Genomic DNA, 112,627 nt, shown 5'->3' with positions numbered 1-112,627 from the left:
GAACATGCGGATGTGAACGACGTATTTATCGCAACATCGAGTGAAGATAACTATGAATGGTCCGCTAACTTGAAAATAGGGTGTAAAACGGTAAAATTTGAAATCGACAGTGGCGCAATGTGCAGTGTCATGTCATATGGAACAACGAAGCCTCTTGAAAAGGTTGCACCAATCACAAGGAGTGATGTTATTATTAGCGGTGTCTATGGGCCAGCAGTGAAGGCGCTAGGAATGATTACATTGCTGTGCGAGCATAAAAATATCAAGCGTTCGGTTAATTTCCAGATTATGAACACTCCAAGAGGCATAAACTTGCTTGGAAGGGATGATTCAGTTGATTTTGGGCTGATCATGAGAATACACACCGCAAGACTTGAAACAGAATCTATCATTAAGAAATATAGTGACGTCCTTGGGGAAGAGATTGAATCGATAAGTCAATAGAACCAGTAGTTCATGCACCAAGACCGGTTCCAGTCGCGATTCGTGAACAATTGCAAGCTGAACTAAAACACTTAGAGAAATGCAACATTATTGCTAAAGTAACAGAGCCTACGCAATGGGTCAGTAGTTTGGTGTGCGTAAGGAAGAAAAACGGAAGAGTGCGAATATGCATTGCGCCACAGATTTAAACCGCGCAATCCGAAGAGAACATTATCCAATGAACAGTGTTGATGATGTTGCCACAAGATTGAATGGGAGTAAATACTTTACAACGCTAGACGCGAATATGGGTTATTACCAAATAAAATTAAGAGAGCTCGAAGCTCACAGCGTTTAACCCCTTGCATGCTGGGAAAATTGTTGTCTGCTAAAATGTCGTCTGCTGAATTTATAAAATTAGCATTTTCTTCATTTTTTTTCAAAGAATACTATCAGAATAGTAAACAGTTTGGATCCAGATGAGACGCCACGTTCTGTGGCATCTCATCTGGATCCAAACTGTTTGCAAAGGCCTTAAAAATTCGGTTCCCGCATTGTAAGGGTTAATACTCCATTCGGCAGGTACCGATACCTGCGGATGCCGATGGGCGTGAAGTGTTCGAGTGAAGTGTTCCAACGGTCCATGGAACAGAACTTTGGTAACATTGACGGGGTAAAAATAATTGTTGACGACATTTTGATTCATGGTAGAACACTGGAAGAACATAACAGGCGTTTGGAAACGGTGCTTCAAAAGGCACGTTCAATTAATCTGAAGATGAATAAGAAAAAGGGTATGTTTGCCAAGCCGGAAGTGGACTATGTAGGTCACAAACTGACTGGAGACGGAATTAAACCGACAGATCAAAGAGTGAAGGCGATAGCAGACATGAGAGAGCCAGAAAGCTTCAGTGAGCTGGAAACTGTGTTAGGCATGTTATCGTATGTGTCTAAGTTCATCCCAAATCTCAGTGAGTTGAATGCACCACTGTGCGATATGAAAAGGCTAGAAACGTGGAGCTGGGGTGACGAAGCGAAGCGCGCGTTCAATAAAATAAAAGAAGCTCTTGTTTCAACAAAAGTACTTCAGTACTACGACTTGAAAAAAACCTGTCACACTCACAGTAGACGCATCAAAGAGAGGCCTGGGAGCCGCGATAATCCAACAGGACCGTGTTGTGGCATATGCGTCACGTGCGCTCACACCGACAGAGCAACGGTACGCTCAGATCGAAAAAGAAATGCTAGCCGTTGTATATGGCTGTGAAAAAACTGCTATATGGCCGAGATACTTTCCTAGTGGAATCTGATCACAAACCGTTGGAGTCGATTCTAAAGAAAGTAATACATAAAGCTCCGCTAAGGATTCAACGAATGATTTTGAAGCTTCAACCGTATGACTTCAACCTCGTGCACAAAAGCGGCAAGGACATGGGTCTAGCAGACTGCCTCAGCAGATTACCGTTAGAAAATCAAGATGAGAAAACTATCGATGAAGAGTTGATGGTTTTGAAGCTCGACACGCTGTCGTGTTCAAACCATGACAAAATTGCACGTGCAACACAAGCGGATGAACAATTCCAAATACTGGCAAAGGTTATCATTCGAGGATGGCCAGAAACGAAGTGCGAAGTTCCAGTTGAAGTCGTTCCATTGTGGGATTACCGCGATGAAATATCAATCTACAATGGAGTTCTGTACCGAGGGGAACGCGTGTGTATCCCGAAAGAAATGAGAACAGAAACGTTGAAAGCGATACATAAGTCGCATTAAGGGGTAGTGAACTGTAAAAAGAGGGCGAGAGAGTTAGTATTTTGGCCCGGCATGAACAAACAAATTGAAGATCTTGTTGGCAAGAGTAGTGCGTGTTTAATGCATCGCCAGTACCTGAGCTACCATGGAGCAAAGTTGGAATGGACTTATGCGAACTAGAGGGTAACAATTACCTAATCATTGTAGGCTACTTCTCCAACTTCATTGAAGTAGCACCATTGCAAAGAGACACTCGAACGAGCACCATCTTAAAACACATCAAGCAAAACGTGGCTCGTTATGGAATCATGGATTCAATCATCTCGGACAACGGTCCACAGCTCACCAGTGCTGAATTCCGAGAATTCATCGAAAAATGTGGCATCACCCATATTACGTCGTCGCCTTTACACCAACAAACAAACGGCCTTGCTGAAAAGGTTGTACAAACAGTGATAAATATAATTAAAAAGTGTAGCGAAACAGGGGACGACATCTACTTAGCCCTGTTAGAACTAAGAAACACACCACGCGATACCATCGGATCACCGATGCAACGTTTGATGGGTCGACGCGCAAAAACACTAATACCTATGAAACAAACATTGCGACAACCAGAAACAACCAGTGAAAATGTCGCACCGAAGTTGTTAGAATTTCGTGAAAAGCAAAAATTCTACTACGACCAACACGCAAAGAGCAAGGACAATCTTCAGCCAGGGGACGCAGTAAGAATTAAAACCCCATCTGGCTGGAAACCGGCAGAGTATGTGAAACCGTCCGAATACCCACGATCACATGTAGTTAAGGCAGGCGAATCGGGGCGCGAATATCGCCGAAACACGGACATGCTTATGAAAACCAAGGAAAAACCACACATTATCACCACAAACAATGACGTGTACATACCACAGCGCCAACAGAGACGGTAGCAGAACAACCATCAACCACTCCAAATCACGAAAACAGTGCTAGTGCGAGATCGAGCGAAACTCGAGACAAACCGGGGAAAGAGAGTGTACAAGACACTGTTAGAAAGAAAACGAGGTCAAGAAGAGAAGTTCACAAACCGATACGGTTAAATGACCACGTGTAAGATGTGAAGTGCAAAACATGTGTCATATGACTGGCTTATTGTAGTGCAAAATAAACTTATTAATAAACTGTTTAATAGCTATCATTCGGTAATATTGGTATTTGTATAAGTAAGATGTATTGTGGTAGTAAATGCATAATGTTCTTGAAACTGTACTTTCATAACGAGCAAGGAACAGTTTGTACACATTTATTTTTATCATATCAAACTCTTGGTTAATGTTTAAAGATTCAGTGCCTTCAGCGCTTTGATTTTTCTCCAAACAACAAAATGTTCATGAAATTTTCACAAAAAATCCAATACTTAATTATTTTTGGGTGTATCTACTTTGTAGTTTGTTTTTGGTGTAAACACCGTTTGTTATCATATCTCAGCTGAAACCCGACATTTACTGTATCTGGCATTTGTCATTTTGTCCTGAACAAGCTTGAATCCGAGATAACAGAGACAATTTTTTGGAAAGTTAGCAAACATGTATTTTAGTGAATATTTTTGTCTTACATGTTGTTTTATTGTTAATTTGATTTTATGAAGTTCAATTGCATATTTAATTTAAAAGAAGTTCTTCATTACTTTAATACATTTTATTCATATGGAATATTCTATTTTCAATAACAATTTAACACTCAGAGGTTTAAAAGAAATTCCCACTATGATTTTATAAAAAGAACAGTTTATAATGTGTTACTACAGGTTATGTTATTTGCTCTCTTTCATAAACCTATTCGCATATGTAACGATAGAGTAGTTGATGTATCATGTGATTATAATTTTTAAAAAAAAAAGAAAGAAAAGGGGATGTCATGTATTGTAATGTAAGGGACACAACTCGTATTGTCTTGTTAAAGCATGCAGTCATGAGTTACTTGTATTGAGGTTTATAGATATGTGAATCTATGAATAAAGCCAGTTGTGAGTTACCCACCGACGAGTTCAGAGTTATTACACTTTAATCTGTAGATTATGTGACTTTTTCAATTGTTTATCAGTCTATTAACAACCATTTTTTGATAAAACCCCTACATATAGATGATACAAGTGTTGTTTATTCACTGATAAATAATTGATGGAACCAGGAAATATTTTGATCTGGAAAATTTTTGAAAATTGGGAACCTTGATTCTGAATTTTGTCAAACGTTGTTTTGTTCCGTGAATATAGGGTATCATGTTTTGCGTTCATTATGTTATGGATTTTGTTGTTCTTCTAGTTTGAAATATATAAATAAATCACATGAAGAAAAGAGAAGCTAGTTGTTAAAGTTTTATTTATTATCATATAATTATATAACACAGCAAAACATGACTGCAAGAATGTTGAGTGGACACATTATTAAAATAAAAGTATCGTTCAACCCAGTACAATAGAATATGCATCATTTAAAATGGACAAATCATAAATTATTACATGTAACTGTGTCATGAATCAAAAGTAAAGAGCATTTAGACGGCTATAATCTAATTAATGCATGCGCCTAAATTGTTTTACCATGTTGCATGTTCAGTCCACACTCATCAGGGAGACACTTTCCGCTTTTGTCGTATTTTTCTATGAGCGAAAATCCAGTTATGGCAGAAAGTATCGCACCTGATAAGCCTGTGCGGACTACACAGCCTAATCTGGGACAACACTATGTACATGCATTAAAATCTCTTTTTACAGAGCGAGCCTTAAGTATTTATTAAATGATTAATTAAGTCTTCTTACATTATTTTTTTTAAGAAACACTCAGAAATCTCTCAGTAAAACATGATTTATTTGATAGCAGGCGCAGGAAAATTAGTTGAACTTGAAGTAAAATTATTCAGGAAATGTACATGAAGTTCCAAGCTTTACTAAACAGCACTGTCATTTCAAGTAATATATCGAATAAATGTCTTGTTACTCGATAGTGTGCACGAAAAATCGTCGATGTTTTCTGGTATTCCCATGTAATTTGGTACTGTATGATGTTTTTGTTTTCAGAGAGTATACTCAAAATAGTTAGTATACTGTATTCTAAAATAACACATCCAATCTATCTATCTATGTATCTATGTATCTATCTATGTATCTATGTATCTATCTATGTATCTATGTATCTATGTATCTATGTATCTATCTATCTATGTATCTATCTATGTATCTATGTATCTATGTATCTATGTATCTATGTATCTATCTATGTATCTATCTATCTATGTATCTATCTATCTATCTATCTATCTATCTATGTATCTATCTATGTATCTATGTATCTATGTATCTATGTATCTATCTATCTATCTATCTATCTATCTATCTATCTATCTATCTATCTATCTATACTGTCTAACTCCCCTTGCGGGTATTATTGACAGGTAACTAAAGCGTATTCCAACTTCCGTTTCCAGACTAAAGTGAGCGATCAAAGTCGACCCTAGTTTATAGTAAAGATGGTATAGTTTTACGGCAAACGAAGTTAAACTCATTATCTCTATTATAGATAATAGCATGTAAAAAAATAACAAAAATATGGGCTTCCATCCTGAGTTTAGAACCAGAAGAAAACAAGTGTTTATTGCATTGAATTTCAGCCGAATAAACATCTTAATTTGACTTGAACACTAACACGAGGGTGTAAAATAGCGTGAACCCAAACGACCATACTCGCAACAATCACACGCCAATGACTGAATTTTGACTACTACTCTAGTAGTGCAATTATAACTGCTGCAGCGACTACTACTACAACAACTACTTCTACTGGAAACAAGGTCAGACAATGCGTACAAGCATTTCGAGTGTCAAGGTTACATTACACTAAATCATTTTGTATCCTTCCGTGGTTCGAAAGTAGTGCCTAATTCTAAAGAGTTCCTTTTCTCTTCGGTATTAAAAGCAATTTAACGATCGCACCCATGCTTTTTTTATTATTTCCTGCATCCTGTGTGTGTCTGCAACATTTTAACGCATTTCATTGGGGATTACGTTGAAAGATCACTGTTTGGGGTGCGTTTATTGAAGTACGGGGCTTTTGTCGAAATTTCACTTTCCCGAGGGTGCTTGCCTTTGGGCGAATTTTACTTTTCTTAGAAGTTGCGAGACCATATATTTTTGACTGCATTTATTGAAAGAGGACAAATTTATCTTCAAAATGATACCAGTCTTGATATATAGGAGATACAAGAAAAATGCTTTGAAAGTTTGAAAGTTTTATAATGAGACCCTATGTGAAATGGAATTAGTGTAATATAACCTCAAAACAAACCGTGAGTGATATTTAGTGAAATAAAAATATCCTTTGCCTTGGAAGTCATGTAGAATAATTGATTGATAAAAAGGTAAACTTTTAATATTTGAATAAGTTTTCTTTACGTAAGACGCAAATTTTCTGTTTACTGCATTCTTCCTATAATTAGGCAATTAACTGTATCGGGTGGGGTAGTGACTTTTTTTTAAACTTTGCAAAAGGCTGAACATGTTTCCGTAAGAACATTTGTATGTCAAACTTATCATGAACATATTTTTTAAAGGTTTGGATTCTTTATAATTTAAATTCTATTGGTGATTTGCTGACATGTGAAATGTTATTCAATACTAGGATAAATTTCGGACTGTCTAGTAACGGAAACATCATTGAAATATTGAACCAAATGGCAAGCATGATAAGTAGAGGACAGTGATCTACTGTTAAAAATATATATAATTAAATGACAAGCAACACTGGATTTTGTGTGCTCCAAAGCAATTGTCTGTAACTGTTAGTGTTCTTGGTCCAATGCACCTAAGAAAAGGCAACACACCGTCACAGAGGGTGATGGAGGTTTCGTCACAATGCAGTTTCATCACACTGATTTTATGAAGGAGGGCAGTAGGGGTTTCGTCACACTGATATATTATATAGAATAAAATGATATTGTTATTGAATATGATTTTGTTAATAAATGTATTGGGATATACAGTGCTTTCCACAGGATTTTCGTCCCCTCCCGACGTTGATTTTTTCTTTAATTTAACGTGTCAATTGACGTTCTGTGGTGCGTTATAACTCAAAGAAAAACAGCGTCAAAAGATGTCATTTGGTGCGCTATGACTTGCCAAGAAAATTCCCCAGTCATTAAAAATATATATATTGTTTGTTTTCAAACTTTTTTTAAACATAGCTAGTAAAATCCCGACTCGAAAGATTCCCCAATACATCCATTTCAACCCGACTCTATTACTGGATACTTACTTCTTTCCAAGTTTCTATTTATGACCCGAAAATCCTGTTTATTCCGTTTTTATAAATCACTTTCTGGTAAATATTTATGATAAAAGCTCTCAACTATTTCTTTAACACAAATCTTTTTTCTATAGTATCAAATAAATTGTATGTGACTATTTATAGATTTGATGAAATATTGCCTCTGAACATGCATCATTTTCCTGACGTGTTGTGTGCTTGTTAAAACGCTCAATACACGCACACTTTCTATGCAAATGATGCGACGTTGTACATGCTGCATAATTTTCGTGATTTTTTTTTGAGAAAAAGATTCGACAAAAAATAAATTTGCACTGCTAATTTGAAGCAAGAATATTTCAACGTTGTGGTAACATTGACATTAGGAAGTGTGTTTCGGATTAAAAACGCATTTACCTATGGGAATGGGTTTCGGATTACAAATTAAATTATTCCCATTTGAGATTTCAACAAATATTAACAGTTGCGTTATGAATCAACGATAATTTGTTTAAACATTTTACGAGTCGAATAAATGTTTTGACGGAATTATGCATGAAATTCACGTTGTCTAAGAGGATTACGGCTGGTTGCCATCATCAGTCTTCTAAGTAACTGGCTAAGATTTCTGTGGCAATTACATGTACGTCACAAGTCGTCTTCATGATTTAACTGCAGGTATTGCCTGCCTACTGCTGTCGCTCATACAAAGCGTGCGCTCGCATTGGCCAATATTGATTTTCTGATACTGCGACGCTCCGCCTTTAGGCGGGCTTTAGTTGGGTAAAGCGACAAAAGATCGTAAACCGACTTTCAAAATTTTCGGCGAAGTCGATATCGCTTTGATCTTAAGCTGCAATAACTGTCAGAATACACTGATTGGAAAATTGACGGCGCCCTGCGGACTCTGATTTCGAAATTCAAGCGCCCCGCTGAGGGACCGTTAAATTGCCTGTGGAAAGCACTGATATATCCGTGTTTATGTTATTTTTGAGTGTTATTGAGTTGAGTATTGTAACAAATGATGGTTTTAATTGTGTATATAATTGAAATGATTTATGTTTGACTTATGTTAAACAGCATGCTGTTTGTCATAAATGAATCGTATTTGTTTTAGTAGTAGTAAGTACCAGCTAAAACTGTAAAATATTGTCAGTGTAATTTTATATTTAAGAAAAAAATATATTCACATGGAACAGGCAATAATGTCTATGATTTTATTAAAAATGCTTTTAAAAGCAGGGCTCAACATTTACGGTTGTCTGATTGCCCCTGGCAAGTAAAAGTTGGCTTTAGCTTTAACTTTACAAATAACTGTAAGTCTGTGTTTGCTGACTAAGACGTGGAGGAGAATTACTAATTATTTCATTAATAATCAAACATTGGCACAAATCTACATTTAGACTTTAATTAGACTTAAATTGCTGTAATCATTTTGTTAAATGTGCAAAAAAAATAAAAAAATCTGGTGTATCATTTTTATCTTTATTAAAAAATATGAGGTTTACAGTTAATGTGATGTTTAATGTTTGGGCAAGTGGCTTTACATTCAGGGCAAGTCGATTTTTTAATTACTTGCCCGGCAGTGCAAGTTGGTTTTAAGGTAAATGTTGAGCCCTGAAAAGTACCCTTTTTTGTCTTTATTGTTGATTTTATCCGTAAAACTATAACACTTGCATAACACTTTGCATATTATCCTTTTTCTATCACAACATTCACTTTCTCTGGTCGCGTTATATATAAATAAAACACATACTTGTGGAGCAAATGAAAACACGTCAACACCCTATCAACTACCAATCTACAATCGTAAGATATTCCAAGGACTGATGACTTGATAATGCAAACATATTAATTTGTGCATTGCAAACAATCAATTAGCGGCACATGCCATTAATTGCCATCAATTAAAGAAGTTGGCTTGAATTGGCAGCGTGGATTATACACACTGTGTGTATTTATACATACAGAGTAAATAGCGTCTGTTTAACAAGAGTATATAATAGGGGAGTTGTTTCATTGCAGCCACAAATCCAATCATGGCTTCAGAATATCCATGTATACACTGTGAACGTAACATTAATGACGGTGATAGCGCAATATCGTGTGATCAATGCGAACAATGGCAACATCTGTCTTGTGACACAGGAATCAGTCTAAGACAGTATCGTAAAATGATAAAGCTTAAGGGTGTTGTAGACTAGCCAAATGAAAATGTCGCGAATGCAGCACGCGCTTGCCCGTGTGCATAGAAGGAAATTCAAGGAAATCCACGGAACACTATTCAACACCTGAGACAAATATGAGGACGATAAAATCACCACCACGCAACTACTGAGGCAATGTAGCAATATCGCAGGCCATGGGCCGGATTCAACACACGACCCAATCCGCAACGAAGATGTCTGAATTAGGAACATGGACATTTTAAAGCTGCAACAATTCACCAACAGCTGGATTCCATTTGATTTCGATTTCAGACACTCCGATTCTGATTTTTTCGATTCGATTCATCTTCAAACCTAGTTTTATCATATATTCACTCTTCTGCCTCAAAATAAACATTTCTGTTCAAATGTGTCGCATACCTAGATATCTTAGGCATTTATAAAATTGTGTGTTTGTTTGATATAGTTTGGTTGGTTCAACAGTGTTTTAAAAACTGTTAAAAGTGTGTTAAATTAACATTTGTAAGAAATTATTGCAAGAAACTGCCAATTGTCTTTCAAACTATTTCAATATTTCAATACAACACATAAATAAGAATAGCAAATTAGGACTCAATTTTAATATAAAAAACTTCTGACTAGAAGATTGTGTTGAATACACAATAATGTAAAATTAAAAAAATAATCATAAGAACATCTGGAATCAGTGGAGTGATATTATACTTATATCCAAAACCGCTACAAGCATGTCTACCAATGTGCCATGACAGCATCACCTGTTACCTGTAGGACAAAGCACATTCTCTAATAAACTTAACAAATTCCCAACAGAAACAGAACTGCTTTTCTGGCTGGCGACTTGAGTAGTTGCACTTGTGCTACCTCTTAGTCTTGCTAAATCAACGTTATGTTTCATCCGTGAAGCCCAGTTTACACTTTGCTTTATCGGGAGGGCTACCATCCCGAAACCCAAAATACTGCCACTTTTTTTATTTAAGCTTCTTAGGCGCATCTGATAATTTCAATTTGTCGGCCACAACTTTTTAGCCATTTTGACGCTTTTTCCGATAGTAGACCGTAACGCGCTTATTGATTGGATGACTAAAGTAATAAGCAGCCAATCGCGCGCGTCGTAATTACAGGTAAAGATAAAACCTACATCTTTCCGTATCAAATAGTCATAATACAGCGAGCTTTACGTATCTATGTATATATATGTCTATATGTTAAAGAATCGAATCAAATTTGGTAGGTTTGGTATCGTAATCGAATCGACGCATTTCAAACCGATTTTCGATGCATCGGATTGAATCGTTGCAGCTCTAGGACATATAACAGACAGAAGTCTGACTGTAGTGTTTAATGTTGTGTACATAATTCAATGTATATGAAATGATTTCCGTGTATGTTGTATTATTGAGTAGAGTTGTATTTTAATATATTGTGTAATATTGTGTTGTATTGGATTATGTCTTTAGGTTTTATATGTGGTGTAATATTGTTTGCAAATAAATGGATTTGTTGTGCAAAGGTAAATATATGAGTCCATGAATTGTGTATTAAAAGTCTCTCCTGGAAGTGACCCAGCCCCATTCACCAAAGAGGGAAAATACTGGTCAGGATTATAAGTGAGCTTTGAGCTATTATGTTATGTTTATGTTTTCATATTATGTTTTCTCCTATGCCCTCTTTCAAAAAAGCACTATGTAGGAAACACAATATTAGTCCGCCTTTTGTATTGCCATATTTCCTGTCTTAGCCATAACTTTGCATTATATAAAGATGAATGTTTAAATAACTTGCCCCATCATAAGACTATGTTCGTGTGTAAAAATCATCTCCCTTTCTCAAAGGTCAAAGTTCAAAATTGGCAATAAACAGCTTGAACATAATTGTTTTTGGCAAAACTTTGCCATCATATATCAGGGTTTTTTCAGCACTGTCTGCGCCTCCGGGAAACGGAGGCATTCCCAAAGCAAACGGACCCGTTCCCAATCAACTTTTCATTGCATTTTTCCCAATTCCAAAAAATAATATCTTCCAAAATCGTAAAAAGTAAACATAATTTATATCGAAAGAGTGACTTCCCTTCGTTCGCGACTCAATAAAGCCTTAGTGACACAGATTTTTTGGTGTATTTGCCGGATGCATTTACTCTAAGCGATGACGTTCGAACTGTTCCTTATAATACAAGAGTATATAGAGCCGCACAATATACATTCTATACCATATCTGTAGACGCTTATTTTCAATCATGGCTTCGCACAATAGTAAATATTACATTAAAAAACACAAAAAAAAGACGCTAAAGGATGTGTAACGATATCATCAATGTTTTCGAAACGCTCAGAATCTTCCGAAATTACTGCCGCGAGTAACCCTGAACAGACAGGCTCGGACGATACGCAGCAAAATGTAAAAGCAACAGAAGTAATGCCAGGGCCGTCAATCACAAAATCGGCAACTGAATGCTCAGAGCCTTGTAAGAAAGTTGTAGTTCAATCGTCATTTAATACATTAAAGTATGAAATGAAATACCCATGGCTCTATTTTAGCTCGGCCAAAAATGTTGCTGTAACTTGTGTTTGGGCAGTGTTTGTTTTGCATGTGTTGATATAAAGAAAATTGTTAAACCACAGACTGATTTAAGCATGATTAATTCAATTTTTTTCCCCAAAATGAGCCGTTTTACGAAACAAAAATTCCCAAAATGGGCAATTTTGTCGATACAAAATTCACAATTTGGTCAGACTCCTTTTCCCAAAGTAGGCAGAAAAAACCCTGTGTATTGATGGTTTTTAGAATGACTTGGCACAAATGTAAACCATGATAAGATTGCATGTCCTAAAGAACACCCAGCCCCTAACTTAATGGTCAGGATCACACATATAGGTCAAATGTAACATTTGACCTTAAAATTGTTTGAAAATTCCTGTTTCAGCCACAAATTCAAACATTTTGATGGATTAAACAAAATGGGCGCACATCATCACAAGGACATCATCAAGATGTATATGATGTTACACTTGTGTCCCTACCCTAAAGGGCATGGTCACACTCAGAGTTTGAAGGTCAAATTTCACCACACAAAAGCTTGTCTGTATTTCATTAACCATGTTATTTTAAAAAAATGCACAGCCAATATAATTTTGCATTTAAAGCAAAAAGGTTTTAAAATTAAGAGGAAAGCCATAAACATGTTCACTAATTTTGGTGAAGTACTTACCTGTACAAAAAATAACAACGGCTGATATGCCTCAATTATTTTCACAATCCATATGAGAATTTTACTTGCTTCTGCTTTATTGTCTGATTAAGTTTTACAAGCATTAGAAATAAAAAGGAAGAATGGCCGTGCATTTAAAACAGATCCACCATAGAATTAGTTTTTTTTATGAATGTTTTATAAACAATTCTATACTATAAGTCTTTAGGACTGTTAAAGACCTATCAAATATGCATAAGTTCTATTATGAAACTTGTATCATTCTTAATTTAAGAAAACTATCACTAAACTTTTGATTGAAGAACCTTCAAACATATTCTTTAATTTCATTTTAAATCAAGTAAAACAAATATACTTTATAATTTTGATGCTAATAGGCCTCCCTGTCAAACGTTATAGACTATACCTAATAGAATGAATCAGTTTTCTGGTTGATGATTCTTAGTTTCCCAGGAATAAATGAGTTTTATGATGTTGAAATTAGCTTCAGGTGTGGAGAGAATTATCTTGTATTACTCTGTTATAGTATGGCTTTTCTATTCAAAATCTGGCAGAGTGCAGTGTGATGCTCCTCTTTCTAAATGCAAGTTACAGACAGGTGCACAAATATGTTAACATCATTACAAATGATGTGGGCTTTCATATGTATATATTTACATTAATACTCCCAACATTTTCTAAAGAGATTTGAATGTTGTTTATTATAAATGTAAAGTAGTGAATTAATAGTACATGTATCTGTGCATGATTAACACATATTAGCTTGACTTTAACCTAAAATGTTGGCAAAGGTGAGAGCGTATTCATCTTGTAACCCTTAACAGCTTAGATGCGTATTTTGATGCATTTGTAGTCAGTCTCTCAGAAAGTTAAATTTACTTAAAGACCTTTCTTACTGGATTCAAGTTTTGAAGGCTTCATTTCCAACCCTTAGAAACTAAAAAGCAGCAAACAGCATAAAACCAGAACAGACTGAGTTACTCGAAAGCTGTTCTTGTTTTATGCTGTTTGCACATAGCCATTTTCACTTTGCTTCTGAGTGGGAAAGGGTAAACGGCTGGTTAAAGTTATAAGTCTTTCTGTCCAGGTCAGTGGTTGTTTATGTTTGCTACTCATCAGTATCTAAGGGTTGGAAAAGAAAGAAAGGACTTTAACTAAAGTTAACTTTGGGAGGGAATGCAAATGTGTCAAAATACGTATCTAAGTGGTAAAGGGTTAAGCAGGAGTATGCCCCCTTTTCTAGCTGACATACAGACTTTGCATGGGTTGCATTTGGCGCCAGATTGGTCAAGGTCAAGCTAACTGTTGCTAAAAGAAGAAAAAAATGTGCTCAATTTTGTTTCAATTTGGATAGAGGAATTGTGCCATATATATATATATATATATATATATATATATATATATATATATATATATATATATATATATATATATATACATGTATATATAATATAAATACTTCAGATATTCATCTTTAAAAATGTATTTGTGGTAATTATATCATCTAGATGTACATTGTACTATAAAAAAAAGTAAATTTGTATTTCAATAAGAGAATTATTTCACAGTCAAATGATAAATAACTGATTAATCCTCTAGCTAGGCTAAGTACTCATCCCTTCAATGAAGTGGGGATATCTTTCTTGCATCTGCCTATCTCTCTGTCAGTTGGATACACTATTTAGGAAATCTTTTAACAGTTGATCACTATATTTACTACTAAACATTGGGAGAAAACATGTTTTAGAAAAACATCTTTTGTTTCAACCTTAGCAAGAATTTAGTGTTTGTGCATATTTTCAACTTAGCTTTAACAGTATGTGTGTCACTTTCAACCTTAGCTGTAGTAGTGTATGTGCTAATATCAACCTCAGCTCTAATAGTGTGTGTGCTATTATCATCCTCAGCTCTAATAGTGTGTGTGCTATTATCATCCTCAGCTCTAATAGTGTGTGTGCTATTATCATCCTCAGCTCTAATAGTGTGTGTGTGTGTGTGCCATTATCAACCTTAGCTCTTATAGTGTGTGTGTGCCATTATCAACATCAGCTCTACTAGTGCGTGTGTGTGTGCTATTATCATATACAGCTCTAATACTGTGTGTGCTATTATCAACCTCGGCTCTTACAGTGTTTATGCTATTATCATCATCCGATCCAAAAGTGTGTGTGCTTTTGTCATACTCTGCTATAATACTGTGTGTGCTATTATCATCCTCATTTGTAATAGTGTGTGTTCTATTATCATCATCAGTTCTAATAGTGTATGTGCTATTATCATCCTTAACTCTAATTGCGCGTGTGTGTTTTTATCATCCTCAACTCTAATAGTGTGTGTGCTATTATCATTCTCAGCTCTTACAGTGTTTGTGCTATTACATTTGTATCATCCTCAGCTTTAATAGTGTTCTATTTTCAGCCTCTTGTTGACTGGGAGGGGCACAGTGCACGTGCAAGCATGACGGAGCTACAAGCCACCCTGGAGTTTTCTGTGGAACTCAACAAGTTCTACAATGTAGACCTCTTCCAGCGCGGGTTTGTGATAAGTTAATAATGAGTTGCACTCTGTGAAAAGGGGGTTAAATGCATGTGCATCAAGTGTCATCCCAGACTAGCCTGTGCTAGTTTAAAGAACGTTTTTCTTAGCAAAAATCCAGTTAATGAGGAAATTGTTGTCCCTAATTGGCCTGTACAGACTTAACAGACTAATCTGTGACCACACTTAACACGCATGCATTTAACCCCCTTTAAACAGAGGGAGGCTAAAATGTTTCATTTATTGAATAATAATTTGAAAAAATAAATACCGTCTTTATCCTATTAACCGCGCCAGGGCGCGATGCAAATCACTAAGGGGCGCGATTATTTCACCCCCCTTTAGGTATAATACGAGCTAACTTCTAAAATGTGTTTACCGGTATTTGCAAAGTTCCAAGTTCATTGAGCAATCGTAAACATATCACAATTAGTTTTACCTGAATACAACACCCTATTATCATGCGAGATGAAAGGGCCATTGTCGATAAGACCGTAATGAGAACTGTAACAGTACGCGTGACTGAGATAGCAACAGTGTTAATTAGTGGAGATTTATGGTAACTTTAGATACCTCATAAACCAGACCAAAATATTTTCTGGTTGAATTGGGCCTAGCAATAAAATTAATCAGAAGAACATATGCAGATAATTAGACCGGGACGACCACAGGGATCGAACTCCCGGAGTCAGACGATGACGTAGACAGCGAAGATCACTACACAAGCACCCATGTTGAAAGTGACGCCCATTAAGATTTAAATGTGAATTCATTGTGAATATCATGTTAATTAAAATGAAGGAACATTACAATTATTATTATATTTATTTGTCAAAAAACAACAACAAAAAACAACAACTATAGCAACACAATTAATAGATCCTAAATTTAATTTTCAATAAGTTAAGCCCTGCATTGTGTCTACACGAAGTGATTAACAATCTACCCGGTATGTATAAAATGTAAGCCACGTTCTTCGGCCCAGCGTACCGCATATTGAACAACCTGGGTAAATTAGTATTTTTAATGCTTGGTGTAAAAAAAAATCGTACCATGAATTTGACATTTAAAACTGAAAACACCGATACAATAATACAATCGCCTGCATATTGGAGTTTAATCCTAACATCGATATGTTCCAAATATATATGTTATTATTATTATTATTAAAGTTTTTAGCCGGATTTTTTTCGAAAAAATCTCGGCTTATAGATTGATGTTGTCGGGCGGGCGGGGGGGGCGGGCGGGCGGGCGGGGTGGCGGCGTGCTCGAAAATGTTAAAGTTCTTATTTCATGGTATAACTTTGGTATGCTTGGACCTAGAGTCTTCAAACTTGACATGAAGGTTGGCCAGGATTAACAGATGACCACTGGTCATTTCAAGGTCATTCATTTGAAGGTCAAGGTCACTGTGACCTTCAATATAAAAAATGTTAAAGTTGTTATAACTTTGGTATGCTTGGACCTAGAGTCTTGAAACTTGACATGAAGGTTGGCCATAACTAGTTAGTAACCACTGGTCATTTCAAGGTCATTCATTTGAAGGTCAAGGTCACTGTGACCTTGAATGTAAAAATGTTAAAGTTCTTATTTCATGGTATAACTTTGGTATGCTTGGACCTAGAGTCTTCAAACTTGACATGAAGGTTGGCCAGGATTAACAGATGACCACTGGTCATTTCAAGGTCATTCATTTGAAGGTGAAGGTCACTGTGACCTTCAATATAAAAATGTTAAAGTTGTTATAACTTTGGTATGCTTGGACCTAGAGTCTTGAAACTTGACATGAAGGTTGGCCAGAACTAGTAAGTAACCACTGGACATTTCAAGGTCATTCATTTGAAGGTCAAGGTCACTGTGACCTTGAATGTAAAAATGTTAAAGTTGTTATAACTTTGGTATGCTTGGACCTAGAGTCTTGAAACTTGACATGAAGGTTGGCCAGAACTAGTAAGTAACCACTGGACATTTCAAGGTCATTCATTTGAAGGTCAAGGTCACTGTGACCTTGAATGTAAAAATGTTAAAGTTCTTATTTCATGTTATAACTTTGGTATGCTTGTACCTGACCTTGAATGTAAAAATGTTAAAGTTCTTATTTCATGGTATAACTTTGGTATGCTTGGACCTAGAGTCTTCAAACTTGACATGAAGGTTGGCCAGGATTAACAGATGACCACTGGTCATTTCAAGGTCATTCATTTGAAGGTGAAGGTCACTGTGACCTTCAATATAAAAATGTTAAAGTTGTTATAACTTTGGTATGCTTGGACCTAGAGTCTTGAAACTTGACATGAAGGTTGGCCAGAACTAGTAAGTAACCACTGGACATTTCAAGGTCATTCATTTGAAGGTCAAGGTCACTGTGACCTTGAATGTAAAAATGTTAAAGTTGTTATAACTTTGGTATGCTTGGACCTAGAGTCTTGAAACTTGACATGAAGGTTGGCCAGAACTAGTAAGTAACCACTGGACATTTCAAGGTCATTCATTTGAAGGTCAAGGTCACCTTCATGTCAAGTTTGAAGACTCTAGGTCCAAGCATACCAAAGTTATACCATGAAATAAGAACTTTAACATTTTTACATTCAAGGTCAGGTACAAGCATACCAAAGTTATAACATGAAATAAGAACTTTAACATTTTTACATTCAAGGTCACAGTGACCTTGACCTTCAAATGAATGACCTTGAAATGTCCAGTGGTTACTTACTAGTTCTGGCCAACCTTCATGTCAAGTTTCAAGACTCTAGGTCCAAGCATACCAAAGTTATAACAACTTTAACATTTTTACATTCAAGGTCACAGTGACCTTGACCTTCAAATGAATGACCTTGAAATGTCCAGTGGTTACTTACTAGTTCTGGCCAACCTTCATGTCAAGTTTCAAGACTCTAGGTCCAAGCATACCAAAGTTATAACAACTTTAACATTTTTATATTGAAGGTCACAGTGACCTTCACCTTCAAATGAATGACCTTGAAATGACCAGTGGTCATCTGTTAATCCTGGCCAACCTTCATGTCAAGTTTGAAGACTCTAGGTCCAAGCATACCAAAGTTATACCATGAAATAAGAACTTTAACATTTTTACATTCAAGGTCACAGTGACCTTGACCTTCAAATGAATGACCTTGAAATGACCAGTGGTTACTAACTAGTTATGGCCAACCTTCATGTCAAGTTTCAAGACTCTAGGTCCAATTGTTTACATGAATGCGTTACACATAAAATTCTAGGAACAAAACATGGGCTTATTTAATAAAGTAATTCTGATGTATTTCACATTTCCTTAAGCAGCATAAAAAATGTGTTTTATGCACTAGTTTAAATTTGTAAGAAAAGTTGTTTTAAAAAGTTATTTAAAGAAAAGCACTACATTATGATGAACTACATACCAGTGTGTTTACATCCATTAACGTTCAATTGTGAACCCCACAAAGTAATCAGAATCAGATCCTGCACCCTGACCCTTGGAAATGTCAAAGCAAAGAATTGGGTGTGAATTAAGAATTAATCACAAAACAAACTACCGTCTTTATCCTAATAAAAGCTCCCTCCCTAATAAACGCGCCCCTGTTGTATAATAAAATGTAGGAGTGATCAAAATAATAGCGCCCCCATTTCTCGGCTTTCAAATGAATGACCTTGAAATGTCCAGTGGTTACTTACTAGTTCTGGCCAACCTTGTAAAACTTCAGAAGTTCATGTCTTTGAGTGGACTGAAGGCTACCCCGCCAAGTGAAACCACAGACTATCATTCAAGCTTGGATCATATTTATGTGTCCAATCTATCTGCTAGAACTGGTGTGATAGAAACCTTTTGGAGTGATCATAAGGCTGTCTGGATTTCTGTGTAGGTATGTGAAAGCAAAACAATAAATAGTATTATTTCATCTAAGTTTATTTTCTTACATTTGATAATGAAATTGATGGAAACTTCAAACAATATGTTACTAATTTGCTAATAAAAAAATTGAGATCAAACTTTCCTAATTGTCAATTCAAGTTCATATTTGTGACCTTAAATGTTATTGTTGTTCATGTATATGCATGCATTCAAAACATAACACAAGGTTTGCTCATGCCTTGAAAAGTACTTACATTTCATTTTGACCTTTGAACAATATTTCAGTAATTTAAGTATTGCATTGACAAAAACACGAAAGGTACTTTCCTGTCATTTAAATCAAAAATCCGGCTTCAATGCGGTCATCTCCGACCGCGGAACTCTTGTATTACTATAAGGTTGTTGCCAATGACATGTACCTTGTTGATAAACAAAAGAATTTTCCGTCAATAAAATGCAATTACTTTACCCCTTCGCAGCCGAGAAATGGGGGCGCTATTATTTTGATCACTCCTACATTTTATTATACAACAGGGGCGCGTTTATTAGGGAGGGAGCTTTTATTAGGATAAAGACGGTAGTTTGTTTTGTGATTAATTCTTAATTCACACCCAATTCTTTGCTTTGACATTTCCAAGGGTCAGGGTGCAGGATCTGATTCTGATTACTTTGTGGGGTTCACAATTGAACGTTAATGGATGTAAACACACTGGTATGTAGTTCATCATAATGTAGTGCTTTTCTTTAAATAACTTTTTAAAACAACTTTTCTTACAAATTTAAACTAGTGCATAAAACACATTTTTTATGCTGCTTAAGGAAATGTGAAATACATCAGAATTACTTTATTAAATAAGCCCATGTTTTGTTCCTAGAATTTTATGTGTAACGCATTCATGTAAACAATTATGCTATACCCAATGTAAAATTTTGCAACTGATTTCAGATGTATTCAATGATTTTATCCTTAAATCTTTTGATATCGGCACAAACTGCAAGAAAAACTGTCTTTCATGCACTAAAAATTATTGCTAATGTTTAAAAAAAAGAAGATATTTGCAAAAATTAAGTTCTTAGCAGTTAGTTAACATTCTGTCCAGTCCGTGTGAAAACTCCTGTGAACCCCTTTTATCTTTGACCCTGAGGGTGCAATCTCAGTTTCAATAATGTTTATTCTTATAGTTGATGTTCTTTTATAAAAGTATTTGGTCATTGAGACAACTACTAAGTTTTAGATTTTTTAAGAACAGCTGTTTCTTTTCAAATTTATAATAATAATATTTAAGCTTTTGTCATTTTCTGTTTTATTATGACAACCCCTCCTCAACAGATACATGTTTTAATTTGAAAAAAACTACCATCTGTCATTATTGTGCTGTGACATCTGTAATGGTACATGTATGTGTTATATGTACATTGAAAAGATGCTGTTCACAATCAGATTTCAGTATACCTTGTTGCAATTTGGGCTACATGTATGTAGCAGGTGATTATAACACAAAAACTATGTGTTGAATCATCATTTTGGTGCCTTATTAAATGAAATTTATGTCATGCAGCAAATAATTTCTATCATAATATCAGGAACGTAAGTTCTGACCTACAGAGCGGCTTTGCTTGCATTTGTTTCAGGTATTATCAGATACGCACAGCCCTTCAAACACCACCGAAAGTACCATCGAAGATAGAAATAACTCTTCAGAAATCACAAGGTAAATATAACCCCATTATATTGTCTTTCTGTTGCTGTGAATTAAGTTCAATTTATGCTTTTATTGAGGTACATTTACAATCTGACTGGTAAGTTTTGTCTCATTACTTTCATTGACTTTCATTGCAAGGACCCAAGGGATTTTACTTTTTTGCTCACCTGATTGCTCAGGTGAGCTTTGTGACCGGTCTTTGTCCGTCCTTCGTTAACATTTGTTCGTAAACACTCTTGAGGCCACATTTATTGTCCGATCTTCATGAAACTTGGTCAGAAGCATCTTCCCAATGAAATCTCGGTTGAGTTCGAAACTGGGTCGTGCTGGGTCAAAAACTAGGTCACTAGGTCAAAAAAAGAGAAAAAACTTGTAAACACTGTAGAAGTCACATTTCATGCCCAATATTCATGTAACTTTGTCAAAATGTTTGTCTTAATGATATGTTGGTTGAGTTCAAAAGTGGTTCCGGTCCGTTGAAAAACATGGCCGCCAGTGGGTGGGGCAGTTTTCCTTATTTGGCTATAGAGAAACCTTGTAAACACCCTGGAAGTAACAATTTTTGCTCAATCAGTGTTTTTTTTCAGTTTTGGGGGAAAGGGGTCGGGTCCCCTGAGGGGGGGGGGGGAATTCACACGTAAAAGGGGAAAACGGGGAAATTTCAATTCAGTACAAAATCAAGTTTTAATAATATAACTCACCATACATAGAGAAAAACATTATTCCAACTCTTTTTTTCATCAACATGTTATGTTCATGTTCAAAGATCAACATTTCTTGGCTTTTCTGTGAATTATTTAAATGAGGCATTGATTAAAATTGAATTACACTTCAGAGAGGGAAATTTTTCAAATATTTGGGGGAAAAATATATACTCTACAGATGGGGGAATGGGGCCGAATAACGCCGAATATTTCATTAAAAAAAACCACTGTCAATCATCATGAAAGTTGGTCAAAACATTGGTTTTATTGATTTCTCAGATGAGTTTGAAAATGGTCCAGATCGGTGAAAAAACATGGCCGCCAGTGGGCGGGGTATTTTTCTCTATTTGTATATAGTGAAAACATGTCAACACTCTAGAAGTCACATTTTTGGCCCAATTTTCATGAAATTTTGTCAGAACTTTTGTTTCCTAGATACGTGCGTTGAGTTGGAAAATGGTTCCGGTCAGTTGAATAACATGGCTGCTGGGGGGGGGGCAGTTTTCTTATATTTATATAGTAAAAAAAAGCTTGTGAACACTCTAGAAGTCACATTTTTTGCCCAATCATCATGAAACTTGGTGAAAAGGTTGGTTTTATATATATCTCAGATGAGTTTGCAAATGGTCCCGATGGGTCAATAAACATGGCTGCCAGGGGGGTGGGGCAGTTTTCCTTATGTGACTATATAGAGAGAAACCTTGTGATCGAACACTATAGAAGTCACATATTTTGCCTAATCATCGTGAAACTTAGTCAATACATTGGTTTTAGTTATTTCTTGGACAAGTTGGAAAATGGCTCAGATCGGTGAAACACACTTTTAAGCTCACCTGATTGATCAGGTGAGTTTTTAGGATTGGTCTTTGTCCGCTGTCCGTTCGTCCACATTTGTTTGTAAACACTCTAGCATTCACATTTCTCATGCATTCTTTATCAAAGTTGCTGAAAGATCTCAGTCAAGTTTGATGATGAGCAAAATCACATAATTAATGCCATAATTATTGCCCTTAGATTGTCCAAATTTTCATTATATTATTCAAAATCCTTGTAAGCAAAGTTTGATGTTTGGTAAGGGGGGTCAACTCAAAATATAGTAGTGCTGCAACAATACGCCAAAAAGCGTATTGCGATATATTGTCAGCTCAAAAACCCGTATTGCAATATATCGCAATATATTGCTTACTTGTACCAAAATTATAACTCGCCAATTACCAGATAATCCCTTATATTCCAGTTTTAAAGCAAATTCTGGTAAATGTTTACTATAAAAATGCTCAAGAATAACACAAAACACAAATATTCACCAATTTTCTTAAATATCAAATACATTTTGGCATTTGTTACTATTTAAAGATGTAATGAAATAACTTCCAATCGGGCGCTTTTTTTCCACTGAACACGCGTAAATTGCCTGACGTGATGTTCCCGTTTTATACAACACAAATACACCCACACTTTGCACGCGACGTTCTACATGTCTGTATAATTTTTGCGCGCTTTCGCTTTTTATTGAGAAAAAGAATAAAGCACTTTTTTTATTGTCGCGTTAGCATTACATTTCGGAAGCATGTTTCCGAAATTCGGATTCGGATGCTCATTTCAGAATCGAACGAAACATTTAGTTGTGCGTAATTAATTTAACGATAATTCGTTTAAAAGCATAGAATGAATGCTCCCATGTAACAACGCTACTCTGTATAATAGACTTTTTAGAATGCCATTTGTACGTAACAATTTATTTTTACAAAATACCGCTTTGTTTTGTTTACCTTGATATCATTATTTTGGATGGCTTTTCTGAACGAAATGTAGATGCATGTTTGTTAAATTTTCGTACCGGTATGACGAAAATCGTATCGCAATACAATATGCGGATTGCGTATTGCGATATATACCGATATACCGGTATATTGTTGCAGCACTAAAATATAGGTCACCATTTCAAATCTTACAAAAACAAAATCACTTCCTACGCCAGAGTTTTGGTTCAATAATGATGAAACTTGACCAGGATGTTTGTCTTGTCAATATCTAGGGCCTGTATTCACCAACCCATTCTTAGACTTAAGAACAAAGAATAGACTTAGAACCAAGAAAAATGAGTCCAACGTATGAATATATTGACTAACACTGGTGATTATGCCATTAACAAAATGTTCTACAAGGTTAATGATGTAGATAGAAGTTGTTAATACCAAGTTTGACTCAAGATTAAAGAAATTTTTGAATATTCTTATTTAAAGAATTTTCATTATTCTTAGACTTAAGTCTAAGAATTGTTTAGTGAATACGAGCCTCTCAGGTGAGCAAACTAGGGCCATCTTGGCCCTCTTGTTAAGTTTTTTGCAATGTTTTGTTGTATTTCAAGTGTTGAGAGTGAATTTTTTGTTTCTGTTAAACATTTCTTTATTCAGGGCTTTTTTTCTTTTTAAGCTAGGGCCTCATATAGACCCTTTCCCAAAAGCTTAAGGCTCCTTCCCCTGAGAATATTTCTTTTAAATGATGCAATTTTCCCCAAGTTTCAAGCTTACTTTGGGACAATATCTTCCCCTTTTTCAGTTTTGTCAATAATGATTTTTCCCCAAATCAAGAAAAAAAACTGCTTTATTAGATGCAAGGGTTTCAGCTCATCGCTGGATTTATTGTTCTGTCTTGTATAAGCAAAAGTTGACATGCCTAAACAAATGGGAAATGGTATGTTAAAACAGAGTTTTTCTTAAGATGAAATCTAGAGTTTTTAATATTTTGCATATTTTACATGTAATATTATTTTATATACCCGTAAGGTATTTCAATAGATTTTGAAAACCCAAAGTAAAATTACCAAATGCTTGAACTTTTTAGTGGTCAAAATTCTCATATCAGGAGTTTCATTTTGTTTCTGCATATTTCACCCCCTTGGTGCAGAAAGGTACCATGTGACATTGAAATTAGAAGGCACATGGTACCTTTTTACACCAATGGGGTGAATTTTGTTAAAATTGCCTGCACCTGTTGTTTTCATAAGCTTGTGTGAAATACAATGCAGATATAGAAATTGTATGATATAAAATATAGTTTGGGACTAGCTTCTTGAAACAATTGCAGCAAACTCATGCAATACAGATTATTTGCAGGAGTAAACATTTCAAAATGCTTGCATCAAAAAGCAGGATTCTCACAGCTTCAATTGAAATTTTTGCTATGTCTCACTTGGAAATCAAGCCTCAATGTCAAAGTACCCATTTCACAAGTATCTGCTGGCTATAGATTGCATATGTCACCTTGTACTTTTTTCCTAGTATCTTAACCAAAATAATGGGTGATATGTTTGTCTCCAGATTATTGTGTCATTTTTTCTGTTTATGAAGTAGGTCAGCTTTCAAGAAAAAAAGCTAAACAGGCTCTTTTCCACTGAAAATCTGGCATCAAGAATTAAGATGTGTTACAATTATGAAGTGTGCATTTTACATATGTTTTACTTGTATCTTGGCTCTTCATTGTATATTTAATTTACAGTGAGTATTTATGTTAAGGAAAGGATTTTAGCCTCACTTTGGGAAAATGGGGCTTACCTCTTACAGTGCTGGAACCGAATTTTAAAGACCTTTGCAAACAGTTTGGATCCAGATGAGACGCCACAGAACGTGGCGTCTCATCAGGATCCAAACTGTTTGCTATTCTGATAGTGTTCTTTGAAAAACATCAAAGAAAATGCTAATTTTAGAAATTCAGCAGACAACATTTTAGCAGACGACATATTTCCCAGCATGCAATGGGTCTTAATGCATGTGTCTGTAAATGTTGTCCATGATTAGCCTGTGCAGTACGCTTAAGCTAATCAGGGATATCACTTTTTGGCTTAACTGGATTTTTTGCTAAAGAGATACTTCCTTTCAACAACAAAAAAACACCAAACAAGCATAAAGTGTCATCCACCTCTTATTAGCCTGTGCAGACTTCACAGGCTGATCTAGGATGTTACTTTATATACTTGAAGTAAGCCAGGTTTTCCTAGTGCGTATCTCATTAATATGATATTGTTTATTCGAGTTGTTAAACACACATGTTTTCATGGCATGAATTTTGTTTCTACATTTAGTTGAATACCCAAAGTAAGGGAATTTCTTTCCCTTTTCTTGATTTTCCAGTTACCTTTGTTCTATCTAGATCTATATATTGGTATGTTTATTTTCATTCTGAAAGAATTTGTGAGCGTCTGAGCGACCTCTAGCCATTCTGGACCTTTTATTTAACATATGATTTCTGTGTACCAGATTTTACAGCCACTTTTGAAAACACTTCAACAATCTGTAAATTTCTTTCTAAAACATGTATGATCTTTTGTAGCTAGCAAGTACATAACGTATTTTGTTGCTAAGATAAAGTGTCCAATCAATTAACAGATACAATCAAGGAAACCTTTAATGATCAGCCTACATTTATCCAATGGTGTTTACAGTATGGTCACCATGATTAGAACATATTGGAAATTATGTTTTGTGAAATAAAAGCTTGATCAATGTTCTTGATAGTTAATGAAAACTGTGCTTGCTAGATGCATTGAAGCTTGATGCAATTTAAGTGCTTCTATTTGCCGGCTGTAGGCAGCAAATGGACAGAATGTCTTTTACATAATCATTGATGTTACTTGATACAGTTTTGAGATAAACATTGCAATATTGTTCTCATCAGCAAGAAATTATTAAAAGTGAGCCTCTCTTTGTGAAAAGGGGGTGTAATGCATGTGTGTAAAGTGTCATCCCAGATTAGCCTGTGCAGCCTGTGTCAGATGCAACTATTACCACTATTATTGTATTGTTTGTTTAAAGAATGGCTCTTCTTGACAAAAATAAAAATCCAGTTTAGGCAGTAAGTGCCGTCCCAGACTAGCCTGTGCAGACTGCACAGGCTAATCTGGAAAGACAGTTTATTCACACGCATTTAACCCTGTTTTCAAAGAGCATGACTCATATGTTTATGTACGTCACATTCCGGGAGGCATATTCGATTTGCCCAGTCTTTGTTTTTTCTTCTGTCTGTTAAACCAAAATAACATGTTTCCTATGACATCATAATCCATTCCATTGTATTTAGACTTATTTTAAATAAACCAATGAATTAATGCCGACAATCCTTCCTCTGGGGACATATGAGTTTATTGAATGCAGCATCTTGTAACATTTACTATCATGGTTGTTTTTTGTTTTCTGGAAAGGTTTCCTTAAAACTTAGTTATTACATGTTAGTGTTTTTCCCAGGAGGGCAAAGGGGCATGGCGCATTACTTTCAAAAAGGGCATTTTAGCGCGCCGTTTAGGCAAAAAAGGGCAAAAACGTTCCGTGAATACCTGAATTATGGAGAAACATGTAATCGCATCAGAGGCCGTTGTGGAAAAAAACACAAAATATAAACAAGCACATTTTATGGTAATTGATGTATTTAACTTACTTTAATTTATATTAATATATTTACCCTGCAATGTACATTTAAGTTCCATGCTGTTTCAATACACTGTACAGCACGACAAACATAATAAAGCAATATATGCATATGAATCTGATTATACACAGATGCACTAACATATAAATGAAACCATGTTTGTCTTATCCCATTTTCTAACGATAAGCTTGTAAGATGTTTAACATTGCAAGTTAACTGATCGCTAACAATATGCAAACACTCCTTTCCATGACATACATCCATTGATTAGATTACAAATAAATATGTTGTAACTATCTAAAACATTTTTATGGATTGATGATTATCACAGACGTTGCATTAATTTCGTATGATCTCCAGCGTTAATTCGATCGTTTACGACGTTATTTGCCGAGTCACAGTTTAATTCTGTATGTCCGCCATCTTGTTTAAATGATGTTAGCGACAGGTGCGCATAGCAACGTTAAATCGTATAATACATCCGTCTATTAAGCAATTCGCATTTTTTTATTAGTAAACATCTCAGTAATTATTTCAATAATTAATTATCTTGAAAATGATAACAATACAGAATTAATTGGTTTGTGTTTTTAAATGTAAATATGCGTAAAAATATATGTTTTGATATAACTGAATTATGCATGAAATGCACAATTTCCACGAGGATAACATCAAGTTTTTCATCAATAGTGTCCGAAGTAATACTGTAGGTTTCCACGTATAGCGCGCTCCCGTGTATAGCGCGCAGGCTGTTTTTTAAATGCAAAAATGGAGAAAAAAATATTCAAAGACAATAAAACCACCAAATCGGACCGAAAATGGCCGCCATTTTACTATTGCACAATCCAATAATCCGGGGCTTTAAGAAGCTTACAGCGATTTTCCTTGTCCAATTGGGAAAAGTACCCGTACCGGTCCAATTGGGAAAAATTGAGTCGTGAAAACCTCAAAATTGGGAAAAATCGAGTCGTGAAATCCTTAATTTGGGAAAATCGCGTCGTGAAGTTTGGGTCTTATTGAATACATCGTACAGTTCATACTTAATTGAACATACACATAAAAATAATCATTTGCAGGCATGCCTTAATGACCATTAAGTAATAAAGTTGAAATAAATAACAAAATATTATAAAGAACACACAAAATCAATTACAAGTTGTTTTAATCTCTTGTAAAGCAATGTCTCTGTCTTTCATTTTTTTGAAAATTTCAACAATCTTTGATGTTTGATCATCTATCAGTTGCTGGCATCCCTCTCTGCACAGCATCATTAGTGCTGTCAATGTGTCATGTGATAGACAGTTCCAATTGTTTGTGCAAAGATTGTTCATTAGACTGAACACCCTTTCCACAGAGGCAAGGTTACAAACCGACGTAAAACAATACGCTGGCTGCCTGACAAAAGAACCGGAAACAGTAACGACTCTATTGATTGCACGCGCTGAATAATAAAACCCGAAATTAATCGAGCGCGTGTTTACACACAACTATACGATTTTCTTTGTTCGCTCGCCGAAAGTTGGGTTTTGTTACGAAACTTTCGGTCGTTTTGAGAAAAAATTCGGACGCCGATTGGGATTTTTTCAGATGCCGATTGGGAATTTTTGCTTGATTGGGAAAGTACCGTTTACCGGTACTTTATAAAGAAGGAGGAAAATCGCTGGCTTAATTAAGCATTCAAAATAGGAAGCGTCATTATGATTAGGAGCATGGGTTGCATAGCACTATACTTTTCTGACAATTTTGTAATTTTCTAGCAAAAGATTAACAGTCCACGTGCATTTCGTGAAAAACGTGAGAAAATAAGAATTAGTGTACATCGTGTGATTTTTCCGCGGGGAAAGCATGGGCATTACCGGTAAACTTGAATGTCGCATGGGAGACAAGGATACAGTTGTTGAGGAACACCACTGTTGAACGTTCAATATTTATACACACAAAATGCAATTGCATATCTTCACGTTCTCAAGTGTCAATTAGTGTCTCAAATGTCAATAAGCGTCTTAACAAAACGTGGCACATATTACTCAATAACATCTGCCAATTACGAAGTGCAAAATGACCCCCTTTCACACCTACTGTTACCCGCAAAAAAGACCTTGTTCGCACCTACCCTTGCCTGCTCTCCGGAATGTCAACAACAATCCCCATCGGAATTCATCAATAAAGAAGTGTAAAAACACAAACAAAAAATGTCCGCAAGTTTATTCAAACAAATTTATTTTTGACCAAAACTTCTTCTACCGCATTCATATCTACCAGTAGCGACTTCTTGTTGGTTTGACAATGGCCCCTCAGTCTGTACGATGATAGGGTGGTAGTTTTCTGGAAAAAAACATGGCGGCCATTTTGATTATTTACGAGTACACAACATATTTTTTACCAATTTAGCAGCCAGAATAGCGTTGTATCCATGTATAGCGCGCACCAGCTTTTTAATTTGAATTTTGGAGGTAAAACACTGCGCGCTATACGTGGAAACCTACGGTAGTCTACGATTTTATCGTGGAGGAGTACACATTATCGACCGATTACCGGTAGTGCGCTTGGTACAACATAGCCTCTGACATTATCGATTGATATTGACACGGGGTTATTCACGCATGACTAATTCACAACAGCACGAATCTTCGCTGCCTTGGGGCCATAATCTGATACTAAGTCAGCTTATAAGTTTGGTCAAGGGGCAATTAAGATGTTATCAATATGGGCCGAAAACAGCGGGTACTCATGAAAGGGCAGGGCGGTGGTCTTTGGAAAGGGCAGCGTGGCGCTAAATGGCCTTGAAAGGGGGCAGTTTAGCGCAACAAAAAAAGGGCATGGCGCCGCGCTACGCTAATACAGCGTGAGAAAAACACTACATGTAATTAAAATTAATTGTTTAACTTATAATGGCAATTTTAAATATTAAAATATGAAAACTTCATGTCGTGTAGAGCACATAGACGTTTTGAAAAGTAAGACATGAATTATGATTGTGCATTAGTATAGGGTCAATATGTTATTATTATATGCCCATTTTGAAAACAAGTCTTGAGAATGCAGCAGTTATTTATTGCTTTATATTTAACAAAATGTGCCTTTTGGATTGGGAAAAATTGTGCCATAAACCATGATATTGGGAAAAATGAAACGTTATTAATATTATTATGAATAACAGTATTGCAATTGTTTATAATTGCATTTTGAACTGCATTTTAAAATTTATTATAAATTGCAACAGAATTATATTGCTGTATAATAACCTTAATTAACCGATTATTAAATTTGTTGGAAAAGTTTTGCATCTTTGTTTGGAAATTCTGTCAGATTTTTTGTGAAAAAATTACTTTTTTTCCATTGGAAAACAGCCTGTAAAAGGCTGTAAATTTAGGCAAAAATTCCCTGTGCAAGATCAGATATACTAAGCAGCCATGCCAATGCTCAGTCTTTGTCTATGGCTTATCAAGAACTAAAGCATGCTGGAATTTTTCGGATAAATACAAATGCTATCTTCAGCTTGATGCTTAATTATTTTGCAGATATTGGTTATAATAAAGCGCGACCCTACTTCAAAGGTACCTTGACTTGTCGTGATTATTAACTCTTGGAGAACGGAAATTGTGTTTGAAATGGATTATAATGCATTTCTTTACTAATATCAAGATAAACATGATGGACATTGTTGAATGTTCTCTGTATTGGAAAAACTTTGGCATGTTTATTAAGTACTTATCAGTAATCCCAAATTCATATGTTGAACAGTTTGTTGAAATTATAATATTAGAAATAACTGCTTACAATGTGCATTAAAGTCCATCTTGTGGGTTTAACGATAATAAGATTTAACCCTTTTTCACTCAGAAGCAAAGTAATCATTGCTATGTGCAAACAGCATTAAACCAGAACAGCCTGCAAGAAACAGTCTGTTCAGGTTTTATGGTGTTTTCTGTTCATCGGTATCTAAGGGTTGGAAATGAATCTTAAAAAACTTGAATCTAGTAAGAAAGGTCTTTAATTAAATTAAATTTATTCAGGGACTACAAATGCATGTAAGAACGTATATAAGTGGTAAAGGGTTTATTGCAATTTATTTAATGCTTTCCGGTGGTTTATAGAGAAATATTTTTTTTTTTTTTTATTCAATATCATACATACAATGTAAACATGTATATGATCATACAACATAGTGATTGTACAAAGCAATAAAGTTCAGACATGTTATACAAGATATGCTAATATATATATATTTTTTAAAGAGAATAGAAAAGAACAACAGAGGAATAGTTATGAAAAATGATGAGTTGTATAAAGTCGGAAGAAAGCATACTGGACTTGTGTGTTTTGTTTTATATTCACAATGATCTTGTCAGATTGAAAAAAAATAAACAAAACTATTTTAGAAAGATAAACTAACATTAGAGTGAAATGTATAAAAGTGGACAAAACATTATGAGAATTTAATCCGATTCCATTTTGTTCAAAGATTTGTAATGTGTCATTACTGAGGGCTATTTCTTTCTCAATCTGGATTTTAAGTTTAAGACTATGGACAAAACAATAAAAAATTTGGTACTTGTTTTTTGTGCTTCATGTTTAAAAAAAATAAACAAAACTATTTTAGAAAGATAAACTAACATTAGAGTGAAATGTATAAAAGTGGACAAAACATTATGAGAATTTAATCCGATTCCATTTTTGTTCAAAGATTTGTAATGTGTCATTACTTAGGGCTATTTCTTTCTCAATCTGGATTTTTAGTTTAAGACTATGGACAAAACAATTAAAATTTGGTACTTGTTTTTTGTACTTCATGTTTAAGATAAAATATTTCATCAATATAACCATAAAATTCACAATATTATTACCGTCTAGTGATTTCAATGAGTTAATTCCGAAACTTACATTTAAGAAAGATAGTTTAACGTTTAGTTGCTGTTGTTCAAGAAATGATATTAATTGATTCCAAATAGGCTGGATGTGTTTGCACTCCCAAAAAAGATGTTCTATAGTTTCAATGTTTTCACTGCAGAAGTCACACAGATTTGAGTTAGCTAATTTGCATTTAAAGAGATATTTATTTGTAGCTATAATTCTATGGATGTATTTATATTGAAAATTTCTCAGTGTGCTTTCAATGGTTGCTTTATATGGCATGGTAAATATGTGTTTCCAATTAAGTTCATTTTCTACAAAAAGGTCTTGCCATTTATTTTGGATTTTGGAGTTTTCTGTAGGGTTTTTAATTTGTAGTGTGTAAAATATTTTATTTGTTTTGTTTTTTCTTCCAAGTATGTTTTCTACAAATGTTGTTTGAGTACATGGTGTATTATTTGTATTGATTTCAGATTTAATATGTATGGGTATGCTTTTGATTAGTGTGTAGTACTTCAGAAAATTATTTGAAGGTATTCCGTATATGTAGCATATATTATCAAAAGAGTAGAAATCCTTAATTCTGTAGTCATATAATTGGTCGACATATTTAATGCTTCGTTCAAACCAATCTTTATAGAAAAACGTCTTATTGTTTGAAGTTATGTCTTTATTGTTCCATAAAATTGTTTTACTGCTGGTTTGGGTTTCTAAGTTATGAGTGACATCACTCCACGCTGATAGAACATCAGACAGAAATATGTTTTCGTTTGCAATTTCATGTAAGATAGTATTGCTGATGTTACATTCAAAGAGTAAGGAGGCACCATATTTTTTAAGGATTTTTTGGTAGAATAATTTCCATTTACTCGTATTGGTATTATCTAGGTATCTTTTAACCCAGCTGCATTTGATTGCATTCAAGAATGAGTCAATGTTCGTTAATTGGATACCTCCATTTTCTACAGATTGAATTAACCGAGTTCTTTTTATTTTATCAGGCTTACCGTCCCATATGAAATTAAATATTGCTGATTTTATATCGTTAATTACATCGTTTGGTGGATTTGGGAGAACTGTTAATACATATATTAATTTAGGAAGTGCAAACGTTTTCAATACTGTGTTTTTTCCGATTAGTGTAAGTTTACGATGATGCCATGATTTTAAGCAGTTTTTAAAATTCTGTAATTTAGGAAGTATGTTTTTAAGAACTGTATCCTTTTCATTATTTGTGAAAGTAATGCCTAACGTTGTGGCTTCATCGGATGTCCAATAAAATTTCATTTCTTTTTTATATTGAACAGTACTTTGTTTTAATTTACCTACTCGTAGCACAGTACATTTACTTTTGTTTAGTTTAAGACCCGATGTCATTCCGTAAAGGGTTAGCGACTCTATTAGGTTATGGAAAGAATCGTAATTGTCGTTTAAAAAATAAGTTGCATCGTCAGCAAATAGGGATTGTTTGATTTCTTCGTCAGGTTCTAGTGATATGCCTTTTATGTGTTTATTTGATTGGATTTGATGTGATAGATACTCGATGCAAATAATAAATAGCGATGATGAGAGTGGACATCCTTGTCGAACCCCTCGTTCGATGTTAAAACTGTTTGAAAAGAAGCCATTGTTAATGATTATACTGTTAATATCGGTATAGAATAGTTTGACCCATTGAATGAGACTTTCACCAAAGTTCATATTTTCTAAGCAAGAGAACATAAATGAATGATCAAGCGAATCGAATGCCTTTTCAAAGTCTGCAAAGAATATTAGACCAGGATTATTTGAATTGTTGAAATAGTTTATGCATTCTTGGATAAGACGAACGTTTTCACCAATGTAACGTCCTTTTATAAAACCAGATTGAGATTTTGAAATGATTGATGGTAATATTTTTTTAATTCTGTTTGCTATACTTTTAGTTGCAATTTTATAATCATTGTTTAGTAAACTAATCGGGCGCCAGTTTGATAAGGATTCTAAGTTTTTTCCAGGTTTTGGAATAAGCGATATAATACCTTGTTTTTGTAGCGTAGTTAAGTTTTCGTTGTTAAATGAATAGTTAAGTGAATTAATTAGATGTGTTTTTATCTCATTCCAGAATATTTTATAAAACTCGATTGTGATGCCATCAGATCCTGGGCTTTTGTTATTTTGCATTTCTTTTAGGGCTAATCCACATTCATATTCATTAAGCAATCCGTCGCACAGTTGTTTTTCCTCTTGGTTTAAAGCGTGATGTGTATTTTTAAAAAGGGTGTTATTTTCAACATTTTTTCGTTTATAGAGGGTTTCGAAAAATAAACGTTGTTCTTCTAGTATTTCAGTTCTGTTTGTTATATCTTTGCCATTGACTACTAATTTGTGTACAGTTTTTTGTTCACTTCTACGTTTTTCAATGTTTGCGAAATATTTTGTATTTTTTTCATTGTGTTCAACATGCTGTGCACGCGCTCTTAGTATTATTCCATTGAGATGTGTATGATAGATTCCATCTAATATTTGTTTTTTTAATGTTATTTCATTTTCAATGTCGGTGGTATCATTTGTGTTTGTTTGATGCAATTGTTTTTCAAGTGTTTCAATGGTTTTGATGGTTTCAGTTTCAAGTTTGTGTGTTTCTTTTTGTTTAAATGATGTGTATCTAATTGTTGTGTTACGTATATTTCCTTTAATTACTTCCCATAAGGTGTTTGGGTTTGCATCTTTATTATTTTGAACTGTATTTAATATTTCCTGTTTTATTTGTGTTTGATATTGTGTATCTAATAAGATGCTATTGTTAATTTTAAAGTATCCTGGGCCTCTTTCAGGAAGTATATTGTGCAGTTTAAGTTCAACTAGAGAGTGGTCAGTCATAAATCCTGGTTTTATGTTACATGTGTCAATAATGTTGCAAAGAGATTCAGATATTAAAAAATAGTCTAATCTACAAAATATTGTTGGTTTTGTGTTTGAGTGCCAGGTGAATTTGCTTTCGTTTGGATTTATAGTACGCCAGATGTCTATCATATTGTAGTTTTCAATTATGTTATTTAAAATGTTTCTATTTTTAGGATGAGTATAAAGGTTTCCACTCTTTTTGTCTAATAATGGGTTAAGAACAGTATTAAAATCACCACCGACTATGATGTTTTTATCTTGGTTATTAATTATAAAGGATTGTAATGTTTCGTAGAATGTGGAATCATCTATGTTAGGGCCGTAAACATTAATTAATGTTAATTCTGTTTCGTGTATTTTGATATCTATACTTGCTTGTCTGCCAATTATTATTTCGTTAAAGTTATTGACTGTGATCCCTATATTATTTTTTATAAGAAAGGCAATGCCTTGTTTATTAGTATGTTTTCCACTGAGATAGATTTCTCCGTCCCATTCATCTTTTAAGGTTTGTGCTAAAGTAGGTGTCAAATGACATTCTTGTAAAAGGCATATACTATATTTTTTTTTGTCTAACCATTTGAAGATTTTTATGCGTTTGTCTTTATTGTTTAGCCCTTTTACATTCAATGTACATAATTTAATCATTTAATGGAGGGTGATGTAAATGATGATTTGTGTGTGCTTGTCCAGTTAGTTTCAAATTTAAAACATCTCCAGTTAGTTTCTATTGTAAGATAAGATATGTCTCTACATACAAACAAAATATGGAAACAAAAATGAGCAGAAAAAAAGTTATGTTTACACCCCGAAAAGCAACGGGTACCCATGATAAAAAAACTGTTTACAATGACAAATAGGAAGAAAGGGTTCCGCCAAAAAAAAAAAATATATATATTGTGTAACAAACACTATCATTACACAAGTAAAAAAATGCTTAAGAGAAAGAAAAACAGCACACAGAACAACGCAAACACAAAAAACACTGGCATGCAAAAACAACAACAATGTTTGCGTGGCGTTTGCGTATTTAAACAGTACGTGTTTTTGTTTCCTATGCCGTAATCTCAAGTAATAAATATGTTTAGTTTGTACGCCTGCTCGTTGATATAATGTGATTGTTAATAAGTATATGCGCAGGTTCGTGCATGTGTGTGTGTGTGTGTGTATGTACATTCATGCGCGCGTGTGTGTGTGTGTGTGTGTACGTTCATGCGTGTGTGTATGTGTGTGTGCGGGTGTGCGTGTGTGCGTGTGTGTGTGCGTGTGGGTGTTTGTGTGCGCGGGCGTGTGTGTGTGCGTGAGTGTGCGTGAGTGTGCGTGTGTGTGATTTTTGTGCGTGTGTAGGCGCGCGTATATGTCCCGGTGTTTTGTGAAAATATATAAAACATCTAAAGGGACAGAGAAAAAACAACAGAACTACATTAAACATACATTAGATACAACAACCAAACATGTTGAAAATTCTTTTGAACAAAAAGAATAAAATTGGTAATTCGTTTGTATTCGAGAGAGCGTGGTTGCTTGCATGTAGCCATGCATTGGTGTGTTTTACTGTGTGTGTGTGTGTGTAACACTGATTTTTCACCAAAAAAATAAAAAAGTGTAGTTTGTACGCCTTCTTGTTGATGAAATGAGATTGTTAACAAGTATATGCTCACTTTCGCGCATGAGTGTGTGTGCGTGCGTGCGTGCGTGCGTGCGTGCGTGCGTGTGTGTGTGTGTGTGTGTGTATGCGTGTGTGTGTGCGCGTGTGTTTTTTGTGTGCGCGTGTAAGCGTGCGTGTATGTCCCGGTATCTTGTGAAATATATAATACACAAAAAGAAACAAAGAAATAAAATATTAACAAACAGAACAACATTAAACATAGTAGAAAAAAACATAAGGTACAACAACCAAACATGTTGAAAGCTATTTAAAAAAAAGGTAATTCGTTTGTGTTCGAGATAGCGTGATTGCTTGCATGTATGCATGCATTTGTGTGTTTTACTGTGTGTGTAAAAGTGATTCATTTTACACCAAAAAGGAAATACAGCAACAAAACAGCAATGTACAAGAAAACAAAACCGAGCGTGACATATTGTTTTGAATGATATACAACATATTTTTTAAGAATAAGTTATTCCGATCAAGTGAAAATTTTAAGTTTAAGTGAAATTAACGTGTTACGTTCGTTGTTGGCATTTTCACAATTGTAACACAGAATAAGTTTGAGCAATAAATAATTAAAAGAACCATTTGGTTTTACTATCAACTATCACTAATTGTTGGACAAAAAGGAAATACAGCAACAAAACAGCAATGTACAAGAAAACAAAACCGAGCGTGACATATAGTTTTGAATGATATACAACACATTTTTTTAAGAATAAGTTTTTCCGATCAAGTGGAAAATTTTAAGTTTAAGTGAAATTAACGTGTTAAGTTCGTTGTTGGCATTTTCACAATTGTAACACAGAATAAGTTTGAGCAATAAATAAATAAAAGAACCATTTGGTTTTACTATCAACTATCACTAGTTGTTGGACAAAAGTTATTTTATCTACCAGCCATAGACGCATTATTAACGCAAATCATTTCAGAGGGTAATACAATCAAACGACTTATATAAATTTTTCAAAAAGAGTTCATTCGTCTGTCTTTTGTGTGTGTACGTGCGTAATGCATCCATCACTATACAACTGATTAATAATGTAAAAGCCGTAGTTGCCTCTACCAGCTATAGCAAGAATAAACAAGAGACACAATCACGGTACAGGCGTGCATTAGAAACGCACAATCCGTTTTTGTTGTTTTAACATAAAAGATATAACTAATTTACAACCAACAATTATTGAATCTATTTATGTAAAGAATAGATTCATCTATTTGGTTTTGTAATGTCATAGATATCGTGGGGACTTTTATTATATAAGAGAAATATCAGTGAATTAAAACTGATAATTTCACTGTTTCAAACAGTGAAAATTATCAGTGAGAATTATCGATAATTTTCATTGTTTACTGTGAAATGACGTCATTTTTTTGACGAAATGACGTCATTATCCCAGCAAAATTCGTTAGTTAAACTCTTGAACAATGTATATAAACTGTGAAAAATGCATTAAATAAAAAGAAAATTTGTTGGATTCGGTGGATTATCGACTTTAATTCACTCGTGATCATAGAAAACATATATTTTCACTCGTGGCTGCGCCACTCGTGAAATATTATTTTCTATGATCACTCGTGAATTAAAATCGATAATCCACCGGATCCAACAAATATCCTCTATATTGTTTTTGCAGAAGTTGCACTCACTAATGTGCTCTAGAAACAGATTAAGTGTGTTTTTTTGTTAGGGGGATCTAAATTGTTGGTAATGGCACTGTTTTAATTACCTGTTTTGACACACACACATGTAATATCTTTTGCTTCACAGTTGCAAATTGTATGTTTACATAATTATGAGCTGCCCTCTGAGGAACCTGTGCTTAATGCATATGCCATGCTTAATTAACCCTTTGCATGCTGGGAAATTTGTTGTCTGCTAAAATGTTGTCTGCTGTATTTCTAAAATAATCATTTTCTTCGATTTTTTTCAAAGAATACTATCAGAAAAGCAAACAGTTTGGATCCAGATGAGACGCCACGTTCTGTGGCGTCTCATCTGGATCCAAACTGTTTGCAAAGGCCTTCAAAATTCGGTTCCCGCACTGAAAGGGTTAAAGTATCATCTCAAATTAGCTCTCTGCAATGTCTAATCAGGGGTGACACATTATGGCTAGACTATTTGTTTGTTAAGTAGACGGTTTTTATAAACAAAAAATAACTTTTAAGCAAAAAGTGTTGTCCCTGATAAGCCTGTGCAGACTGCACAGACTTATCTGGTACATTTATACTTTGCACACATGCGTTAAACCCAGTTTTCCTTGAGTGTGGCTCATGTATACTTCATAAAAATGTTCATTCATGATCTGATAAACAACATGAATCAATTAGGTATGAAGGCGTAAGCAAATTCGTGTACAATTATTTACAAATGTGAACAAGACGTAGTTATCTTGTGTTTCTGTATTTTGCAGAAACTGAATAAGTCAAATGTATTTTTGAAGACTGGTAAATTCAAAATGCATTTTGAAATGGTATCATTTTTCTCTTCAAATAATTTTTTAATGGACATTTGGAAATCAACATATTGAAAATAAAATAAAAAAGTAAAATATTTTTTGCACTTTATTTTTTAAAAACTACATATTATAATATGCTATGGCAAATAAATATTTAATTTGATGAAAGCATTTTACATTTTATTTTGTAATTCAAAGTAGATAATTCTACTGAGGCTTGATATATATAACATTTATTGTTTTGCTTGTCTTTTAACCCTGCATTACATTTTTTTAAATTCCTGCTCTAGATTATTACAAACAAGTTATCTGAAAATAATATTTGTTCACTTTCCTGTTCAAAATGTTTATTTTTAATTCTTATAAAAGCATCTTATACTTTCACTTGTACAATTACAATGTACAAGTTAATGACATCTTTAAACCTGATGATTTTATGTTGGTAATATCTTGTATAGAATTGTTGTTAACTTATTGTTGTGATAATCTGCTTTATAAGCTCTAAAAACAACAATTTGTGTTTGTGTGTAAAGTGTCCTTCAAGATAAGCTTGTGCACTTGGCACAGGCTAATCCGGGATGACACATGCCGCTTAAACTAGATTTTCACCAAGAACAGAAAAAGTCCCCGATTAGCATGTGTGGACAACGATTAAAGAACATGCATTAAGCCCAAATTTTCTCAAAACAATGCTCAGTTTGTACCGAGATGATCCTTAGATGTATTAATAAAACAGAACAGAAAAATAGACATTATGCATAGAAAAATTGCTTTTATAAGTATTAACACTTATGCACCAAATAACATTGTTCATACAATTTGTATACAAAATGAATGTAAGCCTGGGAAAAGGGGTCCAAGTAAGTGTGTCTTAACCCTTTCAGTGCTGCAACGGAATTTTGAAGGCCTTTGCAAACAGTTTGGATCCAGATGAGAAGCCACAGAACGTGGCGTTTCATCAGGATCCAAACTGTTTGCTATTCTGATAGTATTCTTTGAAAAAAATCAAACAAAATGCTTATTTTAAAAATTCAGCAGACAACATTTTAGCAGATAACAAATTTCCCAGCATGCAAAGGGTTAAGTGTTGTCCCAGATAAGCCTGTACAAGACAAAATCAGAGATGATTCTTTTCACTGTTGTGGTATTTTTTGTTTATAGAAAGTTTTTTGTAAGCAAAACTCAGTTTTGACAGATAATGTCGTCCCTGATTAGCCTGTGCGGACTGCCAAGGCTCATCTGGGATGACACTTTATGCACATGCATTAAGCCTAGTTTTCCAAAAACAGTTGAATTTAATCACTGAATAAGTGCTCTCAAAATGATCCCGTTTGGCTTATAAATCAGAAACAGAGAAACAGAAATAATATTAAAAAAACACACTTATTAGTGGTATTTCACTATATGAAAATTTGCTTTACTGTGTAACATTTTCAAACAAAATTATAAGCAACAAATTTTAATGAAGAAAATGTCAAAGAGCCTCACTGTGTGAAAAATGGGTTTACTGCATGTACATACAGTGACATCCCAGACAACTGCACAGGCTAATCTGGGAAGACATTTTTGCAAATAATTTCTTCCTGCAGATGAGGACAATGAGATCCCTGCTCACGTGATCAGCGAATGGGCTGTGAGTCGCACATTCCAGATCCTGTATCGCAACGAGGATGTTGCCATCAATGACGTCATCTTGTACAGATTCCATACGCTTGTCAATAGCACAAAGGTTTGTCTTTAAGAAATCAGTTTTATTTCTGGTCAAATTTTGGGTTACATTTTGCCCTATTCCCAAATCTCACACATTTTTTTCCCCACAAATGACTTCCTAAAATTCCCAGTTAAAGGTAAACAAATTTTTTTTAAACAACTCTCAAGTTTTAGATTATCGTTCTATCCATCTGTATAAAGTGAACTTAAGTTAATTTAGTGAGCAAATCACTTTAATTCTTAATTTAATTTTATTTATTAGCAAAAACACAACAATAACATTTTCCCAATGTGAGTCAAAACTGTTATTTTTTCCCAAGCCATATTCCCAAAATGGTGAAAAAAAGTGTAAATGGCACTTTCAAATTGTATGTTATAAAGGCTGTGCAAAAAATACTATTGGGTTCTGTGCTCTGTGTTATGAGTAACCATTACAACTAGTATTTGAGCTGACATGCTGTAGGGAAACCATGCTTAACGCATGTGGGTAAAGTGCCATCCTAGATTTACCTGTGCAGTCTGCACAGGCTAATCAGGGATAACACTTTCCCTATTAACTGGATATTGTTAGAAAGAAACTTCTTTACATGAAAATTCCATAAACGTGCAAAGTGGGTGCCTGATTAGACTGCATAGGCTCTTCTGGGGCAACACTGAACACATGCATTAAGCCCAGTTCTTCTGGGGCAACACTGAACACATGCATTAAGCCCAGTTCTTCTGGGGCAACACTGAACACATGCATTAAGCCCAGTTTTCCAAGGCTCATCTGGGGCAACAATGAACACATGCATTAAGCCCAGTTCTTCTGGGACAACACTGAACACATGCATTAAGCCCAGTTGTTCTGGGGCAACACTGAACACATGCATTAAGCCCAGTTGTTCTGGGGCAACACTGAACACATGCATTAAGCCCAGTTCTTCTGGGGCAACACTGAACACATGCATTAAGCCCAGTTCTTCTGGGGCAACACTGAACACATGCATTAAGCCCAGTTCTTCTGGGGCAACACTGAACACATGCATTAAGCCCAGTTCTTCTGGGGCAACACCGAACACATGCATTAAGCCCAGTTTTCCAAGGCTCTTCTGGGGCAACAATGAACACATGCATTAAGCCCAGTTCTTCTGGGACAACACTGAACACATGCATTAAGCCCAGTTCTTCTGGGGCAACACTGAACACATGCATTAAGCCCAGTTCTTCTGGGGCAACACTGAACACATGCATTAAGCCCAGTTTTCCAAGGCTCTTCTGGGGCAACAATGAACACATGCATTAAGCCCAGATCTTCTGGGGCAGCACTGAACACATGCATTAAGCCCAGTTCTTCTGGGGCAACACTGAACACATGCATTAAGCCCAGTTCTTCTGGGGCAACACTGAACACATGCATTAAGCCCAGTTCTTTTGGGGCAACACTGAACACATGCATTAAGCCCAGTCTTCTGGGGCAACACGGAACACATGCATTAAGCCCAGTTCTTCTGGGGCAACACTGAACACATGCATTAAGCCCAGTTCTTCTGGGGCAACACTGAACACATGCATTAAGCCCAGTTCTTCTGGGGCAACACTGAACACATGCATTAAGCCCAGTTCTTCTGGGGCAACACTGAACACATGCATTAAGCCCAGTTCTTCTGGGGCAACACTGAACACATGCATTAAGCCCAGTTTTCCAAGGCTCAAATTCTTGTTTATTACTATCTCAAGTGAATTATGAACAAGCAAATAATAAATAAAAAAACATGACAGGAAACAGTTATGATTTTTTCAAGCAAGCAACTGTTGTTGTTGGTCAAATTTGAAAAGCATGGCTTTCTTTCATGACCCACCACACTCTGGAAAAACAGGGTTTAATGCAAATGCTTAAAGTGTCATACACGATTAGCTTGTGCAGTCCACACAGGCTAATCATGAATGAACTTTTTTCTGTTATATAATTTTTTGTTTCAAGGAAGTCTCTTCTTAAGGTAAAAAAGATAAGACAGAAAGTTTTGTCCGTGAATAACCTGTGCAAACTGCACAGGCTTATTTTGGACAATACTGTACGCACATGTATTAAACCCTATTAACCCAGAGCGAGGTTCTTACCTGTTTCTAACGTGCTTGTTTTTTGCATGTTTTCAGTTGCTTGAAGAGCTTTCCAAGCTGGAGATTATGCTCAATGTGGAACTGTGGTTCTCCGAGGAACACTGCTCGTACGTACTCGTCCTCTTGTAGTATTTTATCACTTTGTTAAATTGAGCCACTTTCTTGGAGAAACTTGACTAAACATTGGGCATTAATGGTTGTCCCATATCAGACTGCATCGTCCACAGATGTGAATTAGGTACTGCTCTTCCATCTGAATTGGAATCCTGTGGGCAAAAAGTGTTGTTGCACAGGCTAATTTGGGACGATTCTTTATTCACATGCAGTAAGCCCAGTATTCTCAAAACACAGCTAAATTTATTGATGGCCCTTTGGCAGTAATGGACTTTGGTTTACGTCGTTGCACAGTGTGTACCGTAATTACTCTATGTTTTCGGACACTTAAAATTTTTTTTTTTTTTTCGTGTCCGAAAATTTAGATACGAAAAATATTCAATAATAACGAGTGTCCGAAAATTTAGAGACAGACATGTTATGGTAGTTTGTCAATTATTGTAATGAAATAAAACCAATTATAAATGTGCAATAATTTTATTGTGTTGTACTCCCCTTACCCTGCTTCAAATCAAGTACAACACTTATTTGCCATCGCTTACCTGAAATGGTTTGTAAAAAACGTCATAAACAACCATACTGCTTCCTGAATACTATAAAATTTCAAACGCTGTTGGGTGTAACCATTGTTTATTTTACAGGTATACATTGTAATCTACCCAGTAACGCAATTGTAATGGTCCATTGCCCTCAGGGCATTCTATGCCAGGTTTTATTACGTTAATCCGGTAGTAAAACTCCATGATCGAAGGGTCCCAGATAAGAGAAAACAGGGCAGAAATCTAGTAAACTAGCGCTGTTAAATAAACTGTCCGAAAAATTGGAGTCATAAATTATGAACGAAAATCCGTATGTCCGAAAATATAGTCACGAAAAATAATTATTTTGGCTAAAAAGGAGGGTGTCCGAAAACTTAGAGTGTCCGAAAACTTAGAGTGTCCGAAAACTTAGAGTAATTACGGTAGTCCTTGTCTGCAATTGTTATAAACTGAAAATAGAAAATGTCGCCCAACTTTATAAATGAATTACTACGCACGATTTTACTGGAATTGTTTAAATAAAATTTGGCTGCCTGTTTTTCTTTACAATCATAATCTCCTTTACCAATTTTGTTCGAAAGGCCCACAGTAAAAAATGTTCATGGGTATTTTGAAACCAAAACATTAATAACTGGACATTGAACAGTTAAAAAATCAGGATGTTATGGAAAACCTCTTGATAAAATGTTGACATCATTACAATCATGCTTGCTTGGGTTGATAATATTTAATGAAATAAACAATGGGCTTGAATATTATAATTATTTTTGATAGTGTTCCCATGTTTCTCTTCTTTTTCCCTGTGTTTCACTTTAGTGTTCCCATGCTTTACAGTGATGTTTTTATTTACTACAGCTCTTTCATGTTTGGCTATAGCTTTATCATGTTTGGCTGTAGTATTGCCCTATTTTAATATAGCCATCCCATGTTTCACTATGGCCTTCCCATATTTCACTATAGCCCTCCAATATTACACTACAGCTTTCCAATATTTCATGATAGCCTTCCAATATTTCACTATAGCCTTCCAATATTTTACTATAGCCTTCCCATATTTCATCATAGCCTTTCAATATTTCACCATAGCCTGCTAATATTTTACCATAGCCTTCCAATATTTCACCATAGTTCCAGTATATCAAGATAGCCGTCCAATATTTCACCATAGCCTTCCAATATTTCAATATAGCCTTCCAATATTTCACCATAGCCTTCCAATATTTGACCATAGCCTTCCAATATTTCACTAAAGCCTTCCAATATTTGCCCATAGCCTTCCAATATTTCACAATTGCCTTCCAATATTTCAATATAGCTTTCCCATATTTCACCAAAGCCTTCAAATATTTCACCATAGGCTTCCCAAGGTTAAAAAATTTCTTAAGAGCTCATACTTTTCACGATATTTTTCCTGCATTTCACTTTAGTGTTCCCTTTTGCACATTCGTCTTTAATGTTCCCACATTTCGCTATAAATTTTTTCATTTTCAATGTTTTCTATGGTGTTCCCATGTGTCACTGTAGAGTTTTCAGGCTTCAGTTAAGGTTTCCCATGTTTCACAACAGAGATCCCACATTTTGAATATTCAGTGCTCCCATCGTTCCAGGGCGGAGACCATACAAGGCAAGGTGGAGTGTGTGAGTCAGCGGACATTGAACCTGCACTTCAGCCCCACCAAGGGGCTGCACCACCACGCGCCACTGCTCTTTGACTACTTTCACCTCTGCTGTGTGGAGATCACCGTCCATGGCACGCTGATTGCCATACACCAGCCTTTCCTAAGGTAACTAGTCGGATAGTATTAACATTTTGGTGCTTGTTGAAGCATTTTTGCATCTTGCTGCAGGTGACACTTTAAAACCTAATGGCAAAATAATCATGAGAAATACCTCCTTTTGTCACGTGGTTTTAAAGGGCTAATAATGTATAAAACAGCAGATCCAATGATAACTGCAATTTAATTTAAAGGTCGCCGTGGTGTAATGGATATGGTGTCCGCCTAATGACCGGGTTCGATCCCCACCGTGGGAGCGTTCTTTAGATCTCCCCCAATGACACAAAGTACTGGTTCTAGGCCCAGGAAACGGACTCGAGAGCGTTTATATAAGTCTCAGGCTTTCGATGCAAAGGAGCTAAAATAAATAGGTTTAAACTAAAAAAAATAATTTTAAGTTGACTGCTGCAAATTGCAATAACAATGAATGAATAACCACTTAGATACATGCTGTGACGCGTTTTGAGGAAATCAAATGAAATTTAAGACCTTTTTTTATTGATTCAAGTTTTAAACTCTTTATTTGCAACCCAAAGATACTGATGAGCAGCAAACAACATAAAACCTGAACAGACTGCCAGTTACTCACAGGCTGGTCTGGTTTTATGCTAGTTGCCAATTGCAATTTTCACTTAGATTCTAAGCAAGAAACGGTTTAACTTGTTGCTTGTAGATGCTAAATCTCTCAAAGTTTATAGGATAGATTTCATTTAAAGGCTACTGGTTCTTATATAACATTTGAAACTTTTTTAATATTTATCTGATAATCCTCCTATGTCACCTGTTTTTATGCCCCCCGTAGGGTGGCATATAGCAGTTGAACTCTCCGTCAGTATGTCAGTCTGTCTCCGTCCGTCCGTCCGAAAAAAACACTTTAACGTTGGCCATATTTTTTGCAATATTGAAGATAGCAACTTAATATTTGGCATGCATGTGTATGTATCTCATGAAGCTGCACATTTTGAGTGGTGGAAGTTCAAGGTCAAGGTCATCCTTCAAGGTCAAAGGTAAAAACCCCCAAACATTTTTTTTTTCAAAGCGGCACAATAGGGGGCATTGTGTTTCTGATGAACACATCTCTTGTTCATCTCTTTTATCCATTTTGTTTGTTAAGTATAAAATTGAATAGTAGTTTTGCATTTGCAGCATTACTCTGGGAACACAAGGCTAAATGCATGTGCGTAAAAAATTGTTTCAGATTAGCCTGTGAAGTATGAACAATCTTATCAGGGATGACACTTTCTGCATTTGTAGAATCTTTAGCTCACCTGATTGCTCAGGTGAGCTTTTGTGATCGGTCTTTGTCTGTCGTCTGTCCGTCGTCCACATTTAGTTTGTAAACACTCTAGAGGCCACATTTCTTGTCCGATCTTCATGCAACTTGGTCAGGAGATTTGTCCCAATGATACCTCTATCGAGTTTGAAACTGGGTCATGCTGGGTCAAAAATTAGGTCACTAGGATAAAAAAAGACAAACCTTGTAAACACTGTAGAAGTCACATTTTATGCCCAATCTTCATTTAACTTTGTCAAAATGTTTGTCTTAATGATATGTTGGTTGAGTTCAAAAGTGGTTCCGGTCCGTTGAAAAACATGGCCGCCAGTGGGCGGGGCAGTTTTCCTTATTTGGCTATAGAGAAACCTTGTAAACACTCTAAAGGCCACATTTATTGTCCGATCTTCATGAAACTTGGTCAGAAGATTTGTCCCAATGATACCTCGATCGAGGTTGAAACTGGGTCATAATAAGTCAAAAACTAGGTCACAAGGTAAAAAAAACAACAACCTTGTAAACACTGTAGAAGTCACATTTTATGCCCAATCTTCATGTAACTTTGTCAAAAAGTTTGTCTTAATGATTTGTTGGTTGAGTTCAAAAGTGGTTCCAGTCCGTTGAAAAACATGGCCGTCAGTGGGCGGGGCAGTCCAGTTTTCCTTATTTGGCTATAGAGAAACCTTGTAAACACTGTAGAGGCCACATTTCTTGTCCTATCTTCATGAAACTTGGACATAAGATATGTCCTAATGATACCTTGATCGAGTTTGAAACTGGGTCATGCTGGGTCAAAAACAATGTCACTAGGTAAAAAAAAAGAAAAACCTTGTTAACACTGTAGAAGTCACATTTCATGCCCAATCTTCATGTAACTTTGTCAAAATGTTTGTCTTGATGATATGTTGACTGAGTTCAAAAGTGGTTCTGGTCCATGGAAAAACATGGCCGCCAGTGGGGGGGCAGTATTCCTTATTTGGCTATAGAGAAACCTTGTAAACACTAGAGGCCACATTTCTAGTTCCAAATCTTACAAAAAACTTTTAAACGCATGTAGTATTAGCATTACTTGCAAATGTTTGCATTGCAAAAACCCCATGCAAATGGACAGTACTCAATCAGCATTAATCATATGCTCACACTGCAAAAGTAAACAGAAGAGAACCAATCTAATATGCTCTAGAGTACTGAATTTTTAAACTACCGGTAAGCAATGAACAAGGCCTTGTAAAAAAATGCGAGGGATCTAGGGCCATCTTGGCCCTCTTGTTTAGTTTAGTCTCTTCTTAACGGACAGTCAAGTGTAGGAGGGAAGTGTTCCCTGTGATAAGCCATTGCAGACTGCTCAGTCTAATTTGGTACAACCCTTTATGCACATGAATTAAGCCCCCATAATGGAGTCATTTAATTGTATGGTATTTTTGCATTTGCAGCGTACCAAAGCAGCCCCGCTCTGCGTGGTCAAGCCGCAATCCAGAGCTGTCTACGCTGGAAACTGTGTATTTTGGGGATAGGCCAATATCTGCCGTAAGTGATGAAGAAGAAAATTTATGTCATGAATGTATGATAACTTACTTGACTGTTTGTTTATAAGTAAATGGTACTAATCAGGTCCTGCCGTATAAGTAAATGGTACTAATCAGGTCCTGCCGTATAAGTAAATGGTACTAATCAGGTCCTGCCGACAGGTTTTTAATGAATGGCTATTTACAAATATTTGATCCAGTCTCAAGAAAATGGCTTTATTCAAGTGCGTTAAGTATTCAGCACAGGCTATATAGGGATGACACTTTACACTTCTATGGAATTTTTTCATGTAAAGAAAGTCTCGTCTTAATGAAAATCCAGTCTAGACAGAGATAGTCCATTGAACAAACATTTTAGGTTATAGGGACGTCTCTTCTTCATAAAATCAAGTCTAGACAGAAAGTGTACGTTGAAACAACCATTGTAGGTGTAAAGAAAGTATCGTCTGAAAGAAAATCCAGTCTAGACAGTGAGTTTCAGTTGTGGCTTTAAGGTACGTGTCACCTTGTGGACACATGCAGTTTGTGCCTTGTCCTTGCATCATATCAGTAAAGGTTTATATTCATGTGACTGTAAGTTCTATTCCTACGTAGTGCATTGGTAAACTGTTTCATCAGTTTAAGATGACATGTGGTATGCACCAACTATGGTGCTTGCTTAAAGGTTGATGTCACATCTGGGAAATAGGCTTTATGTGTAGCAAGAGTTACAAAGGACTTGTACATAAATGCTGTATTAACTGTGAACACTTTCCCCAATAAGAAGCCAAATGAAAATTGCCATATGCAAACATCATAAAACTAGAACAGCCTGTGAGGAACTTGCAGTCTGTTCATGTTTTATGCTGTTTGCTGCTCATCAGTATCTAAGGTTTGGAGATGAAGCCTTAACAACTTGAATCTAGTAAGAAAGGTCTTAAATTAAATTTAACTTCCTAAGGGACTACACATGCGGGAATATAAATATATATCTAAGTGGTAAAGGGTTCGCATGTGTGGCAAACAACACTTGTTTCTGTGTCAAGTGAAATATATCGGGGTCATCCCTGTCATTCTTACATTATTTCTAGTCATTGACATTATTTTGGGCTTTGAATGAAGGTGTTTGTTCACCTGCTTCACACCTCTGTGACCTAGACTATTGCGAGTCTGGTTGGTTGTTACCATGCCAGATGGATGTGGTTTCATTGTTTGTAACCATGCCAGATGGATGTGGTTTCATTGTTTGTAACCATGCCAGATGGATGTGGTTTCATTGTTTGTAACCATGCCAGATGGATGTGGTTTCATTGTTTGTAACCATGCCAGATGGATGTGGCTTCATTGTTTGTAACCATGCCAGATGGATGTGGTTTCATTGTTTGTAACCATGCCAGATGGTTGTGGTTTAATTGTTTGTAACCATGCCAGATTGTTGTGGTTTCATTGGTTGTAACCATACCAGATGGTTGTGGTTTCCTTGGTTGTGACCATGCCAAATGGTTGTGGTTTCCTTGGTTGAAGCCATGCCAGATGGTTCTGGTTTCCTTGGTTGTAACCATGCCAGATTGTTGTGGTTTCAATGGTTGTAACCATGCCAGATTGTTGTGGTTTCCTTGGTTGTACCCATGCCAGATGTTTGTGGTTAGGGCTGTCACGATTCACTGGTATATCGGTATATCGTGGTGCATGTCGTGAAAAAAATTGCACCGTTTTTTAGCTCATCTATTTTTTGAAAAAAAATTATGAGCTATTGTCATCACCTTGGCGTCGGCGTCGGCGTTGGCGTTGGCGTCGGCGTCGGCGTCCAGTTAAGTTTTGCGTTTAGGTCCACTTTTCTCAGAAAGTATCAATGCTATTGCATTCAAACTTGGTACACTTACTTACTATCATGAGGGGACTGGGCAGGCAAAGTTAGATAACTCTGGCGTGCATTTTGACAGAATTATGTGCCCTTTTTATACTTAAAAAATTGAAAATTTTGGTTAAGTTTTGCGTTTAGTTCCACTTTTCTCAGTAAGTATCAATGCTATTGCATTCAAACTTGGTACACTTACTTTCTATCATGAGGGGACTGGGCAGGCAAAGTTAGATAACTCTGGCATGCATTTTGACAGAATTATGTGCCCTTTTTATACTTAGAAAATTGACAATTTTGGTTAAGTTTTGTGTTTAGGTCCATTTTATTCCTTAAGCATCAAAGCTATTGCTTTCATACTTGCAACACTTACTAACTATCATAAGGGGACTGTGCAGGCAAAGTAATGTAACTCTGACTGGCATTTTGACAGAATTATGTGCCCTTTTTATACTTAGAAAATTGAAAATTTGATTAAGTTTTGTGTTTAGGTCCACTTTATTCCTACAGTATCAAAGCTATTGCTTTCATACTTGCAAGATTTATGAACTATCATAAGGGGACGGTGCAGGCAAAGTTATGTAACTCTGACTGGCATCTGGACGGAATTATGGGCCCTTTATACTTAGAAAATTGAAAATTTGGTTAAGATTTATGTTTTGGTCCACTTTACCCCTAAAGTATCATAGATATTGCTTTCATACTTGGAACACTCACAAACTATCATAAGGGTACAGTAAAAGGACAAGTTGCATAACTCTGGTTGTCATTGTTACGGAATTATGGCCCTTTTTTGACTTAGTAACTTTTAATATATGGTTAAATTTTGTGTTTCGATCCACTCGAAGTATCAAGGCTATTGCTTTCAAACTTCAAATACTTACATGCTATCATGAGGTTACTGTACCTGGCAACTTGAATTTTACTTTGACCTTTGAATGACCTTGACTCTCAAGGTCAAATTATTAAATTTTGCTAAAATTGCCATAACTTCTTTATTTATGATTAGATTTGATTGATACTTTGATGAAACTACTCTTACCTGACATACCACAATAGACTTCACCCAAACCATCCCCCGTGCCCTCCCCCCCTCCCCCCCCCCCCCCCTCTCCCCCCCCCTCCCCCCCCTAATTTTTTTTTTTTTATTTTTTTTTAAGATCATCTCACAAATGACCACCACACCCTCACACTATACCCCCACCCCACCCCCCCCCCCCCAATTTTTTTTTTTGATTTTTTTTTTTTTTTTTTAAGATCATCTCACAAATTATCACCACACCCTCACACTATACCCCCCTCCCCCCCATTTTTTTTTTTAAACGGTTATGTTGAAATACCGTCCAACCATCGCACCCAAACCCCCCCCCCCCATGGAAGATAATGTAATAAATGTCCACAACCCCACACTATACACCCCTCTTCACTCCACTCCTCCCTCCTTTGTGATTGAAAATGAGAGTCCCTTCACCTTTAAAAAGAAAATAGATGAGCGGTTTGCACCCGCAAGGCGGTGCTCTTGTTTAATATTGTTATATTAGCACAGATATAAATCGTTTTGAAAACTGTAGAAGCGATTTAAAAGGGCTAAATAAATAATCCGTTAATATCCAGGTCAAGCAAGCGCTTCCATTGGTAGATGTCTAACTTTCACGTTTAAAATACGGCAATGTATGGGTCCGTACCTTTTTTGGAATTTGGGACAGATTTCCTTTGCAAATAAGTTCATAATTATCCAAAAGATGTTTACTCTATTTCTTATTTACTTTCTTTAGTATATCGATCGTTCAAAGCATGGCACTTCCGAATCATGTTATCTTAAGATTATGAATAAGTCGAGGAAGAGTCAGAACGCTACAGATTTTCAATACTGGGCCTGCTGACTCCGCATTTTGAACATGCCCTTGAAGCGTTCGATTTACATAGATCGTAGTCACAGCTATTGTAAACAACATGGCGGACATTTAAGAAAAAGACGCGAAAAACAATAACAATGACTACTTCTATCAAGTTTATTACAGTTTCTTTTACAGTTTCTAGTCATACTATGATACCAGTGTTTTCTGATTATTGAGTTTAATAACGTTTGTAAAACTTGTTATTCTGCTGTTTTCTTCACAGATACATATTCTGTAAAATATCGCGGTATGTATCGCGATACAGTGTTGCCGTACCACGATATACCGCGGTACGCTCACGGCGTATCGTGACAGCCCTATTTGTGGTTTCAATGGATGTAACCATGCCAAATGGCTGTGGTTTCCTCATGCTAGTCGCATGGTACTCTGGTTTCTCTTAAGTACTAACACATGTAAATTGAATGTTTGTATGTATGATTTAAAAATCAAGGTACTGTCCAACTTTCATGTCTCTATAAAAAAGAGAGTACCAGGACATTCCCTGGAATGCAAGGACGTGCACTTGAGCGCTGGGTCCATGCATAATGCAGCCTCAAGTGCAGAAGAACCTCATCAACATAAAAGTACACTCACATACCTAAATGTGAGCCTCACTGTGCAAAACAGGACTTAATGCATGCATGTTTAGTGTCACCCCAGATTAGCCTGTGCAGTCAGCACAGGCTTATCAGGAATAACACTTTCTGCTTGTTTGATATTATTCTGTTAAAGGAAGTCTCTTGTAAGAGAATATCCAGTTAAGGCTAAACATTTCATCCCTGATAAGCCTGTTTAAACTGCACAGGCTATTGTGGGATGACACTGACAGCACATTGATTAAGCCCTGTTTTCCCAGAGCAAGGCGCACATGCATCATCTGACTGATTGTTTACAGGATCCGGACCAGTGTTCACCGGTGAATCTGCATTCAGCCTGGTCAATGCACCATCATATATGTAACCTACTGCTGTCAGCATATGAGAGTCTTCAAACCACCTTTGAGTTCTACCTCAAGGATATCTGCAGATCTCAGTTCCAGCTTGGTGAGAAGTGTATTATTTTCGTTCAACTTTGGGTTTGTTAGGGGGACCAATTCCCGATGGAAGAAAGTATAAATTGTTCCCAAATGGGACCTAAAAATTCCCTTTTGGTTTGTTAGGGGGACCAATTCCCGATGGAAGAAAGTATATATTGTTCCCAAATGGGACCTAAAAATTCCCTTTTGATTTCAAAAAATAATTATAATAAGTCTTAACATGTCAAAATTATCTCCAAATCTAGCTCTATAAGTTGAAACTTAGGAAATATTGAAATCACTTTTATTATCAATTTTTAAGCATTTGTTAGCCTAAAATATACAACATTAATTTCCTTATTTGAGGCAAAAGTACGCGTTATTTCCCAAAATAGTGAAAAAAAAACTATGTTGAAAATCAAGCTGTCTTTATTGGGCATTTCCTTGTGTTTTCTCCTGGGAGGCTTATGGGGAATTATTTCACATGTTTTATGGGGAATTATTTCCTTCTTTTGAATGCCTGTATAGCTTAACCAGTTGTTGTTAACCCTTACAGTGCTGGAACCGAATTTTGAAGGCCTTTGCAAACAGTTTGGATCCAGATGAGACGCCACAGAATGTGGCGTCTCATCTGGATCCAAACTGTTTGCTATTCTGATAGTATTCTTTGAAAAAAAATCGAAGAAAATGCTAATTTTAGAAATTCAGCAGACACCATTTTAGCAGATGACAAATTTCCCAGCATGCAAAGGGTTAACTTTATCAGATCTAGCTGTTTAACTGGTAGCATTTGGTGATCAAAGCAAGAGGGGTATGATAGTTTCATCTTTTGTGGGGGTTCCAATATTACTTCCTTTAATTAACGAAAAAGTACACATAAGTACTATTACTTAATAGAAAATATATCATTGAGTTTGTTTGTTTTTGCTGAGAGTTTATTCTATCATTTTTAAAATGGACCACATTAGATCTACACACAAACATAACGGTTATTTGCAGTTAACAATTTGGAGAAGCTGGCACTCATTCTGATATTATTGTTTGAAAAGCTGGACATGTTAAAAGCTGAAAATCTGACCATGCCATTAAAGGGGCACACATTAATGGTTGTCAATTGACCTACAGAAAGTAGATGGAAGTCTGGGCAAGTCAATATCAAAAGGTGGTATTAGAGCTGGGCAATCTACTTTTGAATGAAAGCAGGAAACAATTGTGAACAATTTATATGAAATATCTATGTTGGAAATAAGCTTAAGCATATAGAGTCAACAATCAAAGATTTGGTCCAAAGTAAATAATTATGATATGCCGTGACATTAACCTGGGCTCTTAATTAGTTTTATTGGCTGAGCATCATTGTAGCGTAATTGTATCGTTCGTGGAAAACACACAGTAACAACTAAAGTTCATTTCTGTTTGCATCGAGATTTATTTCTGTTAAATAATTTCTAACACAACGCTTCTAATGTTCATGGAGTACAATTTTACAGCGCCGCGGCCGCCACGTCAAGAAAGCGTGACTACCCTACTCGATTGTCAAACTTAGGACTCCTCTTCATACAACGCAGATGCCAATTTATACAATAATGGACAAATAAATTGGGTGACGGCTGTCTGGATGATTGACTTTAACATGAGTTGAATTACCTGATACGGGATGGCTTTATGTGTGACTTACATATCTTGTGCATATATATGCCAATAATTAAGCGAGACCACGTTTGTTTAACTGCATATATGAAAGTTCACCTGTCATTTAACATGAAAATATACACAAATTAACAGTGCTGCATGTGCTTACCATAGACATAACTAATAAGTGAACCCAGCCATGGGCAATAACTTGGTGCATTTTTCTCATCTAATTTGACGATGACATATGATGCCCATTTATGCATTTCTTCATGAAGACAGATATTATGTATTCAGTTACACCGAACAAGGAATATACATGAAATACACCAATTATGCGACATCATTCTACATATGCTTTAACCAATCTGGCAAAACAACAGTTCCACCTTTAGGATTATCAGTCAATTTGAATCTTCTGTCGAAAAAATTGTCCTTTACATTGATCAGTCAATTATTAACATTTTCCTGTACAGAGCTTCTGGGGTTTCTTTTATTTTATACACTTACATAAGGCTTATAGCATTATCTTGATTCTAATGTAAACCTGGGTCAGGATTCTCCAACTAATTGTTGGACTTAAGACTGAAAATAAAAAAATCTTTAAACTGTAATGTTATGATAGAAAAGAAGAGTAAAATATTAAATGGAATTAAAAACCTGTAATTCTTCATTTAGAACTATTAATTACCTAAACAATATTTGTAGCCTGTATGTATTCAAAAGCTGAATGTGTTGTTCGCCGTTCCAAGTCCATCCTTCATTGTAAGTCTAAGAAAGAGTTGGTGAATATGGGACCTAGTCGAACCCTTTTCCGCTCAGATACTCACTTTGACACGTTTGTAGTTCCCTTAGACGTCTTAATTAGATTAAAGACCTTTCTATTAAGAAGATATTTTAAACCTTCATTTCCCATCCTTAAAAACTGATAAGCAGTAAACAGTATGAATCGTGAACAGACTGGGAGTTGCTGTCAGGCTGTTCTGGTCTTATGCTGTATGCGTAAAGCCATTTTCACGTTGCTTCTGAGTGGGAAAATATCATGTGTTGTCCCACATTAGCCTGTGAGGTCTTTGAAGACAAATTGGGGACAACACATTACGTATAAGTTTAAGTTTTTAAAAACAGACTTCCTGTAAACAAAAAATCAAAAAGTGTCGTCCCTCTTTAGCATGTGGGCTGCACAGGCTAGTCTGGGATGACTTTAACGCATATGCATAAAGCACAGGTTTCTCTGAATGGGAATCAAATGTAAAACTCCCCAGAGAACATAAACTGTACCAATAACATCCTTATGAGCAGCAAACAGCATAAAACCTCCTTTTGTGATTTTTTATGCTTTATACTTCCTATCTTATGCCTTTAAGATTAGGAAAAATAGCTTGATAAACTGTGAAATTGGGTAAATTGAAACAATATCAATATGATAATATATAATATGAACAGTATTCCAATATGTGCATGTTTATCTGCATTTTCAATTTATTTTATAAAGTACTATAGAATTATATCACTGAATGTTCAACGCAAGATTCCAATTATTGACTTTATTAGAACATTTTGTCATATGTTAGTGAAAAAAAGAGTTCCTTTTTGCCTTTTAGAAACAGCCTGTAAAAGGATGTAATTTGGGGTAAAATAATCACTCTTCAAACAACATTCTTCTCCCCAGAGCACATCAACTGTCACCACAAGCTGGCACGTATCATGGACGGCATCCAGGAGTTCGACAATGAGGAGGAGCTGATCCAGACGGGGACAAGGGACATCACACAGCTGTGTGCAGCCAACGTGATCCTCTGGACCCAGTTCCTGGAGACGGCCACCCTCGACCAGGGCATCATCTTTCATCTGGCCAAGGAGCATCACACCACACGAGTAGGTGTACACATTATATCTTGTGACGACTGTGGATCAAATTAATGTCATTTGCTTCCTACCATTAGAGCTAATACTATGAGGGCATCATCTTCCATCTGGCCAAGGAGCATCACTGTACACAAGTAGGTGAACCCATAATATCTCGTGACAACCGTAGATCAAATTAATGTCATTTGCTTCCCACCATTAGACCTGATGCTATAAGGGCATTATCTTTCATCTGACCAAGGAGCATCACAGCACTTGAGTAGGCACATCAGAAATGTAACATATTGTGATGACCCTGGATAAAATTAATGTAATTTGCGTCCTACCATTAGACCTGATGCAATAAAGGCATCATCTTTCATCTAGCAAAGGAGCATCACACATCATGGGTAGATGGATTTTTCAGTAGATGGCATTGTTTGGTCAAAAGTAAAATATGTTTTGAAAACTGCTTGTCCGGACTGTTACCTCATAATTCATCAAGTGATTTAAAAGTAATTTACGACATTATGAAGCAATGGAATGTTGCTTGTAACACACATTTCTCTTCCGAAGGTCAGACTTAGAAGTCAAAAGTTAAATGTGGACATAAAACACCTTGTCTTAACTGTAATATAATCATTTATCATGCAAGTTTAAAAGAAATGTATTCAAAATGTTCACCAAGCCTCGTTGAGACATCATGTGTACCAACCATCTCCCAACCTTAAAGGTGAAGGTTACACTTTAAAATTAGAAAGATTACATTTTTCCTCAAATGTCTTTGTCCATACTTTAATTGTATCCGTCTTCATGCATTTGTAAGATAATTTACCCACAATTTCACAATGTGGAAACAGCATCTATCTTTTCCCAAGGTCACGTCACACTTCAAGAAAAAAGGTCACATTTGAGAATTAGACGGCTTGTCTAGACATCAACTCTATAATTTGTTATGGAATTGGAAAATAACATACCACAAATATTCTACATGGGCAAATGGCTTGTCTCCTGTTGGACTTTTGTCATCACTCAAAGGTCAAGGTTGCTCAGGTCAAATCTCCAATGTGGAAATAAAAGTTTGTTGACTTCATCATTTAGCATGCAATTTTAAAATAATTTATTACAAGTTTGTAGTTCCCAAGTCCTTTGCCCGTTGAGATGGGGTTGGGTTCTGTTCTTTTATTGAAGCAAAAAAAGGTTTAATAATGTTTCTTTCTGTTTTCAACCGTTATTTTGTTCCAGGTGAAGAGAATGGCTGAAGGCTTTTTCACACATGAGTACCAGAAAAATGAATGCCTGGCTTGTTACGAACCAAGGTGAGAAATTTGTTACAGGCTGCAAATAAGTTGGAAATTATAAAAAAAGAATGTTTCTTGTGGTTATCCAGATGTTTTGTAAAATTCTGTATTTGTTTTTATACTGACATTTGATTGAATTATATGAGCAGTGCTCTGTGAAAAGGGGTTGTAATGCATGTGCGTTAAGTGTCTACCCAGATTAGCCTCTGCAATCCGCACAGGCTAATCAGGGACGACTCTTTCGGCTTAAACTGGATTTTTGTTAATAATAGACTTTCTTTAAACAGAAAATATCATATAAACGGATAGTTTCATCCCAGATTAGCCTGTGCAGGCTTCACAGGCTCATCTGGAAGACACGCACATGCATTAAAGCCACTTTTCAAAGAGCACAGCTGATAGGTTTGTCATATCCTTGGGAATGGCAGCATTCCCAGGTACCCATTGCATCACTGATGATCTTTATGTATTGAACTTAATGCAGCTAATTTACAGGTAAAAACAAGTTCATACTTCAGCTTTATTTGTAGCTTACAGGTTTCTATTGGAGTGATTACATACAAACCTTGTTATGTGTAAACTGGGCCTTGTGCATGTGCATAAATGGTTATCCCAGTTTAGCCTTGCAGTCCACACAGGCTAATGAGAAAGAACACTTTTCTCCCAAATGCTATTTTTTGTTTGAAGCAGAAAATTCAGTTTAGGCAGAAAAGTGTTGTCCCAGGTTAGCCTTTAAACATTAAGTCCAGTGTTTCCATGGTGATGCTCTTATAATGTATTATTGATCCTTGACAGTTTCCACGGACACACTGACCTGGCCGCCATGGTGCGCAGTTCCATGTACCTGCAGACGTTACCTCCTCTTGATCTCGAGTGCCTGGACCTGGATGGCGACTTCAACACGTTACCAGTCATATTCGAGGACATCTACGATGACCACCCTATTGGGACAGGTATTGAAAAGATATCAGCTGGGTTCAAGGCTTTCTCAATAAAATCGATTTTAGTTTTCAAAAGACATCTTTAAAAACATCTGTACAAGCAGAATGTGTCTTCCCAGATTTTCCTTTGCGAGCTTCACAGATTTATCTGGGCTGACATTTACGCACCTGCATTAAGCTTGACATATTTGTGGACATTTTCAATAACCACCCAATTGGGACAGGTATAGACCAGATATGTTTAATGCTTTTATTGAGTGGTCCAAGGCTGTGATTGCAGTTTTGATTATTTTATGTTTACAGTTAGTTGTATGTTATAAAAGTTGTAGATAATTACAAGAATTTCTCCCTTAATAGAGTTTCCTGATGAAGTGATGAAGTAGAGAATAATATGAGACTATATCCTAAATCACTAAAAGGGACTTTTTCGCGTTTTGGTAAATTGACATAATAAAAAAAAAATTGTTTCAGATTTGCAAATTTTGGTTATAGTTATGATATTTGCTAGGAAATAGTAATACTGAACATTTAGCATGCTGTAATGTATTCATTATATGCATCTTTTGAAGATTACAAAACCTGAAAAAAATAAAGCGTTACAAATGGTAAACAATTGAATAATATGGAGAGTTTTGTTTTTATCGTTATAATTTGTGACATTACAAGGATTGCTGACATTAAGTATAAAACGATTCTCAAGCTCTCCCAGTACAGATGTGGTTTTAGCGCTAGACTTTAATTGCAAGGATCAGTGGTTTGAGCCCATTTGTGGACTTATTGTCTTTATTTAATTTTATTTTTGTTTTATACTGGAGCTTTTTAGCAAAAATGTTTACATTTTTAAATTTAAGCATTTAATCCTAAACTGAATTTTTGCTAAAAAGAGATTTCCTTTGAACAGAACAAAAAACAGACAGCAGAAGTGAACACAGGCTAATCTGTAACCACACTTTACGCACATGCATGTCCTCTCTCTCAGTTTCAATGAATTTTAAGTTAATTCCCCATAACCCCATGTTTAAACAAATCATATTTTTTCAGACGCAACAGATGGCAAGAGTTCAAGGTCCCAGTCGCTCTCTCCCAGTTTCGCTCAAATGACTACGCCAGATGCCCGCCAGAAGTCCAGGCGTAAAAATATCATCAAGAACATCCAACCACACACATTCAAGCGTCCGTCCTCCTTCAATCTCCAAGACGCAGAGAATGCAAACGCTAATGTAAAGAAAGACGTGACACTTGTGGGCTACAAGAAAACCTTTGCCTCTCCTAACGTCCATAGTAAAGTGATAGAGAATTCGCTGGAGCTTGGAACATTTAGCCCTTCAACTGCTAGCAGTAGTCCTTTGACTGCCAACAGCTCTGCCCCCAGACAGGGTCAGATCATGTCTAATTCAGTGTCATTGCCGTTGTTAGAACGGGACTGGAGTCGTGGTAGTGAAGGGACCTTACCCGAATATATGCAGGTGGCGAGGCGGTCGTTACGTGCCAAGAAAAAGGACAAAGGTAAAAAGTCCATTATAACTGTCGATTTTGGCGGCTCAGATTCAAATGTAAGTGTGGAAGGTGCTGCGCCTGCGTCCGCAGAATTGCCAAGGAGATTAAAAAGAGCCTACACTGACCCAGTTAGGCATTCTTTGAATCGTCCCCACAGTGAAAATATCACAGCCAGCGATATAAACGCGAAAATGCACAATTTAAGGATACACGATCTGCGAAGCAGTACGCCAAAGCAGTCAGACGTATCGAGCAGCGAAGACAGTGGGTTTGTGGGGGACCAGAGTGTAAAGAGTGGAATCATGAGGGATGGGGGAGCCAATAACGATGACAGTGATACCGAGACTGATGATTCTGTTAAGAAGCACTTGGATTTTCAGGATGACCTACATAGAAACTTATCAAATTTTCTGACAACAACTCTGGATGACAAGGATCTCCATGACAGTGACAGGAGTGATGATGAAACTTGTGTGCAAAATGGCTATGATGTATGTATGGATGGTGGGAATGAGCAGAATCACGCAAAAAGTGAAAGCGGGGAAAATTCACTGAAAAATAGTGTAATTTTGGAGAAAAATGATAGTTGCAATGACACAAAGCTTGATCGGGAGTCTAAGCAAGGGTTAACAGTAAGAGATATACTTAAAAAGAATGCAATGCTATTGACTAGTCCAGGGTTAAAGTCCCCGAGCGTAGACTCTAGTAGATATCACTCAGTTCGAGAAAGTGCCAATATAACTGTTATCAATTGTGGTGCTGAAAACAGACGAGTTAATAGCGTACCCAGAGACAGCATGACGTCGCTAGATAGTGGTATAAGTCAGACAGGCACTCTGTCAATATCCACAATATCATCAAAGGGGTCCACTGGAATACAGGACTCCCAGTCAACGCTGTATTCTAAGGACACTGCAAGTATCGATGGACATTCAGATAAAGAGTTGGACAGAGATGAAGTCACTGTTATTGAACTCCTGAAAGAAGAGTACACACGCAGCTCTGTTCTGCCTTCTGAGTTTAATCAGAGTGTCACAGACTTCAGCGAATCTGGGGTGTCTGTTTCTGTAATTTCCGTCCGAAATAACCAAAAAGCGTCTAGTGATTCCAATTTACCGCAGTCAATTGAACATTTACAGGTATAATTTGTTATGCGTGGTCTTAATGACAGATTTTGGTTTATGCTTGATTGCTGTTAATTTTAGCTGTATTCTTGGAAATCTGAACTTTATGCATGTACCCACAGTGTTATCCAGGATTAGTCTGTGCAGTCCGCATAGACTTATCAGGGGCAACACTTTCTGCTTTATGGAGTTTTGTGTTTACAGGAGGTCTCTTCTAAACAAAATTCCAGTGAGGGCAGAAAGTGTCAACCCTGATTAACTAGTGCATTCTGCGCAGGCTAATATTAGATGTCACTTAACGCACATGCATTAAGTCCTATTAAGCACATGCATTAAGTCCAATTAAGCACATGCATTAAGTCCAATTAAGCACATGCATTAAGTCCAATTAAGCACATGCATTAAGTCCTATAAAGCACATGCATTAAGTCCAATTAAGCACATGCATTAAGTCCAATTAAGCACATGCATTAAGTCCAATTAAGCACATGCATTAAGTCCAATTAAGCACATGCATTAAGGCCAATTAAGCACATGCATTAAGGCCAATTAAGCACATGCATTAAGGCCAATTAAGCACATGCATTAAGGCCAATTAAGCACATGCATTAAGGCCAATTAAGCACATGCATTAAGGCCAATTAAGCACATGCATTAAGTCCAATTAAGCACATGCATTAAGTCCAATTAAGCACATGCATTAAGTCCAATTTTCCCAGAACAAGGCTAATTAATTTAATAAGAAACAGGCTGTTAAAGCCGCCTTCCAAGGATCTCAATACTGTGTAATACTCAGATTATGTTCCTATCTATTAATTTACTTAATGAATGAAATTGAAAAATAATTATTAGGTTGAAATTTAGAACTTGTATATGACATTCTTTAAACTTATTAGCATCAAAACTTGGAATTTGTGTTAATTGATAACCAAAAGTTATTCTGTTAATTCTTTTTATTAATTCTATTTTAGTGTTGCTCTCACTAATTTTTGGATTTTACAATTTGTGTATTAATATGCTGAACAGTAAGCAATTAATTATAAACTAAGCTGTGCAATTTTGTTCAGTTTATGAGATTTCTGTCCACAAAATTATATGAGCCATGCTCTTGAAAAGGGGGTCTAATGCATGCGCCTAGAGTGTTGTCTCAGATTAGCCTGTGCCGACTGCACAGGCTTATGTAGGAAGACACTTTCCGCCTAAACTAGTTTTTTGCTAAGATGAGACTCTCTTTAAATGAAAAATAGCATATCATCGGAAAGTGTCGTCCTTCAAACGCATTTTCATGGAGCAGGCTCATACGTTTACTCATATGAACTTATTTCATTAAGGTTTTAAGGTGCCTGTTTAATTTAGAAATTTACATTTTTATTTTTAAACATTATATTTTTGTTACTTAGGTATCACAAGGTAGCCTGGACAATAAGAAATCTTCAGAGGTCATGACGTCATCTGCATCGTTCCCAGACATGTCACGCTTGGCTGAATCACCAAAGAAAGACCATCCGAAACTGGTGGAAAAAGTGCAACGAAAAACTATTAAGTATGTGCCTGTATGTTTGTTTGAGGTTTTTTAATTCATTGTTTCATATAGTTTTTATGCTCCCCAAAAATTTATTTTGGGGGGAGCATAAAGTCGCCGCTTCGTCCGTGTGTCCGTCCGTGCACAATTTTTGTCCGGCCTATTTCTCAGAAACTAATGACCGGATTTTAATGAAACTTTATGGGAAGCTTCCCTACAAAGAGGAGATGTGCATATTATCAGGGGGTTCTGGTCGGATGATTTTTCACAGAGTTATGGCCCTTTGAAATTTTCCATTAATTGTACATATAGTGCAATTCTTGTCCGGGCTATTTCTCAGCAACTAATGACCGGAATTCAATGAAACTTTAAAGGAAGCTTCACTACCAAGAGGTATGTGCATATTATCAGCGGGTTCTGGTCGGATGATTTTTCACAGAGTTATGGCCCTTTGAAATTTTCTATTAACTGTACATATAGTGCAATTCTTGTCCGGGCTATTTCTCAGCAACTAATGACTGCAATTTAATGAAACTTTATGGGAAGCTTCACTACCAAGAGGATATGTGCATATTATCAGCCGGTTCTCGTTGGATGATTTTTCACAGAGTTATGGCCCTTTGTAATTTTCAATTGTACATATGATGCAATTCTTGTCAGAGCTATTTCTCAGCAACTATTGACTGGAATTCAATGAAACTTTATGGGAAGCTTCACTACCAAGAGGAGATGTGCATATTATCAGCCGGTTCTCATCGGATGATTTTTCACAGAGTTATGGCCCTTTGAAATTTCCATTGTACATATAGTGCAATTCTTGTCAGAGCTATTTATCAGCAACTGACTGGAATTCAATGAAACTTTATGGGAAGCTTCACTACCAAGAGGAGATGTGCATATTATCAGCAGGTTCTGGTCGGATGATTTTTCACAGATTTATGGCCCTTTGAAATGTTCCATTGTACATATAGTGCAATTCTTGTCCAAGCTATTACTCAGCAACTTATTATGGGAATTCAATGAAACTTTATGGGAAGCTTCACTACCAAGAGGAGATGTGCATATTATCAGCAGGTTATGGTCGGATGATTTTTCACAGAGTTATGGCCCTTTGAAACTTTCTATAAACTGTACATATAGTGCAATTCTTGTCCGGGCTATTTCTCCCAAACTACTGACTGGAATTCAATGAAGCTTTATGGGAAGCTTAACTACCTTTGAGGAGATGCGCATTTTATTGGCAATTGGGTCCAATTTCTTTTGAAATTAAAAGAGTTTTAAATAAGATATTAAAATTAATTTGGTGATGACAAATCAAATACTGATCATTCAATATTAAGACAGTATTTGAATGTTTTTGTTTGAAGAAATATGACCTTATAATGAGGCAGCTTTTATGTTTTTCTTAACCAATTTTAGGCAGAAGGTTTCACATTACATATTGTGCATTTTCAGCTTTTCATTTATATAATTAGGTTATGTTCATGCATAAAGATTTGTTTGATTAGTAGGTACCTGTTAATGCAAAAATAGACATAAAAAATAATATACTTTTGCCATTTTTTCATTTAACAGTTAATTGTTGTGATTCAAAAAAAAAATATTGTTTCAGTTTCATCGAAATGAGGGAAAATCTCAAAAGCAGGATGAAATATCAGGGAAACTTGTACAGGTATTTGGATGCTTATGATTAAGTTCAGCTGCAATGTGCAATTTTAGAAAATCATAAAAAATGACAAATGTATAATGGTGGTGTGTCACACACATAGATAGATTTAGATGCCAATACAGATGATTGAATTGGTTATTAATCAATGTTCATTTTGAAATATCATGAAATTATCCACCAGAACTACATATTAAAGAACAGCTAAGCCTTATTTGCACATTGTCATTTTCAAAATATCAACTAGAAGCATTCCACTTTAAAAAGCATTTTTAGAGTATTCTTGATGCGACTGAAAGCATTTACAGTGTATGTAGCGTTTAGTTAGTTCAAAATTAGATTTGAGCGGAAATCAGTCTAATGCCATATGCCACCAGTGTATCTTTAGACCATCTTGAGCATCTTCGCTGTCTGGTCAAGAGCTAGATTGTCGGGCTGATGACAGCACAAAACCTTGTGTGACTTAACCCTTTACTTCTTAAATACATATTTTCACGCATTTGTAGTCCCTTAGAAAGTTAAAGTCCCTTATAGAGTTTTAACTCGCAGGCTGTTCAGGTTTTCATGCTATTTTACTTTGCTTCCAAGTGAGAAAGGCTTAATCGCAAACAGAGAAGCTCCAGATCATACAACCTAGTTGTGTAGGCTGGTCTAGACAGTGTTCTCCCAAAGCACTAGCAGCAGGCGATTTCACCGGTATCCTACAATCTTGGTGCCAGCTACTTTTCCCACAAGTATCATTTCAAAACAGAGCAAAAAATGCCCGTTTTTGTTCTCAGGTGCTGCCTTCTTTTAAAATATAACTGGTTACTCCAATAAGACCATTCTCCCATGCTGCTGCTCATATTTTCATGGAGAACACTGGTCTAGAGCTTTGCTGGTCGCATATGGCATAAGACCATTTTTCCCATGCTGCTGCTCATATTTTCCCTGAATGCACAAGCTTAGAGCCATTAGATTGCTGCCAGATTCATCTTATAAATATGTTTAAAATTGATATAAATGTGTATTTTTATTTCTGTTCCCTTTTTATGCCAACGGATCAAATGATCGGAGGTATATTGTTTTTGGCCTGTCTGTCATTCTGTCCAAATAAAACTTTAACCTTGGTTAAACTTTAACTTTACTTATGACTTTTGCTATATTGAAGATAGCAACTTGATATTTGGCATGCATGTGTATCTCATGGAGCTGCACATTTTGAGTGGTGCAAGGTCAAGGTCATCCTTCAAGGTCAAAGGTCAAATATATGGCCTCAAAGTGGCGGCAAAACTTTAACCTTGGTCATAACTTTTGCAATATTGAAGATAGCAAGTTGATATTTGGCATGCATGTGTATCTCATGGAGCTGCACATTCTGAGTGGTGAAATGTCAAGGTCAAAGGTCAAATATACGGCTTCAAAGCGGCGCAATAGGGGGCATTGTGTTTCTGACAAACACATCTCTTGTTGTATTTAATTCTTATCCTGTATAGTTTTCCATAGGTTGTTCATTCTGTTAATCATTCTCATGTTACCTTGATAACTTAAATGCATAACCCACACAATAAATACCACATGGTATGTATTGACCTTAAAACTATTGTACTTGCTAAATATCCCTCTATATCAGGTATTATACTAGTTTCTCTCTTAACCCACCATAGTGCGTCTCTTGATTCCCTAATTAGGCACAAATAATTATTAACCATCTTATTTTAAACTTTTTCCCTACAGTCTTATTGAGAACGGGTAGGTAATGTTTTTACACTAGTGTGAGAGTGCACAAAAATACACAGTCATGCAGTTATAAACAGAATGCATATCTTTTATTAAAAGAAAGCTTTGGATGCAGAGGGTTTTAAAATGATAGCACAAAAAATGGTGTGGTACTCTTTATATAATTAAAGGACTTTGAAAAAGAATTGTGAAAGAATTAGCTTTTGTTAGAAATTTGATCAGTAGCCTTATATATAGCGATCGCTTATATTTCAATATATGGTACAAGGTTATGTCAGCTGAAACTAACTGTTAATTAGAATTATTTTAACGGCAATGCCACAGGTTCCTGGAAAAAGTTATTTATGTGAAAAATGTTTAATTTATTAAAAAATTGTTAGCGTTAACTTATCCCTGTTATAAAAAATTTAGACTACAGAAATATCTTAACTTCTTACTTTATTTTGTTTTATATGAAAAAAGGTAAAACAATTCTTTGTAATCAGACATGAGACATGAGCCAAATTTGAAGAAAAAATACTGTTTTTTACTTTATCAACATGCTTTAGTATAAAGCTTCATGCTTTGTTGAGCAGGTTTAATTGAGTCATGTTATGCCAAATGGAATTTCATGCTTTGTTGAGCAGGTTTAATTGAGTCATGTTATGCCAAATGGGATTTCATGCTTTGTTGAGCAGGTTTAATTGAGTCATGTTATGCCCAATGGGATTTCATGCTTTGTTGAGCAGGTTTAATTGAGTCATGTTATGCCAAATGGGATTTCATGCTTTGTTGAGCAGGTTTAATTGAGTCATGTTATGCCAAATGGGATTTCATGCTTTGTTGAGCAGGTTTAATTGAGTCATGTTATGCCAAATGGGATTTCATGTTTGTTGAGCAGGTTTAATTGAGTCATGTTATGCCAAATGGGATTTCATGCTTTGTTGAGCAGGTTTAATTGAGTCATGTTATGCCAAATGGGATTTCATGCTTTGTTGAGCAGGTTTAATTGAGTCATGTTTGCCAAATGGGATTTCATGCTTTGTTGAGCAGATTTAATTGAGTCATGTTATGCCAAATGGGATTTCATGCTTTGTTGAGCAGGTTTAAATGAGTTATGTTTTGCCAAATGGAATTTCATGCTTGTTGAGCAGGTTTAATTGAGTCATGTTATGCCAAATGGAATTTCATGCTTGTTGAGCAGGTTTAATTGAGTCATGTTTTGCCAAATGGGATTTCATGCTTTGTTGAGCAGGTGTAATTGAGTCATGTTTTGCCAAATGGAATTTCATGCTTTGTTGAGCAGGTTTAATTGAGTCCTGTTATCCCAAATGGGATTTCATGCTTGTTGAGCAGGTTGAAATGAGCCATGTTGTGCCAAAATGGGACCTATACTGTTTGCTGAGGCCTGGAAACCTCCCATGACTTTATAGCAGGCATGGTAGCTCCTGACCAGATTGTGGGAATGCCCAAGCTGCGTTGGAGCTACGTTGGCCGCTTTTTGCATAGGAACCATTTTTGCATGAAGCAGATTAATATTATGGAGTGATTGCGTGCAAAATACTTCTAGACTAAGTCATGCATTGATCTCTTATATTAGTATTGTATGGTAATGTATAAGGTATTTGTAAAGTTTCTATTATATAAATTTTATGTAAATTATTGCCCAATCGAATTGAATTGATTAAACAAAAAGAAACATGTTTATGCATGCCTGAATGATTTTGCCAATGTATTTGTCTGTCTGTCAGTTTTCATGTTGCTGAACACTTTCTCTTCTACTGTCATATGTGCAGCACTTTGTATTTTATCTTCCAAAAAAAATTAATTATTCTAAATAGGCCAATATTACCAATTCTTTTAATTCCCATTCAAACTCAAAAGTTATGTCCCTTTGTTAATCAATAGATTATTTAACTTTCAGATAGTATGAACACTGATGCATTTATTAAATTGTTATTGACACAACCTATATTTTTGTAATCAATACATCAGGACATGTTTGCATGTGTGTAAAACACTTGTTCCGAAGCAATACTGAGAAATATGCCTTTTATTTCTTAGTTGTCTTTCTTATGTGAGCCTGACGTGTGATGTGTGAAGTGATGGCGTGTTATAATAAGCAGTGCTCATTCTTAATCTGCTCAGAATTATGCTTACTTTGTTATTATGCTGTACTAATTGTAGATAGTATAGTGTTTAAGAAAGAAAATTGGACTTATTTCCTTTTTTCTTCCAAATTTTATATATCACACGCTTTTGTATAAGTATAACAACATAATACTGTTACATTTAACTCTTCTTTTGTACATTTCAATAAATAATTTGCTTAAATGTGTACAAATCTGTATTGATATAATCAGTAAAAAAAAAACACAAAAACAATAGTATGTCAACATCTCATTCTCATGACAACATTATAGTAACATTTAAAAAAAATCTGGCTGTAAAGTTTTGTTTAATAGTTGGCTGGTTTTAGTTTCTAAATACTATGATTAGATGTTGTTATTTACCTACTATGATTTTAAGATTATACACTGTAACTCCAATGTAACACATAACAGGGTCTAAGCCACAGCACTGCAATATAAACGGATCAGCATTTTAAGTTCTGAGCTCATTTAATTATTGCCATGTGTGTTTTTATTCACCAAAACATGCATATAAACCCTACTGTATTGATAACTATATACATAATGCTGTTCTAATAAATGTGCATATATATATATATATATATATATATATATGCACATTTATTGGATATATATATCCAATAATCCAATATAATAACAACATTAATTCAAAAAAATTAATTTGGCCATTTATTACTATAAATCTGTTTAAGAATTTCATAAACACATACGCCATTTTTCAGAAGTGTTAAGTGTGTTGTGCATAATGTGTAATCTAACGAATATGAGGGGGCATTATTGTTTACATAAAACAATTGAACTTAAGAAAATTATTAATAAATTTTTTAAGACAACAGCCATAATCATATAAATTGAATTCTTGAATTTTGAAAGTTATTAATAGATGTTCAATTATGAAGAATATAAAAGTATAAATACAATAAAAGAATTTTGATTAAAATATTTTGCACAACATTAAAAAGAAAGCACAATAATTCATACCTAAATGTACATAGATTAATGTATTCAGGCTTTATACATAACAGATGCCAAGACAGATAAAATATGTAATGGATGTGAAAATGATTGCCTATCGAAATACAGTATAATTGCCTTGAGAATTACAATCTAATCAACCATCAACAATCTCCGTCAAACAGGTCAAAGGTAATAATTGTGTCTGGCAAGTTTCCTACCACATCATTGAATCGGCCAATCAACAATAAGCAAGTACAAAGACGGAGTTATATTGACCAATCAACTTTGTATTCAGCCATGTTTGTTAGCTCTGAATATTCACTTCAGTAGGGAAGTCAGTCCACATATGACCACCGGTCAGATAGGTCACACTTACTTATTGTTGTGAGCAAGGCAATCAGTCCTTGCTTTGATGTGGTTCAGATATTGTACATTACGAACATTCGAAAGCGTTTGTGGTAAAGATTAATTAACAAAAATAAATCACAATGAAAACTAAGATGGACTCCTGTACTCGATTGTTATTCACTGACTATGTTACGTATGGGACAGCGGATTAATGGGTCACTGTTAAGATTTAATTAAAACAACCAATAAACGAGTGAATTTAAATTTAGATTGAATGCAATGAGATACAAAGACAGTTTTATTGCGTCATACGCAGTCATGCAAAAAACATGCACAAAACATGCACCTCAGGGACTTTTGAAAACGGGGCGAAAATGAAATTGAATTTCTGTAAATAATAACTCTGCTTTTGAATATTACTAAATCCTCGAGATTACTTATTTAATTTATTTTGCCTGTTACATTATCAATTACATTTAGCAGACAATATTTAGACTTCTATTCTCTACAAATAACAATGAAATCAAACATGCCTTGTTAAACTTGTCAAAGCTGTTAATGATTCAAAAGATGGTTAGCACATTAAAAAAAACAGCATAAGAGATTAAACATGGGTAAACACGTGCACACCTTTGTTTTCATCTAACATTATATTATCACACTTTTAAACTGTCATTCTCCAGTAATGGTTAGTCTTCAATCGATTATAATTAAGCTGGTAAACAATCAGCACTATGGGCCCCGCCATATTTGAATTTAAAAAAATGCTTGAGACCGTAATGGAAGGTTGGATAAAAAACTGGAGCCAAGACCCACTGGTGTTATATTGGATCCCACGTTTTAACAAAGCACGTTGTATTGAATTTACAGTGTAGCTGGATATTCCAATATTGAAAAGGAAATACTAATTCAGAGATCGGGATGTTTTTTTCTCAGATGGGATTACTGCCCCATTTATGAAAAAACAAAGTTTAATGGGCACTTTCTCAAGATTTATTTCGGGTAAAAAATACAGACAATAGGAAAATCAGCGTCAGTAAAATTGCGACCCCATCAAATTTATTTCCAAGTCTGTCAGACTGTGATGCAACTATTTTGTTAAATATATTAATTATAATAATACGTTTTGCGTTGTAAATCAACGAGCTCTCATGACAACAAGTCAACAACTTTAACAAGCATAATACTGTGAAGATGAGGGGATCGATCTACCTCGTTTTCTTCATGAACGATCTCGCAGGTCGAGTAAGAGCCAACAAATAATTTGTGTAAGAGTAGTTTATCTTATATAAGATTTATGCAACGGGGATCGCATTGCGTAATGGTGCGCATCGAATTACAGAAATGATGCGCAGTTTTTCGTTTTGATGGGAAAAGAACGCACTGCACACCTTTATCCCAGTCTCTGTTAATTTTGCAATGTGTTTATCTTCAGTGAAAAGCCAACATTGGCTTCACAGATTCCTTACTTTCACGTCCCAAACTCGACGGATGATGAAGACCAAAAAGGCTGTCATCTTGTGGTCTGTGTGCATGGACTAGATGGTAAATGCAGTACACTTTAAGTAGTTAAATGCAGTACACTTTTAGTAGTTAAATGCAGAACATTGATAGTAGTTAAATGCAGTAAACTTGAAACTTTCTAATTTGATGAAATGCCTAATTATATTCAATGGCGTTGTACAGAACATATATATGTACGTAATATTGATAAAAAATAAGAGGTATTAATAATATTATGCAGCATTAATTAAAGGATTAATGATCTAAATATGTGTGATATAAATAATAATGCTGTAAGAAACTTAAGCAATAAAACAATACCGGCTAAACTATTAAAACACAGTAAAAGTAAAATATTATGTAATAAATTGATATAACTAGGGTTAAGACAATAATAATAATGATTTTATGAGCAAATATTTGGCAACATACAGACACTGTTTTTCATTAACTAAAAGGATACGTAAAAGGATATTTCTGCACTCTGGCTGTCGGATCCCACAGCTTTTAGTCACCTGTCACCCTTAAGGACACTTCTTTTGGGTTTTAACCTTATTTGAACTATCGTGACTACAAGTCACAAATAGACTGACCAAGTGTGACTACAAGACACAACAAGGTTAAAATTACAGTGTGGCTATAAGACACAACTAGAGGGCCTAAGCGTGACTAAAAGAAAGCTGGTTGATGTAATTCAATCATTGAGCAAAGAAGCCCTAATGATTCTTGGTTAACAGTCACTTGTACAATAAATATCCTTTTCGAGCAAAGAAGCCCGCACAATTCTTTAATTTCTTGGTCCTCCGAGTCCTAGTGACAAATAAGCCCGTACAAATGAGTCTCGATTTTTTTTTTAATCACAGGTATTCAAATTAAAATAGGTTGTAAAAGTCTCTGAAGAGAAATGTTTTCAAATTCCATTTGAAAATGTCTATTGAGGCCGAAGTCCGGATGATTGATGGAAGGTCATTCCACAGTTTCGGACCAACAACTCCGAAACTCCTGTCCAAGAATGTTTTTCTCTTTGTGCGTTTCACATCATAACATGCGTTATACAAGACGGTAGATCGTAGGTTACGTGCTGGTACTTTTTCTTTTAAAAGTTCTGTAAGGTATTTTGGCGCGTGACCAACAGAACAATTATACATGAAGGCCAGTAATTTGAATGTTATCCTTGCCTTTACTGGTAGCCAATGAAGTTCATATAAAGCATCTTTTGAACTGTCATATTTCTGTCGGCCGAGTACCAATTTGGCACACATGTTTTGGATACGTTGCATTTTGTTTATTTCGCATTGAGCTGTTCCATACAAGATCAGATTACAATAATCCAGATGGGATATTACCAAAGACAAAACAAGTATTTCTGTTGCTTCTTTTGTTAAGTATTTCCTTATGTTTTTGATTTTAATGTAGTTGTACATGGCTGTACAACACTTAATTTTGATGTGTTCTTTAAAATTTAGTGTTTCGTCTAAATATGCAGTATATTGATAGAAGTTAAATGAGGTACATTGATAATAGTTAAATGCAGTACAATTTACGTAGTTAAATGCAGTACACTGATAGTAATTAAATGCAGTACATTTATAGTAGTCAAATGCAGTACACTTATAATAGTTCAATGCAGTACATTAATAGTAGCTGAATGCAATGCATGTTTAATCTTTAAATGCAGGACATTGATAGTAGTTCAATGCAGTACATTGATAGTAGTTCAATGCAGTACATTGATAGTAGTTAGATGCAGTACATTGATAGTAGTAAGATGCAGTACATTGATAGTAGTTAGATGCAGTACATTGATAGTAGTTAAATGCAGTACACTATATTTCCTATTCAGTGATTATGGAAGTACAAAATGTATAGACAATTCATGAAATAATTATAAATATTTAACAAAAAAATCCAATATTATATTATAGTATATATTATATTATATTAATTATAATATATATTATAAATGATATATATATTAAAATATATTGAACAAAAAGACCTGTGAGAAGATATTACCTTAATGCTTTGTGAATACTGTGCAATTTCATGATTGATCAATTATCAAGTATAGATTGCGAAAATAAACAATGAAAACCTTTAAACCTAATGTACTGAAATGGGAAAATTCAGGTAACAGCGCAGATCTTCGTCTTGTGAAGACATACATGGAGATGTCACTGCCTGGTTACCGGCTCGAGTTCCTTATGTCAGAGAGGAACCAGTCAGACACATTCGCAGATTTTGATGTGATGACAAAGCGACTTGTTGCAGAGGTTGTTATTCACATCGACATGTACTCGCTGAAAGTTGCTCGTATAAGGTAAGCTGATTATTTGAAAGTTCAAAAGCAGCGTTCAGGGAACTCTTAGCTTTATTAATGTGCCTAAAAGGTAAAGGCTAAACTTTCAGCTTTTATGGAATAAGTTGCTTTTAAAAGACCCTTCTAAATGAAAATCCAGTTTAGACGTAAAGTATCATCCCTGGTTAGCCTGTGCAGACTGCACATGCCCAGTTATCTAAGAATGAGGCTTCATTTCCACTGCAGAATTATTATTTTCTGAGTACAGGTTAATATTAACCAAGATTATAATATATTTTTGTAGTTTCATTTGTTTAGCTCACTTGATTGCTCAGGTGAGCTTTTCTGACCGGTCTTTGTCCGTCGTATGTCAGTACTCCGTCCGTCCGTAAACATGTGCTCGTAAACACTCTAGAGGCCACATTTCTTGTCCCATCTGCATGAAACTTGGTCAAAAGCTTTGCCCCAATAAAATCTCGGTCGAGTTCGAAACTGGGTTGTGCCGGGTCAAAAACTAGGTCACCAGGTAAAAAAAAAGAAAAACCTTGTAAACACTGTAGAAGTCACATTTTATGTTAAATCTTCATGTAACTTTGTCAAAATGTTTGTCTTATCTTGATTGAGTTCAAAAGTGGTTCCTGTGTGTTGAAAAACATGGCAACCAGTGGGCGGGGCAGTTTTCCTTATTTGGCTATAGAGAAACCTTGTAAACACTCTAGAAGTCACAACTTTTGCCCAATCATCATGAAAATTGGTCAAAACATTGGTTCAATTGATGTCTCAGATGAGTTCAAAAATGGTCGAGATCGGTGAAAAAACATGGCTGCCAGTGGGCAGCGCATTTTCTCTATATGTATATAGTGGCCATTTTCCCTATTTGGCTATAGAGAAACCCTGTAAACACTCTAGAAGTCACAATTTTTGCCCAATCATCATGAAAGTTGGTCAAAACATTGGTTTTATTGATATCTCGGATGAGTTTGAAAATGGTCGGGATTGGTGAAAAAACATGGCTGCCAGTGGGTGGGGCATTTTTCTCTATATGTATATAGTGAAAACATGTGAACACAGTAGAATTCACATTTTTGGCCCCATTTTCATGAAATTTGCTCAGAACATTTGTTTCCTTGATACGAGCGTTGAGTTCAAAAATGTCAAGGTCACGATAACCCCGAAATAGTAAAATGGTTTCCGGATGATAACTCAAGAACGCTTATGCCTAGGACCATGAAACTTCTTAGGTGCATTGATCATGACTCGTAGATGACCCCTTTTGATTTTCAGGTCACTAGGTCAAAGGTCAAGGTCACGGTGACCAGAAATAGTAAAATGGTTTCCAGATGATAACTCAAGAGGGCTTATGTCTAGAATCATGAAACTTCATAGGTACATTGATCATGACTCGAAGATGACCCCTATTGATTTTAAGGTCACTAGGTCAAAGGTCAAGGTCGGGGTGACCTGAAATAGTAAAATGGTTTCTGGATGATAACTCAAGAACGCTTATGCCTAGGATCATTAAACTTCATAGGTACATTGATCATGACTCGCAGATGACCCCTATTGATTTTCAGGTCACTAGGTCAAAGGTCAAGGTCACGGTGACCTGAAATAGTAAAATAGTTTCTGGATGATAACTCAAGAACGCTAAGGCCTAGGTTCATGAAACTTCATAGGTATGTTGATCATGACTCGCAGTTGACCCCTATTTTTTATCAGGTCACTTGGTCAAAGGTCAAGGTCTTAGTGCCAAATAACGTATTCACATATTCACACAATGGGTGTCAAAGTCACGGTGACTCAACTTAGAAAAATGGTTTCTGGATGATAACTCAAGAATGCTTACGCTTAGGATCATGAAACTTCATATGTATATTGATCATGACTCGCAGATTAAATAATGATGAAACTTGACCAGGATGTTTGTCTGGGCAATATCTAGGTCAAGTTTGACATTTGGTAAAGATTGAATGAGCCGACTCCTCTCAGGTGAGCGAACTAGGGCCATCTTGGCCCTCTTGTCTTTGTTGTTTGATTGAAATAAAGTAGGATTTTCTACAACTAACTTGAACGTAAACACAAATACATTTCAGTTTCAAATAAAATAAATGCACTATTTGTTTGTGTTTTTTTGTCACTGTCATAATTATGTAGTGTATGAATAGTATATTTATCAACAATGAGAAGATTGGCTATTTGCACAATATAAGTTTATGACACAAAGTAACTGTTGCATGCCTTTTGCCTGGCACATGAAGCACTGTTCCTTAATTTACAAATGAGGCTGGCTGTGAGGACGTGGGCCTAAATGCATGTGTGTATGCACTTCAATGCACTTGCTAATCTGGGACGACACTTTACGCAAAAGCATTAAGCCCATGAGGCTCTACTATATTATGTTCATGTGTTTGCAGTTTCATCGGTCACTCTCTGGGCACTATCATCATCAGGTCGGCGCTGACCCATCAGGATATGTTCCCACTGCTGCCAAGGCTGCACACATTCCTCTCCCTGTCTGGGCCTCACTTGGGGACTCTATTCAACAGCAGCGGCCTCGTAAACATGGGTATGTGTGTGCACTAGCAGCCTTGTAAACAGAGCTCCAGATAAGGATTAAGTCTAAAGGGTATTTTACCCCCTGATATTATGTTTAAATGGTATTCTACTCCTTTGTTTCAGCCATAAAGGGTATTTAGAAATATTGAGAGCTGTTCTCAATTTCCATGAAAAACTTACATAGTACATGCAATTTAATTAGGTTATGGCACTGCTTGTGCAATTGAAATAAAGTCACACTGCCTGTCGTCTATGTAAGTTAACTATAAACTTCTTCAACAATGTGATCGCTTAAAATTACTTTAACAAGTCTAAAAGCCTCATAAGATATATCTCTATTGGCATATTGTGATATACAGTTACTTCCTGCAGGAGCCTCTGTTGGCTTGAAACGTGCCTTTTTCAAACCTAGAACATGATGGGCTGCTATTTTTATTTGATGGTTCTTTTGATTTCCTTTCTTTTGATTTAAAGGTGCACTTACACTTAACACTAAACTTGATTGTTTAACCGGTTACGCACTTTAATTGATAAAAAAAACGTACCAAGATTTGTATTGCATAATGTTACGTACTAGGCTAATTTTTTAAGCGTTTATAATGTTTCAATGCATAAATATGCAGATAGGCATCTTATCTGTAGCTCTGCTTGTAAACATGGGTATGTGTGTGCACTAGCGGCCTCGTAAACATGGGTATGTGTGTGCACTAGCGGCCTCGTAAACATGGGTATGTGTGTGTACTAGCGGCCTCGTAAACATGGGTATGTGTGTGACACTTTCTAGTTTGTTTAAAGAAAGTCTTTTCTTAGTGGAAACGCAGTCAAGGCGGAAAGTGTTGTCCTCTGCACAGGCTTATCTGGGAAGACACTTCACACATAAGCATTAAGTTCCAGTTTTCATAGAACAAGGCTGTACATGACAAGCCGGTGTAGACTGCACAGGCTAATATAGGTGGACACTTCACACTCCTGCATTTAGCCAGTTTTTCCCCGCGAAGGGCTTATATGTTTTGGGTTGAAAAAGGCTGCAATGGTCTTTTTTATGTGGAATCTGCCTTAGAACTTAGGAGGTCCCAGGTCTTACTTTCAATAGGGGAGCATTCTCGAGTACTTGTTCTTCCCAGGAAATGGACTTGAAAGTATTTATATAATGAGCCAAAAGCATTGGATGCATCTAGCAAGCTAAAATAAATTGGTTGAAACTAAACTAGAAGCACTGCACGGTATGAGCTATATATTAGTTAGTAATTCTGTCAGAATTAATAACGGCAGGTATACATTGGTTTCCACATGTCAGTTCGGTATTTAAAGATTTTTTATTTTGTTTTGAGTTTGTTTTATATGCAATGATGGTTTACTGGTCTGATTGGTATAAGTTAAACCACAAGGATGTAGGCAGATTATAAATGAAAATATGAATGTGATTTTGGTTTCAACATTACGTTTCTTTAAAAATGATAATGGAACAAGAACTGTATTTTGCTTGCTCAGGACTGTACTGGTAAGCTTTCTGTTTCTTTTGTTTTTTGTTTATTTAAAAAAGGATGATTTTGTTCTCTGTGTACAGAAAAATCTGTGAGAGTGCTTTGTTTGGAAAAGTAATTTAATGTGCAGATATACAAAAAATACCTCAACCATTCAAAACCATACCATAGCTGGTTCCTACAAAATATTGCAATGTCTGGTTCCCACAAAATAAATCAATGGCCGGTTGAAGAAAATCATACAATCGCCGGTTCCCAGAAAAAGATGTCGGCAAGACCCATGCATAAACACAAGTTGTAAAAGAATCCTAATTTCCCCCCCCCCCCCCCCCCAAAAAAAAAATTCCCAATTCAGTCGACTTTTCACCAAAAACAATCCCAAATCCAAAATTGCATTTTTATGCTCCCGGTAGGGTGGCATATAGCAGTTGAACTGTCCGTCTGTCTGTCAGTCTGTGCGTCTGTCCGAAAACTTTAACATTGGCCATAACTTTTGCAATATTGAAGATAGCAGCTTGATATTCAGCATGCATGTGTATTTCATGGTGCTGCACATTTTGAGTGGTTAAAGGTCAAGGTCATCCTTCAAGGTCAAAGGTCAAATATATGGCTTCAGTGCGGGGCAGTAAGGGGCATTGTGTTTGGGACAAACACATCTCTTGTTTTATCCTAAAATGACCAGAAAAAGACCACAGAATCATACAATGTCTGGTTCCCGCACAGGTATGTGGTTCATGCAGAAGTGGAAGAAGTCTGGCTCCCTGCTGCAGCTGTCATTGAAGGACAGCACCGACCCCCGTGCCTCCTTCCTCTATCAGCTCAGTCAGAAACCAGGTGAGTTGTTTAATGGTCTAGCCGAGTTGGAAGACTCCTGGAATAACACATTTCATTCAAATTGAGGGCAATGAGTTTTCATGTCCCCCACTATAGTAGTGGGGGACATATTGTTTTTGCCCTGTCTGTCTGTTGGTCTGTTTGGCCCAACTTTAACATTTTGCAATAACTTTTGCTATATTGAAGATAGCAACTTCATATTTGGCATGCATGTGTATCTCATGAAGCTGCACATTTTGAGTGGTGAAAGGTCAAGGTCATCCTTCAAGGTCAGAGGTCAAATATATGTGGCCCAAATCGCTTATTTTATGAATACTTTTGCAATTTTGAAGATAGCAACTATATATTTGGCATGCATGTGTATCTCATGGAGCTGCACATTTTGAGTGGTAAAAGGTCAAGGTCAAGGTCATCCTTCACAAGGTCAAGGTCATCCTCCAAGGTCAAACGTCATATAGGGGGACATTGTGTTTCACAAACGCATCTTGTTTGGGGATGATTTGGTGTTAAAAGATTCCCTGCCTGGCCATACAAATTGTGTGGAAGTGGGTCATTCACCCTTTCTCACTCAGAGCAAAGTATAAATGGCTATATGCAACAGAACAGCCTGTGAGTAACTTGCAGTCTGTTAAAATTGTATCCTGTTTGCTTCTCATCAGTACCTTAGGGTTGGAAATGCTTAAAAAAGCTTGAAGCTAGTAAAAAAAGTCTTAAATTTTGTCTGATTTTCTAGGGAATTACAAAAGTGCAAAAGTGCATATTGGAATGGTTAAGGGTAATACAAGTGTTCTATCCTTACCTCTGATTCAAGAATGGACAGAAAGAAGGTACAGTTTAAATTGGTAAACTAGCTTAGCCTTAAACAGTGTGGGTAGGTTACCTGACTGCCATTGACTGGAATACTGGTGAATACTGCAAACTAATTTAAATGATTGTGCTGCAGGTTAACCTGAGTGCCAGTGTTTTGTTTCATTTCTATCAGGAAATCTCTTCATAATAATATAAGTATTTGGAAGAACCTGTCCTTTGAGACAGTAAGCATTCAATTTCATCCTACTTAATTCACCGTAACTGATTACCAAATCAGTTGAAGATGACTTTTTTAGAATCATGTGCTATTTAAAACTGAAGAAAAAAAGTACATATTAAGGCAGCATTTTCCGTTGAAACGATTTGTCTTGTGAAGATTATTAAATGTTTGTTGTTTGGATTTAATGGATCACAATGTAATGATAATGTTCTGTTTGTTTTCAGGTCTAGAATTTTTCAAGCATGTACTACTGGTCGGTTCGTCTCAGGACCGTTACGTCCCATACCATTCCTCTCGCATAGAGATGTGCAAAGCGGCTCAAAGGGACAGCACTGGACTAGGTATGTTGTGTTTGCATCAAGAGTCCTCTTCCTTTGATATAATGTGAGTTTTGTTTTAGGAAAACTGGGCTTGATGTATGTGCGTAAAGTGTCGTCCCAGTTAGCGTTTGCAGTCTGCTGAGGCTAATCAGAAACAACACCTTTGGACTACACTAGATTTTGGTTTAAGAAGAGGCCTCATTAAAAACTAAATATTACATACAAGGGGAAAGTGTTGTCCCTGATTAGCCTGTGGGGACTGCAAAAGCTTATCTGCCATGACATTTTACGCACATGCATTAAGGGCAGTTTTCCCAGATGATACTCATATTATAATGTAATCTGTTATACATATCACAACACATTTCATGTAATCTGTTATACATATCACAACACATTTCAATCATTATTCAAACACTTTTCAAACTTACACAGGAATTAGGTTATTTTATTTTGATTTTGTGCTGAAGATAATGTAATTAATTTGCAATCTGTCATTTTATATCTATAACACAATTTGATGTGGTTATTATTTTATGACAGGTCAATTTATCTTTCCTACCATTTCCTCACTGCTTTTATACCAGAACATACAAATCAGGGGCAATCCTTTTTATTGCATGATGCTTTTTCTGAAGACTCGGTCAATTTGTATTTGGTTTACTTCGTAATTTCTCATGAGTCAAGATATGTTTAAAAATAAGCATTTTGCACCATGGTGTGTTGGTTTTGTATGTTCTTTTCATTTGGATATCTATGGCCATATTTTTCAATTTCCTTTCCAAAATTAACAAACCGACCAGTCTAATCTGGGACTACACTTAACCCACATGCATTAACCCTTTTCCACTCAGGAGGAAAGTGAAAATGGCTATATGCAAACAGCATACAACCAGAACAAGTAACTCGCAGTCTGTTCAGGTTTGATGCTGTTTGCTGCTCATCAGTATCTAAGGGTTGGAAATTAAGCCTTTGATACTTGTATCTAGTAAGAAAGGTCTTAAATAAAATTTAACTTTCTAAGGGACTACAAATGCGTGAAAATACATATCTACGTGGTAAAGGGTTAAGCCCTGTTTTCTCAGAGGGTGACTAAATATAAAATTGTAACCCCAATAATTTATGGTCCATGAAATGAAGCAGTAACATTGCAATGGTATCCTTTCATAAGTTTGAGCCTCTCTCTGTGAAATGGGGTGAATGCATGTGCTTTAACCCTTTGCATGCTGGGAAATTTGTCGTCTGCTAAAATGTCGTCTGCTGAATTTCTAAAATTAGCATTTTCTTCGATTTTTTTCAAAGAATATTATCAGAATAGCAAACAGTTTGGATCCTGATGAGACGCCACGTTCTGTGGCGTCTCATCTGGATCCAAACTGTTTGCAAAGGCCTTCAAAATTCGGTTCCCGCACTGAAAGGGTTAAGTGTTGTCCTAGATGAACCTGTGCACACGCTAATCAGGAACAACACTTCCGCCTACACTAGATTTTCGTTTTAGAAGAGATCTCATTTAAAACGAAAAATATCATAATAGGGAAAAGTGTTGTCCCTTACGACTTTTTCTGTTTTAATGGAATTTTTATGCCCCCGGTAGGGTGGCATATAGCAGTTGAACTGTCCGTCAGTCAGTATGTCAGTATGTGTGTATGTCAGTCTGTCCGTCTGTCCGAAAAAAACTTTAACATTGGCCATAACTTTTTCACTATTGAAGATAGCAACTTGATATTTGGCATGCATGTGTATCTCATGGAGCTTAACATTTTGAGTGGTGAAATGTGAAGGTGAAGGTCATCCTTCAAGGTCAAATGTCAAATATATGGCGTCTGTCCGTTCGAAACTTTAACATTGGCCATAACTTTTTCAATATTGAAGATAGCAACTTGATATTTGGCATGCATGTGTATCTCATGGAGCTGAACATTTTGAGTGGTGAAAGGTGAAGGTGAAGTTCATCCTTCAAGGACGAATGTCAAATATATGGCGTCTGTCCGTCCGAAACTTTAACATTGGCCATAACTTTTTCAATATTAAAGATAGCAACTTGATATTTGGCATGCATGTGTATCTCATGAAGCTTCACATTTTGAGTGTGGAAGTGTAAGGTCAAGGTCATCCTTCAAGGTCAAAGGTTAAAAAACAAAAAAAAAAAAATCAAAGCAGCGTTCTCATGAAGCTGCACATTTTGAGTGGTGGAAGTTCAAGGTCAAGGTCATCCTTCACGGTTAAGGTCATCCTTTAAGGCCAAAGGTAAAAAAAAAAATTGTTTTAAAGCAGCGTTAACATGAAGCTGCACATTTTGAGTGGTGGAAGTTCAAGGTCATCCTTCAAGGTCAAGGTCATCCTTCAAGGTCAAAGGTAATTTTTTTTATAAAATTTCAAAGCGGCGTTCTCATGAAGCTGCACATTTTGAGTTGTGGAAGTTCAAGGTCAAGGTCATCCTTCAAGGTAAAAGGTAAAAAAAAAAAAATCAAAGCCGCGCAATAGGGGTTATTGTGTTTCTGACGAACACATCTCTTGTTCTTTTAAAGAAAGTATTTTCTTTAAAAAAATCTACTTTATAAGGAAAGTGTTGTCCCTGATAAGCTTGTTGAAACTTTACAGGCTAATCCGGGACGGCACTTTATGCACATGCATTCAGCCCAATTCATCCAGAACATGGCTGATTTCATTGCAGATGTTCAAGAATGTCTCTCTTATCACCCACCAAAGTTTGTAACAAATTGCATGATTTCTTATATTTGTTAATCATTTTGGCAGGTTCAGTGTACGGTGAAATGGTCGCCAACATTCTTACGCCTATCGTAAACAACCCGAAATGCAAGCTCATCCGTTACGACGTATTCCACGCCCTGCCCAGCACTGCAAACACCATCATTGGTAGAGCCGCACATATTGCCGTCTTAGACTCGGAAATCTTCATCGAAAAATTCCTTATGGTGTGCGGACTTAAGTACTTCAAGTAGACACGTTTTTCATAAGAATTAAGTTATTCTGGTTTAGCTTTTCTGTGGACCTCTGTACTGTCCATAGTCAAGTTTTTTTTATGATTCAAGTTCTACAAATATGTATATTGTCGAAGGAAAATTTTCAAATGTGCTAATTTTACGACTCTTATCTTAGACTAAAGTGACTTAGTTCAAGTTTCTCTTACTGAACTCAGTTACTAGAAACAGACAGGTTTTTCTGTGGACCTTAGTGACAAAAACAGGCGTGTTTTTGTCTGTGGACTCATGGACTTCAAAAAATTACCAGTATATTTCGTGTTGACATAAATATTTTAAAGATCATGTTTTGTATGCGGACCTAAGTGCTACAATCAACCAAGTTTTGTATGTGGACATAACTACTACAACCAACAAAGGTTTGTCTGTTGGCTCAAGTACTTCAAACAGCCATGTCCTTGTATGGATTGGATATTTGAAAAGCAAATGTTATGTATATTCAAATACTTGCAATAGCCTTTTTTTCTATTGACACTATAACAGTTAATAGACAAATGTTTGGAAACGTGCACAATAAATAGCCTGTCTCTAGACTAGGAATAAGCATATAACAGTAGAATCTCAATTGTCGTTTCTGTTCTGTAATTATTGTTTATGTCATTATTTATATTCGTTGCTGTATTACATTTTGTAGTGAAAATCATAAAATGGGCATTTCATTACTTCTTGAATAATTAAATATTGTTGTAATACAAGTAAGTGATTATTTATATTTTTCAAACATGAGCATTTCATGCTAGCTTTCAAGTATCATTTTAATGCCTCATTTGCTACAAAATGAAAAATGAATTGTAATTTATAAACTTAATGTCAAAGGTATTGACATGTAGATTAAATCAATTTAAAATTGCTAGAATCAAGTTGTATAGCCACAAGTACATGTATCAGTTTCTCAAAGTCTTAGAATCTCATAAAACGCTAATATGGCTCAATATCAAACTGGTTTGTGTTCTGTTATCTGAGAATTCTGTGGGGAGAAATTTAAATCTGTTCAAAAATAGAAGTTTTAAAGTTGTAATCTAACATTTTCTCTCCGTTTTCTCTCTGTATTAGATACTTAAGAAGAGAGATTTTCATGCAATTGATTGCTTTGAAAGCCTGGCATGAAGGCTGGTAATTTATCAAGTTACACTTGCTTGATTGAAGTGAGCTATAAAACTGGTATAACATTTTATCATCAACATACTAGTTGCAGGGACCTTATAGGTTTTTAACCAGGTTTTCCGAAGGAAAAAACTGGTTATTAGATTGGCGAATGCGGGCGGGCTGGCTGGCTGGCTGGCTGGCGGAATAAGCTTGTCCGGACCATAACTATGTCGTTCATTGTCAGATTTTAAAATCATTTGGCACATTTGTTCACCATCATTGGACGGTGTGTCGCGCGAAATAATTACGTCGATATCTCCAAGGTCAAGGTCACACTTTGAGTTCAAAGGTCAAAAATGGCCATAAATGAGCTTGTCCGAGCCATAACTATGTCGTTCATCGTCAGATTTTAAAATCATTTGGCACATTTGTTCACCATCATTGGACGGTGTGTCGCGCGAAATAATTACGTCGATATCTCCAAGGTCAAGGTCACACTTTGAGTTCAAAGGTCAAAAATGGCCATAAATGAGCTTGTCCTGGCCATAACTATGTCATTCATTGTGAGATTTTAAAATCATTTGGCACATTTGTTCACCATCATGGGACGGTGTGTCCCACGAAAGAATCACGTCAATATCTCCAATGTCAAGGTCGCCACGACTAAAAATAGATTTAAAAAAAAAAAAAAATTACAAAGGGGGTTAATTTTTTTTGGTCATTTCAAAAGTTCAGTTTGAGTTTTCTCCCTTTATCAGATTTTTTTTTCACAATGAAAACCTGGTTTTGTGACAATTTTGTCCCTTGTTGTGAATTATATTAAAAATGGGCCATTATTATGTTAATTTGTACACACATAGTTGTTCAAACTGATTGATGTGCAGTGTTAAAATTCACAAATAATATGTCTGCTTTTATTGGTGTTTATTAATGTGTGTAATGGTATTTGACATGCTCATGTTTATGTGATTATTTTTCAATTGAACCAAGTTCACAGTTGGAATATAAAATGTGCTGATTAAAAAAACATGTTTTATCTGACCTGACCATGTACATTGACAAAATACATTAGGGTAACTGTTTCATTTGAAAGTATGCACTATTATTAGTTGTATGGGTACCATGGAAGACGACTGATCTGCCCTATAGCTTTGTGTAGCAGTTTGTGTCCATTAAGTATTAGCAAATGCCAATAGATTTTTGACACATTAAACATTTGTGTGCTCATGTGTGTGGTCATATGTTTATAAATTGTTTTACAATATTTTGCAAGTAACATAGTATTATATATTTTTCTTTAAACTTTGGTTTGTTTTCTTTATGTTTGTTCTGTGACATATTCCTTCCTTTACCTATTCCGTCATGATGTATTCTTACATCAAACCCTTTCATATCATCTTTGATTATGTTAGTGCAATTAACTTACATGTATTCCTATTGTTTCTAATACATTCTTGAATCAGATCTTTTTTAGATTCTGGTGCAGTGCATGATGAATTATTTTGTGATAGTTACCATAGTTTTGAATGTATATTTATTCGAACATGTAGTTGTTAATTTAAATGGTCTCTATTTTACTTCGTTCACAAGGACATTTTGTTGTTTATATACTTAAAATGACAAAAATGCTTTACCATGTATTCTGTTATGATTTCTGCAATGATGCATAAACAGAAGGTTTTTTGTTCCTTCAAGTTGATTGACCCTAATTTGTTCTTGAATTAACTAAATAATTTGGAAGATTAATGCATCATGCCATTGGAAATTCATATTACATTGAAAATCATTAAAAATAAACGTGAACAACAGAAATTTAAGCAGTTCTACTAACAATGTACCTTTTTTTATGCGAAGTTATTGAAAAGAAATGACCTATTTTAAAGGGCCTTATTCAAACCTTGAAAAAAAAAAGCAAACTGTCAGCTGTTTGTTACCATTAGTGAAACAGGTGCATGGATATTTCAAATGACTGGGTAGCAAGTTGTTATCATATATACATGAACTTGTTAAATTGGTTTCCTCATAATTATGCTTTCAATTTATTCATTGTTATGAAGCGTACCATAAAATACGTAGACATTGGCAAGAAAGTACTTAAATCGCAAATGTAAAGAAATCCTCATTTTTAAATGTGCTTTATCAGACCATGTTGATTAAAATTAATGTATGAACAGTTATTACATGTATGTTGCATTTTGGAGTTTTTAAAATGTTATTCAATATTTAAATTAAGTTTTTAAGTTGTAGAAAACACACAATTTGATCATTTACAGCCTCATCCATCTAGTCAGAAATTGAACATATATTTGGACCGTGCTCTGTGACAAGGGGGTTTACTGCATGTGCATAAAGTGTCATCCCAGATGAGCCTGTGCAGACTTCACAGGCTTATCTATGAGGACACTGTACGCACATGCATTTTACCACTTTTTCACATTTTATGGCACATTTTAATAATCGGCTTTTATTTGCCAAAACTGGATAGCAAAAATCTCAGTTAGGAGAAAATTCTTTGATTTTATAAAAAAAATATCAGGATGTTTCTTTGAAATCTTTTTAAATAGAATATATTTTTGTATGTTAAGAATTAACTCATTTGTTTGAAAATAAGTAATGTATTTACATTTTCATACGACTTTCTTTAAGAGTTCCTCTCTGTTTTAAAAACAATAGAGTTCCCCTTGCTCGTTAGAGCTGCCCTTTATATAACCAAAGTACTTCACTATTTGGTAAAGGACTGCATAACATGGCTATTGATGATAATATTACATTATAATATGTAATCATTTACTGAAAATATACTTTAAACTATGTTATTAGCGGCATTATGTATTGTTTTGTCTGCAAAACAGAAGCAAACAATTGTATCAAATATCGTGCAAGTTCATTTCCATCCTGATAGATTCATAAATTTCATACATTTAGGAGTTCAATTGTTTGTAGTCTTACATTATAATATGTAATCATTTACTGAAAATATACTTTAAACTATATCATTAGCTATAGCGGCATTATGTATTGTTTTGGTCTGCAAAACAAAAGCAAACAATTTTATCAAATATCGTGCATGTGCATATTCATCCTGGTAGATTCATTGAAATCATACATTTAGGAGTTCAATTGTCCTTGGTATTCTCACCAATCTACAGGTAGATTAATTGAAATCATACATTTAGGAGTTCAATTGTCCTTGGTATTCTCACCAATCTACAGGTAGATTCATTGAAATCATACATTTAGGAGTTCAATTGTCCTTGGTATTCTCACCAATCTACAGGTAGATTCATTGAAATCATACAGTTAGGAGTTCAATTGTCCTTGGTATTCTCACCAATCTACAGGTAGCACATGCATGATTATTTCCAAATACACCAATGTGGAAATGTTGATTTTGGTATCATTTAACTGAAACGTCTGCTCACTTTATTTTAATAATTCTTTGTTACTTTGTTTGAAGTCAAATTGTACCCCATTAAATATTTTGTGTATTATTATGACATGTTGGATAGAAGCAGCACAGCATCCTTTCGGAAGTGTATAATTTAATTATTTTAAAATTGGTTTTCAGCATTCATTAAAACAGTATCAAACGTACGGCATTACATTTACTTAAAGATTATAGATTTTCTCCATTCTGGTTATAAATCGGTTACAGGTATAGGAAGATTTTTAATGCAAATCTGTTCACTGTTTACCACTGAATCACCAGTTTATTTGTGTTTTTGTTTCTTTTTACTTGTTTATTACCATATGTTAACAAATGCCTCCGGCCAAAAATAGATGTCAATATAATAAAACAAGTATATGAAACTATAAGTAGACAATCTCTGTCACATTTACGTATAATGCAAAACAATACAAATTTAATAAAAACAATTTATACAAATTGTTACTGAATTTTGAGAGTTAACACAACAAAGTTGACATGCATAACAAGGTTCTGGTTTTATTGTTCCTTGCATTTCATTCTTTTAAAAGCTTTGTATGCTCAGGATAAATTTTATCTTAATCTTATTTCAATATATGTGTCTTGTTCTGAGAAAACTGGGCTTAATTCATATGTGTAAAGTGTTGTCCCCGATTAGCCTGTGCAGTCCGCACAGGCTAATCAGGGACGACACTTTCCGCTTTAATGGTATTTTTAGTTTCAAGGAAGTCCCTCCTTACCGAAAATCAAGGCGGAAAGTGTCGTCCCTGATAAGCCTGTGCGGACTGCACAGGCTTATCTGGGACGACACTTAACGCACATGAATTAAGCCCAGTTTTCTCAGAACAAGACATATATATTTATTAAAATGAAGTCAAATGCATGATACTTCAAGTCTCAGACACATTCCAACAGTTATTTTATTTTGGTACTAGTAAATAATTATTTCTGCCTAATATGACTGATAACCTGAAAATGTTGACAAAGCAATTGTATATTTTTTGGTTGAATTTCAATTGTTTACTAATTTTATGCCTCCGGTAGGGTGGCATATAGCAGTTGAACTGTCTGTCTGTCCGTCTGTCTGTCTGTCAGTCTGTGCATCCGTCCCAAACTTTAACATTGGCCATAACTTTTGCAATTTTGAAGATAGGAACTTGATATTTGGCATGCATGTGTATCTCACGGAGCTGCACATTTTGAGTGGTGAAGTGTCAAGGTCACTTCAAGGTAAAAAGTAAAAAATAAATTCAAAGCGGTGCAGTAGGGGGCATTGTGTTTCTGATAAACACATCTCTTGTTCTTTATTAAGAAAACTTTACTTACGTTTATTATAATAACATCGATTTAAAGTGTGATACATCATTGTGCCATTTTGTGTGAAAATAATCGAGTACACAGTGTTTAAAAATTGATACAAATTATCTGTTTATCTTGATATTTACATCCTCTACAATCCTAACATTTCCATAGCAAATTTGTCTTAATGCCAAAAGTAACCCAATGTCAATGTAATTTTTCAAGTTTTAATGTTTTACACCCAGTTGCCTTGATGTTATGCATGTAAATAATAACTTAGCCTCAATTGCCTATGAGATCCATTAAAGTAAGCCTTCCTCTTGGAAAACCAGGCTTAATGCATGAGCGTTAAGTATTGCACATGTTAATCAGGCACGATAGGTACCAGGCTCAATGCATGAGCGTTCAGTATTGCACATGTTAATCAGGCACGATAGGTACCGCTTTGGGACAATTTTTTAAACCCTTTACCCTTTATAAACGCATTTTGCATTTGAAGTCCTTTAGAAAATCCAATTAAATTTAAGTCATTTCTTAATATATTGAAGTTTTAAATACTTCATTTCCATCCCTTAGATAATGATGAGTAGCAAACAGCATAAAACCTGAACAGACTGCGAGTTTTATGCTGGTTTCACTTTGCTTCTGATGGGGAAAGTATTAAAAGACGTCTCTTCTAAACCATAATCCAGTCAAGGTGAAAAGTATTGTCCCAAATGCATTTAGTGCAGTTTTCTTAGAGCAAGGCTTGGTTATACATTATTTGCTGATCTGCGCCTCCTAGCTGTCACAAACCATATCGAAAATAGTGTTGAGAATGGAAAGTTACAAACTGATTTTGCTTTCAATGTTTTTTTGTTTCTTCTTTAATTCAATAACTGACCATTTGGATCGTTGACACAACGCAATTTATTACACTGGAATTTGTTACCGAGAGATGCCCGCATCCGTTAAAAATTCATCTAAGATTTTGTTAAAAGAATTACTTTAGTTAGTGTAGTTTAGATTGCATCCATAGACAACAGTGGTAAATTTTGTAATGTCTTTGAATGTTTTTGTTCGCCATATACATGTTATGTAGTTGCTGATAAGCATTTGTTATGCGTAGTTTTGGGAACGTATTTAATGTACACTTTGTAACAATTAATAAAATACAATGTATTACTTAATTTTGTTGTTAAAACTATTGTGTAAGCAATTACGTGTCACTGCTTAAAACCGTTTGGTCCGTCCACATCTCACAACACAGCTCAACGTCTGTTAAAATACACACAAATTGTATTAATGGTTACGTATTTGTATGCCAAATATCATGCCTTCAATTGGCCGAGTCGCTCGTTTGTACGTCAATAAAACATGTGCATAGTAGATCGCCATTTATCCCATTTTATATCGACATTGACGGTATAACACCCTATGGAATAAACTAGCATGTATCTCACCTTGTTGAATATACCTGTCGCGTGCACGGACTACTTTTTATTCTACTACTAATGATTTTTCATAAGAAATCTCTAGAGTCGAGAAAACTTAAATAGCCTTCAAATTATAAGACCTTCAACCTTTAGATCTAGTCAAGAGACATAATTTTTGCCATCCGTATAACACGGTGATAAAGCGAATACAACAACTTTTCCGCTCACCGTCGAAATTTTATACTTCTGACAAGAGCACCGTATCCTTCTGTCAAAAACATGGCCGCAAACTTTTTGGCGAGTCCAGAAATGAAAGAAAAAAACGAGAAAAGAAGGTAAGTTTGTAATACAAAGATATTACATCGAACGAAGTATATACTTTACATCTAATTGCCGTTTACCGCATCAAAATTGAGTCGATATTCATTTCAAAATAGTAAAAACAACTTGAGCATGTGAAAGAAGTGACTTTCGTGACGCGAAAAATAGTGTGTTTTTTTGCTGATTTTAAACATTTTAAATGAAAGATTTTTTGTTAAACGGTATTTTATGGTAGAAGAATCAATTTACAACACATTATGGCATGCTTTGTTGAATATAACTGAGATTTTTACATTTACAAGTATGCACCGCTCAACACTGACGTTATAGAAATATGAACACCGCTCAACAATGTCCGTAAAAGCACCGCATCTTTATGATCTTTTGGCACCGCTTTATTCTGATATTTTTTCTTTCAGAAGGAAGAGACGTTCAAATGTAAGTTTGAACAAACCAAAAAAACAAGAAAAGGAGACTTTTTTCAACGGATGCTGAATATTACAATGTTCTTTGAAAATGTTTGGTTTTCAATTGTTTTTTTAGATGGGCGCTTTAGCGCCCGTCTAAAGTGCTTAGTGTGAAATTCAGGTCGATACGACTAGGTATGATTAACGCAATACCCGGTTGCGTATCCACGCAAGAAAGAGTTGTATAATTTATGCAAGAGGTTCGAGTTCTCCAATTATGTGTATTCACAAATGGCAACATTATGTTAATATCGTGTTACATTCAATATTTTCGAACGGTGTTTTATAGAAAAGAATCAATAAACAATGATCGTATTGTACGTGTCGCGGAGGTATTGTTTATGAATGATTAAAATAGTCCACTTTCTGCTGCGTGTGCGTGACTGACGTAGTATTTTCGCTCAGCTCATTCATAAATCTGAGGCTGGCGATAAACAAAGGGGAGTCCGTGTGAGAATAACGCAGTAGTATAAGGTTACGCTTGTTTATATTCACAGGTCTCAATTAATAATACGTTGACCACGAGTTCAACAATTATTACAGGGATACGATAGACAACATAAAAAAATGTTTCATTATCGCTGAAACTGTTAAAAAAACATTTAAATATAACAATAATATTCTCTAAAAAAGGTAGTCTTGCTGTTTTGAAATAAGGTTTGGAATTTTGTTTTCTAAATAACTTAATTCAAAACACAAGTTTAATTATAGTGTTTTTTACTTGTTAGTCGCATATTTACCGCATTATAATGTGTGTTATAATAGGCAAACCATACATTAGTAAAATTCAATCTGCCTTCGCACATAGAAGGAATGGGTCAATAAGGTGCTGCGTTTCCTTTGCTTACTTCAGTTAGAGGTCAATTATTTAAGTAATAGCAATCACAAGGCTACGACTTCAAAGGAATTGCGGAGCTTTCTTACATAATAAAAGTCGTAGTCGCATGGTATTTGCGTTTTGCGTCCTATTTGGTCACGTGGTTCTTTTTCACGGTTGTTTTGGCATTCATGATGCGTCTGTCGATAAACAAAGGAAAGTTTACGGGTTATAACAACGCAATAGGTTACGCTCTCGCATACAACTCAATGACGTAGTACAGGTCGTAAAATGAGAGATTCGGGAAAAAGTTGACGCTTATTTATATCAAAGACCCATATTATCTATAGGTCAACAATAACTTCAGCGATACGATAGACAAAAAAAAGTTTCATAATTGCTAAACCCGAATATAACAAACAATTTATAATAATAATACGAATGCAATAGCAGAAGGTTAGTAGAAGGTTAAGCTTGTTTATATTCACAGTTCTCAATACATAGACAGTTGGATATGAGTTCATCAATTACTACAGGCATACTATAGGCAACCTCGAAAATGCTTTTTAATCGCTAAAACCGAAAACAACCTAATATATTATATTAAATATATTTATAACAATAAATGTCTTTTAAAAATGTAGTCGGCGTATACGCTGACTTTGAAATAAAGTTAGCAATTTACTTTTCTAAATAATTAAATACAATTAAACAAAAGTTAAACTATTGTGTTGTGTTTTTCACTTGTAAGCTGCATATTCACCGCATGAAATGTGTGTTAGCATTGTCAAACCACACATTAGTGTGAGTAAAATAAAAAAATACTACGGGAGAGCACTTCATATGTGTCCTCATATGCCTTGTTATGAGTATCTTTCTTCACTATCGAAATATATAGTATGTTTATATTTGATTTAAACGCAGTTTTCTTTCGACACATTTAAATCACACGTCAATAGCGCCGTCATGCGAAAATGGGTCTTATGCGTTTCGGCAAGCGTTTGTTAAACCCAACATGTGCTTTTGCGCAGTCAGGCCATAGGCGATGCTGTTCGCTTTAAAATCACTCAATATGTTATGTTTCTCCTTACCAGAAGGAGTGATAGCTGAGTGGGCTATTTATATGATGGGCGCATATGGAATAAGACCCATTTTCACATGACGAGGGTCATTACAAATCTCATTGCGAATTGAAAATGCCACATTTAAGAACAATGCTTTTTGATACAAAATTGAATTGAAAATAGCAAACTTGTTAATAATGGCAGCCTATCCACACATTAAGGAATGATTTCCAGACGTGCTGACCAAGTACGGCAAACATTGTGGTATGATAATTAAACGATTTTCTCTTATCGTGACACTATACTATTTCGCTAATGATTGTTTTCTCATCTTGGAGGCGAAAGTGAAATTCTGCGAGATGGATTGTAACGCGTAATTGTAACAGGGCCACAATTTGTGTCGTTTGAGCATACAGAGAGTAGTCCGGAATTCCTTACACTGAACAGTGCTACATCCTTTGAATTGAGCACATACGCAGTGATGTAGCAAAAATTCAGAGGTTGTAACTCGAATCAGCTTATTAAATATTCGAAAATATTCATGCGTGTCTGTTGGCGTTATGTAAAAGTCACTAAGATGAAAACTGAAACAGCTATGCCTAAAAGCGCATGAGTGCTCTATACCTATGTTTATGTTAGCGTTGTTGACACCGTGTGAACTGCTCGGGTAATAAGTAAAGCATAAACAGCAATGTTTATATACTTTTATTCCTCCATATACAAGATACGAATATTGTTGTATATTTTGAATTTGTATATGGTGTCAAAAATCAAAAGTTTTGTACACGGAACTTTCATTATGAATTTATATTCTTGGTGAGATAGTCATTTGATATAAGAAAAAAATATTCCTTTAATATGGTGACTGCAAATTTTCTTTATATTAAGTTATCATTACCATTTTCATCATACTTTCTATGCTGTCAGAACTTCCAAAAAGCATGTTGTTTTTATTTTGTCTTAGTTATTTCTATGAAATAATAAGGATGATAAAAAGTGAACACAAAACTCGACCCGTGCGCTATGACACACACTTAATAAAGTTGAATGGCGTGTGTTCATTTCAAACTTGCGATTGATTTTCAAAAATGAATTGCGTGTTAAATTACGCAATAGCGAACATCTTCAGTGCCTTCAGCGCTTTGATTAACAGTGTATCCATTATAACGCGGCGGTCAGTTAAACTATCCGCACTTTTTCTGGGTAAGTATACGGTAGCCGATCTTAACGCACATACTAAGCGGCTCTCCGTTGTGAAACCCTTGGCTCAATGCCCGATCCCGGCGCATGTAAGCTTGCTTGTTTGTCGCAAAACGGAACTAATTAGGAAGCCGGGTACTCCGGGGAACTTTAAAGTACCGGTAGTACCTGAGGCGACGATGGTCAATTGAGCGCCAGGTTATACATGGAATTGGGACACATTAATATGAGAGTTCGCTTGGCTTAACAAAATAATTAAAAATACTAACAGGTTTATATTTCTTCTGGTTATGCCTAAAACCCGACCCGTTTTTCACGACATACATTTTATTTGGGATAATAAAACCGGTGGTTCAGATTTGCATAATCAAATGCACGCAATCTGAGATATGGCATTAATATAATACGTTTTACCAACAGTCGTGTGTCTATTATAAAGTACATGAACATTATTAAACACTAGAAACAAAGATCGTGCAATAAACCGACCACCTGGATTTTCGAGGGATTGAAATCCCGGAGGCCGCGAGAATCGACGGGAACTGAAGATAAAACGTCTATTGACAAATCTTTTATATCATAAAAACAACACATTTAATTCACAGTTCACTATAATAATGACTATCATTCATCACAAACTACACACGAAATGCATTGGTGACGCCAGAAAAAAGCGTGTTTGTCTATTTGCCCACGGGACCACCTCCAAATCCGAACCCGCAGCGACACTGGCCGTCAACGCAGTGCCAGTCGCGGTCACACTGGCCCGAACAGTCACGAGCGGCAACACACCTGGCGGTCGCTACAATTCAATATTAAATATATATGTTATATGGTTCTGGTTTATTTAGCAGGAAATGATAATGCACGTGAGGGCTGATTGCGTCAACTTAAACATCCAGATAAGCATCATTAACATCATCATAAACTAAGCAAGCGTAATTAAAGAGGCAATTCATGTCATTATTTCGATCAAACCAATACTTATGTATGCTATCATACGAGTTGCACGTTGAAAAATGATACGTTTTTGTTAACAGACAATGGCCAACCGGAAAGATTTACAGACAGACGTAGGTCAAGTGAGAACCCATGAAGATCCTTACTTCGTTGCACACTTCGTTCAATAACTAGTCCGAGTATATACGGGCTTACATCATCACATTCAAACCAGTCATGGATTCGATCCCCAGTGTGGGGTCATTCTTTAGATCGGCCCTAAAGACGCCAAGTACTACTCATGTTACGAGAGCGTTTCAATAAACCTGAAGTTCTTAACGGAAACGAGCTAAAATAAATAGGTCTTAACTAAACCCGACTACTCACTGTGTGTGCACGTGCATTGCCTGTGTGCACAGTCCAGAACGTAGTCTTGCTCTGGACACGTCACGTGACCACAGTCACCGGTGTCTCGGCATTCCTCGGCATAGGCGAGGGCTGAAACGAGATTGAGCTGAGTGTGTAGTGCCTTTGTAAGGTACTAGTATAACGATATATTTTATTTTTATTAAAAAACTACAACATATTTGGTTCGGTCGGCACTATTCGATCATGCGACACAGAGAGGGGATTACAGGTGGGAGGCGGACGGACGAAGAGAAATTTTCTTTCGACAAGATTTTCGTGAGAGAGATACATAATTGACTCATTAAAGTCAATGACACTTCTGAAATGGTTTGAAATATGAAACAACTCCACGAATCATTTTTCTTTTTTTTTTGCAAGCAGTGTCATAACCATGATACAAACGAAAAGCGCCTTTCGCCAAAAGACGAATAAGAGACATAAACAAGTTATAACAAAAGTTTCAGTAAATACATGGATTTGACATTAACGGATGCATCCGGCAAAAATGTTTTATTGACAAGCCTTGGGTCCGTTTGTGGGGTTACGAGCTACGAGCGGACGAACGAACGAACGCATGATCGAACGATTGAACGAACGATTGAACGAACAAATAGTTTTTACATACCGATGCAAACAGCGAGAACAACTATGGTGACCTTCATTTTGAGTGGAACTGGCAGTCGACGAACTAGTACTGCAATTAATACTGGTGTGTTCGGTCCTTACTACTCAATTTATATATCCCCAACACAGTTCGAGATCACGGTAGCACGGTCCCGCGATAAGCGACACCTTATTTTGACATTCCATTTGAATGTGTCTTGGATGAATACTACTTTTTGATCTGTAACACGAATACCGACTCTCGTCGTGATATAAATTCACGATTCTCGTCGAAAAACTGGTTTGGGTCATTTTCCCCTTACGCAACCATGTCATGTTACGAAAGGAGCAACGACGTAAAATAAAGTGAGACTGATAAATGTTATGTCATATTACGGCGTTCGATTCACGGTTTCACGGTGGCAGAGTATCTTCCTATGGACGAATTACCAGTACTTTGTATAAACAAAAGTTATACTAATAATTACAACCGCTCTACTTTTAAAAGTCATAGGCACGGAGATAATAATTGTATAAATAGTTTCATAACCAACGTAGGCCGGCTGGGAATCAAACTTACTGTCCTTTTTGTAAATATCAATCAATGGCGGGCTTTAAATAATTTATTCTGTGTTCGGCGTTAAAGGGGCCTTTTCACGTTTTGGTAAATTGACAAAATAAAAAAACTTGTTTCAGATTCGCAAATGTTCGTTTTAGTTATAATATTTGTGAGGAAACAGTTAATACTGAACATTTACCATGTTCTAAAATATCAACTAAATGCATCTTTTGACGATTTAAAAACCTGAAAATTATAAAGCGTTGCAACGCGAAATGATTGAATAATTTGAGGAGTTCTGTTGTTGTCGTTACATTTTATGAAACTACGAGGATTGCTTATATAAAGTATAAAATACGTTACTCTTTTTATGAGCACTGATGGCCGAGTGGTCTAAGCGATAGATTTTTACTCCAGGGCACCAGGTGTCAGTAGTTCGAGCCCAGTTGATGGTTACGTTTATTTTCTTTTTTTAAATGTTATTCTTGTTATTTTTTACTGGAGCTTTAAAGATCCTATGTTTACATTTATAAATATAAAGTATTTAATGACAGTCTTCAATACATGCCAAAATCTGTCCCTTTAATTTAAGACGTAAAAAGAGTTGTTTGCCTCAACTTATCCGACCGACCCTTTACGTTTATTTCGGTGTTTCAGGTTGAGTTTATTTTAAATATTTAAGAATGTTGCAAAACGATTTTAAACATGAACAAAAAACAACGTTGGAATCGAGATTTGAAAAATCTGTCATTGAAATTCCTTATCAATGGGAAATTACTTGTGTATGGCAAAGAAGATAATGTCAAGCAGTATTACCTCCCCTAACTTTGGCGATATAATGGGGAAAACAGAGATAACTTAAGGGGAGGTATAAAACCCGGAACTATCCGGAAATCTTTATGGTAAAACCCGGATCCGATATAAATGGTTATAACTTCATTATTATTCGTCCGATATTAATTATAATGGTACCGTTGTAAAGAAGATCCTCTACAGATTCTAACCATATCAAAATATTTTATGGCAGGGTCGTAGTCGGCCTGTAAATCGCGGACAAAGTCGGCCTGTTTTAACGTTTTTTTTTACACACGCAAATGCCGAAAAGAAAACCCGGATCCGATATAAATGGTTATAACTTCATTATTATTCGTCCGATATTAATTATAATGGTACCGTTGTAAAGAAGATCCTCTACAGATTCTAACCATATCAAAATATTTTATGGCAGGGTCGTAGTCGGCCTGTAAATCGCGGACAAAGTCGGCCTGTTTTAACGTTTTTTTTTACACACGCAAATGCCGAAAAGAAAACCCGGATCCGATATAAATGGTTATAACTTCATTATTATTCGTCCGATATTAATTATAATGGTACCGTTGTAAAGAAGATCCTCTACAGATTCTAACCATATCAAAATATTTTATGGCAGGGTCGTAGTCGGCCTGTAAATCGCGGACAAAGTCGGCCTGTTTTAACGTTTTTTTTTACACACGCAAATGCCGAAAAGAAAACCCGGATCCGATATAAATGGTTATAACTTCATTATTATTCGTCCGATATTAATTATAATGGTACCGTTGTAAAGAAGATCCTCTACAGATTCTAACCATATCAAAATATTTTATGGCAGGGTCGTAGTCGGCCTGTAAATCGCGGACAAAGTCGGCCTGTTTTAACGTTTTTTTTTACACACGCAAATGCCGAAAAGAAAACCCGGATCCGATATAAATGGTTATAACTTCATTATTATTCGTCCGATATTAATTATAATGGTACCGTTGTAAAGAAGATCCTCTACAGATTCTAACCATATCAAAATATTTTATGGCAGGGTCGTAGTCGGCCTGTAAATCGCGGACAAAGTCGGCCTGTTTTAACGTTTTTTTTTACACACGCAAATGCCGAAAAGAAAACCCGGAACCGATATAAATGGTTATAACTTCATTATTATTCGTCCGATATTAATTATAATGGTACCGTTGTAAAGAAGATCCTCTACAAATTCTAACCATATCAAAATATTTTATGGCAGGGTCGTAGTCGGCCTGTAAATCGCGGACAAAGTCGGCCTGTTTTAACGTTTTTTTTTACACACGCAAATGCCGAGAAGAAAACCCGGAACCGATATAAATGGTTATGACTTCATTATTATTCGTCCGATATTAATTATAATGGTACCGTTGTAAAGAAGATCCTCTACAGATTCTAACCATATCAAAATATTGTATGGCAGGGTCGTAGTCGGCCTGTAAATCGCGGACAAAGTCGGCCTGTTTTAACGGTTTTTTTTACACACGCAAATGCCGAGAAGAAAACCCGGAACCGATATAAATGGTTATAAATGCATTATTATTCGTCCGATATTAATTATAATGGTACCGTTGTAAAGAAGATCCTCTACAGATTCTAACCATATCAAAATATTGTATGGCAGGGTCGTAGTCGGCCTGTAAATCGCGGACAAAGTCGGCCTGTTTTAACGTTTTTTTTTACACACGCAAATGCCGAGAAGAAAACCCGGAACCGATATAAATGGTTATAACTTCATTATTATTCGTCCGATATTAATTATAATGGTACCGTTGTAAAGAAGATCCTCTACAGATTCTAACCATATCAAAATATTTTATGGCAGGGTCGTAGTCGGCCTGTAAATCGCGGACAAAGTCGGCCTGTTTTAACGGTTTTTTTACACACGCAAATGCCGTAAAGAAAACCCGGAACCGATATAAATGGTTATAAATGCATTATTATTCGTCCGATATTAATTATAATGGTACCGTTGTAAAAAAGATCCTCTACAGATTCTAACCATATCAAAATATTTTATGGCAGGGTCGTAGTCGGCCTGTAAATCGCGGACAAAGTCGGCCTGTTTTAACGTTTTTTTTTACACACGCTAATGCCGTAAAGAAAACCAGGAACCGATATAAATGGTTATAAATGCATTATTATTCGTCCGATATTAATTGTAATGGTACCGTTGTAAAGAAGATCCTCTACAGATTCTAACCATATCAAAATATTGTATGGCAGGGTCGTAGTCGGCCTGTAAATCGCGGACAAAGTCGGCCTGTTTTAACGGTTTTTTTTACACACGCAAATCTAGATGACAATATACAATATACGCACCGTGAAGAAACTAACTCACAACTTATATACAGAAAATATTTGAATTAAATCATTAAAGGCACTTCTAGCAGAAGAACCTGGAGTTCGTAAAGACTTTTATTAAAAAGTAAGGAAATGAACTTTCAATTATTACTTTAATCAGCAATTCAACAACAAACGGGCCATATTAAAGGGTTTCATGTGACCTAATGAACTGAACTGTTAGCCCAAAAACCCCGCCCAAAACAGATTGTCATCCTATTCGTTGCCATCCTTGCAACCACAATTTACCTACGAAGGTCAGATCGGGATTCGAACCCGAAACCACCCATTAGCCATCTAAATAAGATATGATTCCGGCCTGGGTTGCTCTACCAATTAAGCTATTCTGACCTTTTGAAAAATATATGGGTAAACTGCAATGCTGTTGAATAGCATGATTAACTTGCTTAGAAAAACGTTTCCAAAGAATTACATGTACATTTCATTGAAATTGTTTTATGATTTAGAACGATATATTTGCAGTTTAAAAGGTCACACGAGGCAATGTTTGAAAAGCCCACAAAAGCTTCCGTTTGTAAAATGGTGATAATTTGCCGACCGTGTAGTTCATATAAACCCTTATTTTGCACAAATCGGGAAGAAACATTTATGGATCGAAAACCAACTGCAGATAAGAGCAACATAACAGTCCTTGTAACTAAGTAACTTTTTTGTTTTAAAATCGCACAAAAGCTGCTGTTTGTAAAATAGATAAAATCACCTTATGTCTGCACTCATCTGAAGTATATATGGTTCGAATACCATCTGCGGATAAGAGCAACTAAACAGTCCGGGGCAATTGCACTTTACCGGTACGCACTATAACCCAAGCCCTTATAATTAGTGTTAAGTTGCGCAAATTTCGGAATCCATGATGGCAGCGTACCGGTAAAGTGCAATATAGCCAACATAAATAAGGAGTTAAAGCGGGACTGCACGATTTGTGTCAAATATGTTAATCAGCAATTAAACAACAAACAGGCCATATTAAACGGTTTCATGTGACTAGACGAACTGATGAACTGAACGGTTAGCCCAAAACCCCGCCGAAAACAAATTGTCACACTATCCGTTTCCAGCCTTGCAACCACAAGTTTACCTACGAAGTTCAGATCGGGATTCGAACCCGAACCCACCCATGAGCCATCTAATGATACCGGCCTGGGTTGCTCTACCAATTAAGCTATCTGACCTTTTGAAAAATATGTAGGTAAACTGCAATTCTGTATTATAGCATGAATGACTTGCTCAGCAAAAGTTTACAGTTATTCGCACATCCCTGCTCATAGCAAAACACAATTGACTAACATAAAATCTTTTTCCGTAAATTTATAAATCTTTAATCGAAACATCTTCATTCATTTTCATAAGATAATGTTTTATTAATTTTGCATTGCCTTGTAGCTTTACATTTAAATTAGGAGATTTGTGACGTATATCGTGTGTGGTCATTTCAGTGACGAAAAAAACTAGTTTAACCTCAAAATATTTAACATACAGTCCACACAGGCTAAACAGGGTCGACACTCTTCGCTGTTATGACATTTTTCGTTTAAATGAAGTCTCTTCTTAGCAAAGATACCATTAAGGCGGAAAGTGTCGTCCCTCATAAGCCTGTGCGAACTGCACAGGCTAATCTGGGACGACACTGTACGCACATGCATTATGCCCAGTTTTCTCAGAATACGACACATAGTTTAAACGCATTTTCGATAGAATTAGCGACGACATATGAACGTGGTTTGTTTTTAACAGTTAATTATTTATTCAAAGCATCATCAAATGCAAAACGTATTTAGGATTGTTTGTTTGTCATGCATTATTGTAAACTTCGATAAGATTAAAAAAAGAGCAGACATGTGTATGTGGTTAAAAAAATGTAAGATAAATTGAAAGAGAGCATAATGTGGATGTGCATTTCGTTTGACTCTCTGGATTTTAATGACAAGTCGGACGTGGCATTTTAGTTAACAGTAAAATATTTGTTAAAAATTCGAACGAGCCCAAAACGCATTTTGGATCTTGTGTTTGTCATGCATACTAGAAAACTTCCATAGGCATAAAATAACTCGCTTCTACGTGATCGCGGGTTTGTAAAAAAATGGTCAGAATGGTTAGCGTTCGAAACAAACGTTATCAATAATGGTGTGGTTTAAATTAAATTGCGAAAAAGTGACTGAAGTACAAAAATGGTTGTGCATATCATTGTAAATATACCTTTAGACTTTTTTTCGTTGTATATTCGGAGTCCAATGCAATCAATGAATTTAAAGAATCTGTTTGTCTTACATGTACACTATACATGAAAGGAAGGTATCATTACTCTCGTTTATTTTATATATATTATTATGAAAAATTATTTCGTTAAAGGCATAGTCAAACGGAAATACTTTTCATGGTTATTATAATATATCATTCCTTCACTAAAATGAATGATATATCTTTGGATAATTGTCAATTTTGTGGTTTAAATTTGAAATGTCATAATATGTAACGTCTCTTACAGAGTATATTATATATACGATTTTGTAGTGACTGTCATGTTTTATACATAGCACACACAATGCACCCATATCCGATTTTTCGTCATTTAAAGTCAAAAGTTTCAATTGGTTGCATCAAAATATCACTCACTACAAGTTGGTTTTTAACTACTTCAAAAAATGAAAATGCCCCTTTAATTGACTATAGAGGATTTGACACCATTGAGTTAATGCTGTTAGTACAGATGACATAATAGTTTCAGATTTTAATTCGCACCGTTCGCTTAACTCAACGTTCAATGGCACGCGAACTTATTATTGTAACTAATGCAAGCTAAAAATAATATGTGAATATTTTCTAAAAAAACCACTATCCTGCGAAAATGGATCTTATTTAATTGTGGTTCCCTCTTATGTTGTCCGTCGACTTTAAGAATAATGTGTCAGTAATAAAAGTATTGTACATATTCACATGCTTTGTAATAAATGAAAGATGCAAATGTGTCCAATTCATCTTTTTCAGTGCGCTTAATGTAGCTTCTTTAATATCCAACTTAATTAGCGCCGTCTTTATTAAGGCTATGTCTATTTTAAGAACAGATTACGGGGCGCCTAGATTACAGTGAAGTTTATACTAATGTGCAACAATGATGTGGGTCCACTCTCGTTGTTTATTTTATATGTACATAACAATTTGGCAATAAATGACATCAGTTATTTTCAGTAAATCCAATTTGTTCATAACAGTAGCCAGGTGCCTGAGATAGAGCTGATAAATAGGGATAACCACAGCAGGTGGCTAATACACAGTGTAGACTTCCCCTGTTGTATTATTGGAATTGTTTTTTATCTGATTGGCATTTATGAAGTGTATTAATTCGGGTCTGTTGGCGATCATTTTATGTGCAAAACTGTGTTTCTTACTGACTTTCAATCGTTATGCTTTTAAACACAATTTCATGAAACCATTTAATTAAATACATTGGCGCGTTGGAACATGAATTGTAAATCAAGCTGAGTGGTATCAGTTTTTAAATCGCATAACTCGCTTAAATCTACGTTCAATATCACGCACGCTTAACAAAATTATAAAAACATCACGTGATTCATTATATTGGTTTAAAAAAGTATGTACACATATGATATGTATTGTTATATTTTGTTTTTGTTTTTAATCAACAAGAAAAAATAAAACATTGTCATATATATAGCGCTTTACCTTTGCAAAATTCTACATTACATAAAGAAGTATCGTATTTGTTAAAGTGAACATGCTTGACATATTTATAATGCATTATTACAAGTAATATAGTGCACACGGAATGTGACCTTTAACTTTATGCAATCCACATTTTTAAGCGTCGTATTGTAACAGTAGCAGACAACAGGCATCAGGTTAATAAGAATAACTGATGTATTTATAGAACGTGAATAAAATCACCAAGTAACATGTTTTGAAATTACAAATAATAGTATAACATTATTCATCTATCAATAGTCATTAAAAGCTATGTTTAAAAGCAAATAATATCAAAATGTTTGCCGAAATAAACAATTGTGCTGTGTTTGTGTCACGCTCTATTGGTATTTAAGTCGGTCCATACAATCACCGAAAAGCACCGAAAGGCACTCAATTTCTCTCTCTATATATGCAATATATCGTTTCTAGCGTGTGTTAACGGGTTTAATTAGTTATTAATGGTTATATGAATGTATGTCTATACTACATTTTGCCCAAAATTGGATTAATATCGGCAATATACCGACCGAATAGCAATTCATGTCAAGACCGAAAAGCAATCAATTTCTTGTATATAAATGAAAAATTGCGTTTCTATTGTGTGAGTAACGGATTAAATGAGTTATAAATGGTTATATTTTATGCATACTTATACTACCTTTTGTTTATTATGATGTATTAATGCCCAAAATTGGATAAATATCGGCAATATACCGCCCGAAAAGCACTTCATGTGACGACCGAAAAGCACTCAATTTCTCGCTATATATATGAAAACTTGCGTTTCTATTGTGTGTAAACGGACTAAATTAGTTATAAATGGTTATATTTCATGCATATTTATACTACCTTGTGTTTATTATGATGTATTAATGCCCAAAATTGGATAAATATCGGCAATATACCGACCGAAAAGCACTTCATGTGAAGACCGAAAAGCACTCGATTTCTCGCAATATATATGCAAAAATGCGTTTCTATTGTGTGTTAATGGACTAAATTAGATAAAAATGGTTATATTTCATGCATATTTATACTACCTTGTGTTTATTATGATGTATTAATGCCCCATATTGGATAAATATCGGCAATATACCGACCGAAAAGCACTTCATGTGACGACCGAAAAGCACTCCCGCGACAGCACAGAATCACCGAAAAGCACTCAATTTCTTCATATTTTCATGAAAGTAAGCCATAAGTGCCGTTTATAATGGATTGAAAACATGTACGTATTAATTAAGTAATTAATCACTTCGTTAAATATTGATTTAAGTGTAAAGATCACGCACAAAAGTATTTTTATTTGCAACCGAAAAGCACTATCGCGCCAGCATAGAATCACCGAAAAGCACTCAATTATTCTATATATACATGAAAGTAAACTATAAGGGCCGATTTTAATGGAGTGAAAAAATGTACATATTTATTTAGTCAATAATGACTTCGTTAAATGTTGATTTAAGTATAAAAATAAAAAAGGCAGTTCTTCTTTTCATTTGCATCAAATTAAAGGTTAAAGACCGAATGTTTAAAAAAAAACTGCTATTTTATGAATATATATCAAGCACGTACACTTAACCAAAAAATACGATATTTCTTTATTTAATGTAGAATTTTGAAAAAGTAAAGCGCTTTATACATAACAATGCTTCTTTCTGGTACTTCTTGAGTAAATAAACAACAATGTACAGCATATTATATTTGTACATAATTTATAAAAAGAACTATGCGCGTCCCATTGAACGTTGAGTTAAGCGAGAGTTGAGAATTAAATTACACATTCATTGTTTCATTATTTCTTTTTTACATTGAAATGATTAAAAAATTAAGTCAGAAAACCAGCTTTGCTGCATTAAATGACCTTTAACAAAACGCCATCAGACCCGAATGAATACACGTCATTTATTCCAAGCAGGTAAATAACAAATACTATAATAAAACAGGGGAAGTCTACACTGTGTATAAGCAACCTGCTGTGGGTATCGTATCAGCTCAATACACAGGAACATGGTCATAATGGCTACTGTACTGGAAAAATTGGATTTACAGTCAAAATAACCAATTTCGTTTAAGTCTACACTGTGTATTAGCAACTTGCTGTGGTGATCTTATCAGCTCAATACACAGGAACATGGCTACTGTACGGAAAAAAATGGATTTACAGCCAAAATAACTGATTTCATTTATTGCTGAAGTGGTGTGTATTTAAATTAACAACGAGCATTGATCCACCTCACCGTTGCACATTATATTAAATTAATTAATTTAATGAACTAATTAAAGGCGGCGCTAATAAAGTGTGAAGGTGGAAATTAAGAAATAAGATATATTTTCGCATGACACTGAATACACACGATACATGGATAAAATATAAATAAGACACATTTGAATCTTTCATTTCTCCAACAAAATAGCACGTAGTCACATATATCAGATAGCTTAAAGACCAGAAAACAATATAAGTTAGACACATTTGCATCTTACATATCTTAAAAAAAACAAACATGTGAATCTAAAGCAATACATTTATTACTGACACTACCTTTTCTATATGTTGGCGGACAGCATAAGTTCAAAGAAGGAACCACAATTAAATAAGATCCATTTTCGAATGATAATGATTGTATAGCAAGAAGTCATATATTAATTCTAGCTAAACTTGCATTAGTTAAAATAATTGTGTTCATTAAGTTCACATCAATCTGTTCTGTAAAAAGAGATAGAACAGATTAAAGACGGCGCTAATAAAGTGTGAAAGTGCGCGTGCCTTTGAACGTTGAGTTAAGCGAGAGGTGCGAATGAAATTACACATAATTAAAAACTGATAATATTGTGTCACCTTGCATTGTGCTAACATCAATAACTCAAAAGTGTCTCGATGCTCGCGCAATAAATGGTTTTAATGGAACCATTAAAATCGCTATTATTAATACAAAGCACATGAACTAAAATTCATGCTGCAATTTCTATTTAAGAGTTTCACGTCAATTAGAAAAACTTAAAACATTTACATCAATTTACGTATAAGATGATAAACAGCATGAAGTGCTTTTCGGTTGGTACATTGCCGATATATTTATAACTTGCTACCAGTTGATTATAACTATATATTTTATTTGATATTTTACATGACTGTCTTAGTCCTCTAAGCCGAAATGATCCGTAAACTAAAAAAGTTTCTTTGTGTCGTATTACTTAAACTAAATTTTGATTCACATCGTGCATCGAATCATTTCTGTCGGTCATGTCGGTTGATATTCATTATTTTTCTGGGATTGTTTTAGTATGATGCTGCTGCCTTTGCAAATATAACAGAATAGTTTATTTTTGACTTAAGCATGTGAAGCTCATCGTTATTAACATACATATAAATAACAGCATGCGTTGAAGTACACCCAAAAACACACATAATTTTAAAGAATAAATAATCTAAATAAACACGAAATATATTTCGTGAACATATATTTCGTGAGAATGGTACATGGATGGGTTTAATACACAGTGGTCACACAATGTTATGCATATAGGTTTACAAAAATATAGATACAGTTACATATTTCTGACCTTATTTTTTTTTGTGAAAAATGTACTTCTATTTAACACTACATATATATGACATTTTCTCTTATTTTAAAGCATGTTAAACAATACATGGCTAGCTTTCTTAATACAGTTTTGTTTGTGCTATTAAGTAGTTTAATAAACATGAACATATTCGGTCGGATTCTATAATATTTCGGAATTAATGCATTCCTAACATCATTATAATAAGGACATTTAAGAACAAAGTGAAATTCATCCTCGATGTCATTTAGGTTACATAATATACATTTGCGTTGATCTCTGTCAATAAGTGTATATTCAGTTATTATCCTTTATAAAAGTGCGGCTCGTGTGAATTTGTGAATAGCAGAAGCATTTGTCTGCTTAATTAAGATCCGTGTTAGTGTTCGTGTGTCGTATGAATAGATATCGTTGCAGGAAATTACAATGATCCGTAAATTTAAGATCTGTACAGTATTGACGAAATCAGAATGAAGTATCTGGCTTATTTGGTATTTTTCCACACATGTTTTTCTTAACTTTTATTTAATTTAAATCCGTTTATAGGAACTCTATATATATATATATAGCGAGAAATTGAGTGCTTTTCGGTCTTCACAGGAAAAGCATTTCGGTCGGTATATTGCCGATATTTATCCAATTTTGTAGTATAGACATACAATCATATAACCATTAATTAACTAATTAAACCCGTTAACACACACTAGAAACGATATATTGCATATATATAGCGAGAAATTGAGTGTATTTTCGGTGCTTTTCGGTGCTATTCGATGCTTTTCTGTACTTTGCGGTGATTGTATGCACCCGTAAATAACTATGTATAGACATCGTGAACAATACATAGTGAGCAATCTACCCATATATACAATATATAATCATATCATAATATATATATATATATATATATGTACTGTGCACGGTACTTACCGAAAAGAAAGGCGCAACTTCAAAAACGTCCCTCTCGTACATAAACTGGAGCGTTTTATATCCAGAATACGAGAACACTGTGTACGATCCCTTACACAAATAATCAGACAAGTACTTTGTCTGGCTATGTCCCACTACTAAAGGCATTGTAAGTAAATAAAATCAAACACAACAATTCGAGCACAAGGTCAATTAACACACTTTATATCAACACCGATTCATAAAATGTTTATATGATTTATATCGTGATCAAAGCTAGACTTGTATTGCAGTTATGATTTTTTTCTTAACAAAAAACTTCTTATTTAAGTATTCGGATCGGAACGGTTTGACAACAAGCTGTATATCTACCCAAGACCCAAATCTTCGATTGACAGTAAGTAAGAACAACATGCCAAGAGCAGATATACAAGGGTGGCACTAACCTGTGATCGCGACCATTGTATCCTTAATTGGCAGTTGTTGTTACTGTGTCCCCGGAAAATTTCAGGGTATTGCATGAACCATGTCACGAAATTGACATTTAACTGGTAATATCAATGTCAAAAGTAGCAGTAACAGACATAGTTACCGTGACTTAGTGGTCTAAGGTGCCCATCTACCTACCCAGGGGTTGTGGATTGATATGGCATCTTTTCATATTGGTATTAACACGGCCGTAGGAATAGGTCCATTGTTTACATTACAATGGTATCAAATAATGTATGGTCGGTTGGGAAAGTGATGATTTTATCACCTTTTCCGGGTAGTCCTATAGGCATTTGCGCGTGTACAAAACGTTAAAATAGGCCGACTTTGACCGCGATTTACAGGCTGAATCTGAACCTGCCTTAAAATATTTTTAGATGGTTAGAAACTGTGGAGGTTCTCCTGTACTACAATACCATTATAATTAATATCGAGTCAATAATACTGTTTTATAACCCCGTTTACCTTCTCCGGGTTTTCCTTAAGGCATTTCCGTGTGTAAAAAAAACCGTTAAAACAGGCTGACTTTGACCGGGATTTACAGGCGGACTCTGACCCTGCCATAAATTATTTTGACATGGTTAATAACTGTGGAGTATCTTCTTTACAACGGTACCATTATAATTAATATCGGACGAATAATAATGCATTTATAACCATTTTCGCTTTGATGCTTCGCCTTATTTCATATTATGCTTTCTCACAATATTTTTTACATATTTAGAAACAGTGGAACAATACCGTAACAACGGTACCAAAAATGTATGGTCGGTTGGGAAAAGGATGCTTTTATAACCCCTTTTAGCTTTTCCGTGTTTTCCTCAAGACATTGTTCTGTGTTAAAAAAAACACGGTATTTTTCGGTCAACTTTTACCGCACAGCGATTTACAGGTTAACACTGTCCCTGCCATAAAATATTTTAACATTATTAGAAACTGTAGAGGATCTTCTTTACAACGGTACCATTACAATTAATATCGGACGAATAATAATGCATTTATAACCATTTATATCGGTTCCTGGTTTTCTTTACGGCATTAGCGTGTGTAAAAAAAAACCGTTAAAACAGGCCGACTTTGTCCGCGATTTACAGGCCGACTACGATCCTGCCATAAAATATTTTCATATGGTTAGAAAATGTAGAGGATCTTCTTTACAACGGTACCATTATAATTAATATCGGACGAATAATAATGCATTTATAACCATTTATATCGGTTCCGGGTTTTCTTTACGGCATTTGCGTGTGTAAAAAAACCGTTAAAACAGGCCGACTTTGTCCGCGATTTACAGGCCGACTACGACCCTGCCATACAATATTTTGATATGGTTAGAATCTGTAGAGGATCTTCTTTACAACGGTACCATTATAATTAATATCGGACGAATAATAATGCATTTATAACCATTTATATCGGTTCCGGGTTTTCTTCTCGGCATTTGCGTGTGTAAAAAAAACCGTTAAAACAGGCCGACTTTGTCCGCGATTTACAGGCCGACTACGACCCTGCCATACAATATTTTGATATGGTTAGAATCTGTAGAGGATCTTCTTTACAACGGTACCATTATAATTAATATCGGACGAATAATAATGAAGTCATAACCATTTATATCGGTTCCGGGTTTTCTTCTCGGCATTTGCGTGTGTAAAAAAAAACGTTAAAACAGGCCGACTTTGTCCGCGATTTACAGGCCGACTACGACCCTGCCATAAAATATTTTGATATGGTTAGAATTTGTAGAGGATCTTCTTTACAACGGTACCATTATAATTAATATCGGACGAATAATAATGAAGTTATAACCATTTATATCGGTTCCGGGTTTTCTTTTCGGCATTTGCGTGTGTAAAAAAAAACGTTAAAACAGGCCGACTTTGTCCGCGATTTACAGGCCGACTACGACCCTGCCATAAAATATTTTGATATGGTTAGAATCTGTAGAGGATCTTCTTTACAACGGTACCATTATAATTAATATCGGAGGAATAATAATGAAGTTATAACCATTTATATCGGATCCGGGTTTTCTTTTCGGCATTTGCGTGTGTAAAAAAAAACGTTAAAACAGGCCGACTTTGTCCGCGATTTACAGGCCGACTACGACCCTGCCATAAAATATTTTGATATGGTTAGAATCTGTAGAGGATCTTCTTTACAACGGTACCATTATAATTAATATCGGACGAATAATAATGAAGTTATAACCATTTATATCGGATCCGGGTTTTCTTTTCGGCATTTGCGTGTGTAAAAAAAAACGTTAAAACAGGCCGACTTTGTCCGCGATTTACAGGCCGACTACGACCCTGCCATAAAATATTTTGATATGGTTAGAATCTGTAGAGGATCTTCTTTACAACGGTACCATTATAATTAATATCGGACGAATAATAATGAAGTTATAACCATTTATATCGGATCCGGGTTTTACCATAAAGATTTCCGGATAGTTCCGGGTTTTATACCTCGCCGCCATTTTGTTTGTTTGTGTGTGAATCACGTGACACGAAGCGCGAAATACAAAAAGAAAGGGATTTCCCAAGGTAGACGCAAAAGTCGTAATACAATTTGGCTGTTGCTCTTTAGTTTTGTAGTCTTTAGCAAAAGGTTGGGTTGGATATGGTTCAAATTAACGAATGTTATTAATTAATATCAAAATAATAGCCTGCTAAATTCAGGAAAATAATCCATTGGACAGTCCCTTTAAAGGCGTTTTGTCAAAAGAAAGTGTCAACAAATATTCCTATATTGATGTGGTGTTTTATATACATCCAAATTCATGTCGAGAATATTCTATATCGTGTCCTGTATTTAGTCAAATCACTTTCCTTTGTTGTATATTCATTATCAATTGCCGAGTCATGTCAAAGTATGTTGATATTTGCTGAACACAAATTCTATGCATATCGCTCATCGTTTCAAGTCTCTAACCCAAGCTTTCGTCATTGTTTTGTTAATTTTTGGGCTGTGGAAATGTCTTTATTGTATTGAATACGCAATGGACCTTTGCATAAAATAAATAGACACGCGGACAACACTTTCTCACCTGACACAGTGTATGATGGTTTTATTTTACCAATATATTCGTAACAATTTAAACATTCGCCAAAAACATGAAGCAATAAGGTAATGTCATTGTTAGTTATCAGCCATGTTTTATATTGTTAAGAATTAAAGAGTAAGACACAAGTACACACCATTTAACATATGTTATGTTTTTGTTTAAAAACAATGCTTGATGAAAATTCAAAAATTGTTTTATTATTTTGCATGCGTTTTTTTTAACATGGCATGTGTAATCGTTATAACATGAATCAACAATGTGTGCCTCAAAATTGATTTAAATTTGCAATTACGTTAGACGTAAGCGTATCGTGCATTGTGAATTCCATGTTCATTTGCTTCATCCATGTTTACTCATGATGGCAAAAACATCCGACTGTGTGATATGAATAGAAGGTTGAACACGTGTTAAAATATAATACAATAATACTAATAAAATAACTGTATTTAACTGTCCAAACACAGCGTGGTAATATATTGCGGCGCGTTATGGGGTTTATTATGAAAATTATTATATAAGCTGATATAGGTCGAAAGACCTCGGCAATAAATCAAACTCAATTTATTTTAAAGATACCTCCGCTGAAAACCGTGATTTACGAGGAAACAGATTTGAGATGTGCACGTTTCTATATATTTCGTTCCAACGACCGTGTAACTTGTTTACACAACTTTTTAGGCAGTGTGAATGATGTAACTAAGTCATTGTAAAAAATATTGGTAACAAAATTGATATCTCGTTTGAACTATATATACACTCACCGTTGGAACGCAACATTCGTGGTGGCGACTTAAAGTGATAGTATGGGCATTTTTCACTGTTGAATTGAGCTGCAAAGAATTATGTGGTTACTGACCAATTATCTGCAACTCATCTTGCTACCAGTTGTTTATAAAAATATATATTTTATATTCGATACTTTACGTGACTCACCCAGTCCTCTAAGGCGAAATGATCCGTAAAACAAAATAGTGTCTTTGTGTCGTATGACCGAATCTGCACTAAAACTAGATTTAGATTCACATCGTAAATTGAATCATTTTTGTCGTCAGTTGTCAGAACGAAAGTACGGTTGATATACAAATGCATTATTTGTCTCTTTCCGGGATATGGTTTTATTATGTTGATGCTGAATTAACAAAAATAAGTGTATATGAAGCGAAAACACCAAAAATAAACAACGTTGCGATAGACACCTATAAATTGTAAGATGCCCATAATATCACTTTAAATAACTCGTGGTAACCATTTAAACAACCAAACAGAATGCACGCCGTTTGAAACGTTTTAATTCGCGAATATGACAGATTATATCATCTTGTTCGGTCGTCCACATGATAAGTCATGATTTTCTTAAAGGACATGCCACAAGTTTTCCGCAACAATCACATGCAATGTTCATTAAGTCGACGTCTTCGTATTTGTTAATACATTCGGTATACATACCAACACAGTTATACATGTTTTCGAACAGATATAATACATAAACGTGTTTTGTGTCATTACATCAAAGCATTCTGGTAGCAATGAGCGGATAAAGGAGTCTCGTTCTGGGGAAAATAGGGCTTAATGAATTTGCGTAAAATGTTTAGCATGATAAGCCTGTGCAGTCCGCAAGGCTAATAAGGGACGATACTGTCCGCTTTTATCGATTTTACGTTTGTAGGAAATATCGTTAAAAAAAATCCTCTT

General features: G+C 35.4%; 2 protein-coding genes across 3 annotated transcripts; one reads left to right on the top strand and one right to left on the bottom strand.

Annotated features, from left to right (window-relative positions):
- The first annotated feature begins 6,441 nt into the window (after nt 1–6,441).
- Nucleotides 6,442–84,237, top strand: LOC127874317 (protein FAM135A-like). Of its 2 annotated transcripts, XM_052418562.1 has the most exons (21): nt 6,442–6,573; nt 15,270–15,385; nt 20,869–20,948; nt 30,589–30,624; nt 40,507–40,646; nt 42,764–42,834; nt 44,988–45,164; nt 47,862–47,955; nt 52,585–52,732; nt 56,009–56,214; nt 57,430–57,503; nt 58,281–58,438; nt 59,468–61,062; nt 62,448–62,590; nt 64,182–64,241; nt 70,827–70,936; nt 73,025–73,214; nt 75,608–75,759; nt 77,957–78,067; nt 79,322–79,438; nt 82,175–84,237. In XM_052418562.1, exons 2-21 carry the CDS (start codon nt 15,309–15,311, stop codon nt 82,378–82,380), a joined length of 3,945 nt encoding a protein of 1,314 aa, XP_052274522.1. In that variant the 5' UTR covers nt 6,442–6,573; nt 15,270–15,308; the 3' UTR covers nt 82,381–84,237. The 2 variants fall into 2 exon arrangements, with proteins under 2 accessions (XP_052274522.1, XP_052274523.1); XM_052418563.1 differs by lacking the exon at nt 30,589–30,624.
- Nucleotides 84,238–94,073: 9,836 nt separating this feature from the next.
- LOC127875021 (serine protease inhibitor Cvsi-2-like) lies at nt 94,074–95,655 on the bottom strand. Its single transcript, XM_052419750.1, has 3 exons — nt 95,488–95,655; nt 94,842–94,952; nt 94,074–94,317 (listed from the first exon to the last, which is right to left on the bottom strand). The coding sequence occupies exons 1-3, from the start codon at nt 95,522–95,524 to the stop codon at nt 94,199–94,201; spliced, it is 267 nt and encodes an 88-aa protein (XP_052275710.1). The 5' UTR covers nt 95,525–95,655; the 3' UTR covers nt 94,074–94,198.
- Between the last annotated feature and the right edge of the window lie 16,972 nt (nt 95,656–112,627).

This window comes from Dreissena polymorpha, chromosome 3 (assembly GCF_020536995.1).
Source record: "Dreissena polymorpha isolate Duluth1 chromosome 3, UMN_Dpol_1.0, whole genome shotgun sequence".
NCBI lineage: Eukaryota > Metazoa > Mollusca > Bivalvia > Myida > Dreissenidae > Dreissena > Dreissena polymorpha.
This window is presented reverse-complemented; position numbering and strand designations above follow the sequence as displayed.

What these genes read in the sequence shown, in the direction of transcription:
- LOC127875021 (XM_052419750.1), bottom strand. Translation starts at nt 95,524, where the DNA reads ATGAAGGTCACCATAGTTGTTCTCGCTGTTTGCATCG. An exon ending in TGTTCTCGCTGTTTGCATCG is followed by an intron (nt 94,953 to 95,487) that starts GTATGTAAAAAC and finishes ATCTCGTTTCAG; the next exon opens with CCCTCGCCTATGCCGAGGAA. An exon ending in GCAATGCACGTGCACACACA is followed by an intron (nt 94,318 to 94,841) that starts GTGAGTAGTCGG and finishes ATTGAATTGTAG; the next exon opens with CGACCGCCAGGTGTGTTGCC.
- LOC127874317 (XM_052418562.1), top strand. Translation starts at nt 15,309, where the DNA reads ATGACGGAGCTACAAGCCACCCTGGAGTTTTCTGTGGAACTCAACAAG. An exon ending in CAGATCTCAGTTCCAGCTTG is followed by an intron (nt 52,733 to 56,008) that starts GTGAGAAGTGTA and finishes TCTTCTCCCCAG; the next exon opens with AGCACATCAACTGTCACCAC. An exon ending in CTGGCTTGTTACGAACCAAG is followed by an intron (nt 57,504 to 58,280) that starts GTGAGAAATTTG and finishes GATCCTTGACAG; the next exon opens with TTTCCACGGACACACTGACC.